The sequence below is a fragment of the Mustelus asterias genome, unplaced genomic scaffold (assembly GCF_964213995.1).
Source record: "Mustelus asterias unplaced genomic scaffold, sMusAst1.hap1.1 HAP1_SCAFFOLD_550, whole genome shotgun sequence".
Taxonomy (NCBI): Eukaryota; Metazoa; Chordata; class Chondrichthyes; order Carcharhiniformes; family Triakidae; genus Mustelus; species Mustelus asterias.
In genome coordinates this window covers 179,491-295,681 of record NW_027590500.1, presented here as the reverse complement: position 1 = coordinate 295,681, position 116,191 = coordinate 179,491, and the positions used below count along the sequence as shown (strand labels likewise).

The following is a 116,191-nucleotide window of genomic DNA, read 5'->3' as shown; positions in this document are numbered from 1 at the left end:
GTGTCTCTCAGTCCCCTCTCTCTCAGGGAGATATCTGTACACTGACTGGTGTCTCTCAGTCCTCTCTCTCTCTCTCTCTCTCTCAGGGGGATATCTGTACACTGACTGGTGTCTCTCAGTCCTCTCTCTCTCTCTCTTCTCTCTCTCAGGGAGATATCTGTACACTGACTGGTGTCTCTCAGTCCTCTCTCTCTCTCTCAGGGAGATATCTGTACACTGACTGGTGTCTCTCAGTTCTCTCTCTCTCTGGGGGATATCTGTTCACAGACTGGTGTCTCTCAGTCGCCTCTCTCTCTCTCTCAGGGAGACATCTGTACACTGACTGGTGTCTCTCAGTCCCCCACCCCCCCTCTCTCTCTCTCTCAGGGAGATATCTGCACACTGACTGGTGTGTCTCAGTCCTGTCTCTCTCAGGGAGATATCTGCACACTGACTGGTGTGTCTCAGTCCTGTCTTCTCTCAGGGAGATATCTGTACACTGACTGGTGTCTCTCAGTCCCTCTCTCTCTCAGGGAGATATCTGTACACTAACTGGTGTCTCTCACTCCTCTCCCTCTCTCTCGGAGATATCTGGACACTGACTGGTGTCTCTCAGTCCCTTCTCTCTCTCTCAGGGAGATATCTGTGCACTGACTGGTTTCTCACATTCCCCTCTCTCTCTCTCAGGGTGATATCTGTACACTGACTGGTGTCTCTCAGTCCCCTCTCTCTCTCAGGGAGATATCTGAACACTGACTGGTGTCTCTCAGTCCCCTCTCTCTCTCAGGGAGATATCTGTACACTGACTGGTGTCTCTCAGTCCCCTCTCTCTCTCAGGGAGATATCTGTACACTGACTGGTGTCTCTCAGTCCCTCTCTCTCAGGGGGATATCTGTACACTGACTGGTGTCTCTCAGTCCCCGCTCTCTCTCAGGGAGATATCTGTACACTGACTGGTGTCTCTCAGTCCCCTCTCTCTCTCAGGGAGATATCTGTACACTGACTGGTGCCTCTCAGTCCCCTCTCTCTCTCAGGGAGATATCTGTACACTGACTCGTGTCTCTCAGTCCTCTCTCTCTCTCTCTGGGAGATATCTGTACACTGACTGGTGTCTCTCAGTCCTCTCTCTCTCTCTCAGGGAGATATCTGTACACTGACTGGTGTCTCTCAGTCCTCTCTCTCAGGGAGATATCTGTACACTGACTGGTGTCTCTCAGTCCCCTCCTCTCTCTCTCAGGGAGATCTCTGTGCACTGACTGGTGTCTCTCAGTCCCCTCTCTCTCTCTCAGGGAGATATCTGTTCACTGACTGGTGTCTCTCAGTCCCCTCTCTCTCTCAGGGAGATATCTGTGCACTGACTGGTGTCTCTCAGTCCTCTCTCTCTCTCTCAGGGAGATATCTGCACACTGACTGGTGTCTCTCAGTCCCCTCTCTCTCTCTCTCTCTCTCCTCTCAGGGAGATATCAGTACACTGACTGGTGTCTCTCAGTCCTCTCTCTCTCTCTGGGGGATATCAGTACACTGACTGGTGTCTCTCAGTCCCCCCTCTCTCAGGGAGACATCTGTACACTGACTGGTGTCTCTCAGTCCCCCCCCCCCTCTCTCTCTCTCTCAGGGAGATATCTGCACACTGACTGGTGTGTCTCAGTCCTGTCTCTCTCAGGGAGATATCTGTACACTGACTGGTGTCTCTCAGTCCCCTCTCTCTCTCTCTCAGGGAGATATCTGCACACTGACTGGTGTGTCTCATCCCCTCTCTCTCTCAGGGAGATATCTGTACACTAACTGGTGTCTCTCATTCCTCTCCCTCTCTCTCAGGGAGATATCTGTACACTGACCGGTGTCTCTCAGGCCCCTCTCTCTGTCTCTCTCTCAGGGAGATATCTGTACACTGACTGGTGTCTCTCAGTCCCCTCTCTCTCAGGGAGATATCTGTACACTGACTCGTGTCTCTCAGTCCTCTCTCTCTCTCTCTCTGGCAGATATCTGTACACTGACTGGTGTCTCTCAGTCCCCTCTCTCTCAGGGAGATTTCTGTACACTGACTGGTGTCTCTCAGTCCCCTCTCTCTCTCTCTCAGGGTGATATCTGTACACTGACTGGTGTCTCTCAGTCCCCTCTCTCTCAGGGGGATATCTGTACACTGACTGGTGTCTCCCAGTCCCCGCTCTCTCTCAGGGATATATCTGTACACTGACTGGTGTCTCTCAGTCCCCTCTCTCTCTCAGGGAGATATCTGTACACTGACTGGTGCCTCTCAGTCCCCTCTCTCTCTCAGGGAGATATCTGTACACTGACTCGTGTCTCTCAGTCCTCTCTCTCTCTCTCTGGGAGATATCTGTACACTGACTGGTGTCTCTCAGTCCTCTCTCTCTCTCTCAGGGAGATATCTGTACACTGACTGGTGTCTCTCAGTCCTCTCTCTCAGGGAGATATCTGTACACTGACTGGTGTCTCTCAGTCCCCTCTCTCTCTCTCAGGGAGATCTCTGTGCACTGACTGGTGTCTCTCAGTCCCCTCTCTCTCTCTCAGGGAGATATCTGTTCACTGACTGGTGTCTCTCAGTCCCCTCTCTCTCTCAGGGAGATATCTGTGCACTGACTGGTGTCTCTCAGTCCTCTCTCTCTCTCTCAGGGAGATATCTGCACACTGACTGGTGTCTCTCAGTCCCCTCTCTCTCTCTCTCTCTCTCTCTCTCAGGGAGATATCAGTACACTGACTGGTGTCTCTCAGTCCTCTCTCTCTCTCTGGGGGATATCAGTACACTGACTGGTGTCTCTCAGTCCCCCCTCTCTCAGGGAGACATCTGTACACTGACTGGTGTCTCTCAGTCCCCCCCCCCCCCCTCTCTCTCTCTCTCAGGGAGATATCTGCACACTGACTGGTGTGTCTCAGTCCTGTCTCTCTCAGGGAGATATCTGTACACTGACTGGTGTCTCTCAGTCCCCTCTCTCTCTCTCTCAGGGAGATATCTGCACACTGACTGGTGTGTCTCATCCCCTCTCTCTCTCAGGGAGATATCTGTACACTGACCGGTGTCTCTCAGGCCCCTCTCTCTGTCTCTCTCTCAGGGAGATATCTGTACACTGACTGGTGTCTCTCAGTCCCCTCTCTCTCAGGGAGATATCTGTACACTGACTCGTGTCTCTCAGTCCTCTCTCTCTCTCTCTGGGAGATATCTGTACACTGACTGGTGTCTCTCAGTCCCCTCTCTCTCAGGGAGATTTCTGTACACTGACTGGTGTCTCTCAGTCCCCTCTCTCTCTCTCTCAGGGTGATATCTGTACACTGACTGGTGTCTCTCAGTCCCCTCTCTCTCAGGGAGATATCTGTACACTGACTGGTGTCTCTCAGTCCCCTCTCTCTCTCAGGGAGATATCTGTACACTGACTGGTGTCTCTCAGTCCCCTCTCTCTCTCTCAGGGTGATATCTGTACCCTGACTGGTGTCTCTCAGTACCCCCTCTCTCTCCCTCTCAGGGTGATATCTGTACACTGACTGGTGTCTCTCAGTCCCCTCTCTCACTCTCTCAGGGAGATATCAGTACACTGACTGGTGTCTCTCAGTCCCCTCTCTCTCAGGGAGATTTCTGTACACTGACTGGTGTCTCTCAGTCCCCTCTCTCTCTCTCTCAGGGTGATATCTGTACACTGACTGGTGTCTCTCAGTCCCCTCTCTCTCAGGGAGATATCTGTACACTGACTGGTGTCTCTCAGTCCTCTCTCTCTCTCTCTCTCTCTCAGGGGGATATCTGTACACTGACTGGTGTCTCTCAGTCCTCTCTCTCTCTCTCTCTCTCTCAGGGAGATATCTGTACACTGACTGGTGTCTCTCAGTCCTCTCTCTCTCTCTCTCTCAGGGAGATATCTGTACACTGACTGGTGTCTCTCAGTTCTCTCTCTCTCTGGGGGATATCTGTTCACAGACTGGTGTCTCTCAGTCGCCTCTCTCTCTCTCTCAGGGAGACATCTGTACACTGACTGGTGTCTCTCAGTCCCCCCACCCCCCCTCTCTCTCTCTCTCAGGGAGATATCTGCACACTGACTGGTGTGTCTCAGTCCTGTCTCTCTCAGGGAGATATCTGCACACTGACTGGTGTGTCTCAGTCCTGTCTCTCTCAGGGAGATATCTGTACACTGACTGGTGTCTCTCAGTCCCTCTCTCTCTCAGGGAGATATCTGTACACTAACTGGTGTCTCTCACTCCTCTCCCTCTCTCTCGGAGATATCTGGACACTGACTGGTGTCTCTCAGTCCCCTCTCTCTCTCTCAGGGAGATATCTGTGCACTGACTGGTTTCTCACATTCCCCTCTCTCTCTCTCAGGGTGATATCTGTACACTGACTGGTGTCTCTCAGTCCCCTCTCTCTCTCAGGGAGATATCTGAACACTGACTGGTGTCTCTCAGTCCCCTCTCTCTCTCAGGGAGATATCTGTACACTGACTGGTGTCTCTCAGTCCCCTCTCTCTCTCAGGGAGATATCTGTACACTGACTGGTGTCTCTCAGTCCCCTCTCTCTCAGGGGGATATCTGTACACTGACTGGTGTCTCTCAGTCCCCGCTCTCTCTCAGGGAGATATCTGTACACTGACTGGTGTCTCTCAGTCCCCTCTCTCTCTCAGGGAGATATCTGTACACTGACTGGTGCCTCTCAGTCCCCTCTCTCTCTCAGGGAGATATCTGTACACTGACTCGTGTCTCTCAGTCCTCTCTCTCTCTCTCTGGGAGATATCTGTACACTGACTGGTGTCTCTCAGTCCTCTCTCTCTCTCTCAGGGAGATATCTGTACACTGACTGGTGTCTCTCAGTCCTCTCTCTCAGGGAGATATCTGTACACTGACTGGTGTCTCTCAGTCCCCTCTCTCTCTCTCAGGGAGATCTCTGTGCACTGACTGGTGTCTCTCAGTCCCCTCTCTCTCTCTCAGGGAGGTATCTGTTCACTGACTGGTGTCTCTCAGTCCCCTCTCTCTCTCAGGGAGATATCTGTGCACTGACTGGTGTCTCTCAGTCCTCTCTCTCTCTCTCAGGGAGATATCTGCACACTGACTGGTGTCTCTCAGTCCCCTCTCTCTCTCTCTCTCTCTGTCTCTCTCAGGGAGATATCAGTACACTGACTGGTGTCTCTCAGTCCTCTCTCTCTCTCTGGGGGATATCAGTACACTGACTGGTGTCTCTCAGTCCCCCCTCTCTCAGGGAGACATCTGTACACTGACTGGTGTCTCTCAGTCCCCCCCCCCCCCTCTCTCTCTCTCTCAGGGAGATATCTGCACACTGACTGGTGTGTCTCAGTCCTGTCTCTCTCAGGGAGATATCTGTACACTGACTGGTGTCTCTCAGTCCCCTCTCTCTCTCTCTCTCTCAGGGAGATATCTGCACACTGACTGGTGTGTCTCATCCCCTCTCTCTCTCAGGGAGATATCTGTACACTAACTGGTGTCTCTCACTCCTCTCCCTCTCTCTCAGGGAGATATCTGTACACTGACCGGTGTCTCTCAGGCCCCTCTCTCTGTCTCTCTCTCATGGAGATATCTGTACACTGACTGGTGTCTCTCAGTCCCCTCTCTCTCAGGGAGATATCTGTACACTGACTCGTGTCTCTCAGTCCTCTCTCTCTCTCTCTGGCAGATATCTGTACACTGACTGGTGTCTCTCAGTCCCCTCTCTCTCAGGAAGATTTCTGTACACTGACTGGTGTCTCTCAGTCCCCTCTCTCTCTCTCTCAGGGTGATATCTGTACACTGACTGGTGTCTCTCAGTCCCCTCTCTCTCAGGGAGATATCTGTACACTGACTGGTGTCTCTCAGTCCTCTCTCTCTCTCTCTCTCTCAGGGAGATATCTGTACACTGACTGGTGTCTCTCAGTCCTCTCTCTCTCTCTCTCTCTCACGGAGATGTCTGTACACTGACTGGTGTCTCTCAGTCCCCTCTCTCTCAGGGAGATATCTGTACACTGACTGGTGTCTCTCAGACCCCGCTCTCTCTCAGGGAGATATCTGTACACTGACTGGTGTCTCTCAGTCCTCTCTCTCTCTCAGCGAGATATCTGTACACTGACTGGTGTCTCTCAGTCCTCTCTCTCTCTCTCTCTCTCTCAGGGAGATATCTGTACACTGACTGGTGTCTCTCAGTTCTCTCTCTCTCTGGGGGATATCTGTACACAGACTGGTGTCTCTCAGTCACCTCTCTCTCTCTCAGGGTGATATCTGTACACTGACTGGTGTCTCTCAGTCGCTTCTCTCTCTCTCTCAGGGAGACATCTGTACACTGACTGGTGTCTCTCAGTCTCCCCCCCCCCCTCTCTCTCTCTCTCTCAGGGAGATATCTGTACACTGACTGGTGTCTCTCAGTCCTCTCTCTCTCTCTCAGGGAGATATCTGTACACTGACTGGTGTCTCTCAGTCCTCTCTCTCTCTCTCAGGGAGATATCTGTACACTGACTGGTGTCTCTCAGTCCTCTCTCTCTCTCTGGGGGATATCTGTACACTGACTGGTGTCTCTCAGTCCTCTCTCTCTCTCAGGGAGATATCTGTACACTGACTGGTGTCTCTCAGTCCTCTCTCTCTCTCTCTCTCTCAGGGAGATATCTGTACACTGACTGGTGTCTCTCAGTCCTCTCTCTCTCTCTCTCTCTCTCACGGAGATGTCTGTACACTGACTGGTGTCTCTCAGTCCCCTCTCTCTCAGGGAGATATCTGTACACTGACTGGTGTCTCTCAGACCCCGCTCTCTCTCAGGGAGATATCTGTACACTGACTGGTGTCTCTCAGTCCTCTCTCTCTCTCAGCGAGATATCTGTACACTGACTGGTGTCTCTCAGTCCTCTCTCTCTCTCTCTCTCTCTCTCTCAGGGAGATATCTGTACACTGACTGGTGTCTCTCAGTTCTCTCTCTCTCTGGGGGATATCTGTACACAGACTGGTGTCTCTCAGTCACCTCTCTCTCTCTCAGGGTGATATCTGTACACTGACTGGTGTCTCTCAGTCGCTTCTCTCTCTCTCTCAGGGAGACATCTGTACACTGACTGGTGTCTCTCAGTCTCCCCCCCCCCTCTCTCTCTCTCTCTCAGGGAGATATCTGCACACTGACTGGTGTGTCTCAGTCCTGTCTCTCTCAGGGAGATATCTGTACACTGACTGGTGTCTCTCAGTCCCTCTCTCTCTCTCTCAGGGAGCTATCTGCACACTGACTGGTGTGTCTCATCCCCTCTCTCTCTCAGGGAGATATCTGTACACTAACTGGTGTCTCTCACTCCTCTCCCTCTCTCTCGGAGATATCTGTACACTGACTGGTGTCTCTCAGTCCCCTCTCTCTCTCTCAGGGAGATATCTGTGCACTGACTGGTTTCTCACATTCCCCTCTCTCTCTCTCAGGGTGATATCTGTACACTGACTGGTGTCTCTCAGTCCCCTCTCTCTCTCAGGGAGATTTCTGTACACTGACTGGTGTCTCTCAGTCCCCTCTCTCTCTCAGGGAGATATCTGTACACTGACTGGTGTCTCTCAGTCCCCTCTCTCTCTCAGGGAGATATCTGTACACTGACTGGTGTCTCTCAGTCCCCTCTCTCTCAGGGAGATATCTGTACACTGACTGGTGTCTCTCAGTCCCCGCTCTCTCTCAGGGAGATATCTGTACACTGACTGGTGTCTCTCAGTCCCCTCTCTCTCTCAGGGAGATATCTGTACACTGACTGGTGCCTCTCAGTCCCCTCTCTCTCTCAGGGAGAGATCTGTACACTGACTCGTGTCTCTCAGTCCTCTCTCTCTCTCTCTCTGGGAGATATCTGTACACTGACTGGTGTCTCTCAGTCCTCTCTCTCTCTCTCAGGGAGATATCTGTACACTGACTGGTGTCTCTCAGTCCCCTCTCTCTCCTTCAGGGAGATATCTGTGCACTGACTGGTGTCTCTCAGTCCCCTCTCTCTCTCTCAGGGAGATATCTGTTCACTGACTGGTGTCTCTCAGTCCCCTCTCTCTCTCAGGGAGATATCTGTGCACTGACTGGTGTCTCTCAGTCCTCTCTCTCTCTCTCAGGGAGATATCTGCACACTGACTGGTGTCTCTCAGTCCCCTCTCTCTCTCTCTCTCTCTCTCTCAGGGAGATATCAGTACACTGACTGGTGTCTCTCAGTCCTCTCTCTCTCTCTGGGGGATATCAGTCCACTGACTGGTGTCTCTCAGTCCCCCCTCTCTCAGGGAGACATCTGTACACTGACTGGTGTCTCTCAGTCCCCCCCCCCCCCCCTCTCTCTCTCTCTCAGGGAGATATCTGCACACTGACTGGTGTGTCTCAGTCCTGTCTCTCTCAGGGAGATATCTGTACACTGACTGGTGTCTCTCAGTCCCCTCTCTCTCTCTCTCAGGGAGATATCTGCACACTGACTGGTGTGTCTCATCCCCTCTCTCTCTCAGGGAGATATCTGTACACTAACTGGTGTCTCTCACTCCTCTCCCTCTCTCTCAGGGAGATATCTGTACACTGACCGGTGTCTCTCAGGCCCCTCTCTCTGTCTCTCTCTCAGGGAGATATCTGTACACTGACTGGTGTCTCTCAGTCCCCTCTCTCTCAGGGAGATATCTGTACACTGACTGGTGTCTCTCAGTCCCCCCTCTCTCTCTCAGGGAGATATCAGTACACTGACTGGTGTCTCTCAGTCCCCCCCTCTCTCTCTCAGGGAGATATCTGTACACTGACTGGTGTCTCTCAGTCCCCTCTCTCTCTCTCAGGGAGATATCTGTACACTGACTGGTGTCTCTCAGTCCCCCTCACTTTCTCTCAGGGAGATATCTGTACACTGACTGGTGTCTCTCATTCCTCTCTCTCTCTCTCAGGGAGATATCTGTACGCTGACTGGTGTCTCTCAGTCCCCCCCTCTCTCTCTCAGGGAGATATCTGTACACTGACTGGTGTCTCTCAGTCCCCCTCACTCTCTCTCAGGGAGATATCTGTACACTGACTGGTGTCTCTCATTCCTCTCTCTCTCTCTCAGGGAGATATCTGTACACTGACTGGTGTCTCTCAGTCCCCCCTCTCTCTCTCAGGGAGATATCTGTACACTGACTGGTGTCTCAGTCCCCTCTCTCTCTCTCAGGGAGATGTCTGTACACTGACTGGTGTCTCTCAGTCCCCTCTCTCTCTCTCTCAGGGAGATATATGTACACTGAGTGGTGTCTCTCAGTCCCCCCTCTCTCTCTCAGGGAGATATCTGTACACTGACTGGTGTCTCTCAGTCCGCTCTCTCTCTCTCAGGGAGATGTCTGTACACTGACTGGTGTCTCTCAGTCCCCTCTCTCTCTCTCTCTCTCAGGGTGATATCTGTACACTGAGTGGTGTCTCTCAGTCCTCTCTCACTCTCTCAGGGAGATATCTGTACACTGACTGGTGTCTCTCAGTCCCCCCCTCTCTCTCTCAGGGAGATATCTGTACACTGACTGGTGTCTCTCAGTCCCCCCCCTCTCTCTCTCAGGGAGATATCTGGACACTGACTGGTGTCTCTCAGTCCCCTCTCTCTCTCAGGGAGATATCTGTACACTGACTGGTGTCTCTCAGCCCCCCTCTCTCTCTCAGGGAGAGATCTGTACACTGACTGGTGTCTCTCAGTCCTCTCTCTCTCTCTCAGGGAGATATCTGTACACTGACTGGTGTCTCTCAGTCCCCTCTCCGTCTCTCAGGGAGATATCTGTACACTAACTGGTGTCTCTCAGTCCTCTCTCTCTCTCAGGGAGATATCTGTACACTGACTGGAGTCTCTCAGTCCCCTCTCTCCCTCTCACTCAGGGAGATATCTGTACACTGACTGTAGTCTCTCAGTCCCCTCTTTCTCTCTCTCTCTCTCTCTCTCTCTCAGGGAGATATCAGTACACTGACTGGTGTCTCTCAGTCCTCTCTCTCTCTCTGGGGGATATCAGTACACTGACTGGTGTCTCTCAGTCCCCCCTCTCTCAGGGAGACATCTGTACACTGACTGGTGTCTCTCAGTCCCCCCCCCCCCTCTCTCTCTCTCTCAGGGAGATATCTGCACACTGACTGGTGTGTCTCAGTCCTGTCTCTCTCAGGGAGATATCTGTACACTGACTGGTGTCTCTCAGTCCCCTCTCTCTCTCTCTCAGGGAGATATCTGCACACTGACTGGTGTGTCTCATCCCCTCTCTCTCTCAGGGAGATATCTGTACACTAACTGGTGTCTCTCATTCCTCTCCCTCTCTCTCAGGGAGATATCTGTACACTGACCGGTGTCTCTCAGGCCCCTCTCTCTGTCTCTCTCTCAGGGAGATATCTGTACACTGACTCGTGTCTCTCAGTCCTCTCTCTCTCTCTCTGGCAGATATCTGTACACTGACTGGTGTCTCTCAGTCCCCTCTCTCTCAGGGAGATTTCTGTACACTGACTGGTGTCTCTCAGTCCCCTCTCTCTCTCTCTCAGGGTGATATCTGTACACTGACTGGTGTCTCTCAGTCCCCTCTCTCTCAGGGGGATATCTGTACACTGACTGGTGTCTCCCAGTCCCCGCTCTCTCTCAGGGATATATCTGTACACTGACTGGTGTCTCTCAGTCCCCTCTCTCTCTCAGGGAGATATCTGTACACTGACTGGTGCCTCTCAGTCCCCTCTCTCTCTCAGGGAGATATCTGTACACTGACTCGTGTCTCTCAGTCCTCTCTCTCTCTCTCTGGGAGATATCTGTACACTGACTGGTGTCTCTCAGTCCTCTCTCTCTCTCTCAGGGAGATATCTGTACACTGACTGGTGTCTCTCAGTCCTCTCTCTCAGGGAGATATCTGTACACTGACTGGTGTCTCTCAGTCCCCTCTCTCTCTCTCAGGGAGATCTCTGTGCACTGACTGGTGTCTCTCAGTCCCCTCTCTCTCTCTCAGGGAGATATCTGTTCACTGACTGGTGTCTCTCAGTCCTCTCTCTCTCTCTCTCTCTCTCAGGGAGATATCTGTACACTGACTGGTGTCTCTCAGTTCTCTCTCTCTCTGGGGGATATCTGTACACAGACTGGTGTCTCTCAGTCACCTCTCTCTCTCTCAGGGTGATATCTGTACACTGACTGGTGTCTCTCAGTCGCTTCTCTCTCTCTCTCAGGGAGACATCTGTACACTGACTGGTGTCTCTCAGTCTCCCCCCCCCCCTCTCTCTCTCTCTCTCAGGGAGATATCTGTACACTGACTGGTGTCTCTCAGTCCTCTCTCTCTCTCTCAGGGAGATATCTGTACACTGACTGGTGTCTCTCAGTCCTCTCTCTCTCTCTCAGGGAGATATCTGTACACTGACTGGTGTCTCTCAGTCCTCTCTCTCTCTCTGGGGGATATCTGTACACTGACTGGTGTCTCTCAGTCCTCTCTCTCTCTCAGGGAGATATCTGTACACTGACTGGTGTCTCTCAGTCCTCTCTCTCTCTCTCTCTCTCAGGGAGATATCTGTACACTGACTGGTGTCTCTCAGTCCTCTCTCTCTCTCTCTCTCTCTCACGGAGATGTCTGTACACTGACTGGTGTCTCTCAGTCCCCTCTCTCTCAGGGAGATATCTGTACACTGACTGGTGTCTCTCAGACCCCGCTCTCTCTCAGGGAGATATCTGTACACTGACTGGTGTCTCTCAGTCCTCTCTCTCTCTCAGCGAGATATCTGTACACTGACTGGTGTCTCTCAGTCCTCTCTCTCTCTCTCTCTCTCTCTCTCAGGGAGATATCTGTACACTGACTGGTGTCTCTCAGTTCTCTCTCTCTCTGGGGGATATCTGTACACAGACTGGTGTCTCTCAGTCACCTCTCTCTCTCTCAGGGTGATATCTGTACACTGACTGGTGTCTCTCAGTCGCTTCTCTCTCTCTCTCAGGGAGACATCTGTACACTGACTGGTGTCTCTCAGTCTCCCCCCCCCCTCTCTCTCTCTCTCTCAGGGAGATATCTGCACACTGACTGGTGTGTCTCAGTCCTGTCTCTCTCAGGGAGATATCTGTACACTGACTGGTGTCTCTCAGTCCCTCTCTCTCTCTCTCAGGGAGCTATCTGCACACTGACTGGTGTGTCTCATCCCCTCTCTCTCTCAGGGAGATATCTGTACACTAACTGGTGTCTCTCACTCCTCTCCCTCTCTCTCGGAGATATCTGTACACTGACTGGTGTCTCTCAGTCCCCTCTCTCTCTCTCAGGGAGATATCTGTGCACTGACTGGTTTCTCACATTCCCCTCTCTCTCTCTCAGGGTGATATCTGTACACTGACTGGTGTCTCTCAGTCCCCTCTCTCTCTCAGGGAGATTTCTGTACACTGACTGGTGTCTCTCAGTCCCCTCTCTCTCTCAGGGAGATATCTGTACACTGACTGGTGTCTCTCAGTCCCCTCTCTCTCTCAGGGAGATATCTGTACACTGACTGGTGTCTCTCAGTCCCCTCTCTCTCAGGGAGATATCTGTACACTGACTGGTGTCTCTCAGTCCCCGCTCTCTCTCAGGGAGATATCTGTACACTGACTGGTGTCTCTCAGTCCCCTCTCTCTCTCAGGGAGATATCTGTACACTGACTGGTGCCTCTCAGTCCCCTCTCTCTCTCAGGGAGAGATCTGTACACTGACTCGTGTCTCTCAGTCCTCTCTCTCTCTCTCTCTGGGAGATATCTGTACACTGACTGGTGTCTCTCAGTCCTCTCTCTCTCTCTCAGGGAGATATCTGTACACTGACTGGTGTCTCTCAGTCCTCTCTCTCAGGGAGATATCTGTACACTGACTGGTGTCTCTCAGTCCCCTCTCTCTCCTTCAGGGAGATATCTGTGCACTGACTGGTGTCTCTCAGTCCCCTCTCTCTCTCTCAGGGAGATATCTGTTCACTGACTGGTGTCTCTCAGTCCCCTCTCTCTCTCAGGGAGATATCTGTGCACTGACTGGTGTCTCTCAGTCCTCTCTCTCTCTCTCAGGGAGATATCTGCACACTGACTGGTGTCTCTCAGTCCCCTCTCTCTCTCTCTCTCTCTCTCTCAGGGAGATATCAGTACACTGACTGGTGTCTCTCAGTCCTCTCTCTCTCTCTGGGGGATATCAGTCCACTGACTGGTGTCTCTCAGTCCCCCCTCTCTCAGGGAGACATCTGTACACTGACTGGTGTCTCTCAGTCCCCCCCCCCCCCCCTCTCTCTCTCTCTCAGGGAGATATCTGCACACTGACTGGTGTGTCTCAGTCCTGTCTCTCTCAGGGAGATATCTGTACACTGACTGGTGTCTCTCAGTCCCCTCTCTCTCTCTCTCAGGGAGATATCTGCACACTGACTGGTGTGTCTCATCCCCTCTCTCTCTCAGGGAGATATCTGTACACTAACTGGTGTCTCTCACTCCTCTCCCTCTCTCTCAGGGAGATATCTGTACACTGACCGGTGTCTCTCAGGCCCCTCTCTCTGTCTCTCTCTCAGGGAGATATCTGTACACTGACTGGTGTCTCTCAGTCCCCTCTCTCTCAGGGAGATATCTGTACACTGACTGGTGTCTCTCAGTCCCCCCTCTCTCTCTCAGGGAGATATCAGTACACTGACTGGTGTCTCTCAGTCCCCCCCTCTCTCTCTCAGGGAGATATCTGTACACTGACTGGTGTCTCTCAGTCCCCTCTCTCTCTCTCAGGGAGATATCTGTACACTGACTGGTGTCTCTCAGTCCCCCTCACTTTCTCTCAGGGAGATATCTGTACACTGACTGGTGTCTCTCATTCCTCTCTCTCTCTCTCAGGGAGATATCTGTACGCTGACTGGTGTCTCTCAGTCCCCCCCTCTCTCTCTCAGGGAGATATCTGTACACTGACTGGTGTCTCTCAGTCCCCCTCACTCTCTCTCAGGGAGATATCTGTACACTGACTGGTGTCTCTCATTCCTCTCTCTCTCTCTCAGGGAGATATCTGTACACTGACTGGTGTCTCTCAGTCCCCCCTCTCTCTCTCAGGGAGATATCTGTACACTGACTGGTGTCTCAGTCCCCTCTCTCTCTCTCAGGGAGATGTCTGTACACTGACTGGTGTCTCTCAGTCCCCTCTCTCTCTCTCTCAGGGAGATATATGTACACTGAGTGGTGTCTCTCAGTCCCCCCTCTCTCTCTCAGGGAGATATCTGTACACTGACTGGTGTCTCTCAGTCCGCTCTCTCTCTCTCAGGGAGATGTCTGTACACTGACTGGTGTCTCTCAGTCCCCTCTCTCTCTCTCTCTCTCAGGGTGATATCTGTACACTGAGTGGTGTCTCTCAGTCCTCTCTCACTCTCTCAGGGAGATATCTGTACACTGACTGGTGTCTCTCAGTCCCCCCCTCTCTCTCTCAGGGAGATATCTGTACACTGACTGGTGTCTCTCAGTCCCCCCCCTCTCTCTCTCAGGGAGATATCTGGACACTGACTGGTGTCTCTCAGTCCCCTCTCTCTCTCAGGGAGATATCTGTACACTGACTGGTGTCTCTCAGCCCCCCTCTCTCTCTCAGGGAGAGATCTGTACACTGACTGGTGTCTCTCAGTCCTCTCTCTCTCTCTCAGGGAGATATCTGTACACTGACTGGTGTCTCTCAGTCCCCTCTCCGTCTCTCAGGGAGATATCTGTACACTAACTGGTGTCTCTCAGTCCTCTCTCTCTCTCAGGGAGATATCTGTACACTGACTGGAGTCTCTCAGTCCCCTCTCTCCCTCTCACTCAGGGAGATATCTGTACACTGACTGTAGTCTCTCAGTCCCCTCTTTCTCTCTCTCTCTCTCTCTCTCTCTCAGGGAGATATCAGTACACTGACTGGTGTCTCTCAGTCCTCTCTCTCTCTCTGGGGGATATCAGTACACTGACTGGTGTCTCTCAGTCCCCCCTCTCTCAGGGAGACATCTGTACACTGACTGGTGTCTCTCAGTCCCCCCCCCCCCTCTCTCTCTCTCTCAGGGAGATATCTGCACACTGACTGGTGTGTCTCAGTCCTGTCTCTCTCAGGGAGATATCTGTACACTGACTGGTGTCTCTCAGTCCCCTCTCTCTCTCTCTCAGGGAGATATCTGCACACTGACTGGTGTGTCTCATCCCCTCTCTCTCTCAGGGAGATATCTGTACACTAACTGGTGTCTCTCATTCCTCTCCCTCTCTCTCAGGGAGATATCTGTACACTGACCGGTGTCTCTCAGGCCCCTCTCTCTGTCTCTCTCTCAGGGAGATATCTGTACACTGACTGGTGTCTCTCAGTCCCCTCTCTCTCAGGGAGATATCTGTACACTGACTCGTGTCTCTCAGTCCTCTCTCTCTCTCTCTGGCAGATATCTGTACACTGACTGGTGTCTCTCAGTCCCCTCTCTCTCAGGGAGATTTCTGTACACTGACTGGTGTCTCTCAGTCCCCTCTCTCTCTCTCTCAGGGTGATATCTGTACACTGACTGGTGTCTCTCAGTCCCCTCTCTCTCAGGGGGATATCTGTACACTGACTGGTGTCTCCCAGTCCCCGCTCTCTCTCAGGGATATATCTGTACACTGACTGGTGTCTCTCAGTCCCCTCTCTCTCTCAGGGAGATATCTGTACACTGACTGGTGCCTCTCAGTCCCCTCTCTCTCTCAGGGAGATATCTGTACACTGACTCGTGTCTCTCAGTCCTCTCTCTCTCTCTCTGGGAGATATCTGTACACTGACTGGTGTCTCTCAGTCCTCTCTCTCTCTCTCAGGGAGATATCTGTACACTGACTGGTGTCTCTCAGTCCTCTCTCTCAGGGAGATATCTGTACACTGACTGGTGTCTCTCAGTCCCCTCTCTCTCTCTCAGGGAGATCTCTGTGCACTGACTGGTGTCTCTCAGTCCCCTCTCTCTCTCTCAGGGAGATATCTGTTCACTGACTGGTGTCTCTCAGTCCCCTCTCTCTCTCAGGGAGATATCTGTGCACTGACTGGTGTCTCTCAGTCCTCTCTCTCTCTCTCAGGGAGATATCTGCACACTGACTGGTGTCTCTCAGTCCCCTCTCTCTCTCTCTCTCTCTCTCTCTCAGGGAGATATCAGTACACTGACTGGTGTCTCTCAGTCCTCTCTCTCTCTCTGGGGGATATCAGTACACTGACTGGTGTCTCTCAGTCCCCCCTCTCTCAGGGAGACATCTGTACACTGACTGGTGTCTCTCAGTCCCCCCCCCCGCCCTCTCTCTCTCTCTCAGGGAGATATCTGCACACTGACTGGTGTGTCTCAGTCCTGTCTCTCTCAGGGAGATATCTGTACACTGACTGGTGTCTCTCAGTCCCCTCTCTCTCTCTCTCAGGGAGATATCTGCACACTGACTGGTGTGTCTCATCCCCTCTCTCTCTCAGGGAGATATCTGTACACTGACCGGTGTCTCTCAGGCCCCTCTCTCTGTCTCTCTCTCAGGGAGATATCTGTACACTGACTGGTGTCTCTCAGTCCCCTCTCTCTCAGGGAGATATCTGTACACTGACTCGTGTCTCTCAGTCCTCTCTCTCTCTCTCTGGGAGATATCTGTACACTGACTGGTGTCTCTCAGTCCCCTCTCTCTCAGGGAGATTTCTGTACACTGACTGGTGTCTCTCAGTCCCCTCTCTCTCTCTCTCAGGGTGATATCTGTACACTGACTGGTGTCTCTCAGTCCCCTCTCTCTCAGGGAGATATCTGTACACTGACTGGTGTCTCTCAGTCCCCTCTCTCTCTCAGGGAGATATCTGTACACTGACTGGTGTCTCTCAGTCCCCTCTCTCTCTCTCAGGGTGATATCTGTACCCTGACTGGTGTCTCTCAGTACCCCCTCTCTCTCCCTCTCAGGGTGATATCTGTACACTGACTGGTGTCTCTCAGTCCCCTCTCTCACTCTCTCAGGGAGATATCAGTACACTGACTGGTGTCTCTCAGTCCCCTCTCTCTCAGGGAGATTTCTGTACACTGACTGGTGTCTCTCAGTCCCCTCTCTCTCTCTCTCAGGGTGATATCTGTACACTGACTGGTGTCTCTCAGTCCCCTCTCTCTCAGGGAGATATCTGTACACTGACTGGTGTCTCTCAGTCCTCTCTCTCTCTCTCTCTCTCTCAGGGGGATATCTGTACACTGACTGGTGTCTCTCAGTCCTCTCTCTCTCTCTCTCTCTCTCAGGGAGATATCTGTACACTGACTGGTGTCTCTCAGTCCTCTCTCTCTCTCTCTCTCAGGGAGATATCTGTACACTGACTGGTGTCTCTCAGTTCTCTCTCTCTCTGGGGGATATCTGTTCACAGACTGGTGTCTCTCAGTCGCCTCTCTCTCTCTCTCAGGGAGACATCTGTACACTGACTGGTGTCTCTCAGTCCCCCCACCCCCCCTCTCTCTCTCTCTCAGGGAGATATCTGCACACTGACTGGTGTGTCTCAGTCCTGTCTCTCTCAGGGAGATATCTGCACACTGACTGGTGTGTCTCAGTCCTGTCTCTCTCAGGGAGATATCTGTACACTGACTGGTGTCTCTCAGTCCCTCTCTCTCTCAGGGAGATATCTGTACACTAACTGGTGTCTCTCACTCCTCTCCCTCTCTCTCGGAGATATCTGGACACTGACTGGTGTCTCTCAGTCCCCTCTCTCTCTCTCAGGGAGATATCTGTGCACTGACTGGTTTCTCACATTCCCCTCTCTCTCTCTCAGGGTGATATCTGTACACTGACTGGTGTCTCTCAGTCCCCTCTCTCTCTCAGGGAGATATCTGAACACTGACTGGTGTCTCTCAGTCCCCTCTCTCTCTCAGGGAGATATCTGTACACTGACTGGTGTCTCTCAGTCCCCTCTCTCTCTCAGGGAGATATCTGTACACTGACTGGTGTCTCTCAGTCCCCTCTCTCTCAGGGGGATATCTGTACACTGACTGGTGTCTCTCAGTCCCCGCTCTCTCTCAGGGAGATATCTGTACACTGACTGGTGTCTCTCAGTCCCCTCTCTCTCTCAGGGAGATATCTGTACACTGACTGGTGCCTCTCAGTCCCCTCTCTCTCTCAGGGAGATATCTGTACACTGACTCGTGTCTCTCAGTCCTCTCTCTCTCTCTCTGGGAGATATCTGTACACTGACTGGTGTCTCTCAGTCCTCTCTCTCTCTCTCAGGGAGATATCTGTACACTGACTGGTGTCTCTCAGTCCTCTCTCTCAGGGAGATATCTGTACACTGACTGGTGTCTCTCAGTCCCCTCTCTCTCTCTCAGGGAGATCTCTGTGCACTGACTGGTGTCTCTCAGTCCCCTCTCTCTCTCTCAGGGAGATATCTGTTCACTGACTGGTGTCTCTCAGTCCCCTCTCTCTCTCAGGGAGATATCTGTGCACTGACTGGTGTCTCTCAGTCCTCTCTCTCTCTCTCAGGGAGATATCTGCACACTGACTGGTGTCTCTCAGTCCCCTCTCTCTCTCTCTCTCTCTCTCTCTCAGGGAGATATCAGTACACTGACTGGTGTCTCTCAGTCCTCTCTCTCTCTCTCTGGGGGATATCAGTACACTGACTGGTGTCTCTCAGTCCCCCCTCTCTCAGGGAGACATCTGTACACTGACTGGTGTCTCTCAGTCCCCCCCCCCCCTCTCTCTCTCTCTCAGGGAGATATCTGCACACTGACTGGTGTGTCTCAGTCCTGTCTCTCTCAGGGAGATATCTGTACACTGACTGGTGTCTCTCAGTCCCCTCTCTCTCTCTCTCAGGGAGATATCTGCACACTGACTGGTGTGTCTCATCCCCTCTCTCTCTCAGGGAGATATCTGTACACTAACTGGTGTCTCTCACTCCTCTCCCTCTCTCTCAGGGAGATATCTGTACACTGACCGGTGTCTCTCAGGCCCCTCTCTCTGTCTCTCTCTCAGGGAGATATCTGTACACTGACTGGTGTCTCTCAGTCCCCTCTCTCTCAGGGAGATATCTGTACACTGACTCGTGTCTCTCAGTCCTCTCTCTCTCTCTCTGGCAGATATCTGTACACTGACTGGTGTCTCTCAGTCCCCTCTCTCTCAGGGAGATTTCTGTACACTGACTGGTGTCTCTCAGTCCCCTCTCTCTCTCTCTCAGGGTGATATCTGTACACTGACTGGTGTCTCTCAGTCCCCTCTCTCTCAGGGAGATATCTGTACACTGACTGGTGTCTCTCAGTCCTCTCTCTCTCTCTCTCTCTCAGGGAGATATCTGTACACTGACTGGTGTCTCTCAGTCCTCTCTCTCTCTCTCTCTCTCACGGAGATGTCTGTACACTGACTGGTGTCTCTCAGTCCCCTCTCTCTCAGGGAGATATCTGTACACTGACTGGTGTCTCTCAGACCCCGCTCTCTCTCAGGGAGATATCTGTACACTGACTGGTGTCTCTCAGTCCTCTCTCTCTCTCAGCGAGATATCTGTACACTGACTGGTGTCTCTCAGTCCTCTCTCTCTCTCTCTCTCTCTCTCTCAGGGAGATATCTGTACACTGACTGGTGTCTCTCAGTTCTCTCTCTCTCTGGGGGATATCTGTACACAGACTGGTGTCTCTCAGTCACCTCTCTCTCTCTCAGGGTGATATCTGTACACTGACTGGTGTCTCTCAGTCGCTTCTCTCTCTCTCTCAGGGAGACATCTGTACACTGACTGGTGTCTCTCAGTCTCCCCCCCCCCCTCTCTCTCTCTCTCTCAGGGAGATATCTGTACACTGACTGGTGTCTCTCAGTCCTCTCTCTCTCTCTCAGGGAGATATCTGTACACTGACTGGTGTCTCTCAGTCCTCTCTCTCTCTCTCAGGGAGATATCTGTACACTGACTGGTGTCTCTCAGTCCTCTCTCTCTCTCTGGGGGATATCTGTACACTGACTGGTGTCTCTCAGTCCTCTCTCTCTCTCAGGGAGATATCTGTACACTGACTGGTGTCTCTCAGTCCTCTCTCTCTCTCTCTCTCTCAGGGAGATATCTGTACACTGACTGGTGTCTCTCAGTCCTCTCTCTCTCTCTCTCACGGAGATGTCTGTACACTGACTGGTGTCTCTCAGTCCCCTCTCTCTCAGGGAGATATCTGTACACTGACTGGTGTCTCTCAGACCCCGCTCTCTCTCAGGGAGATATCTGTACACTGACTGGTGTCTCTCAGTCCTCTCTCTCTCTCAGCGAGATATCTGTACACTGACTGGTGTCTCTCAGTCCTCTCTCTCTCTCTCTCTCTCTCTCTCAGGGAGATATCTGTACACTGACTGGTGTCTCTCAGTTCTCTCTCTCTCTGGGGGATATCTGTACACAGACTGGTGTCTCTCAGTCACCTCTCTCTCTCTCAGGGTGATATCTGTACACTGACTGGTGTCTCTCAGTCGCTTCTCTCTCTCTCTCAGGGAGACATCTGTACACTGACTGGTGTCTCTCAGTCTCCCCCCCCCCCTCTCTCTCTCTCTCTCAGGGAGATATCTGCACACTGACTGGTGTGTCTCAATCCTGTCTCTCTCAGGGAGATATCTGTACACTGACTGGTGTCTCTCAGTCCCTCTCTCTCTCTCTCAGGGAGCTATCTGCACACTGACTGGTGTGTCTCATCCCCTCTCTCTCTCAGGGAGATATCTGTACACTAACTGGTGTCTCTCACTCCTCTCCCTCTCTCTCGGAGATATCTGTACACTGACTGGTGTCTCTCAGTCCCCTCTCTCTCTCTCAGGGAGATATCTGTGCACTGACTGGTTTCTCACATTCCCCTCTCTCTCTCTCAGGGTGATATCTGTACACTGACTGGTGTCTCTCAGTCCCCTCTCTCTCTCAGGGAGATTTCTGTACACTGACTGGTGTCTCTCAGTCCCCTCTCTCTCTCAGGGAGATATCTGTACACTGACTGGTGTCTCTCAGTCCCCTCTCTCTCTCAGGGAGATATCTGTACACTGACTGGTGTCTCTCAGTCCCCTCTCTCTCAGGGAGATATCTGTACACTGACTGGTGTCTCTCAGTCCCCGCTCTCTCTCAGGGAGATATCTGTACACTGACTGGTGTCTCTCAGTCCCCTCTCTCTCTCAGGGAGATATCTGTACACTGACTGGTGCCTCTCAGTCCCCTCTCTCTCTCAGGGAGAGATCTGTACACTGACTCGTGTCTCTCAGTCCTCTCTCTCTCTCTCTCTGGGAGATATCTGTACACTGACTGGTGTCTCTCAGTCCTCTCTCTCTCTCTCAGGGAGATATCTGTACACTGACTGGTGTCTCTCAGTCCTCTCTCTCAGGGAGATATCTGTACACTGACTGGTGTCTCTCAGTCCCCTCTCTCTCCTTCAGGGAGATATCTGTGCACTGACTGGTGTCTCTCAGTCCCCTCTCTCTCTCTCAGGGAGATATCTGTTCACTGACTGGTGTCTCTCAGTCCCCTCTCTCTCTCAGGGAGATATCTGTGCACTGACTGGTGTCTCTCAGTCCTCTCTCTCTCTCTCAGGGAGATATCTGCACACTGACTGGTGTCTCTCAGTCCCCTCTCTCTCTCTCTCTCTCTCTCTCAGGGAGATATCAGTACACTGACTGGTGTCTCTCAGTCCTCTCTCTCTCTCTGGGGGATATCAGTCCACTGACTGGTGTCTCTCAGTCCCCCCTCTCTCAGGGAGACATCTGTACACTGACTGGTGTCTCTCAGTCCCCCCCCCCCCCCTCTCTCTCTCTCTCAGGGAGATATCTGCACACTGACTGGTGTGTCTCAGTCCTGTCTCTCTCAGGGAGATATCTGTACACTGACTGGTGTCTCTCAGTCCCCTCTCTCTCTCTCTCAGGGAGATATCTGCACACTGACTGGTGTGTCTCATCCCCTCTCTCTCTCAGGGAGATATCTGTACACTAACTGGTGTCTCTCACTCCTCTCCCTCTCTCTCAGGGAGATATCTGTACACTGACTGGTGTCTCTCAGTCCCCCCTCTCTCTCTCAGGGAGATATCAGTACACTGACTGGTGTCTCTCAGTCCCCCCCTCTCTCTCTCAGGGAGATATCTGTACACTGACTGGTGTCTCTCAGTCCCCTCTCTCTCTCTCAGGGAGATATCTGTACACTGACTGGTGTCTCTCAGTCCCCCTCACTTTCTCTCAGGGAGATATCTGTACACTGACTGGTGTCTCTCATTCCTCTCTCTCTCTCTCAGGGAGATATCTGTACGCTGACTGGTGTCTCTCAGTCCCCCCCTCTCTCTCTCAGGGAGATATCTGTACACTGACTGGTGTCTCTCAGTCCCCCTCACTCTCTCTCAGGGAGATATCTGTACACTGACTGGTGTCTCTCATTCCTCTCTCTCTCTCTCAGGGAGATATCTGTACACTGACTGGTGTCTCTCAGTCCCCCCTCTCTCTCTCAGGGAGATATCTGTACACTGACTGGTGTCTCAGTCCCCTCTCTCTCAGGGAGATGTCTGTACACTGACTGGTGTCTCTCAGTCCCCTCTCTCTCTCTCTCAGGGAGATATCTGTACACTGAGTGGTGTCTCTCAGTCCCCCCTCTCTCTCTCAGGGAGATATCTGTACACTGACTGGTGTCTCTCAGTCCCCTCTCTCTCTCTCAGGGAGATGTCTGTACACTGACTGGTGTCTCTCAGTCCCCCCTCTCTCTCTCTCTCTCTCAGGGTGATATCTGTACACTGAGTGGTGTCTCTCAGTCCTCTCTCACTCTCTCAGGGAGATATCTGTACACTGACTGGTGTCTCTCAGTCCCCCCCTCTCTCTCTCAGGGAGATATCTGTACACTGACTGGTGTCTCTCAGTCCCCTCTCTCTCTCTCAGGGAGATGTCTGTACACTGACTGGTGTCTCTCAGTCCCCCCCCTCTCTCTCTCAGGGAGATATCTGGACACTGACTGGTGTCTCTCAGTCCCCTCTCTCTCTCAGGGAGATATCTGTACACTGACTGGTGTCTCTCAGCCCCCCTCTCTCTCTCAGGGAGAGATCTGTACACTGACTGGTGTCTCTCAGTCCTCTCTCTCTCTCTCAGGGAGATATCTGTACACTGACTGGTGTCTCTCAGTCCCCTCTCCGTCTCTCAGGGAGATATCTGTACACTAACTGGTGTCTCTCAGTCCTCTCTCTCTCTCAGGGAGATATCTGTACACTGACTGGAGTCTCTCAGTCCCCTCTCTCCCTCTCACTCAGGGAGATATCTGTACACTGACTGTAGTCTCTCAGTCCCCTCTTTCTCTCTCAGGGAGATACCTGTACATTGACTGGTGCCTCTCAGTCCTTTCTCTCTCTCTCTCAGGGTGATATCTGTCCACTGACTGGTGTCTCTCAGTCCCCTCTCTCTCTCTCTCTCTCAGGGAGATATCTGTACACTGACTGGTGTCTCTCAGTCCCCTCTCTCTCTCTCTCTCTCTCAGGGAGATATCTGTACACTGACTGGTGTCTCTCAGTCCCCTCTCTCTCTCTCAGGGTGATATCTGTACCCTGACTGGTGTCTCTCAGTACCCCCTCTCTCTCCCTCTCAGGGTGATATCTGTACACTGACTGGTGTCTCTCAGTCCCCTCTCTCACTCTCTCAGGGAGATATCAGTACACTGACTGGTGTCTCTCAGTCCCCTCTCTCTCAGGGAGATTTCTGTACACTGACTGGTGTCTCTCAGTCCCCTCTCTCTCTCTCTCAGGGTGATATCTGTACACTGACTGGTGTCTCTCAGTCCCCTCTCTCTCAGGGAGATATCTGTACACTGACTGGTGTCTCTCAGTCCTCTCTCTCTCTCTCTCTCTCAGGGAGATATCTGTACACTGACTGGTGTCTCTCAGTCCTCTCTCTCTCTCTCTCTCTCTCAGGGAGATATCTGTTCTCTGACTGGTGTCTCTCAGTCCCCTCTCTCTCAGGGAGATATCTGTACACTGACTGGTGTCTCTCAGACCCCGCTCTCTCTCAGGGAGATATCTGTACACTGACTGGTGTCTCTCAGTCCTCTCTCTCTCTCAGCGAGATATCTGTACACTGACTGGTGTCTCTCAGTCCTCTCTCTCTCTCTCTCAGGGAGATATCTGTACACTGACTGGTGTCTCTCAGTTCTCTCTCTCTCTGGGGGATATCTGTTCACAGACTGGTGTCTCTCAGTCGCCTCTCTCTCTCTCTCAGGGAGACATCTGTACACTGACTGGAGTCTCTCAGTCCCCCCACCCCCCCTCTCTCTCTCTCTCAGGGAGATATCTGCACACTGACTGGTGTGTCTCAGTCATGTCTCTCTCAGGGAGATATCTGCACACTGACTGGTGTCTCTCAGTCCCTCTCTCTCTCAGGGAGATATCTGTACACTAACTGGTGTCTCTCACTCCTCTCCCTCTCTCTCGGAGATATCTGTACACTGACTGGTGCCTCTCAGTCCCCTCTCTCTCTCAGGGAGATATCTGTACACTGACTCGTGTCTCTCAGTCCTCTCTCTCTCTCTCTGGGAGATATCTGTACACTGACTGGTGTCTCTCAGTCCCCTCTCTCTCTCTCAGGGAGATATCTGTTCACTGACTGGTGTCTCTCAGTCCCCTCTCTCTCTCAGGGAGATATCTGTGCACTGACTGGTGTCTCTCAGTCCTCTCTCTCTCTCTCAGGGAGATATCTGCACACTGACTGGTGTCTCTCAGTCCCCTCTCTCTCTCTCACTCTCTCTCAGGGAGATATCAGTACACTGACTGGTGTCTCTCAGTCCTCTCTCTCTCTCTGGGGGATATCAGTACACTGACTGGTGTCTCTCAGTCCCCCCTCTCTCAGGGAGACATCTGTACACTGACTGGTGTCTCTCAGTCCCCCCCCCCCTCTCTCTCTCTCTCAGGGAGATATCTGCACTCTGACTGGTGTGTCTCAGTCCTGTCTCTCTCAGGGAGGTATCTGTACACTGACTGGTGTCTCTCAGTCCCCTCTCTCTCTCTCTCAGGGAGATATCTGCACACTGACTGGTGTGTCTCATCCCCTCTCTCTCTCAGGGAGATATCTGTACACTAACTGGTGTCTCTCACTCCTCTCCCTCTCTCTCAGGGAGATATCTGTACACTGACCGGTGTCTCTCAGGCCCCTCTCTCTGTCTCTCTGTCAGGGAGATATCTGTACACTGACTGGTGTCTCTCAGTCCCCTCTCTCTCAGGGAGATATCTGTACACTGACTGGTGTCTCTCAGTCCCCTCTCTCTCTCAGGGAGATATCTGTACACTGACTCGTGTCTCTCAGTCCTCTCTCTCTCTCTCTGGGAGATATCTGTACACTGACTGGTGTCTCTCAGTCCTCTCTCTCTCTCTCTCTCAGGGAGATATCTGTACACTGACTGGTGTCTCTCAGTCCTCTCTCTCAGGGAGATATCTGTACATTGACTGGTGTCTCTCAGTCCCCTCTCTCTCTCTCAGGTAGATATCTGTGCACTGACTGGTGTCTCTCAGTCCCCTCTCTCTCTCTCAGGGAGATATCTGTTCACCGACTGGTGTCTCTCAGTCCCCTCTCTCTCTCAGGGAGATATCTGTGCACTGACTGGTGTCTCTCAGTCCTCTCTCTCTCTCTCAGGGAGTTATCTGCACACTGACTGGTGTCTCTCAGTCCCCTCTCTCTCTCTCTCTCTCAGGGAGATATCTGCACACTGACTGGTGTGTCTCAGTCCTCTCTCTCTCAGGGAGATATCTGTACACTGACTGGTGTCTCTCAGTCCTCTCCCTCTCTCTCAGGGAGATATCTGTACACTGACTGGTGTCTCTCAGTCCTCTCCCTCTCTCTCAGGGAGATATCTGTACACTGACTGGTGTCTCTCAGTCCTCTCCCTCTCTCTCAGGGAGATATCTGTACACTGACTGGTGTCTCTCAGTCCCCTCTCTCTCTCTCAGGGAGATATCTGTACACTGACTGGTGTCTCGCAGTCCCCTCTCTCTCTCAGGGAGATATCTGTACACTGACTGGTGTCTCTCAGTCCCCTCTCTCTCTCTCTCAGGGAGATATCTGTACACTGACTGGTGTCACTCAGTCCCCTCTCTCTCTCTCTCAGGGAGATATCTGTACACTGACTGGTGTCTCTCAGTCCCCTCTCTCTCTCTCTCAGGGAGATATCTGTACACTGACTGGTGTCTCTCAGTCCCCTCTCTCTCTCTCTCAGGGAGATATCTGTACACAGACTGGTGTCTCTCAGTCCTCTCTCTCTCTCAGGGAGATATCTGTACACTGACTGGTGTCTCTCAGTCCTCTCTCTCTCTCTCAGGGAGATATCTGTCCACTGTCTGGTGTCTCCCTGTCCCCTCTCAGTTTCCACAGGATTTATTTTTCCGCGTTGAACACCATCCCATGACTCACCTGGAGTGGTGTTTGAATCTTCAGTGAGTATTGTTCAATGGTTTTGGCGAATAGCTGACGGCAGAAAGATGTACAGATTAGACTGGACAGCAAACATCAAATTGAAATGACCCAGTCTGCAGCAGTGCAAAAGCATTGAAATGTTTCCCTGGATCTATCACATTCAGGAATCTAACAACACCAGGTTCAAGTCCAACAGGTTTATTTGGGAGAAAACGCCACTAGCTTTCGGAGCGCTGCTCCTTCGTCAGGTGAGTGGGAGATCTGCTCATAAACAGCAAACAGGGCATATAAAGACACAAACTCAATTTACAGAATAATGAATAATGATTGGAATGCGAGTCTTAAAGGTACAGACAATGTGAGTGGAGGGAGCATTCGCACAGGTTAAAGAGATGTGCATTGTCTCCAGACAGGACAGTACTTGGTCGTCCTGTACTTCCCCGGAGCGGAGAAGCTCAGGCATCTCCTCCGGAGCCTTCAACATGTCATTGATGAAGACGAACATCTCGCCAAGGCCATCCCCACACCCCCACTTCTTGCCTCAAAGAACCTCAAACAGACCATTGTCCGCAGCAAACTACCCAGCCTTCAGGAGAACAGTGACCACGACACCACACAACCCTGCCACAGCAACCTCTGCAAGACGTGCCGGATCATCGACACGGATGCCATCATCTCACGTGAGAACACCATCCACCAGGTACACGGTACCTACTCTTGCAACTCGGCCAACGTTGTCTACCTGATACGCTGCAGGAAAGGATGTCCCGAGGCATGGTACATTGGGGAAACCATGCAGACGCTACGACAACGGATGAATGAACACCGCTCAACAATCACCAGGCAAGACTGTTCTCTTCCTGTGGGGGAGCATTTCAGCGGTCACGGGCATTCGGCCTCTGATCTTCGAGTAAGCGTTCTCCAAGGCGGCCTTCGCGACACACGACAGCGCAGAGTCGCTGAGCAGAAACTGACAGCCAAGTTCTGCACACATGAGGACGGCCTCAACCGGGATCTTGGGTTCATGTCACACTGTCTATAACCCCCATGACTTGCCTGAACTTGCAAAATCTCACTGACTGTCCTTGCTGGAGACAATACACATCTCTTTAACCTGTGCTTAACCCTCTCTCCACTCACACTGTCTGTATCTTTAAGACTTGATGACCTGGAAAGATTCTCATTCCAAACATTATTTTGTAAATTGAGTTTGTGTCTTTATATGCCCTGTTTGTGAACAGAACCTCCACTCACCTGAAGAAGGGGCTTAGAGCTCCGAACGCTTGTGGCTTGTGCTACCAAATAAACCTGTTGGACTTGAACCTGGTGTTGTTAGACTTCTTACTGTGGTTACCCCAGTCCAACGCCGGCATCTCCACATCATGTCTATCACATTAATCCAGTGTCTCTCCCCCCTCTCACTGTGACCCAGTCTCTCTCCCCTCTCACTGTGACCCAGTGTCTCTCTCCTCTCACTGTGACCCAGTGTCTCTCTCCCCTCTCACTGTGACCCAGTGTCTCTCTCCCCTCTCACTGTGACCCAGTCTCTCTCCCCTCTCGCTGTGACCCAGTGTCTCTCTCCCCTCTCACTGTGACCCAGTGTCTCTCCCCTCTCACTGTGACCCAGTGTCTCTCCCCTCTCACTGTGACCCAGTGTCTCTCCCCTCTCACTGTGACCCAGTGTCTCTCCCCTCTCACTGTGACCCAGTGTCTCTCTCCCCTCTCACTGTGTCCCAGTGTCTCTCCCCTCTCACTGTGACCCAGTGTCTCTCCCCTCTCACTGTGACCCAGTGTCTCTCCCCTCTCACTGTGACCCAGTGTCTCTCCCCTCTCACTGTGACCCAGTCTCTCTCCCCTCTCACTGTGACCCAGTGTCTCTCTCCTCTCACTGTGACCCAGTGTCTCTCTCCCCTCTCACTGTGACCCAGTGTCTCTCTCCCCTCTCACTGTGACCCAGTCTCTCTCCCCTCTCGCTGTGACCCAGTGTCTCTCTCCCCTCTCACTGTGACCCAGTGTCTCTCCCCTCTCACTGTGACCCAGTGTCTCTCCCCTCTCACTGTGACCCAGTGTCTCTCCCCTCTCACTGTGACCCAGTGTCTCTCTCCCCTCTCACTGTGTCCCAGTGTCTCTCCCCTCTCACTGTGACCCAGTGTCTCTCCCCTCTCACTGTGACCCAGTGTCTCTCTCCCCTCTCACTGTGACCCAGTGTCTCGCTCCCCTCTCACTGTGACCCAGTGTCTCTCCCCTCTCACTGTGATCCAGTGTCTCTCCCCTCTCACTGTGACCCAGTGTCTCTCTCCCCTCTCACTGTGACCCAGTGTCTCTCTCTCCCCTCTCACTGTGACCCAGTGTCTCTCCCCTCTCACTGTGACCCAGTGTCTCTCTCCCCCTCACTGTGACCCAGTGTCTCTCTCCCCTCTCACTGTGACCCAGTGTCTCTCTCTCCCCTCTCACTGTGACCCAGTGTCTCCCCTCTCACTGTGACCCAGTGACTCTCCCCTCTCACTGTGACCCAGTGTATCTCTCTCGTCTCACTGTGACCCAGTGTCTCTCCCCTCTCACTGTGATCCAGTGTCTCTCCCCTCTCACTGTGACCCAGTGTCTCTCTCCCCTCTCACTGTGACCCAGTGTCTCTCTCTCCCCTCTCACTGTGACCCAGTGTCTCTCCCCTCTCACTGTGACCCAGTGTCTCTCTCCCCCTCACTGTGACCCAGTGTCTCTCTCCCCTCTCACTGTGACCCAGTGTCTCTCTCTCCCCTCTCACTGTGACCCAGTGTCTCCCCTCTCGCTGTGACCCAGTGACTCTCTCCCCTCTCGCTGTGACCCAGTGTCTCTCTCCCCTCTCGCTGTGACCCAGTGTCTCTCTCCCCTCTCACTGTGATCCAGTCTCTCTCCCCTCTCACTGTGACCCAGTGTCTCTCCCCTCTCACGGTGACCCAGTGTCTCTCCCCTCTCACTGTGACCCAGTGTCTCTCCCCTCTCACTGTGACCCAGTGTCTCTCCCCTCTCACTGTGACCCAGTGTCTCTCCCCTCTCACTGTGACCCAGTGTCTCTCCCCTCTCACTGTGACCCAGTGTCTCTCCCCTCTCACTGTGACCCAGTGTCTCTCCCCTCTCATTGTGACCCAGTGTCTCTCTCCCCTCTCATTGTGACCCAGTGTCTCTCCCCCCTCTCACTGTGACCCAGTGTCTCTCCCCTCTCGCTGTGACCCAGTGTCTCTCACCCCTCTCACTGTGACCCAGTGTCTCTCCCCTCTCGCTGTGACCCAGCGTCTCTCTCCCCTCTCACTGTGACCCAGTGTCTCTCCCCCCTCTCACTGTGACCCAGTGTCTCTCCCCTCTCGCTGTGACCCAGCGTCTCTCTCCCCTCACTGTGACCCAGTGTCTCTCTCCCCTCTCACTGTGACCCAGTGTCTCTCTCCCCTCTCACTGTGACCCAGTGTCTCTCCTCTCACTGTGACCCAGTGTCTCTCCCCTCTCACTGTGACCCAGTGTCTCTCCCCTCTCACTGTGACCCAGTGTCTCTCTCCCCTCTCATTGTGACCCAGTGTCTCTCCCCCCTCTCACTGTGATCCAGTGTCTCTCCCCTCTCACTGTGACCCAGTGTCTCTCCCCTCTCACTGTGACCCAGTGTCTCTCCTCTCACTGTGACCCAGTGTCTCTCCCCTCTCACTGTGACCCAGTGTCTCTCCCCTCTCACTGTGACCCAGTGTCTCCCCCCTCTCACTGTGACCCAGTGTCTCTCCCCTCTCATTGTGACCCAGTGTCTCTCTCTCCTCTCACTGTGACCCAGTGTCTCTCCCCTCTCACTGTGACCCAGTGTCTCTCCCCCCTCTCACTGTGACCCAGTGTCTCTCCCCTCTCACTGTGACCCAGTGTCTCTCCTCTCACTGTGACCCAGTGTCTCTCCCCTCTCACTGTGACCCAGTGTCTCTCCCCTCTCACTGTGACCCAGTGTCTCTCCCCTCTCGCTGTGACCCAGTGTCTCTCTCCCCTCTCACTGTGATCCAGTGTCTCTCCCCCCTCTCACTGTGACCCAGTGTCTCTCCCCTCTCGCTGTGACCCAGCGTCTCTCTCCCCTCTCACTGTGACCCAGTGTCTCTCCTCTCACTGTGACCCAGTGTCTCTCCTCTCACTGTGACCCAGTGTCTCTCCCCTCTCACTGTGTCCCAGTGTCTCTCTCCCCTCTCACTGTGACCCAGTGTCTCTCTCCCCTCTCACTGTGACCCAGTGTCTCTCTCCCCTCTCGCTGTGACCCAGCGTCTCTCTCCCCTCTCACTGTGACCCAGTGTCTCTCCTCTCACTGTGACCCAGTGTCTCTCCTCTCACTGTGACCCAGTGTCTCTCTCCTCTCACTGTGACCCAGTGTCTCTCCCCTCTCACTGTGACCCAGTGTCTCTCCCCTCTCACTGTGACCCAGTGTCTCTCCCCTCTCACTGTGACCCAGTGTCTCTCCCCTCTCGCTGTGACCCAGTGTCTCTCTCCCCTCTCGCTGTGACCCAGTGTCTCTCCCCTTTCGCTGTGACCTAGCGTCTCTCTCCCCTCTCACTGTGACCCAGTGTCTCTCCCCTCTCACTGTGACCCAGTGTCTCTCCTCTCACTGTGACCCAGTGTCTCTCCTCTCTCGCTGTGACCCAGTGTCTCTCTCCCCTCTCACTGTGACCCAGTGTCTCTCTCCTCTCTCGCTGTGACCCAGTGACTTTCTCCCCTCTCTCGCTGTGACCCAGTGTCTCTCTCCCCTCTCACTGTGACCCAGTGTCTCTCTCCCCTCTCACTGTGACCCAGTGTCTCTCCCCTCTCGCTGTGACCCAGTGTCTCTCTCCCCTCTCACTGTGACCCAGTGTCTCTCTCCTCTCACTGTGACCCAGTGTCTCTCCCCTCTCGCTGTGACCCAGTGTCTCTCTCCCCTCTCGCTGTGACCCAGTGACTTTCTCCCCTCTCACTGTGACCCAGTGTCTCTCTCCCCTCTCACTGTGACCCAGTGTCTCTCTCCCCTCTCGCTGTGACCCAGTGTCTCTCTCCCCTCTCACTGTGACCCAGTGTCTCTCTCCCCTCTCACTGTGACCCAGTGTCTCTCTCCCCTCTCACTGTGACCCAGTGTCTCTCCCCTCTCACTGTGATCCAGTGTCTCTCCCCTCTCACTGTGATCCAGTGTCTCTCCCCTCTCATTGTGACCCAGTGTCTCTCCCCTCTCACTGTGACCCAGTGTCTCTCTCTCCTCTCGCTGTGACGCAGCGTCTCTCTCCTCTCACTGTTACCCAGTGTCTATCCCCTCTCACTGTTACCCAGTGTCTATCCCCTCTCACTGTGACCCAGTGTCTCTCTCCCCTCTCACTGTGTCCCAGTGTCTCTCCCCTCTCACTGTGATCCAGTGTCTCTCCCCTCTCACTGTGATCCAGTGTCTCTCCCCTCTCACTGTGACCCAGTGTCTCTCCCCTCACTGTGACCCAGTGTCTCTCTCCCCTCTCACTGTGACCCAGTGTCTCTCCTCTCACTGTGACCCAGTGTCTCTCCTCTCACTGTGACCCAGTGTCTCTCCTCTCACTGTGACCCAGTGTCTCTCTCCTCTCACTGTTACCCAGTGTCTATCCCCTCTCACTGTTACCCAGTGTCTATCCCCTCTCACTGTGACCCAGTGTCTCTCTCCCCTCTCACTGTGTCCCAGTGTCTCTCTCCCCTCTCACTGTGTCCCAGTGTCTCTCCCCTCTCACTGTGATCCAGTGTCTCTCCTCTCTCACTGTGATCCAGTGTCTCTCCCCTCTCACTGTGACCCAGTGTCTCTCCCCTCACTGTGACCCAGTGTCTCTCTCCCCTCTCACTGTGACCCAGTGTCTCTCCCCTCTCACTGTGACCCAGTGTCTCTCCTCTCACTGTGACCCAGTGTCTCTCCTCTCACTGTGACCCAGTGTCTCTCTCCTCTCACTGTGACCCAGTGTCTCTCCCCTCTCACTGTGACCCAGTGTCTCTCCCCTCTCACTGTGACCCAGTGTCTCTCCCCTCTCACTGTGACCCAGTGTCTCTCCCCTCTCGCTGTGACCCAGTGTCTCTCTCCCCTCTCGCTGTGACCCAGTGTCTCTCCCCTTTCGCTGTGACCTAGCGTCTCTCTCCCCTCTCACTGTGACCCAGTGTCTCTCCCCTCTCACTGTGACCCAGTGTCTCTCCTCTCACTGTGACCCAGTGTCTCTCCTCTCTCGCTGTGACCCAGTGTCTCTCTCCCCTCTCACTGTGACCCAGTGTCTCTCTCCTCTCTCGCTGTGACCCAGTGACTTTCTCCCCTCTCACTGTGACCCAGTGTCTCTCTCCCCTCTCACTGTGACCCAGTGTCTCTCTCCCCTCTCACTGTGACCCAGTGTCTCTCCCCTCTCGCTGTGACCCAGTGTCTCTCTCCCCTCTCACTGTGACCCAGTGTCTCTCTCCTCTCACTGTGACCCAGTGTCTCTCCCCTCTCGCTGTGACCCAGTGTCTCTCTCCCCTCTCGCTGTGACCCAGTGACTTTCTCCCCTCTCACTGTGACCCAGTGTCTCTCTCCCCTCTCACTGTGACCCAGTGTCTCTCTCCCCTCTCGCTGTGACCCAGTGTCTCTCTCCCCTCTCACTGTGACCCAGTGTCTCTCTCCCCTCTCACTGTGACCCAGTGTCTCTCTCCCCTCTCACTGTGACCCAGTGTCTCTCCCCTCTCACTGTGATCCAGTGTCTCTCCCCTCTCACTGTGATCCAGTGTCTCTCCCCTCTCACTGTGACCCAGTGTCTCTCTCTCCTCTCGCTGTGACGCAGCGTCTCTCTCCTCTCACTGTTACCCAGTGTCTATCCCCTCTCACTGTTACCCAGTGTCTATCCCCTCTCACTGTGACCCAGTGTCTCTCTCCCCTCTCACTGTGTCCCAGTGTCTCTCCCCTCTCACTGTGATCCAGTGTCTCTCCCCTCTCACTGTGATCCAGTGTCTCTCCCCTCTCACTGTGACCCAGTGTCTCTCCCCTCACTGTGACCCAGTGTCTCTCTCCCCTCTCACTGTGACCCAGTGTCTCTCCTCTCACTGTGACCCAGTGTCTCTCCCCTCTCACTGTGACCCAGTGTCTCTCTCCCCTCTCACTGTGACCCAGTGTCTCTCCTCTCACTGTGACCCAGTGTCTCCCCTCTCACTGTGACCCAGTGTCTCTCCTCTCACTGTGACCCAGTGTCTCTCCCCTCTCACTGTGACCCAGTGTCTCTCCCCTCTCATTGTGACCCAGTGTCTCTCTCCCCTCTCATTGTGACCCAGTGTCTCTCCCCCCTCTCACTGTGACCCAGTGTCTCTCCCCTCTCGCTGTGACCCAGCGTCTCTCTCCCCTCTCACTGTGACCCAGTGTCTCTCCCCTCTCACTGTGACCCAGTGTCTCTCCTCTCACTGTGACCCAGTGTCTCTCCCCTCTCACTGTGACCCAGTGTCTCTCCCCTCTCACTGTGACCCAGTGTCTCTCTCCCCTCTCATTGTGACCCAGTGTCTCTCCCCCCTCTCACTGTGATCCAGTGTCTCTCCCCTCTCACTGTGACCCAGTGTCTCTCCCCTCTCACTGTGACCCAGTGTCTCTCCTCTCACTGTGACCCAGTGTCTCTCCCCTCTCACTGTGACCCAGTGTCTCTCCCCTCTCACTGTGACCCAGTGTCTCTCCCCTCTCACTGTGACCCAGTGTCTCTCCCCTCTCACTGTGACCCAGTGTCTCTCCCCTCTCACTGTGACCCAGTGTCTCTCCCCTCTCACTGTGACCCAGTGTCTCTCCCCTCTCACTGTGACCCAGTGTCTCTCCCCTCTCACTGTGACCCAGTGTCTCTCTCCCCTCTCATTGTGACCCAGTGTCTCTCCCCCCTCTCACTGTGACCCAGTGTCTCTCCCCTCTCACTGTGACCCAGTGTCTCTCCTCTCACTGTGACCCAGTGTCTCTCCCCTCTCACTGTGACCCAGTGTCTCTCCCCTCTCACTGTGACCCAGTGTCTCTCCCCTCTCGCTGTGACCCAGTGTCTCTCTCCCCTCTCACTGTGATCCAGTGTCTCTCCCCCCTCTCACTGTGACCCAGTGTCTCTCTCCTCTCGCTGTGACCCAGCGTCTCTCTCCCCTCTCACTGTGACCCAGTGTCTCTCCCCTCTCACTGTGACCCAGTGTCTCTCCTCTCACTGTGACCCAGTGTCTCTCCTCTCACTGTGACCCAGTGTCTCTCTCCTCTCACTGTGACCCAGTGTCTCTCCCCTCTCACTGTGACCCAGTGTCTCTCCCCACTCACTGTGACCCAGTGTCTCTCCCCTCTCACTGTGACCCAGTGTCTCTCCCCTCTCGCTGTGACCCAGTGTCTCTCTCCCCTCTCGCTGTGACCCAGTGTCTCTCCCCTTTCGCTGTGACCTAGCGTCTCTCTCCCCTCTCACTGTGACCCAGTGTCTCTCCCCTCTCACTGTGACCCAGTGTCTCTCCTGTCACTGTGGCCCAGTGTCTCTCCTCTCTCGCTGTGACCCAGTGTCTCTCTCCCCTCTCACTGTGACCCAGTGTCTCTCTCCTCTCTCGCTGTGACCCAGTGACTTTCTCCCCTCTCACTGTGACCCAGTGTCTCTCTCCCCTCTCACTGTGACCCAGTGTCTCTCTCCCCTCTCACTGTGACCCAGTGTCTCTCTCCCCTCTCACTGTGACCCAGTGTCTCTCCCCTCTCGCTGTGACCCAGTGTCTCTCTCCCCTCTCACTGTGACCCAGTGTCTCTCTCCTCTCACTGTGACCCAGTGTCTCTCCCCTCTCGCTGTGACCCAGTGTCTCTCTCCCCTCTCGCTGTGACCCAGTGACTTTCTCCCCTCTCACTGTGACCCAGTGTCTCTCTCCCCTCTCACTGTGACCCAGTGTCTCTCTCCCCTCTCGCTGTGACCCAGTGTCTCTCTCCCCTCTCACTGTGACCCAGTGTCTCTCTCCCCTCTCACTGTGACCCAGTGTCTCTCTCCCCTCTCACTGTGACCCAGTGTCTCTCCCCTCTCACTGTGATCCAGTGTCTCTCCCCTCTCACTGTGATCCAGTGTCTCTCCCCTCTCATTGTGACCCAGTGTCTCTCCCCTCTCACTGTGACCCAGTGTCTCTCTCTCCTCTCGCTGTGACGCAGCGTCTCTCTCCTCTCACTGTTACCCAGTGTCTATCCCCTCTCACTGTTACCCAGTGTCTATCCCCTCTCACTGTGACCCAGTGTCTCTCTCCCCTCTCACTGTGTCCCAGTGTCTCTCCCCTCTCACTGTGATCCAGTGTCTCTCCCCTCTCACTGTGATCCAGTGTCTCTCCCCTCTCACTGTGACCCAGTGTCTCTCCCCTCACTGTGACCCAGTGTCTCTCTCCCCTCTCACTGTGACCCAGTGTCTCTCCTCTCACTGTGACCCAGTGTCTCTCCCCTCTCACTGTGACCCAGTGTCTCTCTCCCCTCTCACTGTGACCCAGTGTCTCTCCTCTCACTGTGACCCAGTGTCTCCCCTCTCACTGTGACCCAGTGTCTCTCCTCTCACTGTGACCCAGTGTCTCTCCCCTCTCGCTGTGATCCAGTGTCTCTCTCCTCTCACTGTTACCCAGTGTCTCTCCTCTCACTGTTACCCAGTGTCTATCCCCTCTCACTGTGACCCAGTGTCTCTCTCCCCTCTCACTGTGTCCCAGTGTCTCTCTCCCCTCACTGTGACCCAGTGTCTCTCTCCTCTCACTGTGACCCAGTGTCTATCCCCTCTCACTGTGACCCAGTTTCTCTCCCCTCACTGTGACCCAGTGTCTCTCCCCTCTCACTGTGACCCAGTGTCTCTCCTCTCACTGTTACCCAGTGTCTATCCCCTCTCACTGTGACCCAGTTTCTCTCCTCTCACTGTTACCCAGTGTCTATCCCCTCTCACTGTGACCCAGTGTCTCTCCCTCCTCTCACTGTGACCCAGTGTCTCTCCCTCCTCTCACTGTGACCCAGTGTCTCTCTCCCCTCTCACTGTGACCCAGTGTCTCTCTCCCCTCTCACTGTGACCCAGTGTCTCTCACCCCTCTCACTGTGACCCAGTGTCTCTCTCCCCTCTCACTGTGATCCAGTGTCTCTCTCCCCTCTCACTGTGACCCAGTGTCTCTCTCCCCTCTCGCTGTGACCCAGTGACTCTCTCCCCTCTCACTGTGACCCAGTGTCTCTCTCCCCTCTCACTGTGACCCAGTGTCTCTCCCCTCTCACTGTGACCCAGTGTCTCTCTCTCCTCTCACTGTGACCCAGTGACTCTCTCCCCTCTCACTGTGACCCAGTGTCTCTCCCCTCTCACTGTGACCCAGTGTCTCTCCCCTCTCACTGTGACCCAGTGTCTCTCCCCTCTCACTGTGACCCAGTGTCTCTCTCCCCTCTCACTGTGACCCAGTGTCTCTCTCCTCTCACTGTGACCCAGTGACTCTCTCCCCTCTCACTGTGACCCAGTGTCTCCCCTCTCACTGTGACCCAGTGTCTCCCCTCTCACTGTGACCCAGTGTCTCTCCACTCTCACTGTGACCCAGTGTCTCTCTCCCCCTCACTGTGACCCAGTGTCTCTCTCCCCTCTCACTGTGACCCAGTGTCTCTCCCCTCTCACTGTGACCCAGTGTCTCTCTCCCCTCTCACTGTGACCCAGTGTCTCTCTCCCCTCGCACTGTGACCCAGTGTCTCTCTCCCCTCGCACCGTGACCCAGTGTCTCTCTCCCCTCTCACTGTGACCCAGTGTCTCTCTCCCCTCTCACTGTGACCCAGTGTCTCTCTCCCCTCGCACTGTGACCCAGTGTCTCTCTCCCCTCGCACCGTGACCCAGTGTCTCTCTCCCCTCGCACTGTGACCCAGTGTCTCTCCCCTCTCACTGTGACCCAGTGTCTCTCTCCCCTCTCATTGTGACCCAGTGTCTCTCCCCCCTCTCACTGTGATCCAGTGTCTCTCCCCTCTCACTGTGACCCAGTGTCTCTCCCCTCTCATTGTGACCCAGTGTCTCTCTCCCCTCTCATTGTGACCCAGTGTCTCTCCCCCCTCTCACTGTGACCCAGTGTCTCTCCCCTCTCGCTGTGACCCAGCGTCTCTCTCCCCTCTCACTGTGACCCAGTGTCTCTCCCCTCTCACTGTGACCCAGTGTCTCTCCTCTCACTGTGACCCAGTGTCTCTCCCCTCTCACTGTGACCCAGTGTCTCTCCCCTCTCACTGTGACCCAGTGTCTCTCTCCCCTCTCATTGTGACCCAGTGTCTCTCCCCCCTCTCACTGTGATCCAGTGTCTCTCCCCTCTCACTGTGACCCAGTGTCTCTCCCCTCTCACTGTGACCCAGTGTCTCTCCTCTCACTGTGACCCAGTGTCTCTCCCCTCTCACTGTGACCCAGTGTCTCTCCCCTCTCACTGTGACCCAGTGTCTCTCCCCTCTCACTGTGACCCAGTGTCTCTCCCCTCTCACTGTGACCCAGTGTCTCTCCCCTCTCACTGTGACCCAGTGTCTCTCCCCTCTCACTGTGACCCAGTGTCTCTCCCCTCTCACTGTGACCCAGTGTCTCTCCCCTCTCACTGTGACCCAGTGTCTCTCTCCCCTCTCATTGTGACCCAGTGTCTCTCCCCCCTCTCACTGTGACCCAGTGTCTCTCCCCTCTCACTGTGACCCAGTGTCTCTCCTCTCACTGTGACCCAGTGTCTCTCCCCTCTCACTGTGACCCAGTGTCTCTCCCCTCTCACTGTGACCCAGTGTCTCTCCCCTCTCGCTGTGACCCAGTGTCTCTCTCCCCTCTCACTGTGATCCAGTGTCTCTCCCCCCTCTCACTGTGACCCAGTGTCTCTCCCCTCTCGCTGTGACCCAGCGTCTCTCTCCCCTCTCACTGTGACCCAGTGTCTCTCCCCTCTCACTGTGACCCAGTGTCTCTCCTCTCACTGTGACCCAGTGTCTCTCCTCTCACTGTGACCCAGTGTCTCTCTCCTCTCACTGTGACCCAGTGTCTCTCCCCTCTCACTGTGACCCAGTGTCTCTCCCCACTCACTGTGACCCAGTGTCTCTCCCCTCTCACTGTGACCCAGTGTCTCTCCCCTCTCGCTGTGACCCAGTGTCTCTCTCCCCTCTCGCTGTGACCCAGTGTCTCTCCCCTTTCGCTGTGACCTAGCGTCTCTCTCCCCTCTCACTGTGACCCAGTGTCTCTCCCCTCTCACTGTGACCCAGTGTCTCTCCTGTCACTGTGGCCCAGTGTCTCTCCTCTCTCGCTGTGACCCAGTGTCTCTCTCCCCTCTCACTGTGACCCAGTGTCTCTCTCCTCTCTCGCTGTGACCCAGTGACTTTCTCCCCTCTCACTGTGACCCAGTGTCTCTCTCCCCTCTCACTGTGACCCAGTGTCTCTCTCCCCTCTCACTGTGACCCAGTGTCTCTCTCCCCTCTCACTGTGACCCAGTGTCTCTCCCCTCTCGCTGTGACCCAGTGTCTCTCTCCCCTCTCACTGTGACCCAGTGTCTCTCTCCTCTCACTGTGACCCAGTGTCTCTCCCCTCTCGCTGTGACCCAGTGTCTCTCTCCCCTCTCGCTGTGACCCAGTGACTTTCTCCCCTCTCACTGTGACCCAGTGTCTCTCTCCCCTCTCACTGTGACCCAGTGTCTCTCTCCCCTCTCGCTGTGACCCAGTGTCTCTCTCCCCTCTCACTGTGACCCAGTGTCTCTCTCCCCTCTCACTGTGACCCAGTGTCTCTCTCCCCTCTCACTGTGACCCAGTGTCTCTCCCCTCTCACTGTGATCCAGTGTCTCTCCCCTCTCACTGTGATCCAGTGTCTCTCCCCTCTCATTGTGACCCAGTGTCTCTCCCCTCTCACTGTGACCCAGTGTCTCTCTCTCCTCTCGCTGTGACGCAGCGTCTCTCTCCTCTCACTGTTACCCAGTGTCTATCCCCTCTCACTGTTACCCAGTGTCTATCCCCTCTCACTGTGACCCAGTGTCTCTCTCCCCTCTCACTGTGTCCCAGTGTCTCTCCCCTCTCACTGTGATCCAGTGTCTCTCCCCTCTCACTGTGATCCAGTGTCTCTCCCCTCTCACTGTGACCCAGTGTCTCTCCCCTCACTGTGACCCAGTGTCTCTCTCCCCTCTCACTGTGACCCAGTGTCTCTCCTCTCACTGTGACCCAGTGTCTCTCCCCTCTCACTGTGACCCAGTGTCTCTCTCCCCTCTCACTGTGACCCAGTGTCTCTCCTCTCACTGTGACCCAGTGTCTCCCCTCTCACTGTGACCCAGTGTCTCTCCTCTCACTGTGACCCAGTGTCTCTCCCCTCTCGCTGTGATCCAGTGTCTCTCTCCTCTCACTGTTACCCAGTGTCTCTCCTCTCACTGTTACCCAGTGTCTATCCCCTCTCACTGTGACCCAGTGTCTCTCTCCCCTCTCACTGTGTCCCAGTGTCTCTCTCCCCTCACTGTGACCCAGTGTCTCTCTCCTCTCACTGTGACCCAGTGTCTATCCCCTCTCACTGTGACCCAGTTTCTCTCCCCTCACTGTGACCCAGTGTCTCTCCCCTCTCACTGTGACCCAGTGTCTCTCCTCTCACTGTTACCCAGTGTCTATCCCCTCTCACTGTGACCCAGTTTCTCTCCTCTCACTGTTACCCAGTGTCTATCCCCTCTCACTGTGACCCAGTGTCTCTCCCTCCTCTCACTGTGACCCAGTGTCTCTCCCTCCTCTCACTGTGACCCAGTGTCTCTCTCCCCTCTCACTGTGACCCAGTGTCTCTCTCCCCTCTCACTGTGACCCAGTGTCTCTCACCCCTCTCACTGTGACCCAGTGTCTCTCTCCCCTCTCACTGTGATCCAGTGTCTCTCTCCCCTCTCACTGTGACCCAGTGTCTCTCTCCCCTCTCGCTGTGACCCAGTGACTCTCTCCCCTCTCACTGTGACCCAGTGTCTCTCTCCCCTCTCACTGTGACCCAGTGTCTCTCCCCTCTCACTGTGACCCAGTGTCTCTCTCTCCTCTCACTGTGACCCAGTGACTCTCTCCCCTCTCACTGTGACCCAGTGTCTCTCCCCTCTCACTGTGACCCAGTGTCTCTCCCCTCTCACTGTGACCCAGTGTCTCTCCCCTCTCACTGTGACCCAGTGTCTCTCTCCCCTCTCACTGTGACCCAGTGTCTCTCTCCTCTCACTGTGACCCAGTGACTCTCTCCCCTCTCACTGTGACCCAGTGTCTCCCCTCTCACTGTGACCCAGTGTCTCCCCTCTCACTGTGACCCAGTGTCTCTCCACTCTCACTGTGACCCAGTGTCTCTCTCCCCCTCACTGTGACCCAGTGTCTCTCTCCCCTCTCACTGTGACCCAGTGTCTCTCCCCTCTCACTGTGACCCAGTGTCTCTCTCCCCTCTCACTGTGACCCAGTGTCTCTCTCCCCTCGCACTGTGACCCAGTGTCTCTCTCCCCTCGCACCGTGACCCAGTGTCTCTCTCCCCTCTCACTGTGACCCAGTGTCTCTCTCCCCTCTCACTGTGACCCAGTGTCTCTCTCCCCTCGCACTGTGACCCAGTGTCTCTCTCCCCTCGCACCGTGACCCAGTGTCTCTCTCCCCTCGCACTGTGACCCAGTGTCTCTCTCCCCTCTCACTGTGACCCAGTGTCTCTCTCCCCTCTCACTGTGACCCAGTGTCTCTCTCTCCTCTCACTGTGACCCAGTGTCTCTCCCCTCTCACTGTGACCCAGTGTCTCTCTCCCCTCTCACTGTGACCCAGTGTCTCTCTCCCCTCTCACTGTGACCCAGTGTCTCTCTCCCCTCTCACTGTGACCCAGTGTCTCTCTCCCCTCGCACTGTGACCCAGTGTCTCTCTCCCCTCGCACTGTGACCCAGTGTCTCTCTCCCCTCGCACTGTGACCCAGTGTCTCTCTCCCCTCTCACTGTGACCCAGTGTCTCTCTCCCCTCTCACTGTGACCCAGTGTCTCTCCCCTCTCACTGTGACCCAGTGTCTCTCCCCTCTCACTGTGACCCAGTGTCTCTCCCCTCTCACTGTGACCCAGTGTCTCTCCTCTCTCACTGTGACCCAGTGTCTCTCTCCCCTCCCACTGTGACCCAGTGTCTCTCCCCTCTCACTGTGACCCAGTGTCTCTCCTCTCACTGTGACCCAGTGTCTCGCTTGCCTCTCACTGTGACACAGTGTCTCTCCCCTCTCCCCCCATGAGAGATACCTGTACTGTGCTATACACTTCATATACTAACCATCTCCCCCTTGACATTCTGTGGCATCACCATCACTGAATCCCCCTCCGCAATCTCAACATCCTGGGGGTTCCCAGTGACCAGAAACTGAACTGGGACCCAGCTGTATAAATCCTGTGGCTCCCAGAGCAGGTCAGAGGCTCGGAATCCTGCGGAGAGTAACTCACCTCCTGACTCCCCCCTCCCAAAGTCTGTCCCACCATCCACAAGGACACAAGTCAGGAGTGTGATGGGACACTCTCCACTCGCCTGGATGAGTGCGGCTCCCGACAACACTGGAGAAGCTCCACACCATCCAGGACAAAGCAGCCTCCCCTCCCCGCTCGATCGACACGCTAACCACAAACACTCACTCCCTCCACCACCCACGCACAGCGGCAGCCGTGTGTACCGTCTACAAGATGCCCCACAGCGACTCGCCAAGGCTCCTTCAACAGCACCTTCCAAACCCACCCTCTGCACCCACCTAGAAAGGCAAAGGGGGGGCAGCAGATGCATGGGGAACACCCACCACCTGCAAGTTCCCGCTCCGAGCCCCCCTCCCCACACACCAGCCTGACTTAGAGACATATCGGCCGTTCCCTCGCTGTCGCTGGGGTCAAAATCCTCAAAGTCCCTCCCTACCAGCACTGTGGGTGTACCTACACGACAAACGGGGACTGCAAGAAGATGTTTCACCCACCAGCATCTTAAGGGGCAATTAGGGATGGACAAGAATTCTGGACCCAGACAGCAGTGTAAAGGCAAGATGGGAAAATGGAAAAGAAAGCCCATATTCACGATCACACATGCAGCAACATAAGAAGTGTGTGTTTAGTGTCAATGTTGGCACTGAGACATGGAAATAGAGTGCATGTGCTGAATCAAATATCCCAAAGCACAGGCAAACGAACAGCAAAGGAATGTCAGAGACATAGTTAGAGACAGACACATACTCTCAAACTCACAAAGACAAACGCACGGCAAACAAAGTACAGTATCATGACAAAATACCTTGATCTGATCAAACAACTGACGACAGGTCAGGATCGAGCCAGACATGTCTCTCCATCCACTCATTGGCAGAGAATCCAAGACACAACGAAAGTATTCCAGCAGGTAATGTCTGAATCTCTCCGTCATTTCTAAAAGGGAGCAGAAATTTAGATACATCGTCCTTTCCCCCTCTGGGACCGGGTGTCACAGTGCGTTAGATACACTGTCCTTTCCCCCTCTGGGACCGGGTGTCACAGTGCGTTAGATACACTGTCCTTTCCCCCTCAAGGGCCGGGTGTCACAGTGCGTTAGATACACTGTCCTTTCCCCCTCAAGGACCGGGTGTCACAGTGCGTTAGATACACTGTCCTTTCCCCCTCTGGGACCGGGTGTCACAGTGCGTTAGATACACTGTCCTTTCCCCCCTCTGGGACCGGGTGTCACAGTGCGTTAGATACACTGTCCTTTCCCCCTCAAGGACCGGGTGTCACAGTGCGTTAGATACACTGTCCTTTCCCCCTCTGGGACCGGGTGTCACAGTGCGTTAGATACACTGTCCTTTCCCCCTCAAGGACCGGGTGTCACAGTGCGTTAGATACACTGTCCTTTCCCCCTCAAGGACCGGGTGTCACAGTGCGTTAGATACACTGTCCTTTCCCCCTCTGGGACCGGGTGTCACAGTGCGTTAGATACACTGTCCTTTCCCCCCTCTGGGACCGGGTGTCACAGTGCGTTAGATACACTGTCCTTTCCCCCTCTGGGACCGGGTGTCACAGTGCGTTAGATACACTGTCCTTTCCCCCTCTGGGACCGGGTGTCACAGTGCGTTAGATACACTGTCCTTTCCCCCTCTGGGACGGGGTGACAGTGCGTTAGACACACTGTCCTTTCCCCCCTCTGGGACCGGGTGTCACAGTGCGTTAGGTACACTGTCCTTTCCCCCTCTGGGACCGGGTGTCACAGTGCGTTGGATACACTGTCCTTTCCCCCTCTGGGACCGGGTGTCACAGTGCGTTAGATACACTGTCCTTTCCCCCTCTGGGACCGGGTGTCACAGTGCGTTAGATACACTGTCCTTTCCCCCTCTGGGACCGGGTGTCACAGTGCGTTAGATACACTGTCCTTTCCCCCTCTGGGACCGGGTGTCACAGTGCGTTAGATACACTGTCCTTTCCCCCTCGGGGACCGGGTATCAGTGTGTTAGATACACTGTCCTCTTCCCCTCTGGGACCGGGTGTCACAGTGCGTTAGATACACTGTCCTTTCCCCCTCTGGGACCGGGTGTAACAGTGCGTTAGATACACTGTCCTTTCCCCCTCTGGGACCGGGTGTCACAGTGTGTTCGATACACTGTCCTTTCCCCCTCTGGGACCGGGTGTCACAGTGCGTTAGACACACTGTCCTTTCCCCCTCTGGGACCGGGTGTCACAGTGCGTTAGACACAGTGTCCTTTCCACCTCTGGGACCGGGTGTCGCAGTGCCTGAGATACACTGTCCTTTCACCGTCTGGGACCGGATGTCACAGTGCATTAGATACACTGTCCTTTCCCCCTCTGGGACCGGGTGTCACAGTGCGTTAGATACACTGTCCTTTCCCCCTCTGGGACCGGGTGTCACACTGCGTTAGATACACTGTCCTTTCCCCCTCTGGGACCGGGTGTCACAGTGCGTTAGATACACTGTCCTTTCCCTCTCGGGGACCGGGTGTCAGTGTGTTAGATACACTGTCCTTTCCCCCTCTGGGACCGGGTGTCACAGTGCGTTAGATACACTGTCCTTTCCCCCTCTGGGACCGGGTGTCACAGTGCGTTAGATACACTGTCCTTTCCCCATCTGGGACCGGGTGTCACAGTGCGTTAGATACACTGTCCGTTTTCCCTTTGGGACCGGGTGTCACAGTGTGTTCGATACACTGTCCTTTCCCCCTCTGGGACCGGGTATCACAGTGCGTTAGACACACTGTCCTTTCCCCCTCTGGGACCGGGTGTCACAGTGCGTTAGACACAGTGTCCTTTCCCCCTCTGGGACCGGGTGTCGCAGTGCCTGAGATACACTGTCCTTTCACCGTCTGGGACCGGATGTCACAGTGCATTAGATACACTGTCCTTTCCCCCTCTGGGACCGGGTGTCACAGTGCGTTAGACACACTGTCCTTTCCCCCTCTGGGACCAGGCGTCACAGTGCGTTAGATACACTGTCCTTTCCCCCTCTGGGACCGGGTGTCACAGTGCGTTAGATACACTGTCCTCTCCCCCTCTGGGACCAGGCGTCACAGTGCGTTAGATACACTGTCCTTTCCCCCTCTGGGACTGGGTGTCACAGTGCGTTAGATACACTGTCCTTTCCCCCTCTGGGACCGGGTGTCACAGTGCGTTAGATACACTGTCCATTCCCCCTCTGGGACCGGGTGTCACAGTGTGTTAGATGCACTGTCCTTTCCCCCTCTGGGACCGGGTGTCACAGTGCTTTAGATACACTGTCCCTTCCCCCTCTGGGACCGGGTGTCACAGTGCGTTAGATACACTGTCCCTTTCCCCCTCTGGGACCGGGTGTCACAGTGCGTTAGATACACTGTCCTTTCGCCCTCTGGGACCAGGTGTCACAGTGCGTTAGATACACTGTCCTTTCCCCCTCTGGGACTGGGTGTCACAGTGCGTTAGATACACTGTCCTTTCCCCCTCTGGGACTGGGTGCACAGTGCCTGAGATACACTGTCCTTTCCCCCTCTGGGACCGGGTGTCACAGTGCGTTAGATACACTGTCCTTTCCCCCTCTGGGACTGGGTGTCACAGTGCGTTAGATACACTGTCCTTTCCCCCTCTGGGACTGGGTGTCACAGTGCGTTAGATACACTGTCCTTTCCCCCTCTGGAACCGGGTGCACAGTGCCTGAGATACACTGTCCTTTCCCCCTCTGGGACCGGGTGTCACAGTGCGTTAGATACACTGTCCTTTCCCCCTCTGGGACCGGGTGTCACAGTGCGTTAGATACACTGTCCTTTCCCCCGCTGGGACCGGGTGTCAGTGTGTTAGATACACTGTCCTTTCCCCCTCCGGGACCGGGTGTCACAGTGCGTTAGACACACTGTCCTTTCCCCCTCTGGGACCAGGCGTCACAGTGCGTTAGATACACTGTCCTTTCCCCCTCTGGGACCGGGTATCACAGTGTGTTAGATACACTGTCCTTTCTCCCTCTGGGACCGGGTGTCACTGTGTGTTAGATACACTGTCCTTTCCCCCTCTGAGACCGGGTGTCACAGCGCGTTAGATACACTGTCCTTTCCCCCTCTGGGACCGGGTGTCAGAGTGCGTTAGACACACTGTCCTTTCCCCCTCTGGGACCGGGTGTCACAGTGCGTTAGATACACTGTCCTTTCCCCCCTCTGGGACCGGGTGTCACAGTGCGTTAGATACACTGTCCTTTCCCCCTCTGGGACCGGGCGTCACAGTGCGTTAGATACACTGTCCTTTCCCCCTCTGGGACCGCATGTCACAGTGCCTTAGATACACTGTCCATTCCCCCTCTGGGACCGGGTGTCACAGTGTGTTAGATACACTGTCCTTTCCCCCTCTGGGACCGGGTGTCGCAGTGCGTTAGATACATTTTCCTTTCCCCCTCTGGGACCGGGTGCACAGTGCCTGAGATACACTGTCCGTTCCCCCTCTGGGACCGGGGGTCACAGTGCGTTAGATACACTGTCCTTTCCCCTCTGGGACCGGGTGTCGCAGTGCGTTAGATACACTGTCCTTTCCCCCTCTGGGACCGGGTGTCACAGTGCGTTAGATACACTGTCCTTTCCCCCTCTGAGACCGGGTGTCAGTGTGTTAGATACACTGTCCTTTCCCCCTCTGGGACCGGGTGTCACAGTGCGTTAGATACACTGCCCTTTCCCCCTCTGGGACCGGGTGTCACAGTGTGTTAGATACACTGTCCTTTCCCCCTCTGGGACCGGGTGTCACAGTGCGTTAGATACACTGTCCTTTCCTCCTCTGGGACCGGGTGTCACAGTGCCTGAGATACAATGTCCTTTCCCCCTCTGGGACCGGGTGTCACAGTGCGTTAGATACACTGTCCTTTCCCCTCTGGGACCGGGTGTCACAGTGTGTTAGATACACTGTCCTTTCCCCCTCTGGGACCGGGTGTCACAGTGCGTTAGATACACTGTCCTTTCCCCCTCTGGGACCGGGTGTCTCAGTGCGTTAGATACATTTTCCTTTCCCCCTCTGGGACCGGGTGTCACAGTGCCTGAGATACACTGTCCTTTCCCCCTCTGGGACCGGGGGTCACAGTGCGTTAGATACACTGTCCTTTCCCCTCTGGGACCGGGTGTCACAGTGCGTTAGATACACTGTCCTTTCCCCCTCTGGGACCGGATGTCGCAGTGCGTTAGATACACTGTCCTTTCCCCCTCTGGGACCGGGTGTCACAGTGCGTTAGATACACTGCCCTTTCCCCCTCTGGGACCGGGTGTCACAGTGTGTTAGATACACTGTCCTTTCCCCCTCTGCGACCGGGTGTCACAGTGCGTTAGATACACTGTCCTTTCCCCCTCTGGGACCGGGTGTCACAGTGTGTTAGATACACTGTCCTTTCCCCCGCTGGGACCGGGTGTCACAGTGCGTTAGACACACTGTCCTTTCCCCCTCTGGGACCAGGCGTCACAGTGCGTTAGATACACTGTCCTTTCCCCCTCTGGGACCGGGTGTCACAGTGCGTTAGGTACACTGTCCTTTCCCCCTATGGGACCGGGTGTCACAGTGCGTTGGATACACTGTCCTTTCCCCCTCTGGGACCGGGTGTCACAGTGCGTTAGATACACTGTCCTTTCCCCCTCTGGGACCGGGTGTCACAGTGCGTTAGATACACTGTCCTTTCCCCCTCTGGGACCGGGTGTCACACTGCGTTAGATACACTGTCCTTTCCCCCTCTGGGACCGGGTGTCACAGTGCGTTAGATACACTGTCCTTTCCCTCTCGGGGACCGGGTGTCAGTGTGTTAGATACACTGTCCTTTCCCCCTCTGGGACTGGGTGTCACAGTGCGTTAGATACACTGTCCTTTCCCCCTCTGGGACCGGGTGTCACAGTGCGTTAGATACACTGTCCTTTCCCCATCTGGGACCGGGTGTCACAGTGCGTTAGATACACTGTCCGTTTTCCCTTTGGGACCGGGTGTCACAGTGTGTTCGATACACTGTCCTTTCCCCCTCTGGGACCGGGTATCACAGTGCGTTAGACACACTGTCCTTTCCCCCTCTGGGACCGGGTGTCACAGTGCGTTAGACACAGTGTCCTTTCCCCCTCTGGGACCGGGTGTCGCAGTGCCTGAGATACACTGTCCTTTCACCGTCTGGGACCGGATGTCACAGTGCATTAGATACACTGTCCTTTCCCCCTCTGGGACCGGGTGTCACAGTGCGTTAGACACACTGTCCTTTCCCCCTCTGGGACCAGGCGTCACAGTGCGTTAGATACACTGTCCTTTCCCCCTCTGGGACCGGGTGTCACAGTGCGTTAGATACACTGTCCTTTCCCCCTCTGGGACCAGGCGTCACAGTGCGTTAGATACACTGTCCTTTCCCCCTCTGGGACTGGGTGTCACAGTGCGTTAGATACACTGTCCTTTCCCCCTCTGGGACCGGGTGTCACAGTGCGTTAGATACACTGTCCATTCCCCCTCTGGGACCGGGTGTCACAGTGTGTTAGATGCACTGTCCTTTCCCCCTCTGGGACCGGGTGTCACAGTGCGTTAGATACACTGTCCCTTCCCCCTCTGGGACCGGGTGTCACAGTGCGTTAGATACATTTTCCTTTCCCCCTCTGGGACCGGGTGTCACAGTGCGTTAGATACACTGTCCTTTCGCCCTCTGGGACCAGGTGTCACAGTGCGTTAGATACACTGTCCTTTCCCCCTCTGGGACTGGGTGTCACAGTGCGTTAGATACACTGTCCTTTCCCCCTCTGGGACTGGGTGCACAGTGCCTGAGATACACTGTCCTTTCCCCCTCTGGGACCGGGTGTCACAGTGCGTTAGATACACTGTCCTTTCCCCCTCTGGGACTGGGTGTCACAGTGCGTTAGATACACTGTCCTTTCCCCCTCTGGGACTGGGTGTCACAGTGCGTTAGATACACTGTCCTTTCCCCCTCTGGGACCGGGTGCACAGTGCCTGAGATACACTGTCCTTTCCCCCTCTGGGACCGGGTGTCACAGTGCGTTAGATACACTGTCCTTTCCCCTCTGGGACCGGGTGTCACAGTGCGTTAGATACACTGTCCTTTCCCCCTCTGGGACCGGGTGTCACAGTGCGTTAGATACACTGTCCTTTCCCCCTCTGGGAGCGGGTGTCAGTGTGTTAGATACACTGTCCTTTCCCCCTCCGGGACCGGGTGTCACAGTGCGTTAGACACACTGTCCTTTCCCCCTCTGGGACCAGGCGTCACAGTGCGTTAGATACACTGTCCTTTCCCCCTCTGGGACCGGGTATCACAGTGTGTTAGATACACTGTCCTTTCTCCCTCTGGGACCGGGTGTCACAGTGTGTTAGATACACTGTCCTTTCCCCCTCTGGGACCGGGTGTCACAGCGCGTTAGATACACTGTCCTTTCCCCCTCTGGGACCGGGTGTCAGAGTGCGTTAGACACACTGTCCTTTCCCCCTCTGGGACCGGGTGTCACAGTGCGTTAGATACACTGTCCCTTCCCCCCTCTGGGACCGGGTGTCACAGTGCGTTAGATACACTGTCCTTTCCCCCTCTGGGACCGGGCGTCACAGTGCGTTAGATACACTGTCCTTTCCCCCTCTGGGACCGCATGTCACAGTGCCTTAGATACACTGTCCATTCCCCCTCTGGGACCGGGTGTCACAGTGTGTTAGATACACTGTCCTTTCCCCCTCTGGGACCGGGTGTCTCAGTGCGTTAGATACATTTTCCTTTCCCCCTCTGGGACCGGGTGCACAGTGCCTGAGATACACTGTCCGTTCCCCCTCTGGGACCGGGGGTCACAGTGCGTTAGATACACTGTCCTTTCCCCTCTGGGACCGGGTGTCGCAGTGCGTTAGATACACTGTCCTTTCCCCCTCTGGGACCGGGTGTCACAGTGCGTTAGATACACTGTCCTTTCCCCCTCTGAGACCGGGTGTCAGTGTGTTAGATACACTGTCCTTTCCCCCTCTGGGACCGGGTGTCACAGTGCGTTAGATACACTGCCCTTTCCCCCTCTGGGACCGGGTGTCACAGTGTGTTAGATACACTGTCCTTTCCCCCTCTGGGACCGGGTGTCACAGTGCGTTAGATACACTGTCCTTTCCCCCTCTGGGACCGGGTTTCACAGTGTGTTAGATACACTGTCCTTTCCCCCTCTGGGACCGGGTGTCACTGTGTTTTAGACACACTGTCCTTTCCCCCTCTGGGACCAGGCGTCACAGTGCGTTAGATACACTGTCCTTTCCCCCTCTGGGACCGGGTGTCACAGTGCGTTAGGTACACTGTCCTTTCCCCCTCTGGGACCGGGTGTCACAGTGCGTTAGATACACTGTCCTTTCCCTCTCGGGGACCGGGTGTCAGTGTGTTAGATACACTGTCCTTTCCCCCTCTGGGACCGGGTGTCACAGTGCGTTAGATACACTGTCCTTTCCCCCTCTGGGACCGGGTGTCACAGTGCGTTAGATACACTGTCCTTTCCCCATCTGGGACCGGGTGTCACAGTGCGTTAGATACACTGTCCGTTTTCCCTTTGGGACCGGGTGTCACAGTGTGTTCGATACACTGTCCTTTCCCCCTCTGGGACCGGGTATCACAGTGCGTTAGACACACTGTCCTTTCCCCCTCTGGGACCGGGTGTCACAGTGCGTTAGACACAGTGTCCTTTCCCCCTCTGGGACCGGGTGTCGCAGTGCCTGAGATACACTGTCCTTTCACCGTCTGGGACCGGATGTCACAGTGCATTAGATACACTGTCCTTTCCCCCTCTGGGACCGGGTGTCACAGTGCGTTAGACACACTGTCCTTTCCCCCTCTGGGACCAGGCGTCACAGTGCGTTAGATACACTGTCCTTTCCCCCTCTGGGACCGGGTGTCACAGTGCGTTAGATACACTGTCCTCTCCCCCTCTGGGACCAGGCGTCACAGTGCGTTAGATACACTGTCCTTTCCCCCTCTGGGACTGGGTGTCACAGTGCGTTAGATACACTGTCCTTTCCCCCTCTGGGACCGGGTGTCACAGTGCGTTAGATACACTGTCCATTCCCCCTCTGGGACCGGGTGTCACAGTGTGTTAGATGCACTGTCCTTTCCCCCTCTGGGACCGGGTGTCACAGTGCTTTAGATACACTGTCCCTTCCCCCTCTGGGACCGGGTGTCACAGTGCGTTAGATACACTGTCCCTTTCCCCCTCTGGGACCGGGTGTCACAGTGCGTTAGATACACTGTCCTTTCGCCCTCTGGGACCAGGTGTCACAGTGCGTTAGATACACTGTCCTTTCCCCCTCTGGGACTGGGTGTCACAGTGCGTTAGATACACTGTCCTTTCCCCCTCTGGGACTGGGTGCACAGTGCCTGAGATACACTGTCCTTTCCCCCTCTGGGACCGGGTGTCACAGTGCGTTAGATACACTGTCCTTTCCCCCTCTGGGACTGGGTGTCACAGTGCGTTAGATACACTGTCCTTTCCCCCTCTGGGACTGGGTGTCACAGTGCGTTAGATACACTGTCCTTTCCCCCTCTGGAACCGGGTGCACAGTGCCTGAGATACACTGTCCTTTCCCCCTCTGGGACCGGGTGTCACAGTGCGTTAGATACACTGTCCTTTCCCCCTCTGGGACCGGGTGTCACAGTGCGTTAGATACACTGTCCTTTCCCCCGCTGGGACCGGGTGTCAGTGTGTTAGATACACTGTCCTTTCCCCCTCCGGGACCGGGTGTCACAGTGCGTTAGACACACTGTCCTTTCCCCCTCTGGGACCAGGCGTCACAGTGCGTTAGATACACTGTCCTTTCCCCCTCTGGGACCGGGTATCACAGTGTGTTAGATACACTGTCCTTTCTCCCTCTGGGACCGGGTGTCACTGTGTGTTAGATACACTGTCCTTTCCCCCTCTGAGACCGGGTGTCACAGCGCGTTAGATACACTGTCCTTTCCCCCTCTGGGACCGGGTGTCAGAGTGCGTTAGACACACTGTCCTTTCCCCCTCTGGGACCGGGTGTCACAGTGCGTTAGATACACTGTCCTTTCCCCCCTCTGGGACCGGGTGTCACAGTGCGTTAGATACACTGTCCTTTCCCCCTCTGGGACCGGGCGTCACAGTGCGTTAGATACACTGTCCTTTCCCCCTCTGGGACCGCATGTCACAGTGCCTTAGATACACTGTCCATTCCCCCTCTGGGACCGGGTGTCACAGTGTGTTAGATACACTGTCCTTTCCCCCTCTGGGACCGGGTGTCGCAGTGCGTTAGATACATTTTCCTTTCCCCCTCTGGGACCGGGTGCACAGTGCCTGAGATACACTGTCCGTTCCCCCTCTGGGACCGGGGGTCACAGTGCGTTAGATACACTGTCCTTTCCCCTCTGGGACCGGGTGTCGCAGTGCGTTAGATACACTGTCCTTTCCCCCTCTGGGACCGGGTGTCACAGTGCGTTAGATACACTGTCCTTTCCCCCTCTGAGACCGGGTGTCAGTGTGTTAGATACACTGTCCTTTCCCCCTCTGGGACCGGGTGTCACAGTGCGTTAGATACACTGCCCTTTCCCCCTCTGGGACCGGGTGTCACAGTGTGTTAGATACACTGTCCTTTCCCCCTCTGGGACCGGGTGTCACAGTGCGTTAGATACACTGTCCTTTCCTCCTCTGGGACCGGGTGTCACAGTGCCTGAGATACAATGTCCTTTCCCCCTCTGGGACCGGGTGTCACAGTGCGTTAGATACACTGTCCTTTCCCCTCTGGGACCGGGTGTCACAGTGTGTTAGATACACTGTCCTTTCCCCCTCTGGGACCGGGTGTCACAGTGCGTTAGATACACTGTCCTTTCCCCCTCTGGGACCGGGTGTCTCAGTGCGTTAGATACATTTTCCTTTCCCCCTCTGGGACCGGGTGTCACAGTGCCTGAGATACACTGTCCTTTCCCCCTCTGGGACCGGGGGTCACAGTGCGTTAGATACACTGTCCTTTCCCCTCTGGGACCGGGTGTCACAGTGCGTTAGATACACTGTCCTTTCCCCCTCTGGGACCGGATGTCGCAGTGCGTTAGATACACTGTCCTTTCCCCCTCTGGGACCGGGTGTCACAGTGCGTTAGATACACTGCCCTTTCCCCCTCTGGGACCGGGTGTCACAGTGTGTTAGATACACTGTCCTTTCCCCCTCTGCGACCGGGTGTCACAGTGCGTTAGATACACTGTCCTTTCCCCCTCTGGGACCGGGTGTCACAGTGTGTTAGATACACTGTCCTTTCCCCCGCTGGGACCGGGTGTCACAGTGCGTTAGACACACTGTCCTTTCCCCCTCTGGGACCAGGCGTCACAGTGCGTTAGATACACTGTCCTTTCCCCCTCTGGGACCGGGTGTCACAGTGCGTTAGGTACACTGTCCTTTCCCCCTATGGGACCGGGTGTCACAGTGCGTTGGATACACTGTCCTTTCCCCCTCTGGGACCGGGTGTCACAGTGCGTTAGATACACTGTCCTTTCCCCCTCTGGGACCGGGTGTCACAGTGCGTTAGATACACTGTCCTTTCCCCCTCTGGGACCGGGTGTCACACTGCGTTAGATACACTGTCCTTTCCCCCTCTGGGACCGGGTGTCACAGTGCGTTAGATACACTGTCCTTTCCCTCTCGGGGACCGGGTGTCAGTGTGTTAGATACACTGTCCTTTCCCCCTCTGGGACCGGGTGTCACAGTGCGTTAGATACACTGTCCTTTCCCCCTCTGGGACCGGGTGTCACAGTGCGTTAGATACACTGTCCTTTCCCCATCTGGGACCGGGTGTCACAGTGCGTTAGATACACTGTCCGTTTTCCCTTTGGGACCGGGTGTCACAGTGTGTTCGATACACTGTCCTTTCCCCCTCTGGGACCGGGTATCACAGTGCGTTAGACACACTGTCCTTTCCCCCTCTGGGACCGGGTGTCACAGTGCGTTAGACACAGTGTCCTTTCCCCCTCTGGGACCGGGTGTCGCAGTGCCTGAGATACACTGTCCTTTCACCGTCTGGGACCGGATGTCACAGTGCATTAGATACACTGTCCTTTCCCCCTCTGGGACCGGGTGTCACAGTGCGTTAGACACACTGTCCTTTCCCCCTCTGGGACCAGGCGTCACAGTGCGTTAGATACACTGTCCTTTCCCCCTCTGGGACCGGGTGTCACAGTGCGTTAGATACACTGTCCTTTCCCCCTCTGGGACCAGGCGTCACAGTGCGTTAGATACACTGTCCTTTCCCCCTCTGGGACTGGGTGTCACAGTGCGTTAGATACACTGTCCTTTCCCCCTCTGGGACCGGGTGTCACAGTGCGTTAGATACACTGTCCATTCCCCCTCTGGGACCGGGTGTCACAGTGTGTTAGATGCACTGTCCTTTCCCCCTCTGGGACCGGGTGTCACAGTGCGTTAGATACACTGTCCCTTCCCCCTCTGGGACCGGGTGTCACAGTGCGTTAGATACATTTTCCTTTCCCCCTCTGGGACCGGGTGTCACAGTGCGTTAGATACACTGTCCTTTCGCCCTCTGGGACCAGGTGTCACAGTGCGTTAGATACACTGTCCTTTCCCCCTCTGGGACTGGGTGTCACAGTGCGTTAGATACACTGTCCTTTCCCCCTCTGGGACTGGGTGCACAGTGCCTGAGATACACTGTCCTTTCCCCCTCTGGGACCGGGTGTCACAGTGCGTTAGATACACTGTCCTTTCCCCCTCTGGGACTGGGTGTCACAGTGCGTTAGATACACTGTCCTTTCCCCCTCTGGGACTGGGTGTCACAGTGCGTTAGATACACTGTCCTTTCCCCCTCTGGGACCGGGTGCACAGTGCCTGAGATACACTGTCCTTTCCCCCTCTGGGACCGGGTGTCACAGTGCGTTAGATACACTGTCCTTTCCCCTCTGGGACCGGGTGTCACAGTGCGTTAGATACACTGTCCTTTCCCCCTCTGGGACCGGGTGTCACAGTGCGTTAGATACACTGTCCTTTCCCCCTCTGGGAGCGGGTGTCAGTGTGTTAGATACACTGTCCTTTCCCCCTCCGGGACCGGGTGTCACAGTGCGTTAGACACACTGTCCTTTCCCCCTCTGGGACCAGGCGTCACAGTGCGTTAGATACACTGTCCTTTCCCCCTCTGGGACCGGGTATCACAGTGTGTTAGATACACTGTCCTTTCTCCCTCTGGGACCGGGTGTCACAGTGTGTTAGATACACTGTCCTTTCCCCCTCTGGGACCGGGTGTCACAGCGCGTTAGATACACTGTCCTTTCCCCCTCTGGGACCGGGTGTCAGAGTGCGTTAGACACACTGTCCTTTCCCCCTCTGGGACCGGGTGTCACAGTGCGTTAGATACACTGTCCCTTCCCCCCTCTGGGACCGGGTGTCACAGTGCGTTAGATACACTGTCCTTTCCCCCTCTGGGACCGGGCGTCACAGTGCGTTAGATACACTGTCCTTTCCCCCTCTGGGACCGCATGTCACAGTGCCTTAGATACACTGTCCATTCCCCCTCTGGGACCGGGTGTCACAGTGTGTTAGATACACTGTCCTTTCCCCCTCTGGGACCGGGTGTCTCAGTGCGTTAGATACATTTTCCTTTCCCCCTCTGGGACCGGGTGCACAGTGCCTGAGATACACTGTCCGTTCCCCCTCTGGGACCGGGGGTCACAGTGCGTTAGATACACTGTCCTTTCCCCTCTGGGACCGGGTGTCGCAGTGCGTTAGATACACTGTCCTTTCCCCCTCTGGGACCGGGTGTCACAGTGCGTTAGATACACTGTCCTTTCCCCCTCTGAGACCGGGTGTCAGTGTGTTAGATACACTGTCCTTTCCCCCTCTGGGACCGGGTGTCACAGTGCGTTAGATACACTGCCCTTTCCCCCTCTGGGACCGGGTGTCACAGTGTGTTAGATACACTGTCCTTTCCCCCTCTGGGACCGGGTGTCACAGTGCGTTAGATACACTGTCCTTTCCCCCTCTGGGACCGGGTTTCACAGTGTGTTAGATACACTGTCCTTTCCCCCTCTGGGACCGGGTGTCACTGTGTTTTAGACACACTGTCCTTTCCCCCTCTGGGACCAGGCGTCACAGTGCGTTAGATACACTGTCCTTTCCCCCTCTGGGACCGGGTGTCACAGTGCGTTAGGTACACTGTCCTTTCCCCCTATGGGACCGGGTGTCACAGTGCGTTGGATACACTGTCCTTTCCCCCTCTGGGACCGGGTGTCACAGTGCGTTAGATACACTGTCCTTTCCCCCTCTGGGACCGGGTGTCACAGTGCGTTAGATACACTGTCCTTTCCCCCTCTGGGACCGGGTGTCACAGTGCGTTAGATACACTGTCCTTTCCCCCTCTGGGACCGGGTGTCACAGTGCGTTAGATACACTGTCCTTTCCCCCTCGGGGACCGGGTGTCAGTGTGTTAGATACACTGTCCGTTCCCCCTTTGGGACCGGGTGTCACAGTGCGTTAGATACACTGTCCTTTCCCCCTCTGGGACCGGGTTTCACAGTGCGTTAGATACACTGTCCTTTCCCCCTCTGGGACCGGGTGTCACAGTGCGTTAGATACACTGTCCTTTCCCCATCTGGGACCGGGTGTCACAGTGCGTTAGATACACTGTCCTTTCCCCCTCTGGGACCGGGTGTCACAGTGTGTTCGATACACTGTCCTTTCCCCCTCTGGGACCGGGTGTCACAGTGCGTTAGACACACTGTCCTTTCCCCCTCTGGGACCGGGTGTCACAGTGCGTTAGACACAGTGTCCTTTCCCCCTCTGGGACCGGGTGTCGCAGTGCCTGAGATACACTGTCCTTTCACCGTCTGGGACCGGATGTCACAGTGCATTAGATACACTGTCCTTTCCCCCTCTGGGACCGGGTGGCACAGTGCGTTAGATACACTGTCCTTACCCCCTGTGGGACCGGGTGTCACAGCGCGTTAGACACACTGTCCTTTCCCCCTCTGGGACCAGGCGTCACAGTGCGTTAGATACACTGTCCTTTCCCCCTCTGGGACCGGGTGTCACAGTGCGTTAGATACACTGTCCTTTCCCCCTCTGGGACCAGGCGTCACAGTGCGTTAGATACACTGTCCTTTCCCCCTCTGGGACTGGGTGTCACAGTGCGTTAGATACACTGTCCTTTCCCCCTCTGGGACCGGGTGTCACAGTGCGTTAGATACACTGTCCATTCCCCCTCTGGGACCGGGTGTCACAGTGTGTTAGATGCACTGTCCTTTCCCCCTCTGGGACCGGGTGTCACAGTGCGTTAGATACACTGTCCTTTCCCCCTCTGGGACCGGGTGTCACAGTGCATTAGATACATTTTCCTTTCCCCCTCTGGGACCGGGTGTCACAGTGCGTTAGATACACTGTCCTTTCGCCCTCTGGGACCAGGTGTCACAGTGCGTTAGATACACTGTCCTTTCCCCCTCTGGGACTGGGTGTCACAGTGCGTTCGATACACTGTCCTTTCCCCCTCTGGGACCGGGTGCACAGTGCCTGAGATACACTGTCCTTTCCCCCTCTGGGACCGGGTGTCACAGTGCGTTAGATACACTGTCCTTTCCCCCTCTGGGACTGGGTGTCACAGTGCGTTAGATACACTGTCCTTTCCCCCTCTGGGACTGGGTGTCACAGTGCGTTAGATACACTGTCCTTTCCCCCTCTGGGACCGGGTGTCACAGTGCGTTAGATACACTGTCCTTTCCTCCTCTGGGACCGGGTGTCACAGTGCCTGAGATACAATGTCCTTTCCCCCTCTGGGACCGGGTGTCACAGTGCGTTAGATACACTGTCCTTTCCCCTCTGGGACCGGGTGTCACAGTGCGTTAGATACACTGTCCTTTCCCCCTCTGGGACCGGGTGTCACAGTGCGTTAGATACACTGTCCTTTCCCCCTCTGGGACCGGGTGTCAGTGTGTTAGATACACTGTCCTTTCCCCCTCTGGGACCGGGTGTCACAGTGCGTTAGACACAGTGTCCTTTCCCCCTCTGGGACCAGGCGTCACAGTGCGTTAGATACACTGTCCTTTCCCCCTCTGGGACCGGGTGTCACAGTGTGTTAGATACACTGTCCTTTCTCCCTCTGGGACCGGGTGTCACAGTGTGTTAGATACACTGTCCTTTCCCCCTCTGGGACCGGGTGTCACAGCGCGTTAGATACACTGTCCTTTCCCCCTCTGGGACCAGGTGTCACAGTGCGTTCGATACACTGTCCTTTCCCCCCTCTGGGACCGGGTGTCACAGTGCGTTCGATACACTGTCCTTTCCCCCTGTGGGACGGTGCGTTAAATCACTTGCCTTTTCTGTGCCCTGTCGAGCTGTGAGCAATCGCTTCTCCTGGGTGAGGAAGCAAAAAGCACTGAGCCTTCGAGACTTTCTTTTTCATGAATGGCTGGTACTTCGTCTTGGAATTCGCAATTTTCTGTGAATAAAAAGTTGTAAAGCGTTGAGATTCTCATTAGAAGCCCAGACACTCACTGGCCACCATGACAGATTAAAGTTAATGCAGCTCCCTCACAATGTCACTCAGGAACCCCTCTCCCCCAGCACCCTGTGTTACTGACTGTATCTGTACTGATGTTAATCCAGCTCCCTCACACTGTCACTCAGGAACCCCTCTCCCCCAGCACCCTGTGTTACTGACTGTATCTGTACTGATGTTAATCCAGCTCCCTCACACTGTCACTCAGCAACCCCTCTCCCCCAGCACCCTGTGTTACTGACTGTATCTGTACTGATGTTAATCCAGCTCCCTCACACTCTCACTCAGTAACCCCTCTCCCCCAGCACCCTGTGTTACTGACTGTATCTGTACTGATGTTAATCCAGCTCCCTCACACTGTCACTCAGTAACCACTCTCCCCCAGCACCCTGTGTTACTGACTGTATCTGTACTGATGTTAATCCAGCTCCCTCACACTCTCACTCAGTAACCCCTCTCCCCCAGCACCCTGTGTTACTGACTGTATCTGTACTGATGTTAATCCAGCTCCCTCACACTGTCACTCAGTAACCCCTCTCTCTCCCCCAACACCCTGTGTTACTGACTGTATCTGTACTGATGTTAATCCAGCTCCCTCACACTGTCACTCAGTAACCCCTCTCTCTCCCCCAGCACCCTGTGTTACTGACTGTATCTGTACTGATGTTAATCCAGCTCCCTCACACTGTCACTCAGTAACCCCTCTCCCCCAGCACCCTGTGTTACTGACTGTATCTGTACTGATGTTAATCCAGCTCCCTCACACTGTCACTCAGTAACCCCTCTCCCCCAGCACCCTGTGTTACTGACTGTATCTCTACTGATGTTAATCCAGCTCCCTCACACTGTCACTCAGTCACCCCTCTCCCCCAGCACCCTGTGTTACTGACTGTATCTGTACTGATGTTAATCCAGCTCCCTCACACTGTCACTCAGTCACCCCTCTCCCCCAGCACCCTGTGTTACTGACTGTATCTCTACTGATGTTAATCCAGCTCCCTCACACTGTCACTCAGTAACCCCTCTCCCCCAGCACCCTGTGTTACTGACTGTATCTGTACTGATGTTAATCCAGCTCCCTCACACTGTCACTCAGTCACCCCTCTCCCCCAGCACCCTGTGTTACTGACTGTATCTGTACTGATGTTAATCCAGCTCCCTCACACTGTCACTCAGTAACCCCTCTCCCCCAGCACCCTGTGTTACTGACTGTATCTGTACTGATGTTAATCCAGCTCCCTCACACTGTCACTCAGTCACCCCTCTCCCCCAGCACCCTGTGTTACTGACTGTATCTCTACTGATGTTAATCCAGCTCCGTCACACTGTCACTCAGTAACCCCTCTCCCCCAGCACCCTGTGTTACTGACTGTATCTGTACTGATGTTAATCCAGCTCCCTCACACTGTCACTCAGTCACCCCTCTCCCCCAGCACCCTGTGTTACTGACTGTATCTGTACTGATGTTAATCCAGCTCCCTCACACTGTCACTCAGTCACCCCTCTCCCCCAGCACCCTGTGTTACTGACTGTATCTCTACTGATGTTAATCCAGCTCCCTCACACTGTCACTCAGTAACCCCTCTCCCCCAGCACCCTGTGTTACTGACTGTATCTGTACTGATGTTAATCCAGCTCCCTCACACTGTCACTCAGTCACCCCTCTCCCCCAGCACCCTGTGTTACTGACTGTATCTGTACTGATGTTAATCCAGCTCCCTCACACTGTCACTCAGTCACCCCTCTCCCCCAGCACCCTGTGTTACTGACTGTATCTCTACTGATGTTAATCCAGCTCCCTCACACTGTCACTCAGTAACCCCCCTCCCCCAGCACCCTGTGTTACTGACTGTATCTGTACTGATGTTAATCCAGCTCCCTCACACTGTCACTCAGTAACCCCTCTCCCACAGCACCCTGTGTTACTGACTGTATCTGTACTGATGTTAATCCAGCTCCCTCACACTCTCACTCAGTAACCCCTCTCCCCCAGCACCCTGTGTTACTGACTGTATCTGTACTGATGTTAATCCTGCTCCCTCACACTGTCACTCAGTAACCCCTCTCCCCCAGCACCCTGTGTTACTGACTGTATCTGTACTGATGTTAATCCAGCTCCCTCACACTGTCACTCAGTAACCCCTCTCCCCCAGCACCCTGTGTTACTGACTGTATCTGTACTGATGTTAATCCAGCTCCCTCACACTGTCACTCAGTAACCCCTCTCCCCCAGCGCCCTGTGTTCCTGACTGTATCTCTCCTGATGACACTATTACTCAGTAACCCCATATCTAACAGCAGCTTTACCTGTAGAGTTGCCTCCAGGTATGTCCTGCCAGCCGCTTTTCCATGCATGGAATTTCCATCACAGTCACGGACTAGGATATCCAAATGCTGATCCAAGAGGAAACAGACAGTTAAAATATGCGGAAAGATCATTTTTTGCAGGGAAGCAAAGAACTATCGTTATCCGCATCGAAAACTCTGGAGAGTGTAAAAAAGGGAGTGTGTGAGAGAGAGAATGTGTACGTGGTGAGGGAGAGACAGAGGCAGCATTTCTCCCATCTCCCTGCAGTCATTCACAGGGTTCGCGCCCCGCTCGCGTCTCCCAGCACCGGTGCGGAGCTGGTGTCGCTGGAAATTGGCCTGGAGGCAGGGAAATCATTGCAATACGCATTAATACAATTTAAATTATCAGGTCTGGGACTGAACTCTGCGTGACCCCCAGCCTCTCCCTCCCCCCCTCAAAGAGGTTCACTGCAGCGGGGATTACAGTAACTCCTCACTTTCGGGTAACTCGCGGCCTGACCCCGCTGGAGAGAAGTGGGGGGGACAATCGGGGCTTCTCAGATGGCGGGGGGGGGGGGGGGGGTGCCCCCCTGGGCATCGGCACCTTGGCACTGCCAGCCTGTGCCCCCTGGCAAGGAAGGAACATACAATGCCCAGGGGGCACCGTGGCACTGCCCATCAGGTGTGGGGCTGGGCCGAGGGGACAGGGCTTCGAGACTGGGCCGGGTGGGCCAATGGGTGGGAGTTGGGGCTGTCCCGCTGACACTCTGCTTCGGGATCAGTGGAGGCGGGAGGGAGACCAGCGATTTTGTGGGCGGGGGGTTTGGGGGCAGGACTGCAGGGGGCGGGGGCGGGGGGTTTGGGGGCAGGACTGCAGGGGTGGGGGCGGGGGGTGTGGGGGCAGGACTGCAGGGGTGGGGGCGGGGGGTTGGGACTGGGCCCAGATGGTCAGCGGTCAGGCCATGGAGGACCGACATTGCGTGGGTCACGGGGCTGGCTCACAATCAGGAGGGTGTCAGTGTGGGGCCGCTGCACACGGACCAATCTCAGCATTGACAGATCAGCCCAGGCACAGTGGTCCCACTCAGCACACTGATTTCAGCCTCTCCAGTGGGAATAGGCCTCACCCTCTGATATCTAATGATATTCACACTGTGGCCTCTGCAGTGCACAGAGTGAGGGAGATTCCAGTGTGAACTCCCACTGAGAAAAACAGCAGGAATTACTCCAGTTTTCCCACAAAGTCAACACTTAGAATTTTCTTTGGGAGAATTCCAGCCAGAGATTGGGGGAGAGAGAGAGACAGAGACAGGTCGACAGAGAGAGACAGAGACAGGTAGACAGAGAGAGAGACAGAGACAGGTCGACAGAGAGAGAGACAGGTCGACAGAGAGAGACAGGGACAGGTCGACAGAGAGAGACAGAGACAGGTAGACAGAGACAGGTCGACAGAGAGAGACAGAGACAGGTCGACAGAGAGAGACAGGGACAGGTAGACAGAGAGAGAGACAGAGACAGGTCGACAGAGAGAGACAGAGACAGGTAGGCAGAGAGAGAGACAGAGACAGGTCGACAGAGAGAGACAGAGACAGGTAGACAGAGAGAGAGACAGGGACAGGTAGACAGAGAGAGAGACAGAGACAGGTCGACAGAGAGAGACAGAGACAGGTAGGCAGAGAGAGACAGAGACAGGTCGACAGAGAGAGACAGAGACACCAATCTCAGCATTGACAGATCAGCCCAGGTACAGTGGTCCCACTCAGCACACTGATTTCAGCCTCTCCAGTGGGAATAGGCCTCACCCTCTGATATCTAATGATATTCACACTGTGGCCTCTGCAGTGCACAGAGTGAGGGAGATTCCAGTGTGAACTCCCACTGAAAAAAACAGCAGGAATTACTCCAGTTTTCCCACAAAGTCAACACTTAGAATTTTCTTTGGGAGAATTCCAGCCAGAGATTGGGGGAGAGAGAGAGACAGAGACAGGTCGACAGAGAGAGACAGAGACAGGTAGACAGAGAGAGAGACAGAGACAGGTCGACAGAGAGAGACAAGTCGACAGAGAGAGACAGGGACAGGTCGACAGAGAGAGACAGAGACAGGTAGACAGAGAGAGAGACAGAGACAGGTCGACAGAGAGAGACAGAGACAGGTCGACAGAGAGAGACAGGGACAGGTAGACAGAGAGAGACAGAGACAGGTCGACAGAGAGAGACAGGGACAGGTAGACAGAGAAAGACAGAGACAGGTAGACAGAGAGAGACAGAGACAGGTAGACAGAGAGAGACAGAGACAGGTCGACAGAGAGAGACAGGGACAGGTAGACAGAGAAAGACAGAGACAGGTAGACAGAGAGAGACAAAGACAGGTAGACAGAGAGAGAGACAGGTAGACAGAGAGAGACAGGGACAGGTAGACAGAGAAAGACAGAGACAGGTAGACAGAGAGAGACAGAGAGAGGTCGACAGAGAGAGACAGAGACAGGTCGACAGAGAGAGACAGGGACAGGTAGACAGAGAGAGACAGAGACAGGTAGACAGAGAGAGACAGAGACAGGTAGACAGAGAGAGAGACAGGTAGACAGAGAGAGACAGAGAGAGGTCGACAGAGAGAGACAGAGACAGGTCGACAGAGAGAGACAGAGACAGGTAGACAGAGAGAGAGACAGGGACAGGTAGACAGAGAGAGACAGAGACAGGTAGACAGAGAGAGACAGAGACAGGTAGACAGAGAGAGAGACAGGTAGACAGAGAGAGACAGAGACAGGTAGACAGAGAGAGACAGAGACAGGTAGACAGAGAGAGACAGGTAGACAGAGACAGGTAGGCAGAGAGAGAGAGAGACAGGTAGAAAGAGAGAGACAGAGACAGGTAGACAGAGAGAGAGACAGAGACAGGTCGACAGAGAGAGAGACAGAGACAGGTCGACAGAGAGAGAGACAGAGACAGGTAGACAGAGAGAGACAGAGACAGGTAGACAGAGAGAGACAGAGACAGGTAGACAGAGAGAGAGACAGGGACAGGTAGACAGAGAGTGACAGAGACAGGTAGACAGAGAGAGACAGAGACAGGTAGACAGAGAGAGACAGAGACAGGTAGACAGAGAGAGACAGAGACAGAGACAGGTAGACAGAGAGAGACAGAGACAGGTAGGCAGAGAGAGACAGAGACAGGTAGACAGAGAGAGACAGAGACAGGTAGACAGAGAGAGACAGAGACAGGTAGGCAGAGAGAGAGAGAGACAGGTAGAAAGAGAGAGACAGAGACAGGTAGACAGAGAGAGAGACAGAGACAGGTCGACAGAGAGAGAGACAGAGACAGGTAGACAGAGAGAGACAGAGACAGGTAGGCAGAGAGAGAGAGAGACAGGTAGACAGAGAGAGACAGAGACAGGTAGACAGAGAGAGACAGAGAGAGAGACAGGTAGACAGAGAGAGACAGAGACAGGTAGACAGAGAGAGACAGAGACAGGTAGACAGAGAGAGACAGAGACAGGTAGACAGAGAGAGACAGAGACAGGTAGGCAGAGAGAGAGAGAGACAGGTAGAAAGAGAGAGACAGAGACAGGTAGACAGAGAGAGAGACAGAGACAGGTCGACAGAGAGAGAGACAGAGACAGGTCGACAGAGAGAGAGACAGAGACAGGTAGACAGAGAGAGACAGGTAGACAGAGAGAGACAGAGACAGGTAGACAGAGAGAGAGACAGGGACAGGTAGACAGAGAGTGACAGAGACAGGTAGACAGAGAGAGACAGAGACAGGTAGACAGAGAGAGACAGAGACAGGTAGACAGAGAGAGACAGAGACAGGTAGACAGAGAGAGACAGAGACAGGTAGACAGAGAGAGACAGAGACAGGTAGGCAGAGAGAGACGGAGACAGGTAGACAGAGAGAGACAGAGACAGGTCGACAGAGAGAGACAGAGACAGGTCGACAGAGAGAGACAGAGACAAGTCGACAGAGAGAGACAGAGACAGCTAGACAGAGAGAGACAGAGACAGGTAGACAGAGAGAGAGACAGAGACAGGTCGACAGAGAGAGAGAGACAGAGACAGGTAGACAGAGAGAGACAGAGACAGGTAGACACAGAGAGAGAGACAGAGACAGGTAGACAGAGAGAGAGAGACAGAGACAGGTAGACAGAGAGAGACAGAGACAGGTAGACAGAGAGAGAGAGACAGAGACAGGTAGACAGAGAGAGACAGAGACAGGTAGACAGAGAGACACACAGAGTGACATCGAGAGGGAGGGACCCAGGTTCAATTCACGGCTCAGGTCACTGTCTGTGTGGAATTTGCACCTTCTCCCCGTGTTTGCGTGGGTTTCCTCCGGGTGCTCCAGTTTCCTCCCACCAAGCTGGTTAGCTGCATTGGTCATGTTAAATTCTCCCTCAGTGTACCCGAACAGGCACCAGAGTGTGGCGACAAGAGATTTTCACAGTGACTTCATTGCAGTGTTGATGTAAGCCTACTTATGACACCAATAAGCCTGAAGCAAGCAAGAGGTGTCTCTCCCTCTCTCTCTCTCTGGAGGTTGCTGTTTGGGACCTGCTGAGAGAAATAGGTCTCTCCCTCGGTCTGTCTCCCCAGGGGTGTTCAAGTGTCTTGAGGACTGGCAGCCCAAGTACCAGGATGTAAGCCTGTGGTGTGAACTAATTTTGAAGTGGGATTTTAAGTCCATAAAAGGAATATTGCTTGAATTGGATCCCATAGAGATAGGCTTCTTGACAGAAGCCAGAGGGTGGTTGTAGAGAGGAGTTTTTCAAACTGGAGGCCTGTGACCAGCGGTGTGCCTCAGGGATCAGTGCTGGGCCCACTGGGCCCATTTATATTAATGATTTGGATGAGAATATAGGAGGCATGGTTAGTAAGTTTGCAGATGACACCAAGATTGGTGGCGTAGTGGACAGTGAAGAAAGTTATCTCCAATTGCAACGGGATCTTGATCAATTGGGCCAATGGGCTGACGAATGGCAGATGGAGTTTAATTTAGACAAATGTGAGGTGATGCATTTTGGTAGATTGAACCAGGGCAGGACTTACTCAGTTAATGGTAGGGCGTTGGGGAGGGTTACAGAACAAAGAGATCTAGGGGTACAGGTTCATAGCTCCTTGAAAGTAGAGTCACAGGTGGACAGAGTGGTGAAGAAGGCATTCGGCATGCTTGGTTTCATCGGTCAGAACATTGAATACAGGAGTTGGGACGTCTTGTTGAAGTTGTACAAGACATTGGTAAGGCCACACTTGGAATACTGTGTGCAATTCTGGTCACCCTATTATAGAAAGGATATTATTAAACTAGAAAGAGTGCAGTAAAGATTTACTAGGATGCTACCGGGACTTGATGGATTGAGTTATAAGGAGAGGCTGGATACACTGGGACTTTTTTCTCTGGAGCGTAGGAGGCTGAGGGGTGATCTTATAGAGGTCTATAAAATAATGAGGGGCACAGATCAGCTAGATAGTCAATATCTTTTCCCAAAGGTAGGGGAGTCTAAAACTAGAGGGCATAGGTTTAAGGTGAGAGGGGAGAGATACAAAAGGGTCCAGAGGGGCAATTTTTTCACATAGAGGGTGGTGAGTGTCTGGAACAAGCTGCCAGAGGTAGTAGTAGAGGTGGGTACAATTTTCTCTTTTAAAAAGCATTTAGATAGTTACATGGGTACGATGGGTATAGAGGGATATGGGCCAAACGCGGGCAACTGGGACTAGCTTCGGAGTTTTAAAAAAAATGGCAGCATGGACAAGTTGGGCCGAAGGGCCTGTTTCCATGCTGTAAACGTCTGTGACTCTAGTTCAGCACTTAAGAGAAGAATTGTATCTCGTCATGTTTAAGTCTTTCAATTGTTAAAAGTTAGGCTAATTTATGTGCTATAGTTACACTGTTGTTAAATAAAGTTTGTTTTGATAAAAGCTTCCTGTTGGGTCCATAGAATCACACCTGGAGTGAAACACCTTCTCCTCACACTAAAGCAGAAAGAGAGAAACTGTGGGGGTCCAGTCAGGCTTCATAACATACTTTGGGGTTTCTGATCTGTACCTGAACAGTACCTGTACTTTGTACTCTGCAAGGGACAGCATCTGTTTTGTCCTGTTTTGTGTTTGCGTGTAAGGGGGAAAATTATTAAACTTCTAAACTACAACTTGTATGTGAACCAGTTTTAAATTGTTTAACAATCACTTTGTTTGATAATAAATCAGTCGAAGGTGTGTTTACTGAAAGAAGCCTAGTTTGAGTTTTTTACAACACCAGGTTAAAGTCCAACAGGTTTATTTGGTAGCAGGAGCTTGTCCTCAAGACACTAGCACAAGCTCGTCTGCCAAATAAACGTGTTGGACTTTAACCCGGTGTTGTGAGACTTCTTCCTGTGCCCACCCCAGTCCAACGCCGGCATCTCCACATCTTGAGTATTTTATGCAGGGAATGAAAGTATCAAAGGGTAAATAATTGGTGGGTTTGTGAGTTGGACATTTAAACTATTATTACCACCTGTGGAGCTGGAATAGACTGCACTCTCTCCCACCATATTCTGTAACACAGGAGTACAGTTCACACCACTGTTCAACCCAGCAGGAGATCGGCAAATACTTCATCATCTGTCAACGTTGGTGATGGGAGGATCAAAGTTTGGTCCCTTTGTAAATATATTTCCACTTTCACAGGTTGATCCAATGTTGTTTGTACAGAATTGTTTCATATTTTCAAGTCATACAGTATCCCAGCGATTGGGTTTATTTTGTGCATCATGCAGACCTTGCTTTTTGCTTCAATAACAACTGTCATCTTTGCTGAGTAAGTCTCAAACCAATCTCTGTTGCGGTTTCCTCCTTTACCAAACGTTGATGCTGTTTCACAAAAGGACTGAACTCCCTCGAGTTTATAATATCAACACGGCCATTTCTTGCTGAGTCTTTGGTGGATCGAGATCACTCGAGCACTAAGATCAAGTGTGGTATTTGACATATGAACATACAAACCACACATACAAACCTTACAAACAAGGAGCAGGAGGGGCCATGAGGAGCAAGAGTAGGCCACTCAGCCCTTTGAGCCCTGCTCCCCCATTCAGTAAGATCGTATCTGATTGTTTCCTACCGATCCCCCGATAACCTTATACCCCCTGCACGAATGGTGAATCTATCCAGTTCTGCCTTAAAAATATTCAAAGACTCTGCTTCCACTGCCTTTGGAGGAAGATGTAGCTGATGATGCCTGTGCCGAGGCAGAGTGTAGCAGAGACCCGTTACAATCAGGCTGATGCTGATGCAGACAACCAGCATCCTGAAGATATGGTTCCAGTGCCTGGACTGGTCAGGTGGAACCCTCCACTATCGCACCCAGAGAGTTTCTCACATTGTTGTGGTATGCTGCACCCTCCATAACCTGACGTTGCAACAGGGCGAGGGGCTGGCAGAGGAGGAGATGGACAAGTGGCACATCTCCTCTGATAAGGAGGGTGTCAAGGAGGGCACCGAGGGGGAACCCCGAGGATAGGAAGGCTGTCGGGTGATGTGAAGGGCCTGAATGGGACGGAGGGATTCACGCTGATAGCTTCTTGCTTCAATGTGACCGGGACCAGGCTGGGTACTGAGGCTCATGAAGATTGCGTGGTGGCAGTGTGAGCACAGCCCTGATGTTGCTGCCTCCCAGGCCCCGCTCCTGAGGTGACCCTGGCGGACATCCTCTGGACACCGAGGCCTGGAGAGCTCCCTGCTTTCAGCTGCATGGCTGTGGTAGTGTCACTCTCCCTCGGTGTGCGGGGCTGGGGCTGGATGGATCACAGGGAGAGGAGCTGGACACCTCCAGAGTGGCAGGCCCCAGGCTCTGCACCAGCTGGTCCTCCTCTCCGAGGCTGCTCAAAACTCCCTGGGTTTCTCCTTGGCCGAGAGGGGCTGCTGGAGTGAGACTCAGAATCCCCCCCCCCTTCATTGGCACTCATGGATGCCCACTAGTGCCTGCACCACACAGTTGATGCCCTGCCCCATGGAGTTCAGGCCCCAGAGTGAAACATCGCCCACAATGGAATGAACATCCTGCACCGAGGTCTCCGCTGCAGCCCTTGCAGTGTTGGCCTGGCTGCCTCGAGTGCTCGCACCATCTCCTTGGACAGACAGCGTTGGGACTCCTCCAGTCGGTCTTGCAATCCATGGAGGGACATTGACATTCCTTCCTGATGTTCCTAACTCTGTCTCTGTAGCTCCAGCTGCCGAGGGATAACTGAGTCCAGAGGCAAATCACTGGCATAGGGCTCAGCGTTCTGGTGTGTGCTCCCTCGGAAAACCTCAGCACAGCCTTCTGAACAGCCTCCTCGATGGAACTTGGGACAAGTGCTGGGGAAGCTTCCACCCGGGTGATGAGTTCATGTTATACTGAGAGTGATGAGTCAGAGTGAGACCACCACGGGGACAGCAGGAAACTCAGGAAAAGCTTTAGTTTTTAAAAACCTGCCTGAAAATACGATCAATATCTTGCCGGTGACACCAGTGGGCAACTTGCTGCTTTTCTCTCCGAAGACAACACTTTGTCCACATCACAGAAAATTCTCTACAAATCATTTCACATTTCAAAGCAGATACTCGAGAACAGAATCAAAGAATCCCGACAGTGCAGAAGGCCATTCGGCCCATTGAGTCCACACAAACTCACTGAAAGAGCATTTTACCCAGATCCTAGACCGTGGACCCATGTATAGACCTCACTAATCTCCCAAACCCATACACCTTTGGACACTAAGGGACAATTTAGCATGGCCAATCCACCTAACCTACACATCTTTGGACACTAAGGGATGATTTAGCACGGCCAATCCACCTAACTTGCACATCTTTGGACTGTGGGAGGAAACCGGAGCACCTGGAGGAAACCCACGCAGACACGGGGAGAACGTGCAGATTCCACACAACAGTGATCCATGGTTGGAATGGAATCTGGTTTCACGGCACTATGAGGTAGCAGTGCTAACCCACTGTGCTGCCGTGCTGTCTGTCAGTCAATGGAATGGAACAGATTCGTTTTTAACCCTCGAACATTTCAATCACAGACCAAAACAGGACAGGAAGGTTTCACACCACATCTTGCAACAGCTTTGAATGTCTGCGGTTTCTTGCTCCGTTAGGAAAGGTACTGTAATGTTAATGCTTACACACTGCTGATTAATGAAATGGTCAACTTACCTTTCCAGGGCAGAGCCCGATGATGAATCATTGCATCAGAAATGATCCAAAACATCTAAATTGTGGCATTTTGAGTGTCAAAACATTTCACATTTATCTGTCAGCAAGTCCCCGACTCCTCAGTAGGCTTCTGTTTTTATCCATCCCCCTCTCCCACTCTCTCCCTGTCACCTAACAGTTCAATGACAATGAAACAATGGAGGATCTGATACCTGAATGGGATCCAAGTTCACAACCTCTCCAACCTTTTGCGCCACATCCAGAAACATCTGGAATAAAAGCAGAAAAAAGATGTCAATCATCGCTGTGACAAGGTTCTCTCGCTCCGCCCCCATTCACCCCGTTAACCCCAATGATCCCATGCTTCAGTCTGGGTTGTACAAACACTGACTGTCAACCCAGTGTGACCGACTGTCAAGGGAATGGCCCTTATTCCACAGAGGGACATCTATTGTCCTGTCTTTCGAGAAGAGCCTGTGGGGAGACTGTTCCTGGAAGTCTTAGTCCAGGGATTTGAGCAGGACATCCTGCCCTAAGGTTATTCATGTGAGCTGTGTCAACCCTGGCAATGTCCAGGCCTGGCCCAGCTCAGCAGGTAGAAGTGATCTCCTGCTCTGTGCGGGAGTGAGAATCAGTCTCACTCTGGGAGAAATTAAACTAACTCAGTGCAGACACCAGGAATGAAGCCTGGACCTCCCCGCTGCCCTTCATGGGGATGAGAAGATTTGTTGCAGTGGAAAAATGAAGTAATTCAATGCGAAGGCCTCGAATGAATCCAGTCGCCTGTTCAGTCAAACCCCCAGTGTTGATAAACTGGACAGAAAGATGCTTTTATTCAAAAATGGGAGAGGAATCACAATAAATGTATTCACTGTTGAAAGAATGAAAAGTAAAAACTAACCTCTAAAAATTCCAAATGAGTTGGGTCAATCTTTGAAGCAATGTTAAATATCTGAAAGATAACAAGATGGGAGAGGAAGGAAACACAAAGTGGAATTATCATTAATTAGCACAGATTCGACCAAACGGAGATTCTCGAGCAGAAAGTTATACTACATCCCAAGAGTCACTCTGTACCCCCAACAGTGGCCCTGGTCCGTTATCCCGACTGTCACTCTGACCCGTTACCCCGAGAGACACTCTGACTATCTACAGCGACTATAAAAAGTCAGAGAGAGATGCACTCACCAGGTAGGAGCTCAGGAACATGCTGAATGCTGATAGTTGGATACTGGTATTTTTCTCTCGCTCTAAACTATTGTATCCTTCTGTCTCCACCAGGAAGATTGCCATCTGTTGAACACAAGTGAAAACTGATATAAGTGTTTGCAGTCATTCAGGTTTCACGAAGTAAAGTTTTTCCCTGCCCTATTAAAATGGCAACACCATCTCATCATTCACACACAGCTTTAACAGACCTGTCAACATATTAATCCTGTGCTGGCCCTTTTAATCTGTCCCTTGTTGGAGGAAGAGTAGGAATTGAGGCCCTCCAGCCTGCTCTGCCCTGCACTCTGATCATGATCATCACATCTTTGCCTTTATCCCACACTTTCCCCATGTCCCTTTGCAACTGCTCGAGTAAAACAGAATCATTGAAAGGAAACCAACTGCAGAAACACAAGCACAGCAAGCTGACATAAAAACTGACCAAGAAATTGGCCCAACAGCAAGGTATGCTGGGATGGCCTCAGTCCAAACAGAGACAAGTCTGTCTGGAGACAGGCCCATTGCAAGATTCCAGTTTCGACAACTGAAAACCAAAGAAGCACCAGGACACATCAGCCTGTGGAAAAGGCCAGATATACATTTCCTGAGAAATAACTCACCAACTGATACATGGGGCAGACCCGCATCAGTGACACAAAAGATTCCATGCACAACAGAAGCTGAAACTAACCATCGAGCACACAAACACAAAGGGTTCACCGTTAAAACTCATTAACACCCATTGAAACCATCAACATGATGTGAAACTAATCAGACCTGAGCACTGAGAGACCAAATCCTCAGAAGATTCTGGAAGGTACCAGACAGCTACAAGAAACCTCGGCGAGCAGCGCTCAGAAGAAAGCACCTCTCCAACCTTCCAAGATACATCCAAGATACATCCAACCTTCCTGGATACATCAGCAACACGAGCAGTTTGCCTCCAGACCAGAGAGGGAGAGACAGAGAGGGAAAGAGAGACAGAGACAGAGAAAGAAGTCTCACAACACCAGGTTAAAGACTTGAGAATTCTTACTGTGTTTACCCCAGTCCAACGCCAGGATCTCCACATCAGAGGGAGAGAGAGAGAGACAGAGAGAGACAGAGAGACAGAGAAAGAGAGACAGAGAAAGAGAGACCTTTGTCAGGCAAAGCACGAGCCACAAGATGATATTCTTTACATTTTCTTTTACGATCAGTTGAGAAAGGGCACAGGTTCTTACCTTTACAAGGGGTTCACCGCAATTGTCTAAACAGTAAACCTAATTCCCCCACAGCCCATGTACTTTATAGATCAGGAAGGAAATCCTGTCCAATACTTGGCCGGAGGCCCGAAACAATATTTGTTTTAAAAAATGGCCCAAATGGGTAGAATTTTGCAGCTTTGGAGCGAAGGTTTCCTGGCACAAGACTGAAGGCGAGAGATTCACAAAGGATTGAGGAAGAAAGCTGGAAAGCTCACCCCAGCGATTGCAGCTGCATGCAGTTCGAGAAGACTCCAGGGGTCAGGCGGTAGGGATCCGCTCTCTCCAAGAGAAACTACACATTCTCACCAATTAAACTGCAAGGTTCAGGCTTTTAAAGAAAAAGCAAGAGAGAAAAGTGCAGGAACACCTCATCCACATGAGACATTCCACTCACAGCTTGAAAGAACCTATTCTTGGGAAAATAGGGCCATTGGGGACTGGGAGGCAGCCTGAGCGATCATTGCTAAACTGGAACAACAGTGTAGGGAGCTCCAAGTGGCTCTACGTATCCTCCATGTCTGCAACATGGAGCAATGTAATTCCGACCCGAATACAGAGCATTCAAAGCTCAACAGACACAATCCCTGGCGAAGCAGGTATCCGCCCACAATGGGATTGGGAACCTTTGGGGTCCAACCTTCCCGTACATATAACAAAGCCCCAACACTGACGGTTCCTTTCCCAATCCATCTGTACCACACGTGTGGGGATTCCCACCGCCTTTCTTTCAAGTCACCACACCGTCAGCCCCCATACCCGACCTGCAGCCTGAACCACAACCGACACCAGCACCCATGAATCCTGTGGTCACCCAGTGCCACAGTGCTGACGATGGCACGACTTATACAACACCAGTCCCAGCAATCCCAGTGAGCAGACTTTGCCAAAAAGGTGATTCTCTTTGGCCACTATTTTACCATTTTGATTCTAAGTGCTGGGCAGGCTTGAACCTGAGAATGTTTCAGGTCCGACTCTGTGTCCCGTTCTGAGGCTCCCCCACACGCATTCTGCCTGAACAAATATCAGCGATTCCGGATTGCGCTGCAGAAGCCTGTGGGAGGGACTTGACGGGCCCGAAACCCGGCGGCTCCGATCAGAGCCTCCGACTGCGCAGAAAAACAATGATAGATTGCAGTTCCCCTGCCACATCCCTCCTGGGTGAGATACTGCCGACCCTTGGCCCCCACGGACATGGCCCCCTCAACAGTTCACCTCACACCCCCGCCACCCTGACCGATCGGAGCTGCCTTACCAGCTTTCGCCCACCGATCTCAGACAGAATGGCAGCGCATCGCCCCTCCACTCCAATGCTCTCAGGCAGAGTGGCATAAACAAAGGTACAAAGTGAGGGAGTGATACAGAGAGACATAGAAACATAGAAAAACTACAGCACAAACAGGCCCTTCGGCCCCACAAGTTGTGCCGAACATATCCCTACCTTCTAGGCCGACCTACAACCCTCCATCCTATTACGCTCCATGTACTCATCCAGGAGTCTCTTAAAAGACCCGATTGAGTTTGCCTCCACCACCACTGACGGCAGCCGATTCCACTCGCCCACCACCCTCTGTGTGAAAAACTTCCCCCTAACATTTCCCCTGTACCTACCCCCCAGCACCTTAAACCTGTGTCCTCTCGTAGCAGACATTTCCACCCTGGGAAAAAGTCTCTGAGAGTCCACCCGATCTATGCCTCTCAACATCTTATATATCTCTATTAGGTCTCCTCTCATCCTACGTCTCTCCAAGGAGAAAAGACTGAGCTCCCTCAGCCTATCCTCATAGGGCATGCCACTCAATCCAGGCAACATCCTTGTAAATCGCCTCTGCACCCTTTCAATCTTTTCCACATCCTTCCTGTAATGAGGTGACCAGAACTGAGCACAGTACTCCAAGTGGGGTCTGACGAGGATCTTATAAAGCTGCATCATTATCCCCGGACTCCTAAACTCAATCCCTCGATTGATAAAGGCCAGCACACCATACGCCTTCTTAACCACCTCCTCCACCTGCGGGGCCAATTTTAGAGACCTATGGAACCGGACCCCAAGGTCCTTCTGATCCTCTACAGTACTAAGACTCTTTCCCTTTATATTGTACTCCTTCATCCCATTTGACCTACCAAAATGGAATCGAGCTCTCACCTACCTTACCCTGCTCTGTGTCCATCAGGAAAGGTACAGAGTGAGAGTGTGTTACAGAGAGACAATCGAGCTCTCACCTACCTTACCCTGCTCTGTGTCCATCAGGAAAGGTACAGAGTGAGAGTGTGTTACAGAGAGACAATCGAGCTCTCACCTACCTTACCCTGCTCTGTGTCCATCGGGAAAGGTACAGAGTGAGAGTGTGTTACAGAGAGAGAGACAATCGAGCTCTCACCTACCTTACCCTGCTCTGTGTCCATCAGGAAAGGTACAGAGTGACAGAGTGTAACAGAGAGACAATCGAGCTCTCACCTACCTTTCCCTGCTGTGTGTCCATCAGGAAGGGTTTGTTCCAGATAAAGACACCCTGGGTTGTGCTGTTTATTCCAGGCCTGCATGCGAATCCTTGCAGATCTTCATCTTCTGCTCCCATCCAATCCTGGTAACCGCCATCCTGAGGGAATTGGACAGGAGATTAAAATAGGCTCAATCTTCACAGCCGTCTTCCCGAGTCTTTCTTCACTTCCTGGGAGCAGAATATCTCCAAGATAGAGATAGAGAGAGAGCGCGAGGGATTGGAGAGAGAGATAGAGAGAGAGAGGGGGATTAGAGAGAAGGGGCAAGAAAGAGCAAGAGATTGGAGAGAGAGAGAGAGAGAGGAAGAGCGGGGGATTGAAGAGAGAAAGAGTGAGGGATTGGAGAGGGATGGAGAAAGACAGAGATGGTTCGGGAATTGAAATGGAGAGATTGGAGATGGAGGGAGAGAGTTGGTGAGGGTTTTAAGGTTATTTTTACTCACTCATGGCACATGGGCATTGCTGGCTGACCAGCATTTATTGCCCATCCCTCCTTGCCCTTGTTCAGAGGGCAGTTGAGATGGAGGGATAGAAAGACCGAGGGATTGGAGATGGAAGGACAGAAAGGCTGAGGGATTGGACAGGGAGGGAGAGAAAGGCCGAGGGATTGGAGAGGGTGGGAGAGAAAGAGAGAAATTGGCGATGGAGGGAGAGAGTTGATGAGGGTTTGGAGGTTATTTTTATTTATTTGTGGTACATGGGTGTTGCTGGCTGACCAGAGTTTAGAGTTTTGTTGAGAGTCAACCATATTGCTGTGGCTCTGGAGTGACATGTAGTCCAGACCAGGGTAAGGACAGCAGATTTCCTTCCCTGAAGGACATTAGTGAACCAGATAGGTTTTTCCCACAATGGGTCATCAGATTCTTAAATCCAGATTTTTTTAATTGAATTCAAATTCCACCATCTGCCGTGGGCGGGATTTGAACCCAGATCCCCAAAACATTAGCAGAGTTTCAGGATTAATAGTCTAGCGATCATACCACAAGGCCATCACCTCCCCACATAGAGGTACAGGGTGACACATTCAGGCATTAAAGATCCTGGGAGACAAACAAGGACAGGAATTGGACTGGAGGGAGAGACTCAGAGATTGAACAAGCCAAAAGCTTTGAGGATTCATTTACTAAAATAAATACAAGACAGTGAGCTTTGATAAGCAAGTAAAGGTCATTTCTGTTATAACTGATATTGATAAGTGGTGATTACTGACCAGATTCTTCAGTCTGCGAAGGAGATAGTTGAGTAAGAATGATTTCCCCGTTCTCTCTTCACCGATGATGGAAACCAGACAAACCGGCAGGTCCTCCACAGCCTTGTTTAAAAGGCAACTACTTAAAACATCATCATTGACACAAATCGACTCATTGACAAACTCCACCAGTTGCAAGGCTTCTCCAATGGCTGAGCCCATTTCCTTCAAACAGAACAGAGGGTCCACTGTTACTTGTATTTTATATTAATGATTTGCATGGGAATTTAGGAGGCATGGTTAGTAAGTTTGCAGATGACACCAAGATTGGTGGCATAGTGGACAGTGAGGAAGGTTATCTCGGATTGCAGCAGGATCTTGATCAGTTGGGCCAGTGGGCTGACGAATGGCAGATGGAGCTTAATTTAGATAAATGCGAGGTGATGCATTTTGGTCGATCGAACCAGGGCAGGACTTACTCAGTTAATGGTAGGGCGTTGGGGAGAGTTACAGAACAAAGAGATCTCGGGGGTACAGGTTCATAGTTCCTTGAAAGTGGAGTCACGGGTGGACAGAGTGGTGAAGAAGGCATTCGGCATGCTTGGTTTCATCGGTCAGAACATTGAACACAGGAGTTGGGACGTCTTGTTGAAGTTGTACAAGACATTGGTAAGGCCACACTTGGAATGCTGTGTGCAGTTCTGGTCACCCTATTATAGAAAGGATATTATTAAACTAGAAAGAGTGCAGAAAAGATTTACTAGGATGCTACCGGGACTTGATGGATTGAGTTATAAGGAGAGGCTGGATAGACTGGGACTTTTTCCCCTGGAGCGTAGGAGGCTGAGGGGTGATCTTATAGGGGTCTATAAAATAATGAGGGGCACAGATCAGCTCGATAGTCAGTATCTTTTCCCAAAGGTAGGGGAGTCTAAAACTAGAGGGCATAGGCTTAAGGTGAGAGGGGAGAGATACAAAAGTGTCCAGAGGGGCAATTTCTTCACATAGAGGGTGGTGAGTGTCTGGAACGAGCTGCCAGAGGCAGTAGTAGAGGCGGGTACAATTTTGTCTTTTAAAAAGCACGGAGATAGTTACATGGGTACGATGGGTAGAGAGGGATATGGGCCAAATGTGGGAAATTGGGACTAGCTTCCTGGTAAAAACTGGGAGGCTTGGACAAGTTGGGCCTGTTTCCAAGCTGCAAACATCTATGACTCGAAGAACAAATATTATTCCAGCAAAATCTCAGGCACAAACATCCCATCAGAACACAGAGGGACAAGGACACAAAATAACAACGCAGCATCAAATCAGTGGAAAGGACAATGCATCTAACAAACTTTGCCACCAGGTCCCACGGGGAAAGGGCAGTGTATCTAACGCACTGTGACACCCGGTCCCAGAGGGGAAAGGATAGTGTATCTAACGCACTGTGACACCCGGTCCCAGAGGGGGAAAGGACAGTGTATCGAACGCACTGTGACACCCGGTCCCAGAGGGGGAAAGGACAGTGTATCTAACATAGAACATAGAAAGCCACAGCACAAACAGGCCCTTCGGCCCACAAGTTGCGCTGATCATATCCCTACCTCTAGGCATATCTATAGCCCTCAATCCCATTAAATCCCATGTACTCATCCAGAAGTCTCTTAAAAGACCCCAACGAGTTTCCCTCCACCACCACCGACGTCAGCCGATTCCACTCACCCACCACCCTCTGAGTGAAAAACTTACCCCTGACATCTCCTCTGTACCTACCCCCCAGCACCTTAAACCTGTGTCCTCTCGTAGCAACCATTTCAGCCCTTGGAAATAGCCTCTGAGAGTCTACCCTATCCAGACCTCTCAACATCTTGTAAACCTCTATCAGGTCACCTCTCATCCTTCGTCTCTCCAGGGAGAAGAGACCAAGCTCCCTCAACCTATCCTCATAAGGCATGCCCCCCAATCCAGGCAACATCCTTGTAAATCTCCTCTGAACCCTTTCAATGGCTTCAACATCTTTCCTGTAATGAGGTGACCAGAACTGCGCGCAGTACTCCAAGTGGGGTCTAACCAGGGTCCTATAAAGCTGCAGCATTATCTCCCGACTCCTAAACTCAATCCCTCGATTAATGAAGGCTAGTACGCCGTACGCCTTCTTGACCGCATTCTCCACCTGCGAGGCCGATTTAAGAGTCCTATGGACCCGGACCCCAAGGTCCTTCTGATCCTCTACACTGCTAAGAATGGTACCCTTCATATTATACTGCTGCTTCATCCCATTGGATCTGCCAAAATGGATCACTACACACTTATCCGGGTTGAAGTCCATCTGCCACTTCTCCGCCCAGTCTTGCATTCTATATATGTCTCGCTGCAACTTCTGACATCCCTCCAAACTATCCACAACACCACCTACCTTGGTGTCGTCAGCAAACTTACCAACCCATCCCTCCACTTCCTCATCCAGGTCATTTATGAAAATGACAAACAGCAAGGGTCCCAGAACAGATCCCTGGGGCACTCCACTGGTCACTGACCTCCATGCAGAGAAAGACCCCTCCACAGCCACTCTCTGCCTTCTGCAGGCAAGCCAGTTCTGGATCCACAAGGCAACAGCCCCTTGGATCCCATGTCCTCTCACTTTCTCAAGAAGTCTTGCATGGGGGAACTTATCGAACGCCTTGCTGAAGTCCATATAGACCACATCCACCGCTCTTCCTTCGTCAATGTGTTTGGTCACATTTTCAAAGAACTCAACCAGGCTCGTAAGGCACGACCTGCCCTTGACAAAGCCGTGCTGACTACTTTTGATCATACTAAACTTCTCTCGATGATCATAAATCCTGTCTCTCAGGATCCTCTCCATCAACTTACCAACCACTGAGGTTAGACTCACCGGTCGGTAATTTCCCGGGCTGTCCCTGTTCCCTTTCTTGAATATAGGGACCACATCTGCAATCCTCCAATCCTCCGGAACCTCTCCCGTCTCCATCGACGATGCAAAGATCATCACCAAAGGCTCCGCAATCTCCTCCCTCGCCTCCCACAGTAACCTGGGGTACATCCCATCCGGTCCCAGCGACTTACCAACCTTGATGCCATTCAATAGTTCCAACACATCCTCTTTCTTTATGTCCACATGCTCGATCCTTTCTGTCCACCGCAAACCAGCAGTACAACCACCCAGATCCCTTTCCACCGTGAATACCGAGGTAAAGTATTCATTAACGCACTGTGACACCCGGTCCCAGAGGGGGAAAGGACAGTGTATCTAACGCACTGTGACACCTGGTCCCAGAGGGGAAAGGATAGTGTATCTAACGCACTGTGACACGCGGTCCCAGAGGGGGAAAGGACAGTGTATCGAACGCACTGTGACACCCGGTCCCAGAGGGGGAAAGGACAGTGTATCTAACGCACTGTGACACCCGGTCCCAGAGGGGGAAAGGACAGTGTATCGAACGCACTGTGACACCCGGTCCCAGAGGGGGAAAGGACAGTGTATCGAACGCACTGTGACACCCGGTCCCAGAGGGGGAAAGGACAGTGTATCGAACGCACTGTGACACCCGGTCCCAGAGGGGGAAAGGACAGTGTATCTAACGCACTGTGATATCCGGTCCCAGAGGGGGAAAGGACAGCGTATCTAACGCACTGTGACACCTGGTCCCAGAGGGGGAAAATGAGGGTCAGTGCTGAGGGAACACCATGCTGTGGATGGGTCAGTGCTGGGGGAGCCCCTGAGTGTTCGCCGCACAGCCAGAGGGCCAGTACCTGGTCCCAGAGGGGGAAAATGAGGGTCAGTGTTGAGGGAACACCATGCTGTCAGGGGATCAATACGGAGGCAGTATCAAACTGTGGAATAAATCATCTTAAAGCATTGACATTGATGTCAATGCACCTCCTGCCCTGTTGGGTGAATGCAGGGAAGTAATGCAGAGACAGAACTCGAGAAACACAAAGGGAGAGCTCAGGGAAACACCTGCAGAGTTAGACACGGAACGGTGGAGAGAGAGACACACAGACAGAATGAGAGTAACAAAACTTGGTGAATTAGTGTGAACTCTATTCCATTCATTCCCAAATGCCATTACCTTGTACAGGTCACACTCAGGAAGCAGTAAGTGGGAAACAGCAGATATCACCTAGTCTGGCAGCACCGACACAGTAAGATCACCCTGAACAAACACAGCTCTGATCAACTCTCACACTCCAAATTCTCACAGTCCAAATTCTCACAGGGAGAGTGAATGTCCCATAAAGTTCCCGGTGATATTGTGTGATCAAGTTGTGGTTCAGTCCAAAGGTTTATGATAACTTACCTTTGTTACATTCGATAGCTGTGTTGATTGTGCACAGTCATGGGGAAATATTATCCAGCTCTGCAGGCTTTCATGCTCATATATATCAACCTCCAGATCATTCCACCAACCTTTGTGTCATCCGCAAACTTACTAATCAAACAGTTTTATATATATATTTTACAAACAGTAAAGGTCCCAGCACTGATCCCTGAGGAACACCACTTGTCACAGCCCTCCATTCAGAAACACACCCTTCCACTGCTACCCTCTGTCTTCAATGACTGAGCCAGTTTTGTATCCACCTTGCCAGCTCACCTCTGATCCCATGCGACTGTACCTTCTGCACCAGTCTGCCATGAGGGACCTTGTCAAAGGTCTTCCTGAAGTCCATGTAGACAACAGCCACTGCCCTACCTTCATCAATCATCTTCGTCACTTCCTCAAAAAACTCGATCAAGTTAGTGAGACACGACCTCCCCTTCACAAAACCATGTTGCCTCTCACTAATACGTCCATTTATTTCCAAGTGGGAATAAATCCTGTCTCGAAGAATCCTCTCCAATAATTTCCCTACCACTGATGCAAGGCTCACCGGCCTGTAATTACCTGGATTATTCTTGCTACCCCTCTTAAACAAAGGAACAACATTGGCTATTCTCCAATCCTCTGGGACCTCCCCTGTAGCCAGTGAGGACACAAAGATTTCTCTCCAGGCCCCAGCAATTTCCTCCCTTGCCTCTCTCAGTATTCTGGGGTATATCCCATCAGGCCCTGGGGACTTGTCGACCTTAATGTTTCTCAAGAACCCCAATACCTCCTCCTTATTGATCTCAACATGACTCAAACTATCTACACATCCTTTCCCAGACTCATCATCCACCAAGTCCCTCTCTTTGGTGAATACTGACGCAAAGTACTCATTTAATACCTGAACCGTTTCCTCTGGCTCCACGCATAGGTTCCCTCCCCTGTCCTTGAGTGGGCCAACCCTCTGGCTCTTTATATATGTATAAAAAGCCTTGGGATTTTCTTTAATCCTGCTGGATCCTGTGCTGAGTGCTGGTGATGCTGCTGTCTGCAGCCATTGCATTGTTACATTGTTCCAGGTGTGGTCCCCTGCCCCCATGTCCCTGACCTGACTGGAAGGGTATGCTGTAGTTGCAATCGTGGCAATGGCTCAAGGGGGCACAATGGTCACGCCCGCACACCAACCTGCATGCTCTCCCTGCCTGCTGTGTTCATGATGCCAATGGCAGACAACCTAATCAGGTGACGAATGGCACCAGGTGGGGGTACTGGTCCCAGTGAGGGATGCAGTGGGTGGGGGGGGGGGGCAGCGGGGTAGCTGTAAGCAATGACATGTATCCATCAATCTCTCTCTCTCTAACCCCCACCATGCAGAATGGATCTCGGACTGATTGATTTCGAGCTGGCCATCATGGTGACGGCTGATGAGGAGGAAGGTTGTGAAGGGCTTGGGAGGTCACTCCAGGAGCAGCCAGTGGCAGGCCCCCAGGAAGGGGCTGCCGCTGATGACCATGAGGTGGGAGAGCAGTTTCCCACAGGAGAAGGAGGATGCGAAGGCCGAGGCAATACTAGACCGGGACATCTTTCGAGGGGCAGTCAGAGGTCATGTGCCATTGCTGGCTCCGCCTATCCAAGGACACGGTCCAGAACCTGTGCAGGTGCTCGCACACCTGGCACCTGAGTGGCAGTGCAGCCACCCATTGCCAGTAGAAGCAAAGGTGACGCCAGCCCTTAACTTCTACATGACAGGGTCATGTCAAGCACCCAATGGCAACCTTGGTGGAATCTCTCAGTCCACAGATGTTTTCGCCAGGTGACAGATGCCTTGTTCACCCGGGTAGGCCAAGACATCCACTTTGATGTTGGGACAGGGTCAGCAGGAGGCCCAGGCTGCAGGTTTCGCTACCATTGTCAGAATGCCCCAAGGGGGCAGTGGATGGGACACACACCGCCCTGCGATCCCGTGAGATGAGGGGCAACCATTCATTAACCAAAAGGTTTCAATTCCCTCCACGTACAAATCGTATGTGACCACTGGATAATCATTATGCACGCCACCCAGGGAGTGTCCAAGACAGCAACGTGCTGAGGCAGTCAGACATCCCTGGGCTCTTTGACAACAGGCCCAGGCTGTCAGGATGGTTCACACAGGACAAGGGCGACCTGCTGAGGTTATGGCTGATGTTGCCAGTGCAGAGGCCCCAGGCCGAGGGGAGACCTGTGAAAATGAGGCCCATGCTGCCACCCGGTCCAGAGCAGAACGTTACACAGGCCTGCTGAAGATGCAGTTGCATTGCCTGGACCACTCTGGGGGTCGGTGCTGAGGGGGGCGCCGCACTGCGGGGGGGGGGGGCGCCGCACTGTGGGGGGGGTCGGCGCTGAGGGGGGTGCCGCACTGCGGGGAGGGGGGGGGCGTCGGCGCTGAGGGGGGCACCGCACTGCGGGGGGGGGGGGGGGGGGGTCGGTGCTGAGGGGGGCGCCGCACTGCGGGGGGGGGGGCGCCGCACTGTGGGGGGGGTCGGCGCTGAGGGGGGCACCGCACTGCGGGGGGGGGGGGGGGGGTCGGTGCTGAGGGGGGCGCCGCACTGCGGGGGGGGGGGGGGTCGGTGCTGAGGGGGGCGCCGCACTGCGGGGGGGGGGGGGCGCCGCACTGTGGGGGGGGTTGGCGCTGAGGGGGGCACCGCACTGCGGGGGGGGGGGGGGTCGGTGCTGAGGGGGGCGCCGCACTGCGGGGGGGGGGGGGCGCCGCACTGTGGGGGGGGTCGGCGCTGAGGGGGGGTGCCGCACTGCGGGGAGGGGGGGGGCGTCGGCGCTGAGGGGGGCACCGCACTGCGGGGGGGGGGGGGGGGGGGTCGGCGCTGAGGGAGAACTCGAGAAACAGAAAGGGACAGCTCAGGGAAACACCTGCAGAGTTAGACACGGAATGGTGGACAGAGTGAGAGGCACAGACAGAATGAGTGTGACAGAAATTGGTGAATTAGTGTGAACTCTATTCCATTCATTCCCAAATGCCATTCCCTTGTACAGGTCACACTCAGGAAGCAGTAAGTGGGAAACAGCAGATATCACCGAGTCTGGCAGCACCGACACAGTCGGATCGACCTGAACCAACACAGCTGTGATCATAGAATCCCTACAGTGCAGAAGGAGGCCATTCGGCCCATCGGGTCTGTACCGACCACTATCCCACCCAGCCCCTACCCCATGCATTTACCCTAGCTCGTCCCCCTGACACTGAGGGGCAATTTAGCACGGCCAATCCACGTAACCTGCACTTCTTTGGACTGTCGGAGGAAACCGGAGCACCCGGAGGAAACCCACGCAGACACGGGGAGAACGTGCAGACTCCGCACAGACGGTGACCCGAGCCGGGAATCAAACCCGGGTCCCTGGCGCTGTCAGGCAGCAGTGCTAACCACACTGTGCCACCGTGCCATCCTCAAGCGGATCACACTGTCCAAATGGGGCGGCACGGTCGCACAGTGGGTTAGCACTGCTGCTTCACAGCTCCAGGGACCCGGGTTCGATTCCTGGCTTGGGTCACTGTCTGTGTGGAGTTTGCACATTCTCCTCGTGTCTGCGTGGGTTTCCTCCGGGTGCTCCGGTTTCCTCCCACAGTCCAAAGATGTGCGGGTTAGGTTGATTGGCCAGGTTAAAAATTGCCCCTTAGAATCCTGAGATGTGTAGGTTAGAGTGATTAGTGGGTAAATATGTAGGGATATGGGGGTAGGGCCTGGGTGGGATTGTGGCCGGTGCAGACTCGATGGGCCGAATGGCCTCTTTCTGTACTGTAGGCTTTCTATGATCTTCTATGATTTCTATGATCTAAATTCTCACTGCGAGAGTGAATGTTCCAGAGAGTCCCCAGTGATATTGTGAATGTTTTTATTCAGTGGCACATGGGGGTCACTGGCTGGGCCAGTGTTTATTGCCCATGCCTTGTTGCCCTTGGAGGGCAGTTGAAGTCACCCACATTTGCTGTGGGCTCTGGAGTCACAGGAAGGCCAGACCGGGTGAGGACGGCAGATTTCCTTCCTCACGAGATGGGTTTTTCCAACAATCGATAATGGTTTCATGGTCATCAGTAGATTCTTCATTCCAGAAATGTCAGCGTCATCAAGTTGTGGTTCAGTCCAAAGGTTTGCGATAACTTATCTTTGTAACATTCAATAGCTTGGAATTCACTCCGTGACACATGTTTACGGGAAAACAGGAACCCATTCCATTGGGACTGAGTGTAAAGACTACATTCTGCAGGTTTGATTGTGATGATGTGGAGATGCCGGTGTTGGACTGGGGTAAACACAGTAAGAAGTTTAACAACACCAGGTTAAAGTCCAACAGGTTTATTTGGTAGCAAAAGCCACACAAGCTTTCGAGGCTCTGAGCCCCTTCTTCAGGTGAGTGGGAATTCTGTTCACAAACAGAACTTATAAGACACAGACTCAATTTACATGAATAATGGTTGGAATGCGAATACTTACAACTAATCCAGTCTTTAAGAAACAAAACAATGGGAGTGGAGAGAGCATCAAGACAGGCTAAAAAGATGTGTATTGTCTCCGGGATATTGGGTTTATGTCACACTATTTCACATAAATATTTCTGCTTTTTTCCTCCTGAGTCTTTATCATGCGATCCTAGAATCAGAATTTATGTCACACTATTTGTAACTCCCACAGTTGCGTGGACCTGCAGAGTTTCACTGGCTGTCTTGTCTGGAGACAATACACATCTTTTTAGCCTGTCTTGATGCTCTCTCCACTCCCATTGTTTTGTTTCTTAAAGACTGGATTAGTTGTAAGTATTCGCATTCCAACCATTATTCATGTAAATTGAGTCTGTGTCTTATAAGTTCTGTTTGTGAACAGAATTCCCACTCACCTGAAGAAGGGGCTCAGAGCCTCGAAAGCTTGTGTGGCTTTTGCTACCAAAATAAACCTGTTGGACTTTAACCTGGTGTTGTTAAACTTCTTACTGGGTTTGATTGTGCCCAGTGATGGGGAAATATTAACCAGTCCTGCAGGCTTTCACCCTCATACATCAACCCCAACAAATATCCATGTCTTTACACCCAGCCCCAGAGGCTGTTTGTCTCCTTATCGACACTCGAATAAGGTCCAGTGTCCAGTTACACACTGAATAAAATCCAGAGTCAGTAAGTCTTGTTTATCGTGTCCCAACCTCACAGGGTGCATCAGCTTCACTCACAACGCTGCGGTGTCCCATTAATCTGAGCCTGTCAACAGGATTCCCTGACAGTGTTCAGCATTGTCTAAATGGCCATCTCCACCCAGTCCAGAGCTCGGAGACACAATCCATGGGGATATTCCCAATCCTGCTGCACGATGGTTCCTTCACCCACAGTCGATCCCTGTCCAGGTCAGGTCCCTGCTGGAAACACCATCCCACACCCACCATATGAGACCAGTGAGAGGATCAGACACCTTTTAACAACGTGTACCAAATGTACTCAGATAGGAATGTGGCAGTGAAACACAGCAGGAAAGAGAAAAGACAGAACTGAAATGAGGCGGGGTCACCACAGGGGGACCAGAGTGCAGTCAAAGGGGAAGCTTCCACACATTCAAAACTGAGAGAGTCTGAAATGAGAAAGAATAGGAATTTCAGAGTGCCCGCGCCGAGGGAGCGCCGCGCCGGGCAAGGGCCCGCGTTGAGGGAGAGCCGCACGCGGGCGAGGCTCCGCACTGAGGGAGACTCCGCGCTGAGGGAGGCTCCGCGCTGAGGGAGGCTCCGCGCTGAGGGAGACTCCGCGCTGAGGGAGGCTCCGCACTGAGGGAGGCTCCGCACTGAGGGAGGCTCCGCACTGAGGGAGGCTCCGCACTGAGGGAGACTCCGCACTGAGGGAGGCTCCGCGCTGAGGGAGGCTCCGTGCCGAGGGAGACTCCGCGCTGAGGGAGGCTCCGCGCCGAGGGAGGCTCCGCGCCGAGGGAGGCTCCGCGCCGAGGGAGGCTCCGCGCTGAGGGAGGGCCGCGCCGAGGGAGGCTCCGCCCCGAGGGAGGCTCCGCGCCGAGGGAGGCTCCACGCCGAGGGAGACTCCGCGCTGAGGGAGACTCCGCGCTGAGGGAGGCTCCGCGCTGAGGGAGGCTCCGCGCTGAGGGAGACTCCGCGCTGTGGGAGACTCCGCGCTGAGGGAGGCTCCGCGCTGAGGGAGACTCCGCACTGAGGGAGGCTCCGCGCTGAGGGAGACTCCGCGCTGAGGGAGACTCCGCGCTGAGGGAGACTCCGCGCCGAGGGAGGCTCCGCGCCGAGGGAGGCTCCGCGCTGTGGGAGACTCCGCACTGAGGGAGACTCCGCGCTGAGGGAGACTCCGCGCTGAGGGAGACTCCGCACTGAGGGAGACTCCGCGCCGAGGGAGGCTCCGCGCTGTGGGAGACTCCGCGCTGAGGGAGACTCCGCGCCGAGGGAGGCTCCGCGCCGTGGGAGACTCCGCGCTGTGGGAGACTCCGCGCTGAGGGAGACTACGCGCTGTGGGAGGCTCCGCGCTGAGGGAGGCTCCGTGCCGAGGGAGACTCCGCGCCGAGGGAGGCTCCGCGCCGAGGGAGGCTCCGCGCCGAGGGAGGCTCCGCGCTGAGGGAGGGCCGCGCCGAGGGAGGCTCCGCCCCGAGGGAGACTCCGCGCCGAGGGAGGCTCCGCGCTGTGGGAGACTCCGCGCTGAGGGAGACTCCGCGCCGAGGGAGGCTCCGCGCTGTGGGAGACTCCGCGCTGTGGGAGACTCCGCGCTGAGGGAGACTACGCGCTGTGGGAGGCTCCGCGCTGAGGGAGGCTCCGTGCCGAGGGAGACTCCGCGCCGAGGGAGGCTCCGCGCCGAGGGAGGCTCCGTGCCGAGGGAGGCTCCGCGCTGAGGGAGGGCCGCGCCGAGGGAGGCTCCGCCCCGAGGGAGGCTCCGCGCCGAGGGAGGCTCCACGCCGAGGGAGACTCCGCGCTGAGGGAGACTCCGCGCTGAGGGAGGCTCCGCGCTGAGGGAGGCTCCGCGCTGAGGGAGACTCCGCGCTGTGGGAGACTCCGCGCTGAGGGAGGCTCCGCGCTGAGGGAGACTCCGCACTGAGGGAGGCTCCGCGCTGTGGGAGACTCCGCGCTGTGGGAGACTCCGCGCTGAGGGAGACTCCGCGCTGTGGGAGACTCCGCGCTGTGGGAGACTCCGCGCTGAGGGAGACTCCGCGCTGTGGGAGACTCCGCGCTGTGGGAGACTCCGCGCTGTGGGAGGCTCCGCGCTGAGGGAGGCTCCGCCCTGAGGGAGGCTCCGCGCTGAGGGAGGCTCCGCGCTGAGGGAGACTCCGCGCCGAGGGAGGCTCCGCGCCGAGGGAGGCTCCGCCCTGAGGGAGACTCCGCCCTGAGGGAGACTCCGCCCTGAGGGAGACTCCGCCCTGAGGGAGGCTCCGCGCCGAGGGAGGCTCCGCACTGAGGGAGGCTCCGCCCTGAGGGAGACTCCGCGCCGAGGGAGGCTCCGCGCCGAGGGAGGCTCCGCGCCGAGGGAGAGTCCGCGCTGAGGGAGGCTCCGCGCCGAGGGAGGCTCCGCCCTGAGGGAGACTCCGCCCTGAGGGAGACTCCGCGCCGAGGGAGACTCCGCGCCGAGGGAGGCTCCGCGCCGAGGGAGACTCCACGCTGAGGGAGAGTCCGCGCTGAGGGAGGCTCCGCGCTGAGGGAGGCTCCGCGCTGAGGGAGGCTCCGCGCTGAGGGAGACTCCGCGCTGAGGGAGACTCCGCGCTGAGGGAGACTCCGCGCTGAGGGAGGCTCCACGCTGAGGGAGGCTCCGCGCTGAGGGAGGCTCCGCACTGAGGGAGGCTCCACGCTGAGGGAGACTCCACCCCGAGGGAGGCTCCGCGCTGAGGGAGGCTCCACGCTGAGGGAGGCTCCGCACCGAGGGAGGGCCGCGCTGAGGGAGACTCCGCACCGAGGGAGGGCCGCGCCGAGGGAGACTCTGCGCCGAGTGAGACTCCGCGCTGAGGGAGGCTCCGCGCTGAGGGAGACTCCGCGCTGAGGGAGGCTCCGCACTGAGGGAGGCTCTGCACTGAGGGAGGCTCCGCACTGAGGGAGGCTCCGCACTGAGGGAGACTCCGCACTGAGGGAGGCTCCGCGCTGAGGGAGGCTCCGTGCCGAGGGAGACTCCGCGCTGAGGGAGGCTCCGCGCCGAGGGAGGCTCCGCGCCGAGGGAGGCTCCGCGCTGAGGGAGGGCCGCGCCGAGGGAGGCTCCGCCCCGAGGGAGGCTCCGCGCCGAGGGAGGCTCCACGCCGAGGGAGACTCCGCGCTGAGGGAGACTCCGCGCTGAGGGAGGCTCCGCGCTGAGGGAGACTCCGCGCTGAGGGAGACTCCGCGCTGTGGGAGACTCCGCGCTGAGGGAGACTCCGCGCCGAGGGAGGCTCCGCGCCGAGGGAGGCTCCGCGCTGAGGGAGACTCCGCGCTGAGGGAGACTCCGCGCCGAGGGAGGCTCCGCGCTGTGGGAGACTCCGCGCTGTGGGAGACTCCGCACTGAGGGAGACTCCGCGCCGAGGGAGGCTCCGCGCTGTGGGAGACTCCGCGCTGAGGGAGACTCCGCGCCGAGGGAGGCTCCGCGCTGTGGGAGACTCCGCGCTGTGGGAGGCTCCGAGCCGAGGGAGGCTCCGCGCCGAGGGAGACTCCGCACTGAGGGAGGCTCCGCGCTGAGGGAGGCTTCGCGCTGAGGGAGGCGCCGTGCTGAGGGAGGCTCCGCGCTGAGGGAGGCTTCGCGCTGAGGGAGGCGCCATGCTGAGGGAGGCTCCGCGCTGAGGGAGGCTCCGCGCCGAGGGAGGCCGAGGTAGGCTCTGCACCGAGGGAGGCTCCGCGCTGAGGGGGGGCCGCGCCGAGGGAGACTCCGCGCCGAGGGAGGCTCCGCGCTGAGGGGGGGCCGCGCCGAGGGAGACTCCGCGCCGAGGGAGGGCCGCGCCGAGGGAGACTCCGCGCCGAGGGAGGGCCGCGCCGAAGGAGGCTCCACGCCGAGGGAGGGCCGCGCCGAGGGAGGCTCCGCGCTGAGGGAGGGCCGCACCGAGGGAGGCTCTGCACCGAGGGAGACTCCGCGCTGAGGGAGACTCCGCGCCGAGGGAGACTCCGCGCCGAGGGAGGGCCGCACTGAGGGAGGCTCCGCGCCGAGGGAGACTCCGCGCCGAGGGAGGGCCGCACTGAGGGAGGCTCCGCGCCGAGGGAGGGCCGCACCGAGGGAGGCTCTGCACCGAGGGAGACTCCGCGCTGAGGGAGACTCCGCGCCGAGGGAGACTCCGCACTGAGGGAGACTCCGCACTGAGGGAGACTCCGCGCTGAGGGAGACTCCGCACTGAGGGAGGCTTCGCACTGAGGGAGACTCCGCGCCGAGGGAGGCTCCGCGCTGAGGGAGACTCCGCACTGAGGGAGGGCTGCGCCGAGGGAGGCTCCGCACTGAGGGAGGGCTGCGCCGAGGGAGGCTCCGCACTGAGGGAGACTCCGCACCGAGGGAGACTCCGCACCGAGGGAGACTCCGCACCGAGGGAGGCTCCGCGCTGAGGGAGGCTCCGCGCTGAGGGAGGCTCCGCGCTGAGGGAGACTCCGCGCAGAGGGAGACTCCGCGCCGAGGGAGGCTCCGCGCTGAGGGAGACTCCGCGCCGAGGGAGGCTCCGCGCCGAGGGAGGCTCCGCGCTGAGGGAGACTCCGCGCTGAGGGAGACTCCGCACTGAGGGAGACTCCGCACTGAGGGAGACTCCGCGCCGAGGGAGACTCCGCGCCGAGGGAGACTCCGCGCTGAGGGAGACTCCGCGCTGAGGGAGGCTCCGCGCTGAGGGAGACTCCGCGCTGAGGGAGGCTCCGCACCGAGGGAGACTCCGCGCTGAGGGAGACTCCGCGCTGAGGGAGACTCCGCGCCGAGGGAGGCTCCGCGCTGAGGGAGACTCCGCGCTGAGGGAGGCTCCGCACCGAGGGAGACTCCGCGCTGAGGGAGACTCCGCGCCGAGGGAGACTCCGCGCCGAGGGAGGCTCCGCGCCGAGGGAGGCTCCGCACTGAGGGAGACTCCGCACTGAGGGAGGCTCCGCACTGAGGGAGACTCCGCGCTGAGGGAGGCTCCGCGCTGAGGGAGGCTCCGCACCGAGGGAGACTCCGCGCCGAGGGAGACTCCGCGCTGAGGGAGGCTCCGCACCGAGGGAGACTCCGCGCTGAGGGAGACTCCGCGCCGAGGGAGACTCCGCGCCGAGGGAGGCTCCGCGCTGAGGGAGACTCCGCACTGAGGGAGGGCTGCGCCGAGGGAGGCTCCGCACTGAGGGAGACTCCGCACTGAGGGAGACTCCGCACCGAGGGAGACTCCGCACCGAGGGAGGCTCCGCGCTGAGGGAGGCTCCGCGCTGAGGGAGGCTCCGCGCTGAGGGAAACTCCACGCTGAGGGAGACTCCGCGCCGAGGGAGGCTCCGCGCCGAGGGAGGCTTCGCACTGAGGGAGACTCCGCGCCGAGGGAGGCTCCGCGCTGAGGGAGACTCCGCGCTGAGGGAGACTCCGCACTGAGGGAGACTCCGCACTGAGGGAGGCTCCGCGCCGAGGGAGACTCCGCGCTGAGGGAGACTCCGCGCTGAGGGAGGCTCCGCGCTGAGGGAGACTCCGCGCCGAGGGAGGCTCCGCACTGAGGGAGACTCCGCACTGAGGGAGGCTCCGCGCCGAGGGAGGCTCCGCGCCGAGGGAGGCTCCGCACTGAGGGAGACTCCGCACTGAGGGAGGCTCCGCGCTGAGGGAGGCTCCGCACCGAGGGAGGCTCCGCACTGAGGGAGGCTCCGCGCTGAGGGAGGGCCGCGCCGAGGGAGGCTCCGCACCGAGGGAGGCTCCGCGCCGAGGGAGGCTCCGCGCTGAGGGAGGGCCGCGCCGAGGGAGGCTCCACGCCGAGGGAGGCTCCGCGCCGAGGGAGGCTCCGCGCCGAGGGAGGCTCCGCGCCGAGGGAGGCTCCGCCCCGAGGGAGGCTCCGCCCCGAGGGAGGCTCCGCCCCGAGGGAGGCTCCGCCCCGAGGGAGGCTCCGCGCCGAGGGAGTGCTGCGCCAAGCGAGTCAACACCGCACTGTCACCACAATGGTGACACGAATTGTGCACTGTTGGAGAACAGATTTCCACTCCATCTGACGAAGGGGCAGCGCTCCGAAAGCTTATGGTATTTGCTACCAAATAAACCTGTTGGACTTTAACCTGGTGTTGTGAGACTTGTACGACACGAATTGTGCCAGGAGCCAGTGTAACCATCGAGGAAGAATACATGATGGGAACCCCTGAAGACGTCGAGAGCTCCGAGGAAGGAAAGAAGAAGATGAACATCTACCTGTGAAGATGCTGCTGGTCTGTGGATTATTAAATAATATTCCTGACCAAAAAGGGGGAGTGTTATGGTGGAATTAAAGTGATGGACACAAAATGGTTACCTGGGAAGGGACATTAAAAGGCACTGGCTTTGGGCACAGACAGTTACACAGAGTTAAAAGCTGCAGGATCTGAATTGCTGCAGGAAGCTCGTCAGAGCTTGAGGCACTTTAGATAAGAGCAGACCCAGAAACATAGAAACATAGAAAAACTACAGCACAAACAGGCCCTTCGGCCCCACAAGTTGTGTCGAACATGTCCCGACCTTTTAGGCCTACCTATAACCCTCCATCCTATTAAGTCCCATGTACTCATCCAGGAGTCTCTTAAAAGACCCTATTGAGTTTGCCTCCACCACCACTGATGGCAGCCGATTCCACTCGCCCACGACCCTCTGTGTGAAAAACTTCCCCCTAACATTTCCCCTGTACCTACCCCCCAGCACCTTAAACCTGTGTCCTCTCGTAGCAGACATTTCCACCCTGGGAAAAAGCCTCTGAGAGTCCACCCGATCTATGCCTCTCAACATCTTATACACCTCTATTAGGTCTCCTCTCATCCTTCGTCTCTCCAAGGAGAAAAGACCGAGCTCCCTCAGCCTATCCTCATAAGGCATGCCACTCAATCCAGGCAACATCCTTGTCAATCTCCTCTGCACCCTTTCAATCTTTTCCACATCCTTCCTGTAATGAGGTGACCAGAACTGAGCACAGTACTCCAAGTGGGGTCTGACGAGGGTCTTATATAGCTGCATCATTATCCCCGGACTCCTAAACTCAATCCCTCGATTGATAAAGGCCAGCACACCATGCGCCTTCTTAACCACCTCCTCTACCTGCGGGGCCGATTTGAGAGTCCTATGGACCCGGACCCCAAGGTCCTTCTGATCCTCTACAGTACTAAGAGTCTTTCCCTTTATATTGTACTCCTTCATCCCATTTGACCTGCCAAAATGAACCACTCCGCATTTATCTGGGTTGAAGTCCATCTGCCACTTCTCCGCCCGGTCTTGCATCCTATCTATGTCCCTCTGTAACTTCTGACATCCCTCCAGACTATCCACAACCCCACCAACCTTCGTGTTGTCGGCAAACTTACCAACCCATCCCTCCACTTCCTCATCTAGGTCATTTATGAAAATGACAAACAGCAAGGGTTCCAGAACAGATCCCTGGGGCACACCACTGGTGACCGACCTCCAATTGGAAAAAGACCCATCTATACCCACTCTCTGCCTCCTTTGGGCAAGCCAGTTCTGGATCCACCGGGCAGCAGCCCCTTGGATCCCATGCCCTCTCACTGTTTCTCGGAGCCTTGCATGGGGGACCTTATCGAACGCCTTGCTAAATTCCAAATAAACCACTTCTACCGCCTTCCCTTCGTCAATGTGTTTAGTCACATTTTCGAAGAACTCCACCAGGCTCGTAAGGCACGATCTGCCCTTGACAAAGCCGTGCTGAGTATTCTTGAGCATACTAAACCTCTCTAAATGCTCATATATCCTGTCCCTCAGGATCTTCTCCATCAGCTTACCAACCACTGAGGTTAGACTCCCCGGTGGGTAATTTCCTGGGCTATCCCTATTCCCCTTCTTGAAAATAGGAACCACATCCGCAATCCTCCAATCCTCCGGCACCTCTCCCGTCTCCATCGACGACGCAAAGATCATCGCCAGAGGCTCTGCAATCTCTTCCCTCGTCTCCCACAGTAACCTGGGGTACATCCCACTCGGACCCGGCGACTTATCTATCTTGATGCCATTCAAAGATTCCAGCACAACCTCTTTCTTAAATGAGTCTGACAATAAGGTCAGCCATAGATGGGGACATACATACATAAATGTAACAAGATCAGCCACTGAATGTATATATCAAAATCAGTCATTGATAGAGGACATAACTGCATTAATATATCCATTCTATGTACAATGATATGTTAACCGTCGATGTCCGTATCTGTCTGCTTGTAACGATGTGTTAACAGCTAATGTCCGTACTGTCTATTGTCTAAAAGGTATAAAAATGATCAACTACCATTGTGTAGCTGAGACGGTAGCTGCCAAGTACTGCGGAGCACCAGCTCTTCTCCCAAAGCTTTGTCTGAAATAAAACTATTATTGAAACCTCCAAGTCGACTCCGAAGTGGTAAATTTCCCACAACACAATCAAACACTCCCAGGACAGGTACAGCACGGGGTTAGATACAGAGTAAAGCTCCCTCTACACTGTCCCCCATCAAACACTCCCAGGACAGGTACAGCACGGGGTTAGATACAGAGTAAAGCTCCCGCGACACTGTCCCCCATCAAACACTCCCAGGACATGTACAGCACGGGGTTAGATACAGAGTAAAGCTCCCTCTACACTGTCCCCATCAAACACTGCCAGGGCAGGTACAGCACGGGCTTAGATACAGAGTAAAGTTCCCTCTCCACTGTCCCCCATCAAACACTCCCAGGACAGGTATAGCACGAAGTAAGATACAGAGTAAAGCTCCCTCTACACTGTCTCCCATCTAACACTCCCAGGACAGGTACAGCACGGGGTTAGATACAGAGTAAAGCTCCCTCTACACTGTCTCCCATCTAACACTCCCAGGACAGGTACAGCACGGGGTTAGATACAGAGTAAAGCTCCCTCTACACTGTCTCCCATCTAACACTCCCAGGACAGGTACAGCACGGGGTTAGATACAGAGTAAAGCTCCCTCTACACTGCCCCCTTCAAACACTCCCAGGACAGGTACAGCACGGGGTTAGATACAGAGTAAAGCTCCCTCTACACTGTCCCCATCAAACACTCCCAGGACTGGTACAGCACGGGGTTAGATACAGAGTAAAGCTCGCTCTGCACAGCCTCAGAAAAGCAGCCGGCACAATCTAGGGCCCCACGTACTTTGGACATTCTCTCTTCCACCTTCTTCTGTCGGGAAAAAGATACAAAATTCTGACATCATGCGCCAACCGACTCAAGAACAGCTTCTTCCCTGCTGTCATCAGACGTTTGAATCAACCTACCTTGTCAAGCTGATCTTTCTCTACACCCTAGCTGTGAGTGTCACACTACATTCTGCATCCTCTCCTTTCCTTCTCCCCTCTGTACTCCATGAACGCTATGCTTTGTCTGTATAGCGCGCAAGAAACAATACTTTTCACTGTATCCCAATACACGTGACAATAATAAATCAACTCAAAATGAACCCCAGGGCCCTCTGTCCCTGCACACTCATTATATTGCTGTTGTCTCTGCCCATCCCACTCTCCCAAAACACATCAGCACGGGGAGGTGTGAGTTAATGTCCGTCTGCCATTTCTCTACCAATTCAGCGAACGTATCTCTGTGTTGTTCCTGGTGATTGTTATCATCAGCATTGCCCTCCAAGTTTCATCTCATCTTTCTTCTGATGAATGGTCGCTGGTTTGAAATGTTACCTCTATTTCACCTTGCACAATCGATGAGTATTTCCAGTGGTTTGTGTTTTCCCTGTGCATTATCTGGTTTCATCAGAATCTCTCTCTTCCTTGTCATCCATGGAGCACATGTTTTAGCTCCCATCCCTTTCTCTGAATGTACCTAGCCCCTACCACAACCAGCTCTTCCAGACAGTCCATGGTTCTAGTTTACAGTTGTTAGATCCCTTATCTTTCCTGTGGAAATGATCTCTCTTCCAATATAGACATTCTTGATTAGATTGTTCCTCACTCTTCTCCATTGCAAGACTAAACCTTCTGACACTATGATCACTCTTACCCAAGTGCTCCTCCAAAGACATAGATACATTGAAACTAGAAGCAGGAAGAGGCCATTTGGCCCTTTTGATCATGGCTGATCATGGAATTCAATATCCTGATTCTCCCCCCCTTCCCCCCCATATCCCTCCATCCCTTCAGCCCCAAGAGCGAAATCTCATTTCTTCCTGAAATCACACATCGTTTTGTCCTCAACTACTTTCTGTGGGAGTGAATTCCACACATTCCCCACCCTCTGGGTGAAGACATTTCTCCGCACCTCAGTCCCTAAAAAGTTTCCCCCCTATCCTCAAACTGTGACCCCCCTGGTTCTGGACTCCCCCCACCATCGGGAACATTCTTTCTGAATCTACCCTGTCGAACCCTGTTAGAATTTTATAAGTTTCTATCAGATCCCCTCTCACTCTTCCAAACTCCAGTGAATATAATCCTCACCGACTTAGTCTCTCCTCATGTGACAGATCTGCCATCCCAGGAATCAGCCTGGTAAACCTTCGCTGCGCTCCCTCTATAGCAAGGACATCCTCCCTCAGATAAGGAGACCAGAACTGCCCACAATACTCCAGGTGTGGCCTCACCAACGCCCTGTACAATTGCAGCAAAACATCCCCATCCCTAAACTCCAATCCTCTCGCTCTGAAGGCCTACACACCATTTCCCTCTTCACTGCCTGCTGTACCTGCGCGCTTACTCTCAGCGACTGATGCACCAGGACTCCAAGGTCTCACTGAGAATCCACCCTCTCTCAATTCACACCCATTCAGGGAATAATCTGTCTTCCTATTATTGCTACCACAGTGGATAATCTCACATTTATCCACCTCTCTCAATTTACACCCATGTAGCAAAGTTTTTTTAAAATTTGAGCCAGATTGGAGTCCTGCCCTGTTTCGTTGCCCTCGGTGGTACCAAACTGCTGCAACCTTTGAGCCGAGGTGCCGACACTCACAGGAAGTCTCTGAACGATGGTGAAAGGATGATCTTGGTTCCTGCAGTGCTGGCGCTGATTCGGCCCATTTCTGCCCCTTAGAACTCACCCTCGTGGACTATTAGCAGTGAGTAACAATCGCATGTTGACGTGTTAACATAGAAACGAGGTGCAAGAGTAGGCCATTCGGCCCTTCAAGCCTGCTCCGTCATTCACTATCATCATGGCCGATCCTGCACTCTCAGTATCCCACTCCTGCTTTCTCTCCATACCTCCTTGATCCCGTTATCCACAAGGGCCACGTCCAACTCCCTCTGGAACGTATCTAACGAACTGGCACCCAACAGGTAGAGAATTCCACAGGTTCCCAACTCTCGGAGTGAAGACATTCTTCCTTATCTCAGTCCTGAATGGCTTACCCCTCATTCTCAGACTGTGAGCCCCCTCGTTCTGGACCTCCCCAGCATCAGGAACATTCTTCCTGCAGCTGGGCCTGTCCAGTCCCATCAGGATTTTATCTGTTTCTGTGAGATTCCCTCTCATTCTCCTAAATTCCAGAGAGTACAAGCCCGGTCTCTCCTCAGTCCTGCCATTCCGGGAATCAAAGTAAAGTTTAAAGTTTATTTATTCGTCACAAGTCAGGCTTACATTAACACTGCAATGAAGTTACTGTGAAATTCCCCTAGTCGCCACATTCCAGCGCCTGTTCGGGTCAATGCACCCTAACCAGCACGTCTTTCAGACTGTGGGAGGAATCCAGAGCACCCGGAGGAAACCCACACAGACACAGTGGGGGAGAAAGTGCAAACTCCACACAGTGACCCAAGCCGCGAATCAAATCCAGGTCACTGGTGCTGTGAGGCAGCAGCGCTAACCCACTGTCCCACCCTCGGCCGCCCACTATCAGTCTGGTGAACCTTCGCTGGACTCCCTCAAGAGCAAGAATGTCCTTCCTCAGACTAGGAGACCAAAACTGCACACAATACTCAAGGTGTGGCCTCACCATGGCCCTGTATAACTGCAGGTTCCCAACTCTCCACATAACTGCAGCAAGACATCCTTACTCCTGTACTCAAGTCCTCTTGCTATGAAGGCCAGCCCTTCTTACCAGCGAGAGGTCCAATCCCCTCAGTTTTGCTTCCCAACTCTGACCAAATGGATTCTGTCCTTGCTCCCTCTTTCACTTCCCGACTTTCCACCAATAAACTATCTTCCCTACTCCGTGGTGCCAACTCTTCCCCCCTTTTCCCCCTCTCTATACATTTCTGAACATTTGATACCATTAGGTGTCTAGTTTACACTATTCTGAAGCCATGTTTCCATATTATTGCTCTCATTCTGCTGGTTAGTCATGAGTATAATTCACCACAAATAGAAAAAGATAGAAACAAAGAAAGGGAGAAATATCCAGAGATTGACAGAGAGGAAGGGAGAGAGAGAAAGGACAGAGAGAGACAGAAACAAAGGGGAGAGAGAAAGGACAGAGAGAGATAGAAACAAAGGGGAGAGAGAAAGGACAGAGAGAGATAGAGACGGAGGGGCAGAGAAAGGACAGAGAGAGATAGACACAAAGGGGAGAGAGAAAGGACAGAGAGAGATAGAGATGGAGGGGCAGAGAAAGGACAGAGAGAGATAGACACAAAGGGGAGAGAGAGACAGAGAGAACTGTTTCGAAAGGCAATGAAATCTCCCCATTTCTATCCCAGATGTCTGTTACCTGACAGATGATCGCACTCAGGAATCAGTGACTGGGAAACAGAGGGTGTGCGCTGAGCGGTCAGCAATGAGACGATGAGATCGTCCTGAGACGGACTCAGCTGTGGTCACTGCATCCGAGCCCTCGCTGGGAAAGTGAAACTTCTGGACTATCCAGAGTGATACAATGCAGGGTGCGGCAAAGGGAAGATAAAAGTTAGTGCAAAGGTTGTTAGTGTTCAGCATTTATTGCTGAAGGTAAGCAATAAAACACCTCTAATCTACAACCTGATCCAAGGTTTACTGGAAAACACCAACCGTCCCACTGCATTCTCAGCATAGATCAACAATAATCTCTCCCTCAATGTCCACTAAACCAAGGAGATTGCCATTGAGTTCAGGAAGCGTAGTGGAGAACATGCCCCTGTCGACATCAACGGGGACCAAGTAGAAATGGTCGAGAGAGCTTCAGGTTTTTAGGTGTCCAGATCACCAACAACGTGTCCTGGTCCCCCCACGCCGACACTATAGTTAAGAAAATCCACCAACGCCTCTACTTTCTCAGGAGGCAAAGGAAATTTTGCATGTCCGCTACAACTCTCACCAACTTTTACAGATGCCCTATAGAAAGCATCCTTTCCGGGTGTATCACAGCTCGGTCTGGGGCTCCTGCTCTGCCCAAGACCGCAAGAAACTACAAAGGGTCATGAATGTAGCCCAGTCCCATCACGCAAACCAACCTCCCATCCATTGACTCCGTCTACACTTCCCGCTACCTCGGGGAAAGCAGCCGGCATAATCAAGGACCCCCCACTCACCCCGGACATTCTCTCTTCCACCTTCTTCCGTCAAGAAAAAGATACAAAAGTCTGAGGTCACGTACCGACCGACTCAAGAACAGCTTCTTCCCTGCTGCCGTCAGACTTTTGAATGGACCGACCTCGCATTAAGCTGATCTTTCTCTCCACCCCTAGCTGTGACTGTAACACTACATTCTGCACGCTCTCCTTTCCTTTTCCCCTCTGTACTCAATGAACGGTATGCTTTGTCTGTATTAGCAGGCAAGAAACAATACTTTTCACCGTATTCCAATACACATGGCAATAATAAATCAAATCTAAATCAGCTTACCAATCCAATGGTCTGTGTCCACAGAGAAACTTCTCCAAACTCTTTCAACTCCCGTGTCCCAATATCCACCCCGATTCCCGCAGTCTTTTTCAGTGTTCTGCCGTAGTCGTTTTCAGTGCCTAGGTCGATGCAACTGACTGTCTTACTCAGCCATTTAAGAGGGCAGTCAAGAAAGCCTCATTGCTGTGGCTCTGGAGTCACATGTTGGCCAGACCGGGTAACGACGGCAGATTTCCTTCCCCAACCAGATGGGTTTTTCCGACAATCGACAATGGTTTCATGGTCATCAGGAGATTCTTAATTCCAGATATTTTTATTGAATTCAAATTCCACCGTCTGCCAAGGTGGGATTCGAACACATATCCCCAGAACAGTACTGACCCCCTGACAGTGCGGCGCTCCCTCAGCACTGACCCTCTAACAGTATGCCTCTCCGTCCATACTCACCCTCCCTCAATGCGGCATTCCCTCAGCACTGACCATCTGACAACGCAGCACTTCCTCCGTACTCACCCACTGACAGTGCGGCGCTCCCTCAGCACAGACCCTCCCACAGTGCGGCGCCAAGGGAGGGCCGCGCCACGCGAGGGCCGGCGCCGCGCGAGGGCAAGCGCCGGGGGTAGGCCGGCGCCAGGGGAGGGCCGGGTGGGGGCCGGCACCAGGGGCGGGGGGGGTTGGCAGGGGCCAGCGCGAGGGCCGTCACGGGGCGAGGACCGGGCAGGGCCGGCGCAAGGGCCGGTTGCCGGCCGGCCAGCGGCGGGGGCTGCATGGCGCCAGGGGCGAGCCGGCGGCGGGGGCTGGCGGCGTGCCGATCAAGGGCCGGCGCCGAGGGGGCACTACCTTCATCAACACACTTAGTTACCTCCTCAAAAAATTCTATCAAATTTGTGAGGCACGACTTGCCCTTCACAAATCCGTGCTGACTATCCTGGATTAATCCGTATCTTTCTAAATGGTCGTAAATCCCATCCCTAAGGACCTTTTTCATCAATTTACCAACCACCGAAGTAAGACTAACCGGTCTATAATTACCAGGGTCATTTCTATTCCCTTTCTTAAACAGAGGAACAACATTCGCCACTCTCCAGTCCTCTGGCACCATCCCCGTGGACAGCGAGGACCCAAAGATCAAAGCCAAAGGCTCTGCAATCTCATCCCTTGCCTCCCAAAGAATCCTAGGATATATTTCATCAGGCCCAGGGGACTTATCGACCTTCAGTTTATTCAAAACTGCCAGGACATCCTCCCTCCGAACATCTATTTCCTCCAGCCTATTAGCCTGTAACACCTTCTCTTCCTCAAAAACATGGCCCCTCTCCTTGGTGAACACCGAAGAAAAGTATTCATTCATCCCCTTGCCCATCTCTACTGACTCCATACACAAGTTCCCACTACTGTCCTTGACCGGCCCTAACCTCACCCTGGTCATTCTTTTATTCCTCACATAAGAGTTAAAAGCCTTGGGGTTTTCCTTGATCCGACCCGCCAAGGACTTCTCATGTCCCCTCCTAGCTCTCCTCAGCCCCTTTTTCAGCTCATTCCTTGCTAACTTGTAACCCTCAATCGAGCCATCTGAACCTTGTTTCCTCATCCCTACAGAAGCTTCCCTCTTCCTTTTCACAAGACATTCCACCTCTTTCGTGAACCATGGTTCCCTCACTTGGCCATTTCCTCCCTGCCTGACAGGGACATACCTATCAAGGACACCCAGTATTTGTTCCTTGAAAAAGTTCCACTTTTCATTAGTGCCTTTCCCTGACAGTTTCTGTTCCCATCTTATGCCCCCTAATTCTTGCCTAATCGCATCATAATTACCCCTCCCCCAATTGTAAACCTTGCCCTGCCGTACGGCCCTATCCCTCTCCATTGCAATAACAAAAGACACCGAATTGTGGTCACTATCTCCAAAGTGCTGTCCCACAACCAAATCTAACACTTGGCCCGGTTCATTTCCCAGTACCAAATCCAATGTGGCCTCACCTCTTGTCGGCCTATCCACATATTGTGCCAGGAATTCCTCCTGCACACACTGCACAAAAACTGCCCCATCCGAACTATTTGACCTACAAAGGTTCCAATCAATATTTGGAAAGTTAAAGTCCCCCATGACAACTACCCTGTGACCCCCACACATATCCAAAATCTGCTTAGCAAGTTCTTCCTCAGTATACTGTAAAATATATACAGCAAAAAACAGGTCTCAGCACTGATCCAGGCGGGACACCATGCCACATTGTCAGTGGGTCCCGTGCTGAGGGAGCGCCGCACTGTGGGAGGGTCCCGTGCTGAGGGAGCGCCGCACTGTGGGAGGGTCCCGTGCTGAGGGAGCGCCGCACTGTGGGAGGGTCCCGTGCTGAGGGAGCGCCGCACTGTGGGAGGGTCCCGTGCTGAGGGAGCGCCGCACTGTGGGAGGGTCCCGTGCTGAGGGAGCGCCGCACTGTGGGAGGGTCCCGTGCTGAGGGAGCGCCGCACTGTGGGAGGGTCCCGTGCTGAGGGAGCGCCGCACTGTAGGAGGGTCCCGTGCTGAGGGAGCGCCGCACTGTGGGAGGGTCCCGTGCTGAGGGAGCGCCGCACTGTGGGAGGGTCCCGTGCTGAGGGAGCGCCGCACTGTGGGAGGGTCCCGTGCTGAGGGAGCGCCGCACTGTGGGAGGGTCCCGTGCTGAGGGAGCGCCGCACTGTGGGAGGGTCCCGTGCTGAGGGAGCGCCGCACTGTGGGAGGGTCCCGTGCTGAGGGAGCGCCGCACTGTGGGAGGGTCCCGTGCTGAGGGAGCGCCGCACTGTGGGAGGGTCCCGTGCTGAGGGAGCGCCGCACTGTGGGAGGGTCCCGTGCTGAGGGAGCGCCGCACTGTGGGAGGGTCCCGTGCTGAGGGAGCGCCGCACTGTGGGAGGGTCCCGTGCTGAGGGAGCGCCGCACTGTGGGAGGGTCCCGTGCTGAGGGAGCGCCGCACTGTGGGAGGGTCAGTGCTGAGGGAGCGCCACACTGTGAGAGGGTCAGTGCTGTGGGAGCGCCACACTGTGAGAGGGTCAGTGCTGAGGGAGCGCCGCGCCGTGGGAGGGTCAGTGCTGAGGGAGCGCCGCACTGTGGGAGGGTCAGTGCTGAGGGAGCGCCGCACTGTGGGAGGGTCAGGGCTGAGGGAGGGCCGCACTGTGGGAGGGTCAGTGCTGAGGGAGCGCCGCACTGTGGGAGGGTCAGTGCTGAGGGAGCGCCGCACTGTGGGAGGGTCAGTGCTGAGGGAGCGCCGCACTGTGGGAGGGTCAGTGCTGAGGGAGCGCCACACTGTGGGAGGGTCAGTGCTGAGGGAGCGCCGCACTGTGGGAGGGTCAGTGCTGAGGGAGCGCCGCACTGTGGGAGGGTCAGTGCTGAGGGAGCGCCGCACTGTGGGAGGGTCAGTGCTGAGGGAGCGCCGCACTGTGGGAGGGTCAGTGCTGAGGGAGCGCCGCACTGTGGGAGGGTCGGTGCTGAGGGATCACCGCACTGTGGGAGGGTCAGTGCTGAGGGAGCGCCGCACTGTGGGAGGGTCGGTGCTGAGGGATCACCGCACTGTGGGAGGGTCGGTGCTGAGGGTGCGCCGCACTGTGGGAGGGTCTGTGCTGAGGGAGCGCCGCACTGTGGGAGGGTCAGTGCTGAGGGAGCGCCGCACTGTGGGAGGGTCAGTGCTGAGGGAGCGCCGCACTGTCTGAGTGTCAGTATTGCCGCACTGTTGGAGGTTCAAATCAGAAAGTAACGATTTCTAGACTTGGCATAAAAAGCAAGTCTGCTCACCTGATGCTGGGAGTTCTTCAGCTTTTTATAATTGGTCCTTCGAATGTTGGATGAAACCTCTGAGGTTTCCCAGTTCTGGATCTTCCAGCATGTATCTGGAGAGAGAGAAATGTAGTGACACCGGCTTCTTTCACTGGCCTCTAACAGCAACTAAACCAAAACTAAAAACATGTCCTTTTCTGTGGAAAAAATCTGTCCCCAGGCATTAGTTGACCTGTCAATCATGCTCCACCCAACAATTCCAAAAGGATCATAAATCCCCAGGTCACTGCAGTGGGTCAGATTAAAAATAAACATTCTATAGCTCTAGTTACAATTCGAGGACACCCGTTACAATCAAAACAGCACCAATAAAATGCTTGGACCTGTTTGAAAATTCTGCCAAGAAACTTGATGAAAATACATTTCTTAAAGGCACAGTATCATCATGGAGCACGGAGGGACAGTGCCGCCGGAGGGTCAGTGCCGCCGGAGGGTCAGTGCCGCCGGAGGGTCAGCGCCGCCGGAGGGTCAGCGCCGCCGGAGGGTCAGCGCCGCCGGAGGGTCAGCGCCGCTGGAGGGTCAGCGCCGCTGGAGGGTCAGCGCCGCTGGAGGGTCAGCGCCGCTGGAGGGTCGATGCTGCCAGAGGGTCGGTGCTGCCAGAGGGTCGGTGCTGCCGGAGGGTCGGTGCCGCTGGAGGGACGGTGCCGCCGGAGGGTTGGGGCTGCCGGAGGGTTGGGGCCGCCAGAGGGACGGCGCCGCCAGAGGGACGGGGCCGCCAGAGGGACGGGGCCGCCAGAGGGACGGGGCCGCCAGAGGGACGGGGCCGCCAGAGGGTTGGTGCTGCCAGAGGGACGGCGCCGCCAGAGGGTTGGTGCTGCCAGAGGGACAGTGCTGCCAGAGGGTTGGTGCTGCCAGAGGGACAGTGCTGCCAGAGGGTTGGTGCTGCTGGACGGCGGCGCCGCCGGGGGTTCGGCCCCAAAGGCAGTGCCGCACTGCCGCTGGGTCAGTACAAAGAAAAGTACAGCACAGTAACGGGCCCTTCAGCCAACCAAACCTGTGCCCATCACGATGACCGAACTCAACTCAAAAGAAAATTCCTGCCCTTACTCGGTCCTGTTATGAAGCAGAGGTTGATCTCTTCTCTGGGAACTAACACTGAATCACTCACAGGGGAGTAACACCCTCCATAATCTGTTAAAGTGAGTGTGAGAAGAGGGAACAGCTGCTCTTCACCAACTTGTAAATCAAAACCACCCCCTGAGACTCTCTCTGCAAAATCAACCGGTCAGACTTTATTTATCTAACTAATGGTGAGCAGGTTAACTAAACTATTAACAAACCCAATCAAACACGATTCTAATGGGATGCTGTTTAGATAATTACAATCCCCACTCATTAACACAACGTAACCCTGGAAATTACAACCAGGTTTGGTGTCTTTCAGAATCTTCTGGACCTTCTCTCTCACTTTTTCTGTCTGGAATCTCTGTCTTTGGTCCCTTGGTTGTTGAGATGATGCTCTCTCTCTCTCTCTCTCAGTACATGGATGAGGCTGTTACTCTGGGAGATGACAGTCACTCTCTCAGCTTATTATCCCACTGCCCTCTTTTTGTTCCACCTGTGATGTCCAATCAACATCCCCCATAACAGGATTGGTCACAGGTTGCCAAAACCATCAAATTCAAATCTAATAGGTTGCTGGTATCCAAGTGCCTGATTTAAACTGATTGGTTCAATTCAAAAGCCTGTTCTGTTCCAAATTAATTCGCTCAATTCAAAACAGTTCAAAAGCCTGAACAGCCTGTTACCAACGTACCCTGCTGCATGACCTGCATTTTCATTAACTCTCTCTCAGCACAGAGAAAACACCACCTTTTAAACAGACCATGCAATGCTTACACCTCTCAGCATTTTGTAAATTTTTTAAATAACAAACACCAAATTCTAAGACTCTACTTCTCAATTGGCAATTACTCTCGTCAACTTTGCAACAGTCTGTATCCCTCGATTCCCTCCCGATTCATGGACCCATCCAGCTGCCTCTTAAATGTTGTTAATGTCCCTGCTTCCACCACCTCCTCTGGCCGTGCGTTCCAGGCACCCACCACTCTCTGTGTGAAAAACATCCCCCGCACACCTCCCTTTTGTGTCTTCTTAAACACCCCTCCCGCCACCAATATGCCAACCTGAACACCCACACACACAAAAAGGACAGCATTGACCCTCCGACAGTGCGGCGCTCCCTCAGAAAAGGGTCCTTCTGCAGGAATGGGCTGTAGAGGATTGGCGTTATCTAATACAGGATAAGGTTTAGAAACATAGAAAAACTACAGCACAAAACAGGACCTTCAGCCCCACAAGTTGTGCCGAACATATCCCTACCTTTAAGGCCTACCTATAACCCTCCATCCTATTAAGTCCCATGTACTCATCCAGGAGTCTCTTAAAAGACCCTATTGAGTTTGCTTCCACTGACAGCAGCCGATTCCACTCGCCCACCACCCTCTGTGTGAAAAACTTCCCCCTAACATTTCCCCTGTACCTACCCCCCAGCACCTTAAACCTGTGTCCTCTCGTAGCAGACATTTCCACCCTGGGAAAAAGCCTCTGAGAGTCCACCCGATCTATGCCTCTCAACATCTTATATACCTCTATTAGGTCTCCTCTCATCCTACGTCTCTCCAAGGAGAAAAGACCGAGCTCCCTCAGCCTATCCTCATAAGGCATGCCACTCAATCCAGGCAATATCCTTGTCAATCTCCTCTGCACCCTTTCAATCTTTTCCACATCCTTCCTGTAATGAGGTGACCAGAACTGAGCACAGTACTCCAAGTGGGGTCTGACAAGGGTCTTATATAGCTGCATCATTATCCCCGGACTCCTAAACTCAATCCCTCGATTGATAAAGGCCAGCACACCATACGCCTTCTTAACCACCTCCTCCATCTGCGGGGCCGATTTTAGAGTCCTATGGACTCGGACCCCAAGGTCCTTCTGATCCTCTACCGTACTAAGAGTCTTTCCCTTTATATTGTACTCCTTCATCCCATTTGACCTGCCAAAATGGATCACATCGCATTTATCTGGGTTGAAGTCCATCTGTCACTTCTCCGCCCAGTCTTGCATCCTATCTATGTCCCTCTGTGACTTCTGACATCCCTCCAGACTATCCACAACCCCACCAACCTCCGTGTTGTCGGCAAACTTACCAACCCATCCCTCCACTTCCTCATCCAGGTCATTTGTGAAAATGACAAACAGCAAGGGTCCCAGAACAGATCCCTGGGGCACTCCACTGGTGACCGACCTCCATTTAGAAAAAGACCCATCTATACACATTCTCTGCCTCCTTTGGGCAAGCCAGTTCTGGATCCACAGGGCAGCAGCTCCTTGGATCCCATGCCCTCTCACTGTTTCTCGGAGCCTTGCATGGGGGACCTTATCGAACGCCTTGCTAAAATCCAAATAAACCACATCTACTGCTTTCCCTTCGTCAATGTGTTTAGTCACATTTTCGAAGAACTCCACCAGGCTCATAAGGCACGATCTGCCTTTGACAAAGCCGTGCTGAGTATTCTTGAGCATACTAAACCTCTCTAAATGCTCATAAATCCTGTCCCTCAGGATCTTCTCCATCAGCTTACTAACCACTGAGGTTAGACTCACCGGTCGGTAATTTCCTGGGCTATCCCTATTCCCCTTCTTGAAAATAGGAACCACATCCGAAATCCTCCAATCCTCTGGCACCTCTCCCGTCTCCATCGACGACGCAAAGATCATCGCCAGAGGCTCTGCAATCTCTTCCCTCGTCTCCCACAGTAACCGGTGATACATCCCACCCGGACCCGGCGACTTATCTATCTTGATGCCATTCAAAGATTCCAGCACAACCTCTTTGTTAAAGTCCACATACTCAATCTTTCAGTCCACCGCAAGCCCACAGTACATCCACCCAGGTCCTTCTCCTCTGTGAAAACCAAGGCAAAATACTCATTCAGCACCTCTGCCATTTCTACTGGTTCCGTACTGATTTTCCCGCCTTCACCTTTTATAGGCCCTATTCCGTCACGTCTCATCCTTTTACTCTTCACATATTTATAGAACACCTTAGGGTTTTCCTTAATTCTACTTGCCAAGGCCTTCTTGTGACCCCTTCTGGCTCTCCTAATTTCCTTCTTTAGTCCCTTCCTACAAGCCGTATACTCATCTAGATCCCTATCTTCACCAAGCTCTCTGAACCTCTTGTATGCTTTCCTTTTCTTCTCAAATAGGTCCCGCACAGCTTTTGTGCACCACGGTTCCTTTAACCTACCAACTCCTCCCTGTCTGCTCGGAACGTTGTTCTGTAGAACTCGAGACAGACATTCCTTGAAAAACTGCCACCTCTCTTCAGTAGATTTCCCCGAGAATACCTCCTTCCAATTTACTCCTCTAATTTGCTGCCTTATGTCTTCATATTTCCCCTTACTCCATACAAACGCTTTCCTAGCTTGCCTGATCCTCTCTTTTTCCAATGCAAGCCTAAAGGAGATCGAGTTATGATCGCTATCCCCAAGATGCCCTCCCATTGAGAGATCTGACACCTGTCCAGGCTCATTGGTCAGTATCAGATCAAGTACAGCCTCTCCTCTTGTAGGCTTGTCTCCATGCTGTGTTAGGAAACCCTCCTGAACACACCTGATGAACCCCTCCCCATCCAATCCCCTTACCCTAGGGATATTCCAATCTATGTTTGGGAAATTAAAGTCTCCCATCACAACAACTCTGCTATTACTGCAACTCTCCAGGATCTGTTTCCGTATCTGCTCCTCCACCTCCCTGTCACTATTGGGCGGCCTGAAGAAAACTCCCAGCAAAGTGATCGACCCCTTCCCACTCCGAACTTCCACCCACAGAGACTCTGTAGATAATCCCTCCACAGCATACACCTTCTCTACAGCTGTGACACTATCTCTGATCAGCAGTGCCATTCCACCCCCTCTCTTGCCTCCCTCCCTGTCCTTCCTGAAACATCTGAATCCCGGCACCTGGAGTATCCAGTCCTGTCCCTGAGACATCCAACTCTCCGTCACGGCCACCACATCACACTTCCAGGCATCGATCCACGCTCTGAGCTCATCCCCTTTATTCACTATACTCCTGGCATTAAAGTAAACACATCTCAATCCTTTGGTCTGAGCTCTCCCCTTCTCTATCCCCCGTGCATCCTCCCTCTTGGACCGTCTATAACCCTTCTCTGTTTGCGAGCGAACTTCCTCGCTCCCAGTCACCTCGTCTCGATCCCCTCCCCCCAACCTATCTGATTTAAACTCTCCCCAGTAGCCTTAGCCAACCTTCCCGCCAGGATATTGGTCCCCCTGGAATTCAAGTGCCACCTATTTTTTGTGTACAGGTCACACCTGCCCCTAAAGAGGTCCCAATGGTCCAGGAACCTGAATCCCTGCCCCCTGCACCAGTCTCTCAGCCACACATTCATCCTCCAACTCACTCCATTCCTGCCCTCACCCTCCCGTGGCACAGGGAGTTTCAAAGCTGTGATCTGCAGTTCCCTCATGTGAGGACAGGCCAGCGTTCTGGGTGGACATCTGCCTGGGCACTTTGTCGTGCAGAAGCATGTATAATGCTGGATTCTTGCCAAAATGGACGTGTCGTCAGGTACTTTAACCACTGGATAAAGTGCTGCTCTATATCAATCAACATGTTCATTGAGCAGAGAAATCACTCCAATTCTTCCCCTCAGTTTTATTGGTCAAAAAGCTCAGAGGACTATCTGGTTACAGGCTAATGAACTCACACAGTAGGATGGGGAGGGTAGCGAGTCAGTCAGGGCCTCTTTTTCTGCCCTCTTTTTTGGTGGGCAGAAATGATGGAGGGAGAGGAGAAGTAGCAGAATGGCTTCCACACTGGTGGGATCTCTCTGCTCAATGAACATGCTGATTGATGCAGTGCGGCCCTTTATCCAGTGGTTAAAGTACCTGACTACATTTCCACTTTGGCGACCCCGCTCTTTCTCTTGCCATTTGTCAGGAGTAACAGACTGCCAGTCACACTGTTGAATGTTCGCTCGCCTTGTCGAATCTTGACACTGCAATCATTCACTTCTCAAAACAAAGTTAATACTCAGGCTGTGGCATTTCATAATGACACGTGAGGTCAGGAACACTCATTCTCACCGACCTTTGATAAGCTTCCCATCTCCAAACGCAGAACGTGACATCTCTCTGCTGGATAAATTACACTGCCGATCAACACACGGACTGTCCCTCGCACCCCCGTCCTTCGAACCACCATCCCTCACCTCCCTCTGTCCCTCACTCCCTCTGTCCCTCACTCCCTCTGTCCCTCACTCCTTATGTCCCTCACTATCTCACTCCCTCACTCCCTCACTATCTCTCTCCCTCACTATCTCTCACCCTCACCATCTCTCAACCTCACTATCTCTCTCCATCACTATCTCTCTCCCTCTCTATCTCTCTCTCCCTACCTCTCTCCCTCACTTTCTCTCCCTCCCTCACTTTCTCTCGCTCCCTCACTATCTCGTTCCCTCACTATCTCGTTCCCTCACTATCTCGTTCCCTCACTATCTCGTTCCCTCACTATCTCGCTCCCTCACTATCTCGCTCCCTCACTATCTCGCTCCCTCACTATCTCGCTCCCTCACGATCTCGCTCCCTCACTGTCACTCTCTCTCCCTCACTATCTCTCTCTCGCCCTCACTATCTCTGAAACTCCCTCACTATCTATCTCCCTCACTATCTCCCTCTCTCACTCTCTCTCTCTCTCTCTCACTATCTCTCTCTCTCTCACTCACTATCTCTCTCTCTCACTATCTCACTCTCACTATCTCTCTCCCTCACTATCTCTCTCACGAGCTGTCTCTCTCTCACTATCGCTCTCTCCGTCACTATGTCTCTCTCCCTCACTATCTCTCTCACTATTTCTCACTATCTCTCTTCTCTCTCACTATCTATCTCCGTCACAATCGCTCTCTCCCTCACTATCTCTCTCTCTCACTATCTCTCTCTCACTATCTCTCTCACTCACTATCCCTCTCTCTCACTATCTCTCTCTCTCACTATCTCACTATCTCTCTCTCTCTCTCACTATCTCTCTCTCTCTCACTATCTCTCTCCCTCACTATCTCTCTCACTATCTCTCTCTCTCACTATCTCTCTCCGTCACAATCGCTCTCTCCCACACTATCTCTCTCTCTCTCACTATCTCTCTCTCTCTCACTATCTCTCTCTCTCTCACTATCTCTCTCTCACTATATCTCTCTCTCACTATCTCTCTCTCTCTCACTATCTCTCTCCCTCACTATCTCTCTCCCTCACTATCTCTCTCCCTCACTATCTCTCTCCCTCACTATCTCTCTCACTCTCACTATCTCTCCCCCTCACAATCGCTCTCTCCCTCACTATCGCTCACTCCCTCACTATCTCTCTCTATCTCTCACTATCTCTCTCCCTCACTATCTCTCTTTCTCTCTCACTATCTCTCTCTCGCTATCTCTATCTCACTATCTCTCTCCCTCACTATCTCTCTCCCTCACTATCGCTCTCTCCCTCACTATCGCTCACTCCCTCACTATCTCTCTCTATCTCTCACTATCTCTCTCCCTCACTATCTCTCTCTCTCTCTCACTATCTCTCTCTCTCACGATCTCTCTCTCTCGGTATCTCTATCTCACTATCTCTCTCCCTCACTATCTCTCTTTCCCTATCTCTCTCTCTCTCACTTTCTCTCTCTCGCTCACTATCTCTCTCTCTCTCACTATCTCTCTCTCTCTCACTATCTCTCTCTCACTATCTCTCTCTCTCTCACTATCTCTCTCTCTCTCTCACTATCTCTCCCTCTCACTATCTCTCTCTCTCACTATCTCTCTCTCACTATCTCTCTCTCACTATCTCTCTCTCTCACTATCTCTCTCTCACTATCTCTCTCTCTCACTATCTCTCTCTCACTCTCTCACTATCACTCTCTCTCTCATATCTCTCTCTCTCACTATCTCTCACTATCTCTCTCACTATCTCTCTCTCTCTCACACTATCTCTCTCTCTCTATCTCTCTCTCACTATCTCTCACTCTCACTATCTCTCTCTCACTATCTCTCTCTCACTATCTCTCTCTCTCACTATCTCTCTCTCTCTATCTCTCTCTCACTATCTCTCTCACTATCTCTCTCACTATCTCTCTCACTATCTCTCTCTCTCTCACTATCTCTCTCTCACTATCTCTCTCACTATCTCTCTCTCTCCCTATCTCTCTCTCTCATTATCTCTCTCTCTCTCACTATCTCTCTCTCTCTCACTATCTCTCTCTCTCTCACTATCTCTCTCTCTCACTATCTCTCTCTCTCACTATCTCTCTCTCACTCACTATCTCTCTCTCACTATCTCTCTCACTATCTCTCTCACTATCACTCTCTCTCACTATCTCTCTCTCACTATCTCTCTCACTCTCACTATCTCTCTCTCTCTCACTATCTCTCTCTCTCACTATCTCTCTCTCACTATCTCTCTCTCTCTCACTATCTCTCTCCCTCACTATCTCTCTCTCACTATCTCTCTCTCTCACTATCTCTCTCTCACTATCTCTCTCTCTCACTATCTCTCTCACTATCTCACTATCTCTCTCTCACTATCTCTCTCTCTCTCACTATCTCTCTCTCTCTCACTATCTCTCTCGCACTATCTCTCTCTCTCTCTCACTATCACTCTCTCACTATCTCTCTCACTATCTCTCTCTCTCACTATCTCTCTCTCTCACTATCTCTCTCTCTCACTATCTCTCTCTCTCACTATCTCTCTCTCTCTCACTATCTCTCTCACTATCTCTCTCTCACCACCTCTCCCCCTCACTATCTCTCTCACTAGCTCTCTCTCTCTCACTATCTCTCTCCCTCACTATCGCTCTCTCCGTCACTACGTCTCTCTCCCTCCCTATCTCTCTCACTATCTCTCACTATCTCTCTCTCTCTCACTATCTCTCTCCGTCACAATCGCTCTCTCCCTCACTATCTCTCTCTCTCACTATCTCTCTCTCTCACTATCTCTCTCTCTCTCTCTCTCACTATCTCTCTCCCTCACTATCTCTCCCCCTCACTATCTGTCTCTCCCTCACTATCTCTCTCCCTCACTATCTCTCTCCCTCACTATCTCTCTCCCTCACAATCTCTCTCCCTCACTATCTCTCTCCCTCAATATCTCTCTCCCTCACTATCGTTCTCTCCCTCACTATCTCTCTCTCTCACTATCTCTCTCTATCTCTCACTATCTCTCACCCTCACTATCTCTCTCTCCCTCACTATCTCTCTCTCACTATCGTTCTCTCCCTCACTATCTCTCTCCCTCACTATCTCTCTCTCTCTCACTATCTCTCTCTCTCTCTCACTATCTCTCCCTCTCACTATCTCTCTCTCTCACGATCACTCTCTCACTATCTCTCTCTCACTATCTCTCTCTCTCTCACTATCTCTCTCTCACTATCTCTCTCTCTCACTATCTCTCTCTAACTCTCTCACTATCACTCTCTCTCTCATATCTCTCTCTTTCACTATCTCTCTCTCACTATCTCTCTCACTATCTCTCTCTCTCTCTCACTATCTCTCTCTCTCACTATCTCTCTCTCTCTCGCTATCTCTCTCTCTCACTATCTCTCTCTCACTATCTCTCTCTCACTATCTCTCTCTCACTATCTCTCTCTCTCACTGTCTCTCTCTCTCTATCTCTCTCTCTCTCACTATCTCTCTCACTATCTCTCTCACTATCTCTCTCACTATCTCTCTCTCTCTCACTATCTCTCTCTCTCACTATCTCTCTCTCTCACTATCTCTCTCACTATCTCTCTCTCTCCCTATCTCTCTCTCTCTCATTATCTCTCTCTCTCTCTCTCACTATCTCTCCCTCTCTCACTATCTCTCTCTCTCTCACTATCTCTCTCTCTCTCACTATCTCTCTCTCTCTCACTATCTCTCTCTCTCACTATCTCTCTCTCACTCACTATCTCTCTCTCACTATCTCTCTCTCTCACTATCTCTCTCACTATCACTCTCTCTCACTATCTCTCTCTCACTATCTCTCTCACTCTCACTATCTCTCTCTCTCTCTCACTATCTCTCTCTCTCATTATCTCTCTCTCACTATCTCTCTCTCTCTATCTCTCTCTCTCTCACTATCTCTCTCTCTCACTATCTCTCTCACTATCTCACTATCTCTCTCACTATCTCTCTCTCTCACTATCTCTCTCTCTCTCACTATCTCTCTCGCACTATCTCTCTCTCTCTCACTATCACTCTCTCACTATCTCTCACTATCTCTCTCTCTCACTATCTCTCACTATCTCTCCCTCTCACTATCTCTCTCTCTCTCTCACTATCTCTCTCTCTCTCACTATCTCTCTCTCTCACGATCTCTCTCTCACTATCTCTCCCCCTCACTATCTCTCTCACTATCTCTCTCTCTCTCACTATCTCTCTCCGTCACAATCGCTCTCTCCCTCACTATCTCTCTCTCTCACTATCTCTCTCTCTCACTATCTCTCTCTCTCTCTCTCACTATCTCTCTCCCTCACTATCTCTCTCCCTCACTATCTCTCTCTCCCTCACTATCTCTCTCCCTCACTATCTCTCTCCCTCACTATCTCTCTCCCTCACAATCTCTCTCCCTCACTATCTCTCTCCCTCACTATCTCTCTCCCCCACTATCGTTCTCTCCCTCACTATCGCTCACTCCCTCACTATCTCTCTCTATCTCTCACTATCTCTCTCCCTCACTATCTCTCTCTCCCTCACTATCTCTCTCTCTCACTATCTCTCTCTCTCACGATCTCTCTCTCTCTCGCTATCTCTAGCTCACTATCTCTCTTTCCCTCACTATCTCTCTCTCTCACTTTCTCTCTCTCACTATCTCTCTCTCACTACCTCTCTCTCACTATCTCTCCTCTCTCTCACTATCTCTCTCTCTCTCTCACTATCTCTCTCTCACTATCTCTCTCTCTCACTATCTCTCTCACTCTCTCACTATCTCTCTCTCTCTCACTATCTCTCTCTCTCACTATCTCTCGCTCACTACTCTCTCTCTCTCACTATCTCTCTCTCTCACTATCTCTCTCTCACTATCTCTCTCTCACTATCTCTCTCTCTCTCACTCACTATCTCTCTCTCACTATCTCTCTCGCTCTCACTATCTCTCTCACTATCTCTCTCTCTCTCTCACTATCTCCCTCTCACTCCCTCTCTTTCTCTCACTGTCTCTCTCTCTCACTATCTCTCTCTCTCACTATCTCTCTCTCTCTCTATCTCTCTCTGTCTCACTATCTCTCTCTCTCACTATCTCTCTCTCACTATCTCTCTCACTATCTCTCTCTCTCACTATCTCTCTCCCTCACTATCTCTCTCCCTCACTATCTCTCTCCTCACTATCTCTCTCCCTCACTATCTCTCTCACTCTCACTATCTCTCTCCCTCACTATCGCTCTCTCCCTCACTATCGCTCACTCCCTCACTATCTCTATCTCTCACTATCTCTCTCCCTCACTATCTCTCTCTCTCTCACTATCTCTCTCTCTCACGATCTCTCTCTCTCGCTATCTCTATCTCACTATCTCTCTCCCTCACTATCTCTCTCCTCACTATCTCTCTCCCTCACTATCGCTCTCTCCCTCACTATCGCTCACTCCCTCACTATCTCTCTCTATCTCTCACTATCTCTCTCCCTCACTATCTCTCTCTCTCTCACTATCTCTTCTCTCACGATCTCTCTCTCGTATCTCTATCTCACTATCTCTCTCCCTCACTATCTCTCTTTCCCTATCTCTCTCTCTCTCACTTTCTCTCTCTCTCTCACTATCTCTCTCTCTCTCACTATCTCTCTCTCTCTCACTATCTCTCCTCTCTCACTATCTCTCTCTCCTCACTATCTCTCCCTCTCACTATCTTTCTCTCTCACTATCTTTCTCTCACTATCTCTCTCTCACTATCTCTCTCTCTCTCACTATCTCTCTCACTATCTCTCTCTCTCACTATCTCTCTCTCACTCTCACTATCACTCTCTCTCATATCTCTCTCTCTCACTCTCTCTCTCACTATCTCTCTCACTATCTCTCTCTCTCTCTCACTATCTCTCTCTCTCTCTCTCACTATCTCTCTCTCTCTCACTATCTCTCTCTCTCACTATCTCTCTCACTATCTCTCTCTCACTATCTCTCTCTCTCTCACTCACTATCTCTCTCTCACTATCTCTCTCGCTCTCACTATCTCTCTCACTATCTCTCTCTCTCACTATCTCTCTCTCACTCCCTCTCTTCTCTCACTGTCTCTCTCTCTCACTATCTCTCTCTCTCACTATCTCTCTCTCTCTCTATCTCTCTCTCTCTCACTATCTCTCTCTCTCACTATCTCTCTCTCACTATCTCTCTACTATCTCTCTCTCTCACTATCTCTCTCCCTCACTATCTCTCCCCTCACTATCTCTCTCCCTCACTATCTCTCTCCCTCACTATCTCTCTCACTCTCACTATCTCTCTCCCTCACTATCTCTCTCTCCCTCACTATCGCTCACTCCCTCACTATCTCTCTCTATCTCTCACTATCTCTCTCACTATCTCTCTCTCTCTCACTATCTCTCTCTCTCACTATCTCTCTCTCCACTATCTCTCTCTCTCTCACTATCTCTCTCTCACTATCTCTCTCTCTCACTATCTCTCTCTCACTATCTCTCCCCCTCACTATCTCTCTCACTAGCTCTCTTTCTCTCACTATCTCTCTCCCTCACTATCACTCTCTCCGTCACTATGTCTCTCTCCCTCCCTATCTCTCTCACTATCTCTCTCTCTCTCACTATCTCTCTCCGTCACAATCGCTCTCTCCCTCACTATCTCTCTCTCTCTCACTATCTCTCTCTCTCTCACTATCTCTCTCTCTCACTATCTCTCTCTCACTATCTCTCTCTCTCTCTCCCTCACTATCTCTCTCCCTCACTATCTCTCTCCCTCACTATCTCTCTCTCCCTCACTATCTCTCTCCCTCACTATCTCTCTCTCCCTCACTATCTCTCTCACTATCTCTCTCTCACTATCTCTCTCACTATCTCTCTCTCTCTCTCACTATCTCTCTCTCATCATATTCTCTCTCTCTCTCTCACTATCTCTCTCTCACTCTCTCTCTCTCTGTCACTCTCTCTCTCACTATCTCTCTCTCTCTCTATCTCTCTCTCTCTCACTATCTCTCTCTCTCACTATCTCTCTCTCACTATCTCTCTCTCTCACTATCTCTCTCTCACTCTCTCTCTCTGTCACTCTCTCTCTCACTATCTCTCTCTCTCACTATCTCTCTCTCTCTCACTATCTCTCTCTCTATCTCTCTCTCTCTGTCACTCTCTCTCTCACTATCTCTCTCTCTCTCTTTCTCTCTCACTATCTCTCTCTCTCACTATCTCTCTCTGTCTCTCTCTCTCACTATCTCTCTCACTCTCTCTCACTATCTCTCTCTCACTCTCTCTCACTATCTCTCTCTCTCTCTCTCACTATCTCTCTCTCTCTCTCTCTCTCTCACTATCTCACTCTGTCTCTCTCTCTCTCTCACTATCTCTCTCTCTCACTATCTCTCTCTCTATCTCTCTCACTATCTCTCTCTCTCTGTCACTCTCTCTCTCTCTATCTCTGTCTCTCTCACTATCCTCTCTCTCTCTGTCACTCTCTCTCTCTCTATCTCTCCCTCTCTCACTATC

At 53.7% G+C, this 116,191-nt stretch overlaps 1 protein-coding gene across 1 annotated transcript; it reads right to left on the bottom strand.

Annotated features, from left to right (window-relative positions):
- Nucleotides 1-26,146: 26,146 nt before the first annotated feature.
- On the bottom strand, nucleotides 26,147-102,574 carry LOC144486993 (RING finger protein 112-like; the record flags this gene model as incomplete). The annotated part of the gene is made up of 10 exons (XM_078205031.1): nucleotides 102,483-102,574; nucleotides 75,592-75,795; nucleotides 74,342-74,479; nucleotides 70,615-70,719; nucleotides 70,328-70,378; nucleotides 69,639-69,695; nucleotides 60,272-60,358; nucleotides 57,781-57,904; nucleotides 42,306-42,436; nucleotides 26,147-26,200 (listed from the first exon to the last, which is right to left on the bottom strand). Coding segments are annotated over exons 2-10 (948 nt in total), but the record flags the coding sequence as incomplete, so codon positions are not given.
- Nucleotides 102,575-116,191: the final 13,617 nt, after the last annotated feature.